We start from the raw sequence: 140,524 nt of genomic DNA on the forward strand, positions 1-140,524 counted from the left end.
ACAAATCACCAATTTTGTTTTCATACCTTCTTTAATCAAGTAATCCTCCACATATTTCCACTCACTTTTGATTTTTTGTTTTGGGACATTTCTAATTGCTGCTGTTATCTTTGCTAAATTCATATATTCTACTAATTTAATCTGCCAATCCTCAATTGTTGGGATCTTCTCCCCTTTCCAATTTTGAGCAATCAACATCCTCGCCGCTGCACATGCATATAAAAATACATTTCTCCTATCTTCCGGGATATTCTCAGGGATCAAGCTTAGAAGGAAGGCTTCTGGCTTTTTCTCAAACGTCACCTTCAACATTTTTTTCATTTTGTCATACACCTCGCTCCAGAATTTAGCAACCTTAATACATTTCCACCAACAGTGGAAATAACTACCTACCTTCTCCTGACATTTCCAACATTTATCCGAATTGTTTTTATAGATTTTTGCTAGTTTTTCTGGTGTCAGATGCCACCTGTATACTAGCTTCATCATATTTTCTCTAATTCCCATGCAAGCAGTGAATTTCATGTTTACCTTCCACAACCTATCCCACTGGATTCTATAAATTGTTCTTCCAAAATCCTGTGCCCATTTTATCCAAACACTTTTAACCTCTTCCTCTTTTAAATCCCATTCTAATAAAAATTTATAGATTTTTCCTAATATCTTATTAGAATTCTCAATCAATAACTCTTGTAATTTAGACTTCTCTTCTCTAATTCCTAGTTCCTTGTGCTTCCGAAATAGACTTTGAATTTGATAATATTGCAACCAGCTATCACAATGGCATTTAATTAGATGGTATGGTTTTAATACAAATTGATCATTCTCTTTCATTAGCAAATCTCTGTATGTTAGCCATCTTCCTTCCTTACTCCTGCTGTTAATTGATGTCATTTCTATTGGCGATGCCCACCACGGAAATTTGGTCTCCAATAAATTTTTATACTCCACCCAAATATTAAATAATGATTTTTTAAATATATGATCTCTAAAATTCTTACTATTTCCTTTCTTTTCCTCTAATAGATATGAATGCCATCCTCCTACATTCCTAAAACCTTCTACTTCTAGTAATTCTTGATCTTCTAATAGGATCCAGTCTTTCAGCCAGCATAGACAGGCGGCAGCATGATATAATTTAAGGTTTGGAACTCCCCAACCGCCCCTTTCCTTTACATCCATTAACACTTTATATTGGATTCTCGGCTTTTTCCCCATCCAAATGAAATTACTAAAATCCCTTCTCCACAACTCAAATGTTTCTTTTTTCACCATAATTGGCAACATTTGAAATAGAAACAGGATTCTCGGTAATACAGCCATTTTTAATGCCGCTATTCTCCCTGATAAAGTCAGATTTAACCTCTTCCATCTTTCCAATTCTTCCTTAATTTCCTTCCATAATTTAGAATAATTGTTTTCAAACAAATTTATATTACTTGGGGTAACCCAAATCCCCAAATATTTAATCTTATTAACTATCTCCCATTCCAAATCTAACTTAAGTTTTTCCAATTCATTTTTCCTTATATTTTTAATAAGTATTTTGGTTTTCTTCCCATTTACTTTAAATCCCGCCAATTCACCATACTCTTGTAATTTAGTTTTCAAATTATCTATTGATACCCTTGGTTCCTCTAACATTAAGATAATATCATCTGCAAAGGCCTTATATTTATAAATATTTTTTCCTACTCTTATTCCTTTAATATTTCCATCCTCCTTAATCTCTCTCAATAGGAACTCTATCGATAAGATGAATAATAAAGGGGATAGCGGGCATCCTTGTCGGGTTCCTTTTGATATTTCAAATCCCTCTGTTATTTCTCCATTTATAATTAATTTGGCTGTTTGTTTACTATAGATTGCATTCACTCCCTTCAGAAATTTCCCCACTGCTCCTATTTTTTCCAGAGCTTTTTTCATAAACCCCCAAAGTAGATTGTCAAATGCCTTCTCGGCGTCTAAAAAGATGAATACCGCCTTTTCACTCGGGTGCCAATCCAAATATTCAAACAAATCTAAGAGGATTCTTATATTCCTGGACATTTTCCTTTTTGGCAAGAATCCCTGTTGGTCTTGTCCTATAATCCTACTCAAGACCCCTTTTAATCTATTAGCTAATATTTCAGCGAAGATTTTATAATCTACATTCAGCAGGGAGATTGGTCTGAAATTTTCCACTTGATCATTCTCTGCTTTCCCTTTTGGGATTAAAATTATAAATGCCTCCTGCCATGTTTTGGGGTATATTCCTTCCTCCATAATTTTATTCACCAGTTGTTGGTACACTCCTACTAGTTCCTCCTTGAATAATTTATAATGCTGGCTTGACAGGCCATCTGTACCTGGGGACTTCCCTAGTTTCAATTTGGCTATGGCTGTATATATTTCTTGTTTAGACACTGGTTTATTTAATAATTCTCTTTCCTCATCATTGATCTGGCTTATCTTATGATTCTTGAAATAATTCTCTAAGTTAACCTCATTTAATTTCCTACCTTTATATAATTTCTTATAGAATTTAACAAAACATTTTTGTATATCTTCCAGGTTTGTCCAACTTCCCCCCCCCCTCTTTAATACTCATAATTGTCATTTCACTTTGTCTTTTCCTTAATTGCCATGCCAAATATTTCCCTACCTTGCTTCCAGATTCAAAGGTCCTTTGTTTTGCCCATTTAATTTTGTTTTCCATTTCCTGACTCACCAGAATATTTAATTCCTTTTGCAAAATTTTTAATTGCATTGCTAATTTTGTGTCCTTTAGATTTTTTGCTAAATCTCTCTCCTTCTCCTCTATTTCTTTTTTAATCTTTTCAACCTTTCTTTCCCTTTCCTTCCTTACTCTACTTCTTTGCTGAATATATATACCTCTGATGAAAGCTTTACTTGAATCCCAAACTGTTGTTAAGTCTACTTCCTCTGAAGCGTTATTGTCAAAAAACTCTTTCAATAATTCTTTAACCTTTACTATAAATAATTCATCATTGAAGATTCTTTCATCTAGGCGCCATCTTCTACTCTGCCCCGAATACTCTTTTACTCTGACCATAATTGGATTGTGGTCTGTTAAAGATCGTACCAGAATTTCACATTTTGTTGTCTTTGGCAACAATTTTGTTGACAGCCATATATGATCAATTCTTGCAGCAGATTTCTTAGCCCATGAGTAGTGTGTATATTTTCTCTCCTCCAGATTCCTTACCCTCCAAACATCCTTTAATTCATAATTTTTGACTATCTGGAAGAAAGTTTCTGGTAACTTCCCTCTACCTTTTTTCCCTTCGCTTGACCGATCTAGTTCTGGTTTCGTTACCCCGTTGAAATCCCCTAATAAAATAATTTCTTCCTCATTCACATGTTCACCAATTAATTCCCCCAACTTCTTAAAATTTTTTACCTTACATCCATTTGGGGCGTAAACATTTATCACCACTATATCGCCTCTTGGTAGAGATATTCGTACTCCTACTACCCTCCCTTCTTCATCTTGAAATATTTTATCTGCTTTAATATTAGGTTTAACATATGTAACTACTCCCCTCTTCTTTCTCTTATCTGCTGATATGAATTCATTGCCCAATCTTTTATTGATTAATACTCTTTCATGTTTCTGTGGAACATGCGTCTCCTGGAGGCAGATTATATCCCAGGCATCTTTTTTCAATATATGTTCAATCTTATTTCTTTTAATTTTATTATTTAACCCATTAATGTTCCACGAAATGGTCTTAAGATCCATTACTTTATTTTATTACTTTATCTTTAATCTCTCAAAATCACCCTCGGGTTTGTCCCGATCAAAATCAAGCCAGTAATAAACAAAAAGGGAGAACGAACACAACGTAAAAGAGAAGCTAGAAAAAGGGTACAAGAATCTCTAGTATGTCAACTTCTTATGCATTTGTCCACCTTTTACTCTACCAGTTGTCCCCGGTCTCCCTTGGTTTCTTCCTCTTCCCCAAACAGTTCTTTCTTAAATTTTTTGCTGAATTTTTCCGCCTCTTCTGTAGATCTTATGGTCTTCTTCTTCCCTTTAAAAATAAATGAAAGTCCTTCTGGGAACTCCCAAGTAAACCAAATCCCTTTCTTTCTCAGTGCATCCACTAACATCATATAATTCCGTCTCTTCAGCAACAACCTTTTCGGGACCTCTTTAAAAATGGCAATAGTTCTTCCTTCTATCATCAAATTTTCCTGCTTTTTCCTCTGCAAGATCTTGTCTCTGAGCAATCTTGAATTTAGAAAGATCATACAGTCTCCTAGTCCTTTGAAATTCTTTGTTCTCTCAGTCCTTATTCTGTATATCTTATCAATATCCAGCAGCAATTCATCCTCATTGACCTTTAGCCAGCTGGCCAACTCCTTCGATATCTTTGTCTCCAAATGCTCATTTGCCGCTTCTGGAACGCCTCTCAAGCGCAGCGTCAGCGATTTCTGTTTCATCTCCAGCAAAGCTAGTTGGTCCGCCAGCTCTTCTTGCATTCTCCTAATGTCCTGTCTCTCCTCCTCTTCCTTTTCTTGTATTCTTTTTGCCTCCTTGTTATCCATTGATAATCTTTTAATATGGTCTTCTTGTTTAAGCACTTTAGAACTCAAATCTTTTATTGATTTATCCAACTCTTTGTTCTTGCCATACAGCTCCTTTATCTGTCCCGTCATTTCCAAAATTACTTTCGAATTACTTTCAATCTTGGCCTCCACCGAGTCCAGCTTCTCATTTAAAGATTTATTCATTTCAGTTATTAATTCTTTGATATCAGCTAAGGCCTCATTGTCATTACATATTGATTGTCTTCTTGCTGCTGTTGCTTGTGTTTGTGCTCTTTTAGCCATCTTATTTTATTTAACACAGTCCAAATCTGATTAATCAGACCGTTGCTGGGATTTCAGCCTTCCACTGCACCTTTCTCTTATTTGTGGGAGCTCCCTTCTGTGTATATTCACTGGAGCATCAGCCTTGATTTATAAATGCTTTGGAGAAAAGTCACAATCTGGGGATACTTGCTACAGACAGGGTATTAAAGCCTCTATTTCCAAAGTATGCGTTAGATCTTCCTATGAGGTGAATCCCCCTTCGTCCAGTAGGTGTCACAGCAAAACAGTTCAGGAGGCTCTTCTGGGTGTCGTTATGCTTATCCTAACTTCCGTGAAGAAGCAGGAAGAGAGTACCTCTGTATGACACAGCTTAACCAGAATCCTCCATCTTAATTCCCCCTCTTTCTTAATTCCTCTGAGCTTCCTACTGTTATTATCTTTTCTTCCCCTTTTCTCCTAAAACGTTCTCTCCTTTAACTTTCCTTTCCCTTATTTCCTTCACTTTGAGTGAAAATGTCTTTGCTTTTGCTTTGGAGACGTTGGTTTCTCTTATCTCTCCTCCTCCACTCTCCTCTCCTCTCCTCCGTCCCCTCCGACCTCTTCCAACTATCAATCTCTATGTGATCTTTCGTCTCAGTCTCTCTGTTTCACAGGGACTCTCTATTAAGCAGTTCCTTCCCACGATAACAAATAACTCTTCGACTTAACTTCCCGCCTGGAGTCTGCAGTTTCCAGCTCTATACAAAGTTTCACCTTCCAAGTTTGCAAATTAAAACAGATTCTTTCTACTCACTCACAGGTCGGTAACAGGTTTCTCAGTCTCTTTTTGTCGAAGGGTCTCAGGTGCTTGCCAGTGCAGGCTCTTGGGCGTCTTGCCGGTGTGTAAATTGTTTAGTTTTGCGTCTGGCTCCTCTCTGTTGCCTCCACCATAAAAGGTGCCAGCTCAGAGTTCTGCCTTTTCCCCGCTGCTTTTCTCCTTTTCAGCAAAAGCCTCGTACTTTCGCCTTTCCAGGGGGGTGTTAGACGCCTCTCCCCCCCCCCGTAATTTACAACCGTCTGCAAGCTGCCTCACTGACTGTGAAGCTTTGCTTTTAGCGACCTGCTCTCTAGCGCACCCAGACCGGAGTCCTGCCTCGTTGCTTCATTGTGCGAGGGCAATGATGTTCTCACTCGGGGCACTATTTTGCCTTTCTTCTGCGTGACACTTGGATCTTGGCAGCTGCCTTCATATGCTTGAACTATGTTCTTGAACTACGACTCCCATCAGCAAGCAAGCAAAGAATAATAAAGCCCCCACTTTTGTGAAAGATGCTGCTGATTTGGCTACATAAGTTGTGGCACAGAGAGAACTGAACAAGAATTAAAATGTAAAATGTTGTGTTACTCCTGGAGCTCAGCACAGAACACCTGATTTGCATGCAGAAGATCCCAGGTTCAGTTCCTAAGAGGATGAGGCCACAAGTGATAGAAGAAGCCATTCTCTGCTGAAGTCAAAGTCAAGGCAATCCTGGGGAAGCTGGGCAAACGACCTCACCCAACACAAGACAGCCGCCAATGTATTTATATGCACAGTATATTTAAAGAGGGTCTCTGGAAGGACACACACTGCAAACTGGGTATAGAAAAAAAGAGCAAACCCAGATTTGGGAATTATTGATGTTGCAGAGTTGCTGTAGCTTAGCAAGTGTGAATCTGGTTCGAACCATGGATGGTAAGTGGGAGGGTATATCGTGGCCCATGCAAGGGTAGGTAAATTGCATGCTTCTGGAGATAGAAATCATGGGCATGTTTCCATGGGCAGTCTGTGACCATGGAGACTGACCAGAGAATGTGCATATTGCCCAGAGAATGTTCAAAATGCACTCAAGATGTGCACATTCCCCAAGGTTTGGTGCAGATTATGCACAAGTCCCTCCCCACGGACACATTATGTACACTGTCATGAGGTCTGCTGAATGTGCATAATGACCGGTTGTTATGCACATCATCCATTCAACTCACATTAATGTGTGTGTGTGTGTGTGTGTGTACACACATATGGGGAGGGAGGAACAAACACACATCAAAAACAACAGAGTTTCAGTATCTTGGTCTTTATTTTTGCAGTTGCAAAGTGGAATGCAATTCTTTTTTGCGCTTTATAAATATGATTTGGCATCTACATTCCCTCCCCCACAGCGTTGGTCCACGGCTGAAAGTTCTAATATAATGACTAACAAGCTCACAGAGGGAGATCTTAAGACGAGAAGTGCTCTCAACAAGAGAAAGGAATGATCACGCAAACTGGCTGTATGAGCACATAACATGGGCAGTTACCAACAGAATTATTTCTTGGGGCAGGGGAGTAGCAGGTCCCCGATTTGAACTTTACACTCCCCTCCCTTCTGTGTAGAACCTGTGTGTTCCAAAGGGAGCCGAAAATAGCTTCTTCCTTTCCTAACCAATCTGAGCTGCAAGCCATTTTCAACTGGTATGCGGTAACACAGAGAGCGGCATCTCCTTGCTATACGATACATCCAATACAGAGGGGGAAAGAGTGTGCGAGGAGGGAGATTTAAATGCAGGCTGACACTACTCATTGCCTGGTTGCAGAAAGCGGGTAACAAGACTTGCACCGTCTTGTTCTGTGCTCCTGGCGTAACCTTTAGAAAAGACACTGGCACAAACAGGTTGCCCACACCCCCATTTCTTCAAAAGGTTACAGCAATGAGGCCAAGAACGACTCACGTCGTTCCATGGTCACAACCAGGTTATCGTGCAAATGTTTCCCTATATGCAAGTGAGAAAGAGTTAAGTTACCCGTCGACGAGCAACAGAACAAGTGGAATGTTACAGCCACCTGGAGCTCTAGCTAAAGTCGCCAGATGGCTTCACTGCCATCAAAAGCCTTGGAAAAATGTTTCATCTCCCACCCCGTATGCGCGCGCATACACACACTGTAAACCGTTAACACAAAGCGTGCCGTTGGGAAAGGGGCACCGTGGAAAGCTGTCCCGCAGGTGTGGGGGGAACCTTTGTTGCTGAACTACAGCTCCCATCAGCCCCTGCAAGCATGGTCAATAGCCAGGGATGATGGGAGCGCCAAAGTTTCCTCACACCTGGTTTACCAAAAACACAAGCAAGCTATGGAACGGAAAGGTCAGTGGGACGACGCAATGGAGGCCACCCTAACAAGCAGAGCAGAAATGAATATTAAGCCGTGTGGTGCCAATTTCCCCCTCTGCAATTCAGTGGGCCTAGAAGCTGTCAGTGTCTTGTGCTTTTTGATCAGGATATTATTCCAGCTGCAAAGGGGAAAGGGGACAGCAAAGCAGCAAAAGGCAAGGCCGAGAAAGGAACTCCCACCCCCGGCCTTATAAAGCTATTAAAACCTGTGCGGATAGGAGGAAACCAGGAATGTGAGAAGAGGCAGGAGTAACTAAGAGCCTTGAGCAGAATATATATATATTGGTGTGGCACAGGAATCAGGGAGAGACGTTGGAACAGAAACAAGAACCGGACCCTCTGACCTGACATTTCTGGCATCCAAGCAGACTTTAACTTTCTAACGGTCACACAGTGGGGCAGCCGTTGTTTTGTGGGGAGAGGAGGTTAGTGGGGTTAAGGGCTTTGTTTTGAGCACTGTGCAGAATGGGAGCCTGCTTCCTCTCCCCACCCCCCTCAAATAAGACTTTAAGACTGTGAGCCCGCTTGGCCAATCCTCCTTTCCCCAGTCCAGGCAATGGATCTCCTAGGCCTGCTCCCAGCCTGACTCACAGGTCAATATCCAGAGCAGACTTGCACAATCTGTGTCCAACCAAGCCTGACCCAACCCACAGACTGGAGATTGCATCTTGACACACACACTTTTTTTTTCAAAGTGCCAAACAGGCAACCTGCCCCCCACCCAATAAGAGGCTGTCACACATGGCTGTTTGGCTTGATGGGTCACAGGTTGCTGATCTAGGCACATTCCCAGATCGCTGCTGAGAGCAAGTGCAGCCAACAGGGTGCAGATATCACAGAACTACAACCAGCATCAGCCCAATGCAGCAAGAAAAATGGACAGGGATTATGGGAGTTGTAGTCCATCAACATCTGGCAGGCACCATTGGTGGCTATCCCCCGCTTCTACGGAACACAGAGAGTTGCAGCCTACTATTCCCACTCAAGAGTAGACCTACTGAAATAGATAGCCATGTCTTGCGGGTCTATCCTGAGCAGGTCTAGCATTGGATGTAACCCTCTGAACAGAGGATTCAGCATTGCCGCGGGTGTTCGGTTGCACACACAGCTAATCGTTCCCAGGGACGCCTGCCTGGAGTCTGGCATAGGGACACACTCGGTCCCCCAGTCCTCACAACGCATCACGGCTGCGCGAGAGCAAAAGCTGCGGGTGAAAGCAGGATCGGAACGGGGGGCAAAAGGACAGAGACCGCAGTCTCAGCGCCTGCAGGATGCTAAATAAATCAGTTCTTCCCTGAAAGAAGCCTACCGATACTGTTTTCTAAGGCAATGGCGGGACTAATTGAGGGGTCCCTTCGCTGCCACAGGCACTAGGGTGCTTGTTCGGCGTCGCAAAGGCACAAGTTGCTTGCTTCGGATTGGGCCCTGGCACAGGCCACAAAATCCGCACCTTCCACTTTGGGGCAAAGGATCCCCAAAGGAGGAGCCCTGCCAGCAAGATGGCTGCAATGAGCTGAAGCACTGAAGGTTTCACTGCCGGTAGTGGTGGAGCGGGTTCTTTTGGGGAGGGAGATAACCACTGCCTCCCATCCCCAAGAAGAATATGCAGAAAGAGATAAGAAGGGGGTAGTGGAAGGAACAAGATCAGCACCTGACGTTTGGGGGAGTGTCGTCGTCCCCCCAAAGCTCCCAGGCAAGGCACGAACTGGTACAGAACGTTAAAGCTGATTTTTCTTTTAAAGTGCACAAAAATTAAAAGGGAGGGGAGCAAGGGAAGCAGTTCTTTTTTAAAAAAAGAAAAAAGAAAGAAATATTAAATGTGAAAGGAGCGAATAATATCCGGAACCAGAGGCTGTGTTGCTCTCTAGAAGCCCAGCAAGCGATTCCTGGGTTTGCAGGCTGCAGCGAGACGGTCGCTTGGGCCACGAGTTTGTAGCTTTCCCTTTCCTGCTAAGATCTCACTTGCTTTTCTTATCCTTGTGTCTCGGCCTGGAGGACGGCGGCCTGGAGGACGACTGCGAGCCGCTCGCTTCCGCAACCTGAGTGGAGCTGTTTGTGCGGTTGGTGGCCTGGGGAGAGGGGGAGAGGAGGAGAGTGGTTAAGTCATGCGATCACGGGATTGGATCACGGGGTCCAACCCCCTTCAATGCAGGAATAACATTCAAAACATTGAATCGTCAAAAGATGTAACAGGTGGCATTCAGTCACACAAACGCCTTCTGAGGAATTGAGATTCCTGCACCTCCCTCCCCCATTTTTTTTCCTTTTCATATTTATTTGAGGCCAGAAAAAAAAACCAGAACTAAGAGCAAGTTCCCACTTTTGAACAGGTCTCCTCTTCCCCACCTCCCATCAGACATCAAAGAAATTAACAACTATTCGACTTTTAGAAGACACCTGAAGGCAGCCCTGTATTAATATTTGATGCTTTATTGTGTTTTTAATATTTTGCTGGGAGCCACCCAGAGTGGCTGCGGCAACCCAGTCCGATGGGCGGCATATAAATAATATTATGATGTTAGGAACGTAAGAACAGTCCTGCTGCATCAGCGACTGGCCAATCCAGTCCACCATCCTGTTCACACCGTGGCCATCTAGATACCTCTGGGAAGTTCACAAGCAGGAGACAGGCCTAACATTACCCCCCCCCCCCGCCTGCGTTTCCCAGCAACTGGGATCCAGAGCAGTGGCTTAACGTGGGTTGCTGGTGCCCAGGGAGCAAAAGGTGGCTGCACAAGCCCAAGTCCTCATCGCCGACCGAGCTACAGCGGTCTGAGCCTGCGATAGGTGAGGCAAAGCGAGGAGAGGGAGAAAGAGGCTTGAAGCCACCTCGTGAAGAGGGCAGACCTCAGGGCTGTGACATCCTGTTCGCAAAGGAGGAGGCAGTGGCCAGAGCCTCTTGCCTCAGTAGGTAGCGGCGGCAGCACCCTCCCCCTTCCTCCCTCTCAGCCAGCCTGGGGGCAGGGCACAAAAGGGGCTCCCTTTACCAGCTGCGAGGTGCTGCTGCCCCAGCCCTGAAGGCCCGGCCCAGACACGGCTTGGTGAGTGAGGGAGCCTGTTGTGGGGGGCGCCTGGTTGTCACCCTTTCCAAAATCTGTGCCCGGGGCAACGACCCCCCTGGCCCTCCCCATGCTACGTCTCTGATCCAGAGGCATATTGCCTCTGCCATCGCACCGTTTCATTACAGTGGGTATTTCTGGTGGTCCCTGCATGCCATGTGATACAGAATACTACATACAGAAGCGCAGGCCCATGTGGGGCTATCTCCTCGGGCTCCCACAGTTAATCCACCCTGGTGCCTTGTAGGGTGCCACTCACCCTTTCCAGCAGGTACTCGGCCGTGGTGTCGATGACGACGCCCAGCTCGCGGTACTGGCCTGAATAGCGGATGTAGCCCCAGGCCAGGAGGCAGAGGAGGAGGATCCCTACGAGAAAGGTGCAGAACTGGGCAACAAAGCCGAGGCCGACGTAGTTTGAGAAATTGGAGCCCATGTAGAGGGAGATGATGAGGCTGAAGATGGCGGCAGGCGTCCGGAACGTGTTGAAGATGTTCTTGCTCTGGTTGTGCTTGCAGAGGTCCTCGTAGAGGCTGTTCATCTCCTTCACCAGCTCCTCCTCGTAGCGCTGGCTGAACTCCTTGCCCCCCATCTTTTTGATGGTCTGGAAGTGCTTCAAGGCCATGGCGCTCTGCACGCGATGCTTCTCCTCCAGGAGGTCGGGCGCGACATACGGCTTGTCCCCGCCACACAGCTGGGGGGCAGGACAGGGGATACAGGTGTTAACACTGCCAACCTTCCAAAGCAGGCTAAGAACAACGCTGGCTAGTGCTCACACTGGGTGGAAGGCAAGGAGCCTGACAGTAGGTGGCGCCAGAGCCAATGTTGGCCAGCACCAACTCACTCTAGCATCTCGGCATCCTGTTTGCTGCTGAATTCTGCAAGGGCATCGCTGAACTAAGGAGCAGAAAACTTAATAGGAACTGTCACATCCTGGACTGGTTGCAAGTAGGAAGGAAGGCAGGGTGGGTGTTGGCTGAGGGTGGACTAAAATAGGTGGGGCCAACCTCCACTGGCTATAAGCATCCTCTTTAGCTCAGTCCTAGGAATCTGCCCCAGCAGAGGTCAGACTATAGCTTGGAATGGGTGAGATAAGGGTTCAATGGGTGGAGAGTGTGTCATTGCGCTCTACCGTTTAGGGTAGGGGTCCCCAAACTAATGCCCGGGGCCGGATGCGGCCCAATCACCTTCTAAATGTGGCCCGCAGACGGTCAGGAATCAGCGTGTTTTTACATGAGTAGAATGTGTCCTTTTATTTAAAATGCATCTCTGTGTTATTTGTGGGGCATAGGAATTTGTTCATTTTTTTTTTCAAAATAAAGTCCAGCCCCCCACAAGGTCTGAGGGACAGCGGACCGGCCCCCTGCTGATAAAGTTTGCTGGCCCCTGGTTTAGGGCGAGCTCAACTTGGGGAGGAATATCAGACGTGAATGCCACTACCTTATAAACACATGCTGGTGCACTTGATGGGCTGTCTTGGTTGTATTTCTGTTCTTTGGGCCTGTTGGTCTCAACTGTTTCAGTTGTTTCAGTTGAGAGCAATGTTTAAAGAGGAGCTTCTCTAATTGTTCTGTGTCATCACTTTAAAATGTGAATTTCTTGCTGTTTTGTTGCCCCAACCCCAACTCGGTTCTCACCTTCTCCATATTGGTGTAATACATGTCCTTGGCCGAAGCAACAGCAGCCAGGTTGTTGGCTTCGGCAGTAGCCTGAAAGCAAAGATTGTAAGATGAGCACAGGGATGTAATCTGTTCCACCATCTGTGCCCCCCCCCGCCCCCGCAACAAGGCAGATTTCCCACTTCTGCAATCTTATGCCCTCCCCCCAAACTGGGGTACATGCACAGCAAACATGCCTTTGCAATCATAAGGACCAGAAACTCCGTTGCTTAAATATAAAAAGAGGGGTAAAGAAAAGTTGAGTTGTTGCAGGTAAGTGAGTTCTACGTCCCAGGCTGCAAACTACCCACTTGACCAAGTGCCCTGGCACCAGCGTCTGACGAATTTCAAACACTGCCATCGGCAAGTGCTGTGGGACTGTCAATCTAGCACCCATCACAAACCGGGAGGCATGCGGTGCGGAGGGAAGCAGTGGAGAGCATGGCACCTGAACTCCACGCAAAACCTTTGAGCAAGTTTCTCCCCTTGGCATGCTTTGTATAGCTGCCTTCTACCCAGCTTGCCCCTCTGGATCTATCTAGCCCTGAAATAACATGGGAAACTGCCTTCTGCTGAGTGAGACTCAATGGGTCCATTTAGATTGCTAATGTCTAGCAGTGTCTATCCGGGGTTTCAAACAGGAGGCATTATTCCCAGCTCTACCCAGAGATGCCGGGAATTAAACCTGGGACCTTCTACATGCTGAGCATGTGCTCTACTAGTGAGCCAGGGCCTTCCTCTTAAAAAGGAAGCAATGTGCCCTTCTTCCCGCAGATGCAAGGGTCCACCTAGCTCAGCACCGTCTGCACTGAATGCCAGCAGCTCTCCAGGGTTTCAGGCAGAGAGTCTCTCCCAGCCCTACCTGGAGATGCCACTGGGTGGGACCTTCTGCCAAGTGATGGCAACTCCCCAAATAGGAACATACTGTATCTTGCTACCCCAGGCAAAGCTCACCAGCAACATGGACTTGGGATGAGGCAGGTCTTCGCCCTGGTAGATCTTGATATAAGCCTGGAGGGAGGTAAGGTGAGCGGTCAACAGTGTTCAGCTACCGCCATTTGCCAGTAACAAGAATACCAACACCAATTAGTTAACAAACGAACTGAGATCCAAAAGAACAGTCACGGGAGGACGTTGGAATACCTGGTGCCAGTGAAACGGCTATCAAACAGAGAAGGAGTGGTGTTTAATCTGTCTGAGTCACTGAGGGTATTTCCAAATGGAGCAGTTAATAGTGAATTATAGTTTTGTTGCTGGGACTATATTTCCCTCGAACCATCCTCCTTCAAATGGCCGGATCCTCTGTTTGGATGGTTAGGAATGGGTAGATAGTCTTCTGACCAAAGGCACTGAGAAAAAGAAACCTATCGGTCTTAGCGGATACATTTGCGATACACCCTCTGAAAAGTTATTATAACTGGGACTGGCAAACTTATTTTGTTCTTCCATTAGAATGTCTAGTAACAATTCAATACAGTAATTTAAGAATAAAACAAGAGTGTCTTAGGTGGTAACAGTTACTAGCTGCCAGAAACAAGCGACACCTACAATAAAATGTCGCATTGTGGAGTGATCCTGCTCAGCGATCTAGCCAGTCGTGAGTGACCTCTCCCAGGATACTCCATTCCATTTCCCCTCTGGCTTTCTATTTCTTTCCATCAACAGGCAGTCAACATTCTATGTCCAAGGAGCATGCTCAGTCCTCACATCCAACTGTGGAGGCAGAGCATAGCCATTGCGGCTAGTAGCCACCGCTAGTCCTTTCTCTTCATCAATCAATAACAATTTATTCGACCGTCAGTCAGAACACAATCATCCATACAAATTTTAAAAACCTGAGACAACTCAGAGGGGTTTACACTAAAACATACAGTAAAAGTAAATTATACATAAAAACCCATATCGATACCATCGATTTTGACCTTACGCTGTTTAAGGGCCAAAAAAAGAAATTTGGCCACCTCAAAAGTTGTGGTGCCAGTAAAATTATTTACTTCATGAATTTGTCTCATCCTCTTTTAAAGCCATCCAAGTTGGTGGCCATCACTGCCTCCTGTGGCAGGGAGTTCCACAGTTTAACTACGCACTGTGTGAAGAAGTCCTTTCATTTACCTGTCCTGAACTATCCAACATTCAGCTTCATTGGATGCTCACCGAGTTTAAATGTGCCGTGCATCATTTTACAAACTTCTGACACGTTACACCTGCCTTTGCTCTAAACTAAAAAGTCCCAAACGCTGGAACCTTTCCTCATAGGAGAGTTGTTCCATTCTGGCTGCCCTTTTCTGAACCTTTTCCAACTCCTTTTTGAGGTGAGGCAACCAGAACCGTATACAGAATTCCAAATGCGGCTGCACCAGAGTTGGCTGGAGCTGATGGGAGCTGGATTCCCGCAACATCCCGAGGCACAAGGGTTCCCCATCCCCTGCCTTAAGGGGGGAGGGGGGAGAAAAAGAAACGAAGCATACCTTGAAGTACTCCAGCAAGCCCCGACAGGTCACTTTGGAACCGTTGATCTCCTTCTCCAAGAGCTGGCTGGGATCCAGCACAAATGGAATGAGCTTCTGCAGCTGTTCTTTAAACTCATCTGCAATGTCTGCGGGAAAAGATATAGACAGGTGGTAGGAGAGAATAGAAGGAAACTGCTCTCATGGGCGGATGGCCGGATAAAAAAACACACCGAATACAGCACTAGGTACACAAAAGGCAGCTGAGCACATCAACTTTCTTTTTTAAAAAAAAAGATTGACAATTCTAGTCCTCATGATGGCAAAGCTATTCTTTTCCTCTCGACCCCCCAATAATTTTCATTGGTTTTCATGTAAATACCAGAACAACATATAACTACAGTAACTTGTCCACAGTGGCACATTCTTATTAAGTTTCATATACAGCACACAGTACACAATCAATACATTTATTTATGCATTATCAGTTCAAGGATCCTCTCCATAGAGATTCTGATAGCAAAGCTGTTCTTGAAAATTTGTGTTCAAAGCCAGGGAAGCAGCTGAATTGGAAAGCAATACGGTTCCTTGATCTTCCAAATCACAATTATTTCAGATAAATATGCTGGGTTTTTTAAAACAAAAACAAAACAAAATCAAAGTACATGAGGCAAAAGGATCAACAAGATAAAAACCTAAAATGACAACCAAATGCAAGAAAAATTGAGCTATTTAAAAATGAAAGCAGAATAGATAATCAAATCAGAATCCTCCAAAAACCCATATCAAGCACATTTCTCTCAGGAGGTTGTCTAAATGCAGACCAGAAGATTTTTTCTCCCAGGTACCCCTGTGGCTTATCTCAGATAGTGGAAGGACCTAAACCTTGAAAGCAGGACCTCCGAGACGTTCATATGGGCAAAAACAATTCTGGAGATATTCCGGCCCTAAACGCTTTAGAGCTTTTAAAGGTCAAAGCAAGTGTCTTGATCTGAGCCCCAAAGCAAATTAGTGGAAGTCAAAACAATTATGCAAAGTAAGGAAGTGTGCAAAATCAGTTATGCAAATTTGAGAGAGCAAGTCAATTAGCATACAGGCCACAGAATTTCAATAACCTTGTTGGAAAGTATATACACACACACACACATAAAATATTCCCCTCCACAAAAGCACATACAAGCACTCCCTTGGGTACCTCTGAAACATTGCATCACACCAAACCATGGTTAAGGAAACTTAGTCATTGGTTTGTGGGGTAACATAAGGGCTAGTCGCACCAAAACCGTGGTTTGGTGGTACGTGAACAGATCCTTCAGATCCCTCAGGCTCGTGCACAACAATGCCCACCCACCAGATCACAGTTTTGCCTTTTCACCTGCTGGTTCCACGCCCTGCAAACCAGGAACAAAGCAGAGTTTCTAACCCTGGCTTGCTGAGTTTGCCATTGGACAACACAGGGCCCATACCTTTCAGACGCCCATCAAAATTCGGACTGGTGGCCACTTTGAGGCCTGGATGGGGCAGGAGGAAACAGTTGACCTTGGTGAAGCAGGAGTGGATGTGTTTCCGTACATGCTGGATCTCCTCATGCTGGTGAGATTTCACCTGGTGGTGGGAAGGACCATAAGTCATCTCACACTTTTATTTTTTTTTAAGGATTAGAGAATTTCAAGTTAAGAACGATGTTAATTTCCAAATTGGAGGAAATATATAAATGGACAAAGTTAAGGAGAAGGATGTTTGCATGCTGCAAACCCAACAAAGGTTCTAGTCCTGTAGTTATTTTCCTAATAATTCCATGCCATGACAACCTCCTCTCCACCAGGTCTCCTCCAACGGGTTAAATTGCTTTTGGGTTTGTTTGTTTGTTTGCTTGTTTACCTGCAAACGCTTTTCCAAGAAACGCATGCCACCTTCCAGGCCGTAGTGGTACTCATATGGGAAGCTCCAGTCACGGACCAGGAACATCAGGGTCTGCATGGAGTGAGAGAGGCGGGAGGAATGAGAAAGGTCCTCAAAAACAGACCTTCTGAGAAAGTTTGTCTCAGTTCTAGCAGACAGGGAGGCAGGTGTGGCTGGGAGAACCCCTTGAGAACTGAACCCAGTAAACCAGGGGTGGGGAACGATGTCCATCTATAGTCCAGCATCCTGCTTCAAGCAATGAACAGCTAGATGCCCCAATGAGAAGCTCATGGAGGACATGAAACAGATCTCTCTCCATGGGAGCAAGCCCCCCCCCCACTCCAGACTGGCAGGGGTTTTATTTTAGGGAAGGATGTGCTGTATTCTGCAACATATCATGATGGTGCTTTCATGATAGGTGTTATACTGGGCCGTCCACGCATTGTTCCATTTTAATAGATGTTCGGCAAGGCTCCCCCAGTGTTACCGCTGTCTGGAGGGAGGCACTCTTTGCGCATAACCACCCTGGCACCATCAGAAGCACAAACCATCACGAATGTGCAATAGAAAGGATGCCTGGAGAGGCCATGTGACATTATCTTTACTGAGCATTCCTTCTGATTTGTTTAGGGGGGTTGGCAGTTTAACAACAAGGGGCATTCATCCTGGTTTGGCTGTCTACGTGCCTTGCAGTGCAATGAAGGTGGGTAAAAAAAACACACCACCACCCACCCTGGGACATTTGTGGTATGAAAAGTTACAGGGAAGTAATAGGGCAGGCACCAATGGGAAATGAAGCAATACGTCCACCTAGAAATTTTCACAAACACAAAGGATTGAAAGAAGGATCCGATACCATCCAACACTACCATGAACAAAACAGATCATTAATGCACCATGAAAAGGATGTTTGGAGGGGACAGGAAATATGTCAGGCAAGTGAGAGTAACTCAACTCTAAATATATACGAACAGAAAATCCAATTTCACCACTCAGTTCAGTTCTACAAAACTGATCCACCTCTCATTGCACTCCACTGTTCCTTGCAAGCAGCTCAGAGCATCGCCCTTTCCCCAACCCACCCCCTGAAAAAAAAGTCCTCAGAGCAACCTGTGAGGTAGGTTAGGCTGAAGGACATTGAGTGCTCCAAGGTCACCCAATAAGCTTTGTCATTGAGCAGGGATTTGAAAAAACCACCCCTCTGCCCATTTCTCCCCACCGACCCTTGAAATCTGCATCAAGCTTCCGTACAGCGGAGTAACAAATCTGCAGACTGCAAATCTGGGGTGTGCATGGACTGTGGGAAGTGAGGGCCCACCGGCCAAGACTGTATGTGTGTCTGTATGTGTGTCTCCCACCTCCTGGCCCAACCCCATCTGTTCAGATGCATACCTGGAATGGTTTGAGGAAGCTCTCATCCATGGCCAGGCGTCCATACTCTGTAAAGAGCTACAAAAGGAAATAAAAAATATGCTGAATTTTGCTTAAAGATCTAAAGCAGCGGTTCTCAAAAAAAAAATATTACCCAGGCCACACTCTCAGAAAAAGAAATTGCTTGCACCACAACCAATTTTCTACTGATGAGAAATGCATTGGAAAACAGAAAGAAACAATGCAATATCACTTGATGCTCTTGCTGTCATTTCGAAAATATATCCATATTCTGCAAATAAATACAAATTATTTTGATACAGTACTATCCTATCCTACACTGGGACTATACCACCATACTACACTACACTGAAATGTTTAAGTGTTTCTTTGATGGTCATTGAACCTTCCTGCCACGCTTGCCATTCTCTCCTGCCACACTCCCTTTGAGAACCCCTGATAAGGGAATGGCAGCAACAGGTGTGCCCCCGACTCCGGGTCTCTCACGGCTTGAGCTCAGAAAGTATAAAGAACACAGAAAGAGCTCTGCTGGATCAGACCAGCATCCTGTTCTCACAGTGGCCGACCAGATTATCATCACAGTAACCTGCAAGCAGGACTTGAGCTTGTTCTACTTGTAAACCACCTAGAAGCCTATCCTGGCATCAAGCAGCAAGTATAAATAAATAGGAATTATAGCAACCACCACCACAACAACAACTGTATCCCCTTTTGTGTTCTGCACAGCACCATGAGCGTTGCAAGGGAAAATGTTTTTCTTGTTTTTCTTATCACCTACCTGTAGCTGCTGCAGATCATCTTCCTGGATGTTCTGAGACAAGTTGTAGATCTAAAAAGGGGGAAAGGGACAGCTGCAATGGTGAAAAAAATCCAGAAGGGCAGCCGCCTTAGCCTGTTGCAACAAAGACTCTTACGGCTCATTAAAGATTGCCTTAACTGATTTAATCTGGCAGAGGATCCCAGCCTCAATCCCTGGCATCTCCAGATGGGGCTGGAAGAGACCCCCAGCTGAAACTCAGGACAGCCGCTTCCCAGTCAGTGGAGGCAACACTCAGACAATGGCCTCGCTCAGTATAAGGTGGACCAATGGTCTCACTCAGCATAAGGCAGTTCCCTCCATTCCTAGATGATTTCACTTAGACTAGCCCAGAGCTTCCCAAACTTGGGTCTCCAACCATTTTTGGACTACAACTCCTATCATCCCTGACTGCTAGTCCTGGTACCTAGGGATGATGGGTGTTGTAGTCTAAAACCCAAAGTTTGGGAAACCTTGGACTAGTGTTTCTTCAGGGCTCAGGGATGAATAGGGAAACAACAGGAGAAAATTCCACCGAATTTTTAGATCTTGTTCTGTTTTGCCAGCTTTCACTTTCTGGGACGGGATTTAAATATACATAACTAAATATAACCCTCTCATGTCTCCAACAGGCTCCCAAGCGCAGTCTCCTGATTGGATAGGAGAATGTATATATTTATTTACTTACACACTCACACGCATACACACACACAAACTTCCAAGGCCAGGAGAAGCCAAGCAACACAGACTGCCTTCCCAGAAACAACCCAGCTTTGGCTTTCGTGTCTTGATTGTAGCCGCCTTCCACCCCAAATGATGAAGAGGCGTGAGTCCCATCACACGCCCATGGCGAAAGCTTGCCACACCTTATTCAAACGTCAACCAAAAAACAGGTGACGCTCACCTGAACAGAACTCGTCATGGTGCTGAGAGCAAAGATGGTGGCGCAGTCCTTGACTGTTGACTGGCTGTCAAAAGCTCCCTGGGTGTCCATCAGCACGACCGCCACCTGGAAACACAGGTGAGAACATCAGGCTCAAGAGATGCTCCAGTGCTCCCTCCACCCCCCAGTTTTCCATTCTCCCCACCATCTGGCATTCTGTGGTCTCTGAACATACTCAGTCCTCGGTGGATTATTATTTTTTTAAGGATGGGGGTGGCTGGGGAAGCAGTATGGCCTGGGGAAGTCCAGAGGACCTGATAGCAAGGACTGGGGGGTGTCATGAAATAGGCACAGAGTCAGAGGCTGCAGGCGTACCAGATGGGGAGCTGGGTCTGGGCTCAGAGCTGGCTGAGGAAGTTAGGGAGAGCATGGGGTCTGAAGTGATGGGGCAAGAGCTTGCAGAGAAACTTCCCAGACCATTAGGACCTTTAAGGCACTGCTCAGGATGCACAGAAAAAGCATTTTTGTTCCTGAAATTCTGACTGTGGAGATAAAATATAACTGGCAGAATTCTACAGGATGGGGTGTTATTGTGTGAAAACAGTCTGGCTAATTTCTACAGCTGCTATAAGGAAAGAGCCTGGACCCTCTCAGACACCTTCTCTTGAGCCAGAAAAAAGCCAGACGTTTCCCACTGCACACCAGTGTCAGAAGCACACCAGGAGAGAGGAGATTGCATGAAGGAGGAGCACCCATCTTCAGACCACAGGGTTGGCCCTTTAAGGTTCTGGCGTTCTTCCAAGGGGGTGGAGCTTCAAGGAGGCAGTCTGCAGGAGGTCCTTTGCTGGAGAAAGTTGCTCGCTTGGAGCTGTCCATGGTGCAGAAACCTTTGACCAGCCATGCCTCTTTCACCATGGGTTCTGGCAACAGACCAGAACACAGCAGAGGACCACATGTGACCCTCAATCCTGAGGTTTCCTACTGTGGCCATGGAGGGGTGAAGAAATGTTTTCGATTTCCGTTTTAATCAAATTCCAACTCCTTCTCAACTGCCCCCGTACCTTCTTTCCACTTGGTTTCTCCACAATGAAAACTTCGCTCCAGATTTGGATGCCGGTGGTGTCCGGGTCAGATCCACCGCGCCAGGAAAAGCCTGTCAAGGGTTCATCCGTGTCTCCCAGCCAACTAGTGCTGCCCCCTTCTTTCTGCGGAACAACAGGGAAACAGCACAAATAAGGAAACTGTGTAGTGTCCAACAAGAAAGAGCCATCAGGTTCCCAGGCTCCCACGTGTCCCCTGTAAGAGAATAGTAGCTCCTGCTTTCAGTTTTGACAAAGGCTTCCAGTCATATTACAAACCTGCAGAACCGCGGTTGATTCTATCTCTAGCTAAATAAAACAAACCAGAATCAATACGTGGTCTGATATCATGATGCAAAAAAGCCCAAACAAAACCTGATTGCATGGTTCCACCGAAAGTCTGGGGACTGAAGATGAACACAGAATGTTGGCTCTTTGCAAATACAGGTGAAACTCGAAAAATTAGAATAACGTGCAAAGGTTCATTTCTTTCAGTAATTCAACTTAAAAGGTGAAACTAATATATGAGATAGACTCATGACATGCAAAGCGAGATATGTCAAGCCTTTATTTGTTATAATTGTGACGATTATGGCGTACAGCTGATGAGAACCCCAAATTAACAATTGCAACATTGGGGTTTTCATCAGCTGTACGCCATAATCATCACAATTATAACAAATAAAGCCTTGACATATCTCGCTTTGCATGTCATGAGTCTATCTCATATATTAAACTCCAGTAGCTAATGAAAACAATTGCTTACATAAATGGACTTTTCCAAGATATTCTAATTTTTCGAGTTTCACCTGTAGGAGCTTTGTGTCCGTTTTGTTTTACATGTGAAAATTCTCTCTTACGCACCCGGTGCATTGTTTTAAATAATGCTTATTTCTTTATTTATTAAAAAAAAATTATATACTGCTATTCATTTTTAAAAAAAATCAAGGCAGTGTACAACAATGGTACATAAAACCACACAATAAAAATCATATCAAAAGTCAAAATCAGAAATCAGCTAAGTATTGCGGAAAGATGCATTCTTAATTGCCTGCATAAGCCTGAGGGATTAGGAAAGTTTTCAGTAGGCATTTAAAAGTTGGCACAGAAGGCACCTGCTGCATCTCTACTGGCAGAGTATTCCACAGGATTGAGCCGGTGACACTAAACACTTGATTCCTTGTTACCGTATTTTTCGCTCCATAAGACGAACTTTTTACCTCCTGAAAGGGGGAAATATCTGTGCGTCTTATGGAGCGGATGGTGGTCCCTGGAGCCGAATTGCCCAGGGGCCAAAAGCAGGTTGTGCTTTTTGGTTTTTTTTTTACAAAGAGAAAAGGGGGTGTTGAAAGGACCCCGCTCAGCAGCTGATCAGCAAGAGATCGGGAGAGAGATAAGAGTCCTGGCTCCCTTTCGCCCCGCCCCCTTGCCCAGGCCTCCATTTGTTGAATGTGCTGCAGAGGGAGGTTGTTTGTTTCCCCAGCGACATGTGACTGGCTGATTAGATTATCTGTCTGGAAACTGTAGAAACGGCTCCCTTTCCTTAAGGTTTTTCAGAAATGTGAGTTGAACCCCATAAAAACGGGGCTTTTCCTCTTTGCTTTTCCCCCTTTGCAAAAAAGCTGCAAAACTTTTAGCTGATCCTCAAAAAAAAGGGCTTTTCCCTTTGCAAAAAAGCTGCAAAACTTTTAGCTGATCCTCAAAAAAAACCCAGGGCTTTTCCCTTTGCAAAAAAAGCTGCAAAACTTTTAGCTGATCCTCAAAAAAAACCAGGGTTTTTCCCTTTGCAAAAAAAGCTGCAAAACTTTTAGATGATCCTCAAAAAAACAGGGCTTTTAGGGGAGGAAAACCAGAAAAATAATTTTTTTTCTTGTTTCCTCGTCTAAAAACGAGGTGTGCCCTATGGTCCGCTCCGCCCTATGGAGCGAAAAATACGGTAAATGACCCTGGTCAATTTGGAGAACAGTCAACAACACTCCTGTAAATGATCTCAAGGACTGAGATGGGCTGTAAGGGTTCATTCAGGTGTTCCCTGAGGTACCCTGGCCCTAGGTCGTTCTGGGCTTTGTAAATTAATAAAGGACCTTTAACAATAGCAACAGACAGTGAACCAGCGAACAGGGGGGTGGCTCACCTGTGTGTACATATAACGCAGCAGAAAGTCCAAGAGGAAGGATTTGCCTTTGCGGAAGGCACCGGCCACGGACACCACCACCACATCAAGGTCCCGGATAGCATCAGCCAAGAGGACACGACTCAGCGCCTTCTCATCCAGCTCAAAGGAGTGTTGGTCTTTGTGCACCAGCACAATCTGCACTGGGCCAGGCTTCGCTCCCCCCATGGCATCCCCAGCTGCACAAAGGAGAGAAAGAGGGCTGGGTTTATAGTACCTCAACAGTCATGGCTTCCCCCAAAGAATCCTAGGAACTGTAGTTTATCCCTCATCGAGCTACAATTCCCAGCACCCACAGTTCCCAAGATTCCATGTGCTTTAAATGTATGGTATGGTATAAACACACAACTCTTTGGATATGCTAAGATTAGCATCAGTTACAGTTCAGTGTATCTGAAGAAGTGTGCATGCACACGAAAGCTCATACCAAGAACAAACTCAGTTGGTCTCTAAGGTGCTACTGGAAAGAATTTTCTATTTTGTTAAGATTAGCATGTCAGCAGTTTCTAGTGCTTTTTTACCTTGGCATGTAAATAAGGTAAAATGATTTGTGCCGTTGAACTGTCATGTCTCAGGACATTAACAGGTATTTCAGCCATAACAGCTTCCAAGGAAAGCTTTGATTGGATATAGCATTTAAACCACATGAAGTGCACACTGATTCCCCCACCCACAATAATCTAGTTATTTGAGCTCAAGTAATTTTGATCACAGGGAAAAAAGATAATGAGAATCACGCAGGGAGTAAAATTAACCAAGCATACCCTTTTCAGTTTTGTTAAGCTGAAGATCAGATCTAGCCTATTTGGCTGAGGCTGGATGGCCATCTGTACTGGATGCTTTAGTTGAGATTCCTGGGTTCCAGAGGGTTGGACTAGATGACCCTTGAGTCCCTTCCAGCTCTACAATTCTATGACTTCAATCAGTCAAGGGCAGAGGTGAAAAACCTGTGGCCCTCCAGATGTTGATGGGCTCCAATAAGCCTGGGCGATGTATCAACACATCGTCCAGGACCAGTTTGAGGGCCAGATCACAATGGTGTTTGGACTCAGAGGTATATCACAGGTGGGGCTTGTCAGCCGGCTGGCATCTTAACTTCCTTCTCTGGCCAAGCAGGCAGGCCGCCTCCTTTCTCCCTTCGCTGGGCACTGGCAGTAGAGGGAGTGGTGGTGGCAACTTCACCCTGGTGCCTCACAGGGCCGGGGCCTATGCTCCATCCTTTTCAAGATCATGATGTATCACTTTATTGCGATGTTTAGCTGGCGATACTTCACGAAAATCTGATATCGCCCAGCCCTAGACTCCAACTCCCATGAGTCCCAGCCAGCATGGCCAATGGTCAGGGATGATGGGAGCTGTAGTCCATCAACAAGTGGCAGGAGACACACAAGGTTCTCACTCCAGTCCTGGATCGATTTTCAAACACACACACACACAGCCAGAGAAAGAGAGAACACCTCACAGAGTTGTTGTGAAGATAAAATGGGGGGGGGGGAAGAGCCATCTAGGCCACCTTGAGCTCCTCACAGGAAAGGTGGGATTTAAATGTCAAAATAAATGAAATAATATATGCACAGATACAGAGAGAGATAAGCCCATGTGTATACGTATGCGTGTGTTTTTGCCTTGGTATTAAGTGGCACAGATGGAATACTCTTGCCAGGGCTACTGAAATTCTGGCATGCTAGAAACCCCACATACATACACACCGGATGCCCCACAGACCGGCCTGTGCATTATTAGCGCAGCAAACAGGAGCGCCACTCGTTGGCTTCTCACCATCCATGTGCACGGAGCCGAACCGATCCAGGAGAGGCACTTCCTGAGGCGAGGGTTCACACCTCCATGGCTCTCGCCGGCCAGGACCACTCACCACCCCGCGAGGCCAGGTCAGAGGAGCCCACCTGTGCGGGCAGACTCTGCGAGATATTATGGGCCGCCTGGGGGTGGCATCCAGCAAACTGGGGCAGCTCCTCGAGGGCTGCAGCTTCCGTTGCAAGCCTGGCTTCTTCTTCTTCTTCCGGGCTTTCATGAGCTTTCAAACCAACGAGGGCAGGAGGAGGCTAAAAAGAAGCAAGGCTTCTAGAGGACAAAAACCCATCCTCTCTGGCCCAAGGAGGACATAACAATCCGGTTTCCACGGCAACAGCAGCCAAAGGGCTCACTAGGCCGAGTTCCAAGGAGGGACCATTATTTCACACAGGTTTCTATCCTTTCTAACCCTCCTTTCCTCCTCCTCAGGAGAGGGCCAGAAAGAGGGGTCTGGGGGATCACATGGGCAACTGAACCTGAGGTTCCCCACAATGAAACACTTCTGCTACACAAAAAGAACCTCTTTTCTTTCTCCCCTGAACTCAGCAGTTTGCAAACTGTCGAGTTAGGACCACACCAGCCTCCTCTCTGATCTTCTTATCTGCCTGGTTGGAAAAAATAGGCCAATTAAATTAACATCACCTTTAAAACCTCTGTTTTCCTGCCCAAGTAATTCAATAGGCCACCTGCTCTTAGCACTGCAAGAGCACAGGCTAGGAGGAAATTAAACACAAGGGAACTTTTATTTTCTACCCTGCCACCATTTGGGGGGGGGGGCGGGGAATATTACGGCAGCAAACGGCACTGAGGTAAATAAAATGGCATTCATCATAAATCAAATAAAAAATACATCACCCGTCAGTATTTTGGCTTAGAGAATCGTGGAATTGTAGAGCTGGAAGGGGCCCCAAGGGGCTTCTATTCCACCCACCAGCTATGCAGGAATTACAGCTCAATAATACCTGACAGGAGGCCATCCAACCTCTCTTTAAAAACCTCCAATGAAGGAGAGTCCATTACCTTCCAAGAGACGTGGTTCCACTGTCAAACACTTCTTGTTGTCAGAACGTTCTTGCTAATGTTTAGTTAGAATCTCCTTTCTTGCAATTTGAATCTATTGGTTTGAGTCCTACACTCCGAAGCAGCAGAAAACATGCTTGCTCCATCATCCATGTGGCAGCTCTTCAGGTATCATATCACCTCTCGGTCTTCTCATGCAGCATGGAGTAGTACTGTAAGTTCCCTAGATCTGGATTCTACACCTTTGTGGATGCAGCCTAGAATTGCATTATTAGCTTACTTTGCTGCTGCATCACACTGTTGACTCATGCTAAGGTTGTGGTCTACCCTAGACGCTTTTCACGTATGTATTGCTGGCAGGCCAGGTGTCCCCCATCCTATATTTGTGCATCTGATTATCCCTGCCTAAATGCAGAGCTTTACATTTGTCCCTTTTGACATTCATTTGGTTAATTTTGGCCCAGTTCTCAAAACTGTCAAAGCCATACTGATGCCATCTTCTGAGGTTAATTTGTTATAATGCTTATGTTAGTTTTAATGTTTGTTTTTGTAAAACACTTTTGGCACCTTTTGAAAAATTGATGAATATATGTAATTAATAAATAATAATAATAATAATAATAACTCTTATTAAGCTTATTTCCAGATCTAAGCTGCCAATCCCAGATAATCAGCAGCAGCATAATGCACAAATTGTTTTTAGGCCTTCCCTGTAGGCTGCTGCTGCCTAGAGCAGCTGTGTTCAAGGACTGGCACTGTTGCAGCTGCTAGCAGGTAAGAAAGGTTGCTCAAGAACAGCAGAGATAAAGCTAATATTGTGTAGTAGTTACCAAAACATCAGACAAGAACTGGGAGAACCCAAGTTCAAATCCGCACCCTTAGACTTCATTCATTGCAACATTTCAGGTTATGGGTCCAAACATATTGGCTGTGTCTGCTTGACAATTTTCAGGGGAGCTAGGGAGCAGGGGGAAGAATCCAGTTAAAATGTCTCCTGCAAAGATTGCTGCTGCTAAAATACCTTCGTCAGAGATGCCCTAAGCTACTTCTGGCAAGCCGCAAGTTCGGAACAGGGTTTTCCACACTCCTCTGAAACGTAAAACTTCCGTGAAAGGAAAAAGGCAACACTGAACACACCCAGTTGGGGGGGGGGGGGTGGAATACAATTCACTTACATACCATGAGCTCTGCCAGCTAGCCGCTGCCTGCAGTGAGTCAGAAACCTCAACCGCTCCCTCGAAATCTCGGCCTGTTTTGCATTTAGCAGATGTTGCCACTTGCCTGGAAGGGAAGCCTCTCCACCATCTCCTCTGCTCCATGAAGCAGAGGCCTACGCAAAGTGCTACCTCTACACAACCCATCGCATCTTCTGTGGTCTCCAGCACCTCAATAAAGCAGAACCCCTGTTTCTGCAAACTCAGCTCATAAGCAAAGCATTAAGGCAACAACCATTTCACTCGCCTCCCCACTCCCCAACTCACAACTGGCATTTACAGATATGCTGCCTCTAAACAGGGAGGTTCCATTTAGCCATCACAGGTAATAGCCCTCAATAAACCTCTCCTCCTCTATGGAAGGACCACAGCTCAGTGGTACAGCATCTCCCTTGCATGCAGAAAGTGCCAGGTTCAGGGTGGATTTGATTTAAATCAAACTGATTTAAATCACAATTTAAATCACTAGTCAGTAAGGCTCAGGGTGAATTTTTTTTATTTAAATCTGATTTTTTTTTTTATTTAAATCCACCCTGAGCCTTACTGACTAGTGATTTAAATCAAATCCACCCTGGCCAGGTTGAAACACAGGTAGCTGTGGGAATGTCCTCTCCCTACCTGAAACCCTGGGGAGTTGTTGCCAGTCAGTGCAGACAATACTGAGTTACAGGGACAAATAGCTTGGCTCAGGATATGGCAGCTTCCCATGTTCTTGTGCAAACCCCTGTTTCGATATCATCGGAGCTCACAGAACCGCCAGCTAGCTACGCCTTGTGGCAGCAAACGCCTTAATTCAATTACTGTCATTGCTCGTTAAATGGTGTTGTGCGTTCCAGTGGCGTAAAAGCGCCCAAGGCAACTTGGAACTGGTGAAAGAGCTTCAGAAGCATTGAGGCTGGACCAAAACAAAGTCCTATGTGGCAAGCAGATGCTTCTCAGAACCCCACAAGTGAGAAAGCAACTCTCTCCAATCTTAGCAACCGGTATTCAATGGCATCGTGCCTCTGATCCTGGTAGCAGTGTGCATCCATTATTGGTCTTATGCTTAAAACAACAGGAGGTAGAGATGGTCACCAGCTTGGAGGGCTTTAAAAGGGGATTACACAAATTCATGGAGGAGATGAGGACCACATGGGTCATCTGCTCCCGCCCCTTTGAATGCAGGAATCTTTTTGCCCAACATGGGGCTTGAACCCATGATTAAGAGTCTCATGCTCTTCCAACTGAGCTATCCCAGCAGTATCGATTGCAACTACCCACAAAGGCTATGTTCTATGCCTCTGAATGCCTGTTGCTGGGAATCGCAGGCAGGCAGAGAGTGGCTGCGCTCATGTCCTGCTTGTGAGCATCCCACGGGCATTTGGTCAACTACTGTGGGTTTAATGGGCCATTGGCCTGATCCAGCAAGCTCTTCTTATGTCCTTATAACACATAAAATATAGTAAGCCAATACAACTGCATAATAAACACCGTACGTGAGTGAGCATAACCAAATGTTTAAAAAGTGCATAGGAAGCTATCTTACGCCGAGTCAGACCATTGGTCCACCTAGCTCAGGACTGTCTGCACTGACCAGCAGCAGCTCTCCTGGCTTTCAGGCAGGGGTCTCTCCCAGCCCTACCTAGATTTGCCACTGGAGATTGATCCTAAGGCGTTCTGCATGGAAAGTGTGTGTCCTACCACCAAGCTGCAGCCCTTCCACTGAGGCCCGTTGAAATAAAAGTTTTAAACTGGAGTTGAAACGCCATCAGGGAAGGAGCTCAGCAAATGTCCAGTTCCAGCTTTCGGGGCACTGCTGTGGGGAAAGCCCTCTCCCACTTACTTACCCACCAACCAAACTTCCGCCCATGGCAGTGAGAGGCAGAGAAGATCCTCCCCATACAGGCCTGCATCAATGGAAAGGCTTAAGCAAGATAATGCAACCCTTCCAGTATCTGAAGCAGTTTAAGACTCGTGCTTTGTGCGTGAAGAAGCTGCCATTGCAGCAACCTTCTTCAGGAGTCTGGTGAAAGGTAAAATTGCCACACCACCTAGATCAGTGATCTCGCCCAACATGGCAGCAGCGTGAAGCAGCAACAAATTGAGAAATATGCTGAAATACTGGTCGAGGAATTTGCCTGCCAAATACTGTCGAACCTGGAAGAGGGGCTTGTCCAAGCGCAACATCCCTGCATTGCATGCGTGTTTGAGGCCAATGCTAAACGGGTGATTTAATGAAGGAAGACAAGGAAACAGCATTGAAAATAAGATCCTCCTTTCCATACTCCATCTCAGTTGAGCTTCCACAGCAGAAATCCTGCTCACACTTTTCTTAGAAGTGAGCCCGACTGAAAACAGTGGTGCCTAACTTCAGAAACACGTGTGGTTAAAAGTTCAAAATAAAGAATTGTGCAAGGCTCACTACCTTCAGGTTATGCATAGGACAAGAGAGGAAGAATTGTGTCTAGACGCTGCATTCTTATGAAGGTACTTCTATACGTTTTACGCCATCCCTACAGGGGCAACCCAAACTACCCCATTCCAATGGGGTGTTTGCATTCTCCCCATATAAACCTCAATCCATGGGGCAGTTTGGCTCTCTATGTTTTGTTGTACTTCAACTCCCATCATCCTTGACCGTTGACCATGCTGCCTGGGGCTGACAGGAGTCCAACAACAACAGGAATCATAGAACTGTAGAGTTGAAAGGGACCGCAAGTATCATCTAGCCCAACCCCCTGCAGTGCAGGAATCATATGCCCGACATGGGGCTCGAACCCACGACCCTGAGAATAAGAGTCGCATGCTCTACCAAACAAGCTACCATGCCCCAGTCCCCCAACTCGGCCTCCAGCGGCATTCTGGCTCTACCACAAAATTTGCATTTAGTATTACAACTCCCATTATCCATGAGTATTTATCACACTTGCTGGGACGGATGGAAGTTGTAGTCCGATGCATCTTGAGAGCATCAGGTTGGGAAAGGAAAGTAAGTTTCCACTGTCCCTGGAAAGGGAGCGGGGCTCCATGCATTTCCCCCACAAATGGTTCCTGTCACTATATGGGGCTCTTTGCATTCTGCTCCAGAGGCACCTCATCCCTATAGGAGACCCAGGCTCCCTCGCCCCATCTTTGGGGGGGGGTGTTCATACAGTTTCTCCACAGAGGCCTTATCTTCCATGGAGAGGGGGATATATTCCTATCTCTCCCCACAGAGGATATTAACCCCCCCCCTCAAAAAAAAAAAGTTGGTTTGATCCAAATCCGATTAAGAAAAGAGGGCCCTTACCGCCCGCCGCCAGCTTGACACCGTTCGCAGCTACCGCCGCCGAAGGAATGACACGGAGCCACCTCCTTCCCGCCCTCCTTCCCGCCCCATCTCGGAGCAGGCAAGAGGCGGGGTCGCCGCCAGGAATGAAGCCGAGAAAGGAGGCGGCCAAGGAGCCTTGGGGAAGGGTGCATGCTGGGAATTGGAGTCCAAGCAGCCGCGGTCTCTCGCCCACGGAACTGGGTAAGGGGAATCCAAGGGAACTACAACTCCCAAGAGACCAAGGGGTGGAGAATCACGAAAGGACGCTCTCTCTCTCCCCCCCCCCCACAAGGGAGGATCTTGGGAGAAGCAGTTAGACGGAAGAGGTCGGGCTTCTTTCAGAGTCGCCAGGGAGGAGCTTTGGAAGCGCGTGCTAGGGAAGGCATCCTTTTTTTGAAGATCACAGCGGCTCTTTATAAAATACGTTTCAATCATTAATTAAAAACATTTTTTAAAAAGGCAGGCCGCTTCTGCGCAGATTTGCAGGAAATGATGCTAATTTATATGCAACTTTATAAATAATCACAAATACTTACTTTATAAATAACGATTTGCAAATACATCATCAGGACATAGGAAGAAGCTGCTAGATCAGGCCAATGGCCCATCTAGGACAGCATCCTGTTCTCATAGTGGCCAACCTGTGGGAAGCCTGCAAGCAGGATTCCAGCACAAGAGCACTGCACCAGAAACTTGTAGAGGCAGAACATAGCCATCCAAGCTAGTGGGTATCGATAACCTTACCCCCCGCCCCCCATGAATTTGTCTTAAACTTCTTGAAGCTGCCCCCTATCACGTAAATAAATAAAAACTTAACTAACTGACCAATTGCTTCACAGATAGCTCGGTTCTGCCCCCTCCGCCCCCCCCCAAAAAAATTCTGGCTACACCCATGCTCCACTCTATGCATGATGTAATAAACTTCTATCTTTTCTCTAAACTAAAAAGTCCCAAACGTTGCAACCTTTGTCCATCCCCTTGATTGTTTTGGTTCACCTTTTCTGACTATTCCAACTCTATACTTTTTGAGATGAGGTGACCAGAACTGTACAAAATATTCCACATGTGATGTACTATTTTTATTTTTATGATTAACATGTATATCTCCACTTTCCTCCAAATAGCTGAAGGCAGAATACGTACATGCTTCTCCCCTCTTCCCATTTTATCCCCACAACAACCCTGTGAGATAAGTTGGCTAAAAGACACTGCAGTGGTTGGGGGAACTGGGGATCCGTGTGTCTGGTGTCCAGGAGACAGATAAATTACAGTACAATAAATTCAGTTACAGGTTCAGTTACAGGTAGGTAGCTGTGTTGGTCTGCCATAGTCAAAACAAAATAAAAAAATTAAAAATTCCTTCCAGTAGCACCTTAGAGATCAACTAAGTTTGTTCTTGGTATGAGCTTTCGTGTGCATGCACACTTCTTCAATAACAAATAACAAATAAATAACAGCGATAATACAACAGGAGTTACAGGTCTGTCATGTGTCATTATCATAGTACATTCGGTTCTCAAACCGCTCCGTTGCCAAATGTTTCGGCTCCCGAACGTCGAAAACCCAGAAGTAAATGCTCCAGTTTTCAAACGTTCCTCGGAAGACGAACATCCGACGCAGCTTCTGCTGTGCAAAAACGTAGCTGTCAGCCAATCGGAAGCTGCATCTCGGAACTCGAAAGTTTCGGAACTCAAATGTCCTTCTGGAACAGATTACGTTTGAGTTCCGAGGTTTGATTGTATATGAATGGAAAGAAGTGGTAAGCATTGAAATCAGCTAAACAGTACATAAAACAACATAGCTGTTGTTTATCAACTTCCAAGGCTGTTTCTGCTCACCCCTCTTATAGTTCTTTATCTTTAAACCAGACTGCAGAGCTGTTTTGGCAGCAGTACACACCTGCAGGCCTCTGCCACCAACCCAGATCTCCCCCAAACCTCACTACTGCTGCCTCTGCTCCCCCTCCCATGAGCCAATGCCTGAGCCCTTCAAATCAGGGACTGTCTTCTGCACAATACGTAACATGCTTCTGGGAAGCCTGCAAACAGGACCTGAGTGCAACTGCATGCTCTCCGCTTGTGATTACCAGCAACTTGTGATTCCCTTGCGATTCCCACCAACTGGTTTTCAGAGGCCTACAGTGGAGGTAGAACATGACCATTATGACAGGAGTTGCCAGCCTTTGGGGGCCTGTGGGCACATTTGCAAATTGTAGCTCTTATGCGCAATACAGACATACTGCAGTGTATTCTGTTGGCTGCTCTGTTCATTAACTTCTCTTGTCCTTGGTGGTACCTCTCCCGATCTGCAGCATATGTTCAAACATGAAGATAAACCAATGCCGAAATCTTTCCCTGTTTTATTTTAGGCTGCTAAAAGCACAGGAGCAGGGTTTATTTAAAAAATTAAACATTGGCAATTGAGTTTCTATGTGTGTAGTACAGCCCATTCAATAATGAAAGTGGAAAAGCTCACAGAGATAAAGGAACAATTGTTATCTTACCTACCATTCCTGTTTATCAGCTTTAAGATTACAAAAGTGTTTGTATTATGGATTAGAAGTATATTTAGAACTCTTAAGTTAAAGGCACATTTATTTATATATTTAGTGCTCTTTTGATTCTGATGTGGAACCATAATCGGGAATGGAAAGGAAAATGTTCACACTGTTTTCTCAAACTAACAGCAAGTAGAAGCTTTTGTTTATTAATCTGGAACTGATACTTCACACAAACCCCCATCACCTTGATAACACCAAGGTTGCAGTTTCAATCCCTGTAAGGGGCAGTTGTTGCAGGGGGTTGGATTAGATGAACTTCGGGGTCCCCCTTCCAACCCTCACATTCTATTACAATACAGTATTTGAATACAGTACTGCCATTCATGCAGTTGTGACTTTCAGATTAGTAAAGGTAAAGGCACCCCTGACCATTAGGTCCAGTCATGAACGACTCTGGGGTTGCAGCGCTCATCTCGCTTTATTGGTCGAGGGAGCCGGTGTACAGCTTCCAGGTCATGTGGCCAGCATGACTAAGCCGCTTCTGGCGAACCAGAGCAGCACACGAAAATGCCGTTTACCTTCCCGCCGGAGCGGTACCTATTTATCTACTTGCACTTTGACACGCTTTCGAACTGCTAGGTTGGCAGGAGCTGGGACAGAGCAATGGGAGCTCACCCCGTCCTGGGGATTCGAACTGCTGACCTTCTTATCAGCAAGACCTAGGCTCTGTGGTTTAACCCACACCGCCTCCCGCATCCCGACTTTCAGATTAGACTACTGTAATCGGCCCAGTGTGGGGCTGCCCTACAATAATCTACTTGCAAGTAAGTCTCAGTGAACTGTGTTTCTGAGTAAACATGAAAACAGAAGCACTACCAATGAACTACGGCCCTTTCCCTTGAGGAACATAGAAACACAGGAAGCTATCTTACACTGAGTCAGGTCATTGGCTCACTATCATCTCTATACCAGAGCTTTCCAAACTTTTCATATTGGTGACACACTTTTTAGACATGCATTATTTTGCAACAGTTTTACTAGCAAACCGGAGGTTAAACTAACCCCTTTCCAGCCCCAGGAGAATGGGGAGTGTTCATGGGACACACCTATACGCTGCAACCAACAAGCTAACGTGTCACCACAGTTTGGAGAGCTCTGATCTACACCAGTGTTTCTCAAACATGGTTCCCCAGGTGTTGTCGGACTACAATTCCCATCATCCTTAGCTAGCAGGACTAGTGGTCAGGGATGATGGGAATTGTAGTCCAACAAGTTTGTAACCCAAGTTTGAGAAACGCTGGTCTACACTGACTGGCAGCGGCTCTCCAAGGTTTCCTGCAGGGAATGTTGCCGGCCCTACATGAAGATACCGGGGGGCCTTCTGCAAGCAAGGCAGGTGCTCTGCCACTGAGCTATGGCCCTTATAGGTAAGCCATCTTATACTGAGCCAGGTCACAAGGTGTGACTGAGCTACTGCCCTTTCCCAATTCAAAATTTAAGGAATACTAATGCATCCCAATTGCCATTTGGAAAGAGATTTTTCAGGAGGAGGAGGAGAAAGCATCCCTTCTGAGCTGTTTCCCCCCTTTTCCTAAAGGCTCGAAACACGACTCAAAAAAGCAGATTCTTAAAACCCAAAAGCGCCCGCCCGCGTTTCTTGGCCGTTTATTCAGGCCCCTATGGCTACTGCGCACGCGTAAGTGCCGGTCTTACCCGCGCGCGCGCTCACGCAAACGTAATAAACGGACACGGAAAGCTCGCGAGAATGGAGAGGGGGCGTGATGCGTTTGTTCAGTGAACAGCCTCAAAAACCGCCTATTCACGCTAAAAAAAAAAAATCCGCCGCCCCCTCCCCTCCGCTTCTAACACCAACGTAAGGAAGGAGCAGAAATACTCTGCGGGAGGACGCAGGAGGCACAATATACTGTATCATATACCCCTAGTCTTCCTTCCAGACTTCTCACTGCGCCCGCGCCGGAGAGCAACCTCCCAGACCCGCCCCTCCGGAGTACGGCTGCGCGGCGTTCCGGCCCGCCGCCCAGTTGCTGCGCCTGCGCAGTCTGCCCTGATCTCCTCGTTCTTGTCAGTCAGCGCCTGTCTGTTGAGAGGGGCGGTCGCTTATAACTGAGGTCCTTGTCGCTGGTTTATTCCCCCCGCCCCCCGTCGCTTTCGCCGCTGCCGCCATCGACGAAATGGCTGAGCCCGCCACCCAGTCCCCGTATATTTCTTCATCTGCTGGTGGTGGCTCCTCGGAGCCCGGAGGCCGAGACCTCAAGGGGGCAGGTTCCCCCCAGCCTTGCGCTGGTAAGGGGGGGGGAGGTGGGCAGGGGGGAAAGAACAGCTGGTGGGGGGAGGGGGCTTGGCTTAGGTAGGGAAGTGCCGGGTGGTTTGTGGGCACGAGGAAGGAGGAAGGGGTGGGCGGAGGCGGTGTAGCAAAAACTTAGAACCCTGAAAGGCACCAGGATTCCCTGAAACGCTTAAATCATTGCACTTCCGAATCCTGTTTTCTTGTTATTAAGACCAACCCAGGTAAATCGGCTCTTACAGGGAGTCCTTTGCCTGGAATGAAAAAAAGAAAAGAAAGCAAAATAGCCTTTATTGTTATAAAACATGCAGGCAGGGCTAAAGTACTGCCATTTTTTTTTAGTAAGTCTGAAATATGGTAGACGAGATTTAGCATTGCACAGAACCAGGGTATGTGCGTTTCTATTTATATAAACATATGCATATTTATATATATATATATATATATATATATATATATATATATATATATATATATATATATATAAAGTAACTGCTATTAGGAGAGCATTCAATAAGGATAATGTCCCTTTATTGACATCAAAATTTGCATTTAATTTTTTGCAGCTGCTGTTAGGACTAATGCATATTTCCATTGATAATATGTGAGTGTTTTGCATAGAAGGCTTCCAAAGGTTAACTCATTTTCATTCAGTGTGTGTGTGTGTGTGTGTGTATTACAAGGAGGGATACAAAGATGATCAGCCTATATGACAGGAGGTGGGGCTTTGGGGTGGAAGAGCAGTGTTAGAAAAACATATTTCACTAGAACCAAATAACATATTTGTCAAGGCAAGAGTTCACATTGTAGCATATAGATTTGTGGGTTACATTGATCCCTTCATCAGGCCCGATTAAAGTATAATTATAATGGTGGAAAATCGTTGGGTTTTGGGGGGGATCCTACTGCTGACTAACTATAACCGCATAGGAAACACTTTTCTTCCCTCTTTTTAAAAATATTTATCTCCCTTTAAAATTTAGCCTGAGAGAGTGAGAGTACTGTGTAACAGAGCAGCTTGCATATTGTATTGTGAACATATGGCGATCCTACTAAAGGTATTTGATGGTCCCTGCAGAAGAATCAGTGAGTAGAAGATGAAGCATGGAGCTGAAATACAACTCCAAAGTGGGCTACACTTAAGGAGAGAAAGGGTGTGTCTGAAAGGTTTAAGAGGAACTGTTCTGGAAGAAAATGCCATTTTGGATGATGTCCATTGGGAACGTGTAACGCAGAGAAGTGCACCAGATATAGAATGTGTTGTGGCTAATGTGTGGGGTGAATGAAGATTGCTACCGGTATGCAAACAGGACTGTGTGGGAAATATGGTAGGATGGGGTGGAAGGCAAGCAAGACTGTGGGTGTGGTGTTGGTGCTATGGACAATCCTTAGGAGACTGAAGTAGCCAGGGTGTTATGCTGGTTGGTAACGGGGTGTTGGGAGTTGTATAATAATTGTATGTCCTTTGTGGTATGTAGTTGCGTATAGGGGTGTGACTGAAGGAGAACTGAATGTAATAGTCTTTTGTACATAATGGTGGTATTCCTCCCACCATTCGGCAACCTGCTGCTTCCTAACCCACCATTTCATACGCCTTGCAGCCTTATCAGGCATGATGCAATGGCAAGGTTTGGATTTCAGACTCTGGGGAGGCCATTCCCTGACACTGGCAGTGATTCTGAATGGGATAAGGAAAGCTTGGGTTTTAAGGGCACTCTTCCATAGCAAACTGACTGGGAAACAGATACACTTACGGTTGGCTGAATGTTGCTTTTGTACCTTTTCAGTGCATTTCCAAATGTGGTCGCTTGCTAAGCACTTGAAAAACACCAGCTGGGCTAGAGGCTGAGAAGGGAGTGGTGTCTCAACTGGAAGGTGGGGAGAGGAAAGCTTCTGTCTGTTGTATGCTTGTCAGATTAGACTGCAAAATGTGTCTAATAGCTCTAAGAATTGAGCAACCTTTTTATCTGCTTTGGGGAGGGCTTGCTGGGTTTTTTCTGGATCCAGGCTAGTTGCTTCCTTAATCTGCCCCCTCCCATTTCCTCAAGCAGGTGATCAAACTGAAGGGGGGGGCGCATTGCCTTTTTCCATTACAGTTGCTCTGTCATCGTCTTGATTTAAGGTCTCTTGTTGTATTGCTGGCTCCCACTTGAAGCAGGAAAGCAGTCTTAATTATTTTAAAACCTTACCTGAGAAAAAAAATCCCTGTAACCTTGGGGGTTTTTTGTGGGTGGGGGACATTTGGAGGTGTACATTTAATTATTTGCCTTTGAGAAGGCAGCTTTGATGACAGATCTTCCCTTTCGTGATGCCTTTAGGCAACTGGAGAGGGGGGTAGGGAGGCACCCCAGATAACATTTTGCAATATGTGCCGCTCCTCTCCTAATAAGCTCCAGAGGGCTGGGATGTAAATGGTTCTTATCTTCTAAGGCAGCTTTCAGATAGAGGTGGGAATGCTCATTAAAAAAAAGAACAACACAACAAACTGCACTGCAGATGCTTCACTGAGGGTGGAAAACACAGGCCCAAGTGACAGTGCTTTAAAAGGGCTGAGTCTTGCAATGCACCCCATCTAACAATAGCTCTGCCTCATCAAGTGGCCCAGCTGGGGGTTAGCTGACTTTTGTTTTTTTTAAAAACCACCCCTTTGTGGGTTTTGTTTTGAAATTCCTGACCACGCTCCTTCCCTTGCATGGGCATATTAGTAGCGTCTGGTATGCGGCAGTTCTTGTAGTGCCAACGTTTCAGTCAAGATGCCGTCTTTCTCTGCACATTTTCTCCATATATTTTTACATCTCCAATCTGTCAGTCTTGTCTTGAGATGTCTGAATTGTGGCTGCTTGCTCAAGAAAGAGCAGTTTCTTTCATGCTTAGTCTTCCTTGTAGAGTCAAGGTCAAATGGCAGCTATATTGCATGCAGTAGTCCATTGTCTTGTGACCACCAGTAGGCAAACACGTATGGTGTATGACTTAATGCCAGATGGGGAAGGAATGTTGTTGATCCTTGTCAACCGTATAGCTGTTTCCTTGTCCGTGGTCTGATCTTTGTGCCCCTCGGGTGTAACGGTTCCTCGGAAGCCGCTCCTGCAAACCCAAACCAGCTGTCTCGAGAATCAGGCCCTTTCACCACCAGTCCTTCTCCAGATCAGCGAGCATCAGTCTCCATCATGGAAGCTGAGCCTTTTTTTAGTACAGATGAGGCTCCAGGCATAAGGCTGTAAGGTGCTCAGGACATGTATGGGCTTCAAGGTCACCTCACTTAATAAAGAGCAAGGTGTGGATTTCATCTGCTGCCCTACACATGCCCAGCTCCCCCACAGATGCCGAGTAGTGCTATCTGTATCATCTTACAAGATTCAGGCTTAACATGTCAAGGAAGAAGAATGTTAACTATAGGTACACGTGAATGTGTATCTCTTTGTGTAGTCTTTGTGCCTTATCAGCAGGACAGGGAGCAGATGCTGTTGTACCACAGTGGATGGGCAGCACTTTGAACACACACAAAGCCCTATAAATGGTAGGTGGTATTATTGCTGAGGACTCACAAGTTCCAATGTACTTGAACCAGAGGTCAGCTTCTTAAACCTCTCTGCAGAGCCATTTTACCCAGTTAATTGTAACTTTAAAATTGTAAACTTTAAAATTCAACAATCAAAACTATTCAATTTTGACTGTGTTAGCGGTGCCCCAGCATGTGTTCCACAGAAATGTTGTGCAAGACCTGACTGAGGAAAGGCCATAGCTCAGTGTCAGAGCACCTGCTTTGCATGCAGAAGGCACCAGATTCAACCCCTGGCATCTCCAGGGAGAGCTGGAAAAGAGCCGTCTCCGAAACCTGGGAGAGCTGCTGCCAGGTCAGTGTACGCAATACTGACCAATGATATAAGGCCTATGATCCTAATTTTGAACTGGGCATAGAAGCTGACAACTTGTGAATTGTTTAAGAGAGCCAGTTTCTAACCCTGTAAATATGGAGTTGATGGGTGTGTCATCAATGCTTTCACCAAGTTGTGTGTGCAAGGGTGCATGTACACACGTGGGGGGAGGACTCTTGGTGACCAGGAGCATGCCTCAGTACCCTAAGCAGTGCTTCTTCATGACTAGCAGAAGCAGGGGAAAGTATTATAAATAAGAATCTGTTTGCATCTGTTTACGGTGCACAAATTAGCCACCAGGTCTCCATTTTGGCCTGTGGCTCATGGTTCTTTCACTGTCATGTGGACGCAAGAACTGGGCACATCTTTTAGCTTGACAATACATCAGCCTTGTATTTAAGCAGAGCCAGAATTGCACCCAGGTGAGTGAATGGGCTAGTGCAGGAGGGATAAAGCACTTTGTCCCTCTTCTGGGCCCAGCATAGAAATGTGACACATTGTTTCTCCTTTGCCAGGCATCAGCAGGCTAGGATTATTTTTTTGTTAAAAAAAAAAAAATAGCAGGTTAGTAACTGTGGGATTTATTTTACAACATTGCAAACCATAATGGAGTAGTTTTGATGCAGTGGGGGGAAAGGAAACACGATTTCCTGTACCTCTTCCTAAAGCCATTTTTTGCCGCTCAATATTGAAGAGGATGGCTAATTTATAATCACTAGCAAGAGAATTGCAGATCCAAAATGGTTGTATTATGGTCTTGAATCTTTTTTTTTTTTAGAAAAAGGCATATTAAGGAATTTAATAGACTTAACCGGCTAAAAGAACTGGGCTCTTCAGACATTCATCTGCTGAGTCACTATGACAGGGTACAACACCCTCTCCCTCAGAATGGGATAGCATGGTCCTACCATGCAGGAGGTCTAAGGGCTCCTCTCATTAACTTGGGTTGCCGTATTTCAAAAAGTGAAAACCAGGACACCCCGAATGTTGAACTTTTTTGATTGACTTTCCTGAGATCCAGGACAAAGTGCTGCCTTTCGGAAATTCCCTCCTGACATTAATTCCGCCTTTGAAATCCAAACGTATAGCAGCCCTTCTTTAACATGCTTACCTTAGTTGTGACTAGAAGGTTAAAAAATGGCCAGATCATGGTGATGTCATTTCCTTAATTCTCACTATCTCAGAATTGTGAGGGCAGTGTGCTGAGTTAACAGAACCTCTTCTTGAAACCTTGGATTTGCTTTCCAAAATATTGAGGTGACCGCTTGGCATCCACAGTCATGGCTGTTTATGGTTCTGCTGTTGTACCTGTCTTGTGCCGCATTTACTCTTGCTGTTTGTTTGTTTGTTTGTTTAATTCATATCCCATCTTTCTTCCATGGGCTCAAGGTGAGTGCCTGGCCTAATGTTGCCCAGTGATTTCAAGGCTGAGTGGGGATTATAATCTTGGTCTCTCAGGTCCCAATCTGATACCTCTCTGCCCTGCAATAAAATTGTATTTAGAATGTTGGGTTAAAACCCTAATGTGGCTCATGGCACCCCTTCCCTGTTGGATCAGTACTTCTTCTTTTTTTTGCCTTCCTGCAATGATACATTTTGTTGTATTCCAGCTCCCATCATGTTGTTGTTGTTCAGTCGTTCAGTCATGTCCGACTCTTCGTGACCCCGTGGACCAGAGCATGCCAGGCACGCCTAGCCTTCACTGCCTCTCGCAGTTTGGTCATCATACCTTACTGGAAACCATGCTGGATATGACTGTTGGGGGTTGGAGTGCAACAGCAACTGGAGGGCATCGGGTTGGGGAATTGTGCACTAATGCATTAAAAGAGGTAGTCTTGCAGGTGCTGCATTGCAGAATCAATTGCTAAAAAAGCCTGGGATCCTTTTGCTGTTGTGGAGCCAGATCCCCAAAGGATGTTGCAAGAGAAAAAGAAATGCACGCATTTACTCTCTGAGTTGCATTTGGCTCTGGGCTGAGATGCAATCAGAGAGCTGCATCCATTCTCCTTCATAACTAATAATAATAATAAATTATGCAGCACACTTGCTTTGCATTTGGGATAGTTATGAATAAGATATTGACCTCTCTGTGTGTGTTCTGGTGAACAATTAGAATACTTGGATAGTTACCCATTTCAAGGCAATTTGGTCCTGGGACACTGTTGTACTTGAATCTTTTTCCCCCCAGCCTTGGATTGCAAACTTAGTGGACCTCATTAGGAGAGAGATTATGGTTTCAGAGGTCTGGGTGCAATGTAGCCAAGCCATGGATAGGCCCTTGTGAGCAAATGGAGAAGCCCTTGTCTCTGTCTTCTTCCCTTGCATGCTCCACTTGCCTTCTTTCCTTCTTGCTTTGGGTCAACCATAGTTTGCTTCCAGAACTGGAATTAGAAAGAAAGCACAGTTGGAACTCATGTTCCAGATTTTGGTTGCTCAAAGCAAGGGAGGGAGGGGATTTCAGCAGGTGAATGGAGGAGGGAGAATGAAAGCCCAAAGTCTGTATATGATGACAAAACCATGGCTTGGCTGTGATATTTAAACTGGCCCATTGTCTTGAGTCTTTCATTGGGACACTGACCTGCCTCAAACAGAATTATTTGGTGGCTTGGAGGCTGGGTCTGCCCATGGCAGTAGAATGAGAGACTAACATCTGCTGTTTCTCAGAGATAGCCAAGTGATGCCCTTCTGGTGTTGGTGCACTGCAACTCACATCATCCTTGACCATTGGCAATACTTGCTGGGGCTGAAGGGAGTTGGAGTCCAACAACCACTGCAGTTGGTTTCCTGCTCCATGTTAATCCCTAATGGAGACATGCCACTTTTGCTTTTTAAAATAATCAACAGAGGGGGAACGGGGGCGGGGGCAGGAATGATCCCTGCCTGCAACCAGGGTGGATTTGATTTAAATCAAACTGATTTAAATCACAATTTAAATCACAATTTAAATCACTAGTCAGTAAGGCTCAAGGCCGATTGAAATAAAAAAAATCCAATTTAAATAAAAAAAATCCAATTTAAATTAAAAAAAATCCAATTTAAATCAGATTTTTTTTATTTAAATCGGCCCTGAGCCTTACTGACTAGTGATTTAAATCAAATCCACCCTGCCTGCAACGCTTTTGTCCATCCATTTTACCGCCTTATTCTGCTCCATTTGTAGAGCAGTCCTGAGATGCATTTTGTTGAGAACTTTAATTTAAAAAGCACTTGTCTGGCTGAAATTATGGGACTAAATCATCATTTTTTGAAAGCTCCAGGTAGCTCATGAGTCATTTTATAAAATTTTAAATGTTTTAGGGTGAGGCGATGATTCATGGTGTGATTCTGGGCTAAGAGATGCCACTTCTTAGAAAAGCAGGCCAGTGAAACTGGAAGTGTTGGTCTCAGTCATATTTTAATTGGGGGTTGATATAGACCATATCTGGTTTGGAGTTGATGCAATACATGTGCCATGAAGCTCTTAAACTTGATGACTTTGCTGCATGGCAGTTAGGCAGCTGGTAACTTGGGATCAACCCACCATGTGAAAAACCTTGGCTTGATGTTGTGTTTGTATGGACTCTTAGGAAAATGGCCGCAGTGTGGGGGACTCCCCCCCCCAGGTTTTAAAGGGTTGAATACATATCATCTGCTTGTACAGTCATCCAAGTGCTTTGATGGTGCCATTGTAACTAAATTCAAGACTGGTTAGAAATACTGGACTCCAAGCAGCTCTGTTAGATTCCTAACACTCCTAGCTAGAAGTCTGGGTCCTGTCCCTCAAGCAATTAGGAAATGTCCCTTGTTTGGATGCGTTTCCTCTTACGCAAGGCAGCTTAATTGTGTTTTCCACTAAACAGAAGCAAAGTTGACGAACTGCTTTTCCCATCTCTCTCTCTCTCTCTTTCTCTGCATTGGGAATACACTGTGCTTCTGCACAAAGGCAGCTCTAGGCAGCCTTCCAGCTTTGTCTCAGCAACACGCACCCACAGCAGCCATCATAACATGCAGCTCTTTCCTGTGATCCACCCCTTATGTGCAGGGCGCTGCTGCTTCAGCTGGGATGGCCTTAATGCCTCTTTTTCTTACAGAACAGGTCTCCAGTGCTCATGAAACAGACATGGTGCGATCCCATCTCACAGCATCTTTTCCCACCACATTAACACAGCTTGGAAGGGGGGGGTGGACGTATAGATTTTGATAGGAGAAGCCACATTGGGGAGATGGGGTGCTCTTGTACTCTTTTCCAACACGCATGAGCTGCTGTTGTGTCAGCTGGGAGGTCGAAGAAGGCAGGTCTAAGACTAGTACCTGTCTTTCTCCCTCTTCCTCCCCGCCCAAAGCATGTCCAGCGTAATTTTTAGGAGAGTAAAAGAAAGGGGTTGTTTGTTTGTTTTTTTAAGTAAGAGACAGTGCTCAGATAAAAATCTGAGCTGCTTCTCTGTAGCTGCTTCAAGCTTTGTTTCTATTATTATTATTAAAGCTACAATCACATTTCTTAATGAAGTGATCACCAGTGATATACCTGGGAGTGGTACTTCTAAAGGTCATCATTACTCAATCTTCAGTTGATGTGAAATGAAGGGAGGGAGGTGGTATGGTATACGTTCCATGATATGAATCTGTACCAACCACAAACTTCCTACGGCCAGGCCCCAAGCCTGGAATGTTGCAGTGAAATGGGGTGGGGAGGTATCAGTGCAGCACAGCTGGAAACTAAATATAGGTAGCCTGTTACGTTTATAGCTGTGATTTGTATAAACAGTAAATTCCAGATGCTTCTCAGTTACCCCAAGAACTCGACACCCATTGGCCAGAATGCTGGTGGGTGGGAACAGGGCAACTTCTTACTGAGCATTTGGGTAGAATTCTGCCTGCAGGTTCCCCCCCCCCTTTTTTATTTGATTTCCACAAACGAACTAGAGACTGCTTTAAAATTTAAGTTGAATGTTCAGGGAGGATACGTAAAATTTTCCTAATTTCATCAAGCAAAGAAGATTCTGTGGGGTAGCGGAGAAGACTTCTACCACATTGATGGCCCCTGAAATAATAGGTGTGGATTTCTCTGACAGTATTATTTTGGTGGCAGCCTTGACGTAAGAATGGATCTTACCACCAACAAGTGATTGATTTGCCTTATTTACACATTTACCGGTATATGCAACCTATTTGCTGCCTCCATCGCATCCTCAAGTAGCTGTCCAGCAGAGCTATTCTGAGTTGTGCGGGCTTTGCTGACACCCTCAGAGGCCTGCCGTGACTGTTTGCTGCCCACTTGTGAAGATCATGAGAGGCCTTTCATGACTCGCCAGCAGATCCAGAGCCACCATTTATTTCAAGCCCAGTGGTTTAAGGATTCTTGTTTATAACCAGCTTTGTTGTTTAGATAGCGTCTACAGCTGGGCCTTGGGGTGTGTCTTCTCCTATGTGAATTTCCTCCAGTTCTGAGTGATGCTGTGGTAAAAGTACAGACTCCTATGGATGGCAGATCAGCTTCCACAAGAAGCAAGGCTTCCTCAGTTGTGGCTCTGGTGTGTTCATTTGTCATGGTTGTCCTGTCTTGTCATCCCCCCCAGTGGAAAATGAAGGCATTTCTCTTTTGCCTTTGGGGAGCTATGTCCTTTGAGATGTGTTCTGCTACAGTGCTTATTATCCATAATTTTGTTTTAATTTCAATTAAGTGGTGTTACATTACTACTACTACTACTATAAGGGATATATTTTTTCTACCTAAAAAAAAAAAAAACCAATTGTGGGAGGGAATTAATTGCATTGTGGTCCTAAGATTGTCCTGTGGCTGTCTTGTTTGTTAACTTGAACTCTGTAAGTAGCAAATGTTTCTTAAACCAGAATAGCTAGTTATGAGATTTCGGAGGAAATTAAATATGTGAAAACAAAACAGAAGTAAGCTGGGGTGGGGGGTGTAAATTGGTGAGGGGAGAGTTAGTGGCCAAGAATGTGAGTTGCGATGCCCCAGCCACAAATATCCTAGATGTTCCTTGACAAGCTTATTCTTTCAGCCTCCTCACCTGCTCCGTCTGCAGTGAGGATTTAATCCTGGTCTACTTGGTGGAGGTTGTAAAGACTACTGAGTCGACGTAAGAAGCAATTTGAACACTAATGAGACAAAATGCTGGACTTGATAGCTGTTCAAAGGCTAACTACTGCCCACTAGTAGTAATTTGCAATTTTAATGAAGATTCAACTTTTTTCAGTAGGTTAATGTCTTGACACTTGATGAGAGTCAAGAAACCTTAAAATGGTTTTCAGGCCATTTTGTGGTCTTTAAACACAGCCCTGGACATTCAGGAAAAAAAAACTGACCATGTGCTCTGGGGATGGCATTAAAGCTTGGAGTAGCTTGGGCTTTTTAAGATTACTGCATTGGTCTGTGCTTGGATTATTTAAATGTTTTGTTAGATGCTTTAGATCTTGGTAGTTCTTTTTGGGGGGCCCTTGTTGGGCCCGCTGGGTAGAAAGGCGTGGTACAAATATGAAAGAATGATAAGGAATGTGTCTGTAACTTGACCTGTTTTGCCTTGTGCTGTCCTCTGTCAAGGTCTGTCTTATCATAAGTAGCAAAATGCTTTGTTGTTCATTGTTTTGGTGGTGGTGTTGGTTCCCCCCCCCCCCAAACTATATTGTTTCCATGGTTTTTCAGCACAGTTGCTTTTTCTCAATGCAAATCCCAGCTTGGGATCCGCTCAGGCTGCCTCAGAAAGGCCTCCACAAAGAACCATCTAGAACTCTGCAATTATGCTCTGGCTGTGCGCGCAAGCCTCTTGCAAGGTCTGATAAATCAAAATAAAGATTCCTTTGAAAGCTTAATCCTGTGGGCAAATGACACTAAATAGCCCTATTGGCAGAACAGCTGGGAACGGAGGAATGATTGATAAGGGGGGCCAGGGGCTTTTCATTCATTTATTCTACCAGTGCATCTCTTCCCCCACCCCGAGCCTTGTTCTTTCCTGCACGACATCGGGCTGTAGCTAGGGAATGCATTTGCCAATGGCTTCACAATGCACCTCTTGTAAAAGAGGGAGACCCCTGGTGCAAATTGTAACTTGTCATCTATGGTCTGCATAGAGCTGCTGTTCATCGTTGCTAAATAAGCTCCGGTGTTGAAATTTTCCCCTTGTGGAGGGGTGTTTGGGCAGGGATAAGCATGAGAAGCAGCTGGCAAGAACCTCCTCCCTTTCTTTTTCCCCCCTAAGGAATTGTTGCCAATACCAGTTCCCAGGCTGGCATGTCAGGTTTTTAAGCTTGTTCTCTCTCTTTTCTGTACAGTTACTCTGGAAAATATGAGTCATCTACCAAGGTCTGTGATAGAGTGGATAAACTGGTTCTGTCATGTACACTTTCCAGGCCATCATTCTAGCCTTAAGCAGACTGCAGAATGTGAGATTCCTTAGGTATGCGTCGGACACGGTCCTTTCTGGCAATTCCACACTGAACCTCAGGTCACATGTACCATAGTCAGTGAGAGACAATCACTTCTCAAAGATGTGTATTAGAAACCGCACTTTCAGATACCGGTACTTTGGGATGTGTCCGATTAAGCCCTACTCAGAGTAAACCAGTTGAAATCAATGAACTTGTTATTGGTTATCATTGATTTCAACGGCTTCTTTGGATACAACCCTTGTAACACATATCCTCATTGGCCCGTAGATTATATTTATTAAAATATACGTAGCCTGCCTTTCAATAAAAAATCTTACAAAGGCTAATGTAATTAGTAAAAAAAAAACAACCCAAAAAACCACATGTCCTGTAAAAACTTGTCGCAGCAGCTAATTATAATGTGTGCTAAAACTACAAATTGAAACTGTTTTGGTAGGAGAAAGCCTTTGAGGGGGGAGCAGCCATGCCCAGGCACTTGGAAAGCATTGAAGAAGGTGCAAGGCCCCTGCCTCCTCTCTATAGCTCCAAGTTTGCAGTTAGAAGGGCGGGAAGTGCCACACAATGCAGAAACAGGTGTGTTCGTGTGTGTCTGTGTCCGTGTCCCAAGCCAGCTTGGAGCTGGAGTAGGGAAGACGGAGGCTTGCTTTGACTGGCTGCATTTGTCAGCTGTCCCACGCATGCATGTGTGCCTCTCTCCCCCTGTTCCAGCTCTGAGCTCAAGGACAAAGGGAAGCTCATATTGCCAAATCAATTCCCTTGCTCCCTCTGAACTTTGGGGTGGGGGAGCAGGTGGGAATCATCTGCCCCACTGGCAGTGAGGTTGAGGGGAAGCCTGGGGCTCATCACACTTTCCAAGGCCTATCTGAATGCATGACTTGGTAAGTAAAATTGTGGAGCTCAACCATGGTTTGGATGCTAAGCTGTGGTTAGTACAAACCAGCCTTCCCCAACCTGGTGCCCCACAGATGTTCTGAACTCACCAGCTCCCATCAGTCCAGCCAACATGGCCAATGACTAGGGTTAATAAGAGATGGGAGTTCAAAACATCTGGAGGGCACTAGGTTGGGGAAGGCAGATGTGAATCATGGCTTGGCATAAAGAACTCTAATATGTAAACATTTCTGTTTTTTCCAGCAAGAAGGGGATGTTGGGCTTGGGCAACGGAGCTGTTTTGTGGTTAGATGCTGGCTGAGAATGGAGGTGTGAGGAGCACAGAAAGCAATATGACAGCAAAGGGTGTGACCTGATTGGAGAGAGAAGCATCAGCAACAAGTGAGAGATGTGTTTTGAGGCTCTTGATAGTGTGCAGATTCTGATAGCATAGCTGATGGTATGTTTTGATATGTGTTGTGTGTTTCAGAAAGAGTTTCAGTAAGTGTTCAAATTGGTTTCAGTGGCCTAGCAAAATTCCTCTACCTATTTTTATAAGGAAGTTGAATTCATTTCTTACTAACTTTGCATTGAAAGCCAGTGCAGGAAAGCTGGCAAGGCGCAGCTAATTTTGTCATTCCCGCTGCATCCAGGTACCCAGCTTCGGGAGCTGCAGGAAATGATCCAGTAACCAGATTTGGACAGGGGCCACATTGGCTGCCCTTAGCTTTGCACACCTTAGGCTATGGCCTCTGTGTAAAATGGGGTTGACCAGTTTTCTCTCTCTGAAGTCTCATTTAAGCAGTTGCCAAAAGCCTTCCAATTACCCTGAAGCTTAGTTAGTTGCTTGTTACATACCTGTTCTTTTCCTGGCATTTCAAGCAAGAAAAAGAAAAATCAGAAGGAAAAAAAGTGTGTTGCAGGTATTGTGTGACAAGGCTATCCTTTTCCCTTCTTAAGCAGATGGATAATATCCTTCAGTTTGGCTTTGCTGTCGTAGAAACTTCATAAAACTTTGCAGCCAGGTGAGTGAGTAGCTGCTGATCTTTTCTCAGCCCCTCTCCTGTGGCCCAGGTACAGCTGAGACATCTGGAACTACAAAGCTGCTCTAATGTTTGTTTTTTCCTCCTTTCCAAGGTCATCGAGTCTCATCCTATGTATTTTCCTTTCAGATTCCTTTGTTTCTTCCTCTCAGCCTGTCTCTCTCTTTTCGACCTCACAAGGCAAGTCTGTCATTTTTCTTGTACCCCTGCTGAAAGAAAAATGTTGCAAAAGAGGCTGTAACTGGGAGCAGGATAAGGTTCACCTCTTTCAATTATCCCACACATCCTCTAGCTGGCTCCAGAAAAAGCTTGTTGGGTTACCGGTATATTCAACAGTGGTTCGTTCATGGCCTAGTATAGTTAGTGTCTACCTTCCCGTTACCATTTCTAGCAAGCTGTAGCATTAAACTCTTGTCTGTGTTAAAGGTGCAGTCTTGAAACCACCATATTTGCTAAAAGTACATGGATTATTGTTCAGCGAAACAGTATGTATCTTTCAGGGAGAGTGGGGGCTTGGTTGCCCCATCTGTGAAGAGGGGCAAAATTTTAGATCAAAAACTTCTCCAGATCACAGAGTTTCAGGAGTTCAAGGTTAGAAAGGAACTACAATCTCAATATGGCTCCAGTAGGCCTCTCCAAGGTGGTGTGACATGTTTCACAAAATAAATCTCCTTTTCTCAAGTTACTGATAATTAGCAGAACAGCCATACCTTATGTAGTTGTCTGTCTGGATAGTATTGCATCCTAGGCTACTGGTTTTCAAACTCTATTCTAGGATACTCAGGAGTGGTCAGCAGTAGTAGTAAGCAACTTCCTGAAGTCCAGCTTGGCTGTGCTTAACAATCTTCCCATATGATGTGTGGTTGTAAGGGAGAGTTGAGCATGCACTTGGTTACATATGTCACATGGGGGGCAGTGTAGTCCAACGGACCTGCCCCGGTGCCCTGTAAGTGTGGTACGCTTGACATATCATGCCCCAGAATCTTTGCAGTGCATGATGGCTCCCATAGAAGATGCTCCAGTATGTCCTTTGCAGACAGGTTTGTGACCTGTAGTGGTACAAAGTTTGGAAAATTGCTTTCCTGGACTCTCTGCTAAAGTGAATGAATGGAAACTCTTTCCAGCTTGCATGCCTTTGGCAGCAGATAGTTTGGTGCTAGCAGTGTTGATGTGGGTTTCCTTCGCAGTCATACAAACTCAGTTAGAAGGAATGGCGGGACCTGCCTTTGTTGGGAAGGAGGTGTGTGATGTACCAGGAAGATGCTGGTAGGGAAGTTGCTGAAGTGTCGATAATTCTCTTGCCTCTTAAATACAGTTGATGAGGAGGGTAAGGATAGGCTTACATATTATGTATGTTACATAATAAGGGAGGGTCCATAACTCCATGGTGAAGCTCATGCTTTTCATACCAGAGATCTCACATTCGATCCTTGGCATCTCCAGTTGAAAGGATCTGGAAGAGCTGTTGCCAATTTGAGTAGACATTACCGGACTAGATGGACCATATGGTCAGATTTCATATGGCACCTTTAAATAACAGGACCAGGTAAGAAGGAATTTGAAGATGATTTGATCCAGAGGCGGGACGCCAGTGGCTCTCCAGATGTTGGTGGACTACATTTCCCATCAGCCCAAACCATCATGGCCAATGATTGGGATGATGGCAGTTGTAGTTCAGCAACGTCTGGAAAGCCACCAGTTCCCCATACCTTATTCCATGATAAAGCAAATAGTAGGCTTCAATTGCAATGAAACAAAATTTCTGTGTTTCCCACCCTTACTGTTTCTCAAAGAAGTCACATGAATAATGGTGCTGATGTCTGTCTTCAACAGGATTCTGAATCTCACATCTTACCTTCCATTAGGTGAATTTTCACCTCCATTGAACTCTTTATATGCCAAGTTATATCGCAGAAAATGCAGGGTGTTGGCCAGACTTATTGGACCCCTAACCATTGGCCCATAGTCAACCTTCCCCACCCTGGTGCCCTCCAGATATTTAGGACTCCCAAGTTGTAGCTAATTGGCTATGCTGGCAGGGGCTCCTAGGGTTGAATTCTTAGAGGGCTCCAGCTGGAGGAAAGTTGACCCACATAAACAGAGTTGTGCCCTAGAATAGCTTGCCTAGTAGTTTTCAGTCCAGCATTTTGCCTTGCATCCATTTTGCCATTGGCACCCATTTCATCACTGTTGGTGTTCCAGGGAACCCTATGGTTCCTCTCTTGGAGGACGAACACAACTGTCCTAAATTACAGCTACACCAGATACTGTGGATTATTGTCCACTACATCATGCAGCTGAAAGAGAGTGTTGGCTGTCAAGATATATCCTAACCACCCCAGTTGAGACCAGAGCAGGCCTCGGAATTGCCCTGGCCAATCAGCATCTTGTTTTCAAACAGTGTCACTACCACAAGGATAGCCAACCTGTGGCTCTCCAGATGTTGGACCACAGCTCCCATCATCCCTGACCATTGGTCATTGTGGCTGGGCTTGCCAGAAGTTGGGAGTCCTGACAAAATCCAGTGGGCACCATGTTGGCCTATTCTAGAACAGGAATAGGGAATCTATGGCCTTCCAGATGTTCTTGGACTCCCAACTCTAGTTAGTCGCAGCTGGCGTGGCCAGCAGTGGAGTCCAGCAACCTCTGGAGAGCCAGAGGGTTCCTCAACCCTGTGGGGCCCTTTTGTTTGTCCTTAGCACCTTGCATTCAGGGGGTAGACTGAAATGATTTAGGCATCTGAAATGCTTTCGGCCCCGGAATAGGAAGCTGCTGCAATGAAACACATTTGGGGCGAACAGCAGCAAACCAGTTACAGCCTTTTTTGTAAGCAACAACAAAAAAACATTTTTCTTCGCACTCTCCCCCCCCCCCCAATACTTAAAGTTCCCTCGAAACCTAGTTTGGCTGCGAAGTCCTGGCTGATTTCCTTATCTTGGTGCTGTGGCTATCACGTGCTATTTCTATGGCTGCTTCTGCACGCTGTGTTTCTCTTTATCTCTCTCTCTTTTGAAGAGCTTCACCTTTGTCTGTGTAAACTTGCTTTTTGAAGAAACCGAGCACTCGCCAGTTTGATTTGGCAGGCCAAAAATGGAGGTGTGGGGTGGCAATGGCAGTAAAGCATGCAGGCGACTAAAATTTATGGGCAAGATGCTTAGTCAGGAGGGGCTCTAGGGCATGTGCTGGTAAAGAAATCCTGACTCAAAAATCCTCCTTGATTCTGCAAAGGAAACAAATCATGTAAATTTGATTCAACTTAAAAAAAATCCTTGGTTAGCAGAATCAAGGTAGTATTTGGGTTTTGTTTTGTTTTTCCAAGGGCTGATGTGGAAGATAGGTAAGGTGGTTAGGGTTGCAGTGACATAACCAGATATTATGGCAAATTCTGATGTTAGAGCCAGACTATGCCTCAGGTTCACCCACTCTTTTTCCCTCTCCCTCTCCTCCCACATGCCCAGATTCCTCGCACTCTCGCTTTGTGATTCACAACAACTAATTTGCCATGACATCTGACTTGCACAAGCTATGGGCAATTTGCCTCCAAACTAGAATTGGGAACCTTGGCTTGAACTGATTTCTGGCCTTCAGGTAAGCTATGGTTTGGTGGTGACCGTAGCTTACCCATTTTGGACATAACAACAAACCATGGTTATTGTAAATTGAGCAGTCAGAGGGGGAATCAGAACTGCAGGTGGGAATTTGTGAGCCCAGGTCACAGCTCTGGCAACTAAATTGTGATGTAGCCATGACTATTGTAAAGAGATTGGACAGCTTGGAGCCCCTTTCAAATCTGTTCCTTTCAAATCTGTTCCTGCTTTGGAACCTTTAACCCACTGGTTTTTAGGCTCCACAAAGGCTGTCCACCCTGATCTGTCAACTGAGGAAACATTGTATATTCCAAAGGATTCTAAAGCACACTTAATATACTCATGGCACCTACTATGCCTAGAATGTGTCCAAACACTTCTTGAGTATTGCAGTGGGAAAAGCTTGTTCCTAATTAAGGACCCCTAATTAAGGATAGCCTAATGAGCGTATCCGACGTTTCTGTGCGCTGCTCTGGTTCACCAGAAGCGGCTTAGTCATGCTGACCACATGACCCAGAAGCTGTACACCGGTTCCCTTGGCCAGTAAAGCGAGATGAGCGCCACAACCCCAGAGTCATCCGCGACTGGACCTAACGGCCAGGGCTCCCTTTCCCTCTAATGAGGGTATCACAGCTATCTGGAACACGGTTGGAAAGCCACTGCTTTAATTTGATAGTGTGCCCACAATCACAAGATCTGCTTTTATTTAAAAGCTAGGAAAAAAGAGCTAGAAATGTGTGTTTGAAAACTGAAAAGGTAGAGAATTTCTGTTTCAATGCAAGGCAAAAACTACTGCACTGTACCCTTTTGTAAGGAGCCCTCCTGTTGTTAAGCCAAGGTCTGTTGCAACATGTCTATTTTGAGTAAAAATTAGTTGAATTCTAGCCACAGATGATGTCCAGGTGCTGGGTGACTTAATTAGTGCAGATTGAAATAGATTGAAATGATTTGCAGGTGGTTTTTGTTTTGCTTCCAAGTTAGGCAGGCTGCTGCCCTCTGGGCCTGACTTCAAAGCTGATGTTGAAAATTTGAGGTGCAAATACGTTGTGCTACCTGGTCTTGCCAATCTCTGTCTCTTTCATTGTGTGTCTTGCTGGGTCCAGCAGGACAACGGAGAGAGATCATATCCTATTGTAACAAATATGCCACACTTCCTGATGTCTTTCTTTTCAGAATGGCCTGAGGGAGAGCTCTGAGAGTAATTCCACTCTTTGTAAGGCTACTAATGGGGTAACCCCCACAAAGAATTAGAAAACTGCCTTATTGCAGCCTTCCCCAGCCTCATGTACTCCTCTTGCTGGACTCCCAAATCCCATCACCACCAGTGAATATAGTGGATGGTCGGGGATTTTGGATGGCCAAAAACTTCTGGAGGGCACCAAGTTGGGGACAGTTGCCTTGGTTGAAGCAGAGCCCTTGGCGCATCTACCCTGGTACACTCTACTGTGACATCTGTCCAAGCAAGGTTCCTACTTCTCTCCATTTAGAATGCCAGAGATTGATCTTGGACCATATACATACAGTGAGCATTCTGCTACTGAGCTGTAGGTGCTCCTGCAAGTTAAAGAATGTCAATGAAGTTGTCTTATACCAAGTCAGTCTTTTGGTCTACCTAATTCTGTGTTGTCTACTCGGATGGGCAGTGGCTCTCCAAGATCCTCAGGAAGTGGTCTTCCTGGCCTTGCTACCAAAATCCTTGGAACTAGAAATGCTTGGGATTTAGCCTAGGCTCTTCTGTGTGCAGAATGCAAATTTCTTTCAAATTACCACTGAGATGGGCATTTAAATGACACCAAGCAGCAGACACTATTCAAAAGTAGATGGTAATAAGAGTTTTGAGCTCCATGAAGTTTGTGAGTAAATTCCCGGCTTCTGCTCAGTGTAGTTACCTTAAAACCAAAATTTCACCTGACTAATCTGTGTGCTTCTCTTCAGCATTAAGACCTTATTCAGGCTCTCCTTGGCTGTAACTGGTGTGCCTGCCAGACTTGTAGTTGGAGGTGAAGAGGAGCACCTATAGGCACGCAGTTGTTTTTAAGGCTGAGCTGTCTCAGGCAAGTGACATTAAAGTTTTACGTCACATCTGCTGTATTGGAACCTTGTTCTGTTCCTCCATGGCATGATCTTCAGACAGTTCCTCAACAAGACCAGAACTGACCAATAGGCTTTCCTTGAAGGACAGCTTGCCCATTACTCCCCAGCAGGGGAGTATTGGTTGTATGCTCATGACCTTCAACCTTTTCAAATCTGAGACCCAAGTTAAGCCTTCAGCTATAACATGGGCCCCAGCTTTAATTTATGGTATGTATCTCCCTCGCCCCTTGGCGTACTTACACATCAGACATACTGGTTTGCCATTCTGCCTCCCTAGAAAATCCTGGGAATTGCAACTTGGTGGGGTGGGCAGTCTGTAACACTCCTTAGCACCCTACAGTTCCCATCATTGGGGGTGGCAGGTAAGAAGTTTTGATAGATTAACCAGCTGTATAGAACAGGGGTGGCCAACTTCCAAGAGACTGCGATCTACTCACAGAGTTAAAAACTGGCAGTGATCTACCCCGTTTTTAGGGGTTCAGGTCGAGGTGGTTGAGCTTTTTTTAGGAAGGAAAGCCCTGTTTTGGGGGCTTCAGGGCAAAGATGTAGAATTTTTTTTTAGGGGAGCCAAAGTTGCTGAGCTTGTTTGGGGGAACGAGTGATCTACCACAGACATCCAGTGATCTACCAGTAGATCACGATCTACCTGTTGGACATGCCTGGTATAGAACTATTAGTGTAGGCAAGGTTTCCCAAACTTGGGTCATCAGCTGTTGTGGGACTCCAACACTCATCATCCCATGGGTTCTGGTAGCTAGGAATGATAGGAGTTCCCAAGCTTGGGAAACCCTGGTATAGGCATACCCTTATTCTTTCTCTTTCTTACTGTTTTAAATTGTTCCACTGCCACTGGCACACATGCACCATGGGGTCTGTCCACCAACCCCAGTAGATCAGGGGAGGGCAGCCTATTTTCTGCTAGGCCACATTCCCTTGGAAGTAGATTGGGGACGATATACCTTTGGTATGCAGGGCAGACCCGGAAAGTAGGCGGGGTCAGAGCTAAAGATGAATGGAGCCATTCCTTTTCTTTCTCTGTCCTGCCACCCCATTTCCCCCTGCCTTCTTGCCACCTACAGCCACACATGGCTCTTCTAGTCTTAGAAACTAGGATAGAAAAGCTATTCACCACATGGCTTCTGGAACCTTCGTTATGGGCGCAAAAACAAAATCTAGTTATCATTTTGTCTCCTTTGCAAGGGTGACTGGCGCTACATAGCAGCGAGCCTACCGTATATCGCGGCGTATAAGACGACTTTTTAAGCCCGAAAAATCTTCTCTGAAGTCGGGGGTCGTCTTGTACGCCTGCAACATCATGACCCGGACTTCCGCCCCGCCACTGGCTGCATGGAGCCTCTCCCCGGCGCTCCAGCCGCAACCGCTGCCTCAGCCGCCATGGAGCCCGGGCTGGGCGTGGGCGGCAAGCGCGGAGGCTTCCTGTGCGGCGACGGGGAGGTTCTCCCCGCTGCCCCAGGCGTCGCTGCCGACGCCTCAGCAGCCGTGGAGGCCATCCTGCGCTTCAGCGGCAAGCGCGGAGGCCTCCTTTGGGGCGACGGGGAGCTTCTCCCCGCTGCCCCAGGCATCGCTGCCGACGCCTCAGCAGCCGTGGAGGCCGTCCTGCGCTTCAGCAGGAAGCGCGGAGGCCTCCTTTGCGGCGACGGGGAGCTTCTCCCCGCTACCCCAGGCGTCGCTGCCGACGCCTCAGCAGCCGTGGAGGCCGTCCTGCGCTTCAGCAGGAAGCGCGGAGGCCTCCTTTGCGGCGACGGGGAGCTTCTCCCCGCTGCCCCAGGCGTCGCTGCCGACGCCTCAGCAGCCGTGGAGGCCGTCCTGCGCTTCAGCAGGAAGCGCGGAGGCCTCCTTTGCGGCGACGGGGAGCTTCTCCCCGCTGCCCCAGGCGTCGCTGCCGACGCCTCAGCAGCCGTGGGGGCCGCTGTGCGCTTGGGCGGCAAGCGCGGAAATCTCCTGTGTGGCGCGGAGGACGCTCTCCCCACCGCTGCCGCCGCCTCAGCAGCCATGGATCCCGGGCTGGGTGAGTATACCCCAAACTCTGTTTTTTCACATTAAAAGTTGGGGGGTCGTCTTATACGCCGAGTCGCCTTATACGCCGCGATATACGGTACTTTGGAGTCAGTTGGGGAGGAATTTCTCCTCCCATGTCCTCAGCGGCAGCGGCAGCAATTTTATTCTTCAGTCTCCGTCACCATGCATGGCGACAAGACTTCTCAAATTGCTCGCATTCTGACAATCCCCAGTCACAAAATGCGCCTGGCACCTGGCTAATTTTGAACACTGGACTCAATCGACTTCAGGTTGCTTGCCCCTGCGCTAGATAGTGAGTTGATAGGCTTGTGCATCATCACAGGGACGCCTCAGCATACCTGTGACCCAGGGTAGTCTTGCATGGAAGCGAGTTGTTTTGAAATCAGTGAGACTGGGTAAAGATGTGAGAATAGCCGTTCCATGTTTCAGTAACGTGTTTCTTTGATGCAATCAAGGCAGTGGCTAAAATGTTTCAGTAGAGAGTCCTGTGCTCAAATGCTCCTCCTTCAAGAAAACAAGCTGTCATCAGGACTTCCTTTCTAGAGCATGTCATCTCTGGCTAAATTCAGAATACAATACAGTTGCACTCCAAAAAGGCACCCTGGCAGTTTCAACTGTCACCTGACCTTTCATGGTTTGAGACTGGATGGATGAAGTCAGAACCGTGATACATTTCGTGAAGCAAGAAGGGGACATGTTCATGTCTGTTAACGAGGATTTCTTCCCTGGCTTTTGAGGTGGCTCCATGAGGATAATGAGCAGGAGAAATGAACACCCTTTCCTTCTAGATTCTGTACACAAAGGGGAGATTTCTGTTGTGGACTTCCAAACATTAGTCCAGAATGCAGTTCTTCAGAAGCTCACTTGTGGATGATGCCTTCTGGCTGTAATATTGCACTTGTCCAAGAAACAGACTGTCACGGTTCCAGCTTTATTTTCCCATGGCATTCTAAGTGTCGGGTGACTTAGAAGAAAAATCCTCTGAGTGACTGAAACTCCGTTCTATTGCAATATGTGGGCTGGTGCCCTTAGGCTCTTGGCACACCCCTCCAGTGCCTTTCTCAACCATTGCCCCAAGCATAGGGAGTGGTTCCCAGTATTGTTCTGTTGTGTCAACCCAGTCCAGAAGCATTGGTAGAATTGCCCATCATAGGACTCTCTCACACCTAGAAAGGACAGGATAGCTCAGTCAAGGCAGAGAGCACACAACATCCATAGGAAGGATATAGTCAGATCTTAGGTACACCTAGCCTCGTGGTGTAGCCTCTCCTGAGTCATGGAGTGGTCTTTCCCAGTACAGGCTGAGCTGTCCCTCAGGACGTGATGCCTGGGGTTGATCCTGAGACCTTCTGCATGCAAAGCATGTGGTCTCCTGCTGAGCTACAGTCTCTCTCTCTCTCCAGTTTGTTCTGTCTATTACTTGGTGTGACGGTAGTTGGAAGGGCATTTTTGCTCTGCCCTGTGCAAGCAGCACAGGCTGTTGCAAGCTAGTAAAACATGCCATTCTTGTAGAGCTTCAGAGTTCCTAGACACTTTGCTCAAGAAGCCCCTCCAAACATTGACAGCTTATCAGAACTGGGGTGTGTCTCCCTGCAGCCGTGCCACCCCGTAAGCGACCAGTATCATTCTGTTTACATGCACTAATTTGGGTTACTTCTATTCATCCACCCGGCATGCTCACCATTGCACACTTAGATATTTTATTTTATTTTATTTTATTTTGGCTGACCTGAGCTCTTCATCTGCTATGAACTTAACTGTTGGTGGCTTTTATGTTCCTGTGGATCAAAATTCCCCTGTGAAGTAGCTCCCTTGTGAAGTCCTATGGGTGACGGTCTCTTGCATGTTTGCCAAGGTAGATGTTTCGGAGTCTTGTCTCCCTAGTTCTAAGAGCATGTTGCCTGCTTGACTGTGAAATCTGTGACTGCTGCTCTTCCCCTTTTATCCCGTTTGTAAAATGGGGGCCCCAGGATGGGTCTGTGTCTCTTCTTCCATGTGTCCCAACAACTTGGGCTTCCAAGGTTGCAATTTCCTTCCTCCCCTGTGTTCTCTTGATCAGCTGGAGCTCAAGCTGCTTTTTTAGCATATTCAGGAAACCAGAGGGAAAGAAATGGCAAATCCGCACCCTCAGATGTAGGAAAAGAATTCGTAGATGGCCAAAGTCAGGACCACATCTATGGGACCAGTGAAGGTTTGGGAGCAGGGCCAGTCTCTGTAGGATCCACTGGCCTAGAAGAGTCGTCTCTCTCTGCTGGATCCAAAGTTCACACCTGTGACCCGGTGGTACAAGCTTCTTCCTTGACTCATAATGACTTTAAGGGAGGTGTTGCCCTAGATGGAAAAGTTGATCTGAGTAAATGTGACCAACACAAAAGAACGGCTTCAAGTGGAGAGTCCAAATTGGCCTTGCTAACCAACCCAAAAGACGAACCCGAGCACTCTCCACCCAGAGTTGCCTACTCTCATTCCCCAACATCCCCAATGGTTGCTGGCGAGGCCGTTGTGGAAAAAGATTCCCCCGAGTCTCCATTTGAGGTCATTGCTGACAGACTGGAATTTGATAAGGAATTCAAAGATGTCCTTGCGAGCAACTCCAATGATATCGGTAGCAACTGGGTAATGCACAGTGAAAGGGAGCTCCTCACGGACATCCCAGAAGACAGCGTGTGTGAGTTTCAAGTGAAGCCGCGAGGCGGGAGCCGAATTCCACCGGGACCTGGCCTTTCACGCCAGTCTTCAGGCACGACGGCAGCACTGGAAGAAGTGTCCAAATGTGTCCGTGACTTGCACAGCTTCACGAGCGAGATGCTCAACTGGGATTTGATTCCTAAGGATCTGGAGGACAAGCCTGATGACTTTGGCAGCTCGGGCTTCTTGCCATCGCCTGCCCGAGATTCAGATGGTGTTGCTGCCGGGTCGGTGGGCGGCAAGGTGGAAGCGAGCAAAGCTTCCAGCCCTCACCAGCCCCTCAAAATCAGCATCCACCAAAAAGACAGCCCATCTCCAGTGGAGAAGGATGAGAAGCAGGCTGTGGTCGGTCGTGAGGTATCTGTTGTGAAAGTCATTCCCACCACCGCAGCAGAGCCAAAGGCAGATGTCCGCTGGCCAAATTCCAGCCTACCTGAAATGGCTGATGCTGACAGCTCTGGGGAGTCGGACGACACCGTCATAGAAGATGCTACTGTGATTCCAGCCTCCCAAAATGAGACTGCTGCAGAGAGCAGCAAGCCGCTCCCCAAGGCACTTGACTCTGTCAAGACAGCGGTTGTACATGTAGAGGACAAAGGGAGCAAGCCACGGAAACCCAGCCCAGAAGGCGCAATTCCACCCAAGGCCCTAGAATGCAATTGGGGATCCATTGATGACTTTGAAGCTATCCAGACCAAGACAAATGTTCATGGGGGGAGCCCAGTTGCTGCTCCTCTGCCGCCTAAACAGCCCTCTCCTGGCATACCTCCTAAAGCGGGGCAGGAATTGTGCACTTACAGACAGGACCTACTTGGGGAAAGGCCCAGGATGGACCGCCTCCCCTTGGACAATGTAAAAGAGGCTGTGTGCCCAGACTCCCTCAATGGGGAGACCTTTATGGGCTTCATGAAGGAGTGCTTGAAATCCAAAGGGAGCGAATCTCCAGATGACGCTGTTGAGACCTTCTCGGAAGCTGAGCTAAATGCAGCAAGATCCGAGGTGGCGGCTCCCCATTCACAGCAGCCGCCAAAGGTGACTCAAGACTTTGAGCAAGAGCACCTCACCATCAAGGCCCTCAAAGAAGTTGGCAGGAAGGCTGAGACGGAGAGGCAGCCGCTTCCACCAAGCAAAGTCTCCCTTCCCGGAGGGAGGCGTCCTGGGCAGTATTGCGAGATACCCCCAGACCCCCGAGGTCCTGTTCAGAAGTCTGCCTTGGAGAAGAGACCCCTCTGCCTTGAGCAAGCTGTGGACGTGAAGCTGGCTTCTGCCCCTGCTGCCCTTGGCGGACACGACATTCCCAACAAATCTTCCCAGGCCGCTCTTCCCGAGCCTTCTATGCCACATGCTTTTGCAAAATTACTGGCTGAATTTTCAGGTAAACACACTCTTTGCTTGCTGCTTTTTTATGCCTTGCATGTGTGGCCCTCTAAAGACCAATATTATATTAGTTTACCTCTACAGGGGTGACAGTGGGCCCCTCCATAGGTACCCTAGTCTTACAGCAGCCACGCCCCTGCAATGCAGTGTCATCAACTTGCTCTGTGTTAACCAAGGATGAGATTCCAGGAATACCTGAGGGATCTGCAAACTTGAAAGATGCCCAGTCCCTCCTAGTGCTACTGGCCCTATTAGAACTCTATATTTCTTCAGGGGAGGGGAGGTGTGTAACCTTGTGCTTATATGACTTCCTTAACTCCCCAAAATTGTTGTAGAAAAAAATATTACCCCCACCACACCCAAAACAGTAACAACCACACCATAGTACCTTACCTAAAACCAGAACCACAAAATGCTGAGCAGTAATGGGAATGAAGCAATTGCTTTAAACCTGCATTAATCTGCATATGAGAGAGAACAAAGACTTTGGTGGAGGGGATGAAATAGTCCATAAATGATGTTGCCTGCCCCCGCATTGCCAAATATCAGACAGAGAAATTTGGTGGCTAAATTGAGCTACCTGGTACCTAAATCTGTATGTGCAGGAGTCTGCCATCTTACGCTCACTTACCTAGGAGTAATCCCTGTTGCCCTCAGTGGGACTTACTTCTGAGTAGATACTGTATAGGATTGCATGGTAAATTCCAGATTGTGTTCCACTGCAGCTGATGGATGTATAGCTCTGCGGTACGAATCACTCTAATGTTACAAGGTGTGTGTCTGAACTCTCACGTGTATCTAGAACTCGTGTGTATTCATTTGCACACTCCCGAGACGTTTAGATAACCTTTTGCTAGAGTAAGGAGGGAAGGTGGGCATTGGCCTTCCTCTCTGCCTCTTTGAAAAGATGCTGTAAGAGTATCTTTCTGCATTTGGAGTTGGGGGTGGGTGGGGAGATGTTGTTGCTAGGAAGACTTCCTCCCAGTGAGGGAAATCTCAGCCCATCACAACCCTGGGGAGTGTGTGTTGTATTCCCCCTGCTCTCCTTTGTTCACCAGCATGGCTTTTATGGGCTTGATACCAGACAAGCACAACAGAGGGATTCTTGGCTTCTGCTATGTTTGGGCTGCAGGCTTCAGTTTTTGCAGATGCTTTTCCTCTCTCCCTTTCTTTGTTTTTATTTTCAAGCTGAACTGCAAGCAGAGGGGTGGGGGTTAAACGAGACGCAAAACCCATCATTATTTTTATTTCCCCCTCCTCTGTGGGCCAAGGAGCAAGCAGCCTGAAAAGGGTTTTTTATAAACTTTCATCTTTGGCGAATTGCCAGTCGCCCATCTCCCATAAAGAGGGAGTGGCTCTCCCATGTCTGAACAGAGAGTGTGTTGTGCTGGGTTTTAAATGCCTCCTCTGTGCTGCTGCTCCTAGGAGGGGCCCTTGCCCCATGGTGGGCCACATGCTTTGCATGTGTAAAGTCCCAGGCTCAATCCCTGAGGAAGTTCAGGGGGTGGCAAGACGCTTTGGCTGCATAACGTCCTGGTTTGACAGTCTCCAATGGAAAGGATCTCTGGTTGCGGGGCTGGAATTCTTGGGAGCCGCTGCTGGTCAGAGCAAGCAGTACTGAGTTAGGCTAGCCAATCTGGTCTGACTTGATACAAGGCAGCTTCATGTTGTCATATTATGTGTGTCTTACTTGCTTGGGCATTAGGGCAGCACCAAGTGATACTACATTGTTAACTTTGCTTTTAACATGTTCTTGTAATTTTATTGTGTTTTTTCCCTTGCTTGTAAACCAGTTCAGGACCTCTGAGTTAGGAAGCTATATACAAATTTATTGAACCTCAAACCACACCACAGTTTCCAGGTGTACAGAGATTAATGTATTTTAAACGCTAGAGAACGCTGGGGACTCATAATATTTGCTTTATTTCCAAATATGAATAAGACAGGATGGGGGCCTTCTCAGAGTTGTCTCCTACCCCATAGGATTCCCTTCCAAAGGCACAGCTGGTTCTGTCAATTCAAGTTTTTAAGCGAGCTTTTAAAGACTTGTTGTTTTTCCCTAGCTTTTAATGGCAGAAATTTATGTATCTGCTTCTGGTGGTATTCCTTATGGCGTTTCTAAAATGCATTTTGCTCAGTCCTGATTAATTTTATATCATACTTCGTTACTTTTTATTTCGTTTTTGCATATATTTACACCACCCAGATAATCTTTCAGATCAAGAGTAATACAGACATGTTTAAATAGAAAATAGATAATACAAGTAGAGGCAAAGAGGCACGTCTACAAGGCAGCCGCCGTCTCTGCTTGCCTCTTCCGCTCAAAGAGTGTTTATTGCATTCCCCCAATCCTGATGGATAACTTCGTTTCAAAAAGCACAGAAGTTCTGTTATGAAGAGAGCATTTCTTGCCACCGCCCGGTTCCCACTAGCAAAATCTCAACCGGCCTTCCTGGACTATTATTATCTGCCTGGCAACAGGAATGGTGAGCTGGAGGCCACTTCTTTAGCCCACTTCACTTACCACGCAGGGGGCGGGATCTGGCTGCCTAATTCTGTTTTCTGGTAGTCATGACATGGAGGAAATACCAAAAAAAAAAAAAACCCTCTGAGAATGGGGGCACTGCAGCCCTTCTGCAATCATTCCTTGAGCTGTGCCTCCCCACCCCACATGGAAGATTCGACTAGGCATCCCCTGCTCCCATTCTTCACACTTTGCCTCAGAGTCATGAGAGCTAGCAACATCTCTCTTTTAAAAAAGAGTGCTAAGGTTCTGAGAGTGCGGCAGTACAAAACAGCCTGCTTGGCTCTTCATGGGCTCATGAAAAATGCACGCTAATTGCCCCAGACAGTGGCGAGCAGAGCTTAAGACTTCCCAGCAGCCTTTTGCAGCAGACTAGTAAACACGAGCAAGAGAGATGCGAAATGGGAGAGACGCCGACAAGCATTTTTCTTTTTCTGCTCTTCCATTCCTGCCTTATTCGATGCTGTGATTACTCATCCATCATCTCCCCAGCACCCCCCCCCATGCACCTCCCCTTCTTGATGCATTTGCAGAAAGCATCGCCAAGATGTCTGCGTTGATGCTGTAGCAACCCACACTTCCAGCATCTCTCTTGTGCTGTGTGTATGTGCGGGCTGTTGTTGTTTTTACCCTTCATGCCCTTGCTGTGGGCAAGCGACCCCGTGATCTGTTCCTTTGTCCTCTTTCTGCCCTGCAACCTCCTCCCACTTCTGCCTGTTTTGACAGCTAATGCATTTTGGGGGGGGGGGTGGAGTGCGGGAGATGGGCAAGGAACTTGGCCATGCCGTTGCATCAGAAAGAGCTTTCGCTGGGATGCGGGCAGCCAGTCTCCCTCCTCCACTCCTGCCCCCTCGGAAGCAATGGGGTTCTGCCCCGAACCAGTTACCTGCTTTCTCTTTTGGTCTTCCTGAGGTTGCAGTGGGAAGGTCCAGGGCAGGAACTGGCTGTGCTGGCTTCTCTCCCAAAGTTACAAATCCACCCACACCCCCTGACGTGCAAATATATTGGGGGGGGGGTGCTTCTTGATTACTGATCCTGAGAGCAGCCGAGCACAATGTCTTGTCTGAGGCAAAGCCACCTTCCTTTATCCTCTCCTGGACTGGGACTGGGAGCCAGGCTTTCATCTTGAGCTCAGCGGTGTGGCCAGCAGCCAGCCTATCAGGAGGGGAACGCTGGCTTGCAGCCCTGGCCTCTCTTTCCCTTAGCCCCCATCAGCCTCCCTCCTCTCTCCAGAAGAATAAACAGCAGGGGGGTGGCCTAACGCCATTTGCTGCAGATCCAAAGACTAGGGGCTTGTCCTCACGGTGTGGGGCAACAGTGCCCCCTTCCTAGAGGTGGCTGAACCACACGGTGGGGGAACCATCTCCACCTCCTTTGATGCAGGCGGGCGAGTGAGCATCTTATTTTCAAACCTGGTACGTCCCACAAGATGTTGTTGTTGTTCAGTCGTTCAGTCGTGTCCGACTCTTCGTGACCCCATGGACCAGAGTACGCCAGGCACGCCTATCCTTCACTGCCTCTCGCAGTTTGGCCAAACTCATGTTAGTAGCTTCAAGAACACTGTCCAACCATCTCATCCTCTGTCGTCCCCTTCTCCTTGTGCCCTCCATCTTTCCCAACATCAGGGTCTTTTCTAGGGATTCTTCTCTTCTCATGAGGTGGCCAAAGTACTGGAGCCTCAACTTCAGGATCTGTCCTTCTAGTGAGTACTCAGGGCTGATTTCTTTGAGAATGGATAGGTTTGATCTTCTTGCAGTCCACGGGACTCTCAAGAGTCTCCTCCAGCACCATAATTCAAAAGCATCAATTCTACGGCGATCAGCCTTCTTGATGGTCCAGCTCTCACTTCCGTACATTACTACTGGGAAAACCATAGCTTTAACTATACGGACCTTTGTCGGCAAGGTGATGTCTTTGCTTTTTAAGATGCTGTCTAGGTTTGTCATTGCTTTTCTCCCAAGAAGCAGGCGTCTTCTGATTTCGTGACTGCTGTCACCATCTGCAGTGATCATGGAACCCAAGAAAGTGAAATCTCTCACTGCCTCCATTTCTTCCCCTTCTATTTGCCAGGAGGTGATGGGACCAGTGGCCATGATCTTAGTTTTTTTGATGTTGAGCTTCAGACCATATTTTGTGCTCTCTTCTTTCACCCTCATTAAAAGGTTCTTCAATTCTTCCTCACTTTCTGCCATCAAGGTAGTATCATCAGCATATCTGAGGTTGTTGATATTTTTTCCGGCAATCTTAATTCCGGTTGGGGATTCATCCAGTCCAGCCTTTCGCATGATGTATTCTGCATATAAGTTAAATAAGCAGGGAGACAATATACAGCCTTGTCGTACTCCTTTCCCAATTTTGAACCAATCAGTTGTTCCATATCCAGTTCTAACTGTAGCTTCTTGTCCCACATAGAGATTTCTCAGGAGGCAAATGAGGTGATCCGGCACTCCCATTTCTTTAAGAACTTGCCATAGTTTGCTGTGGTCGACACAGTCAAATGCTTTTGCATAATCAATGAAGCAGAAGTAGATGTTTTTCTGGAACTCTCTGGCTTTCTCCATAATCCAGCGCATGTTTGCAATTTGGTCTCTGGTTCCTCTGCCCCTTCGAAATCCAGCTTGCACTTCTGGGAGTTCTCGGTCCACATACTGCTTAAGCCTGCCTTGTAGAATTTTAAGCATAACCTTGCTAGCGTGTGAAATGAGTGCAATTGTGCGGTAGTTGGAGCATTCTTTGGCACTGCCCTTCTTTGGGATTGGGATGTAGACTGATCTTCTCCAATCCTCTGGCCACTGCTGAGTTTTCCAAACTTGCTGGCATATTGAGTGCAGCACCTTAACAGCATCCTCTTTTAAAATTTTAAATAGTTCAGCTGGAATATCATCACTTCCACTGGCCTTGTTGTTAGCAAGGCTTTCTAAGGCCCATTTGACTTCACTCTCCAGGATGTCTGGCTCAAGGTCAGCAACCACATTTCCTGGGGTGTATGAGACCTCCATATCTTTCTGGTATAATTCCTCTGTGTATTCTTGCCACCTCTTATTGATGTCTTCTGCTTCTGTTAGGTCCTTTCCACTTTTGTCCTTAATTGTGGTAATCTTTGTACGAAATGTTCCTTTCATATCTCCAATTTTCTTGAATAAATCTCTGGTTTTTCCCATTCTGTTATTTTCCTCTATTTCTTTGCATTGCTCGTTTAGAAAGGCCCTCTTGTCTCTCCTTGCTATTCTTTGGAAATCTGCATTCAATTTCCTGTATCTTTCACGATCTCCTTCGCATTTTGCTTGTCTTCTCTCCCCCGCTATTTGTAAGGCCTCATTGGTCAGCCACTTTGCTTTCTTGCATTTCTTTTTCATTGGGATGGTTTTCGTTGCTGTCTCCTGTATAATGTTACGAGCCTCCATCCACAGTTCTTCAGGTACTCTATCCACCAAATCTAAATCCTTGAACCTGTTCTTCACTTCAACTGTGTATTCATAAGGAATTTGATTTAGATTGAATCTTACTGGCCCAGTGGTTTTTCCTACTTTCTTCAGTTTAAGCTGGAATTTTGCTATAAGAAGCTGATGATCTGAGCCACAGTCAGCTCCAGGTCTTGTTTTTGCTGAGTGTATAGAGCTTCTCCATCTTTGGCTGCAGAGAATATAATCAATCTGATTTCGATGTTGCCCATCTGGTGATGTCCATGTGTCCCACAAGATGGTTGTGCCTAATTCCTGAACTGGATTCCTTCATCCTACCAGCAGCAATCGAACCTGAGCGTCTGTTTCCAAAAGATGCTTTGGTTTCGCTGTAACATCCAACAGATTCGAAAGGCAGGGCGTTAAAATACTGTAGAGCCTAGGTGGGGAGGCTGTGTTGGACTACAGCTCCCATCATCCTTGACTGGCTGGGGGCTGGTGGGAGTTGGAGTTCAGCGACATCTAGGAGGGCCACAGGCTGTCATTCTTTGGAAACTAAGCTCTGGACAGCACTTGCCTTTGGGAAACACCCTGTAGGAACAAGGAGGGGGTTAATCCCAGGTAAGTTGTGGCTGGGAGCCAGTCTGTGACTTTGCCTTACCAGACTAATTACAAGGTACTTTTGTGTTAATGCACCAAGCCCTAAATGACATGTGCCCAAAGTACCTTAAGGATGGCTTGATTCCTAATGCTCCACCTCAGTTGCTGAGTTCCTCTGATGGGGGCACTTCTGGTGATTTCCCCACACCCCTGAGGGTTGGTTGGCCTTCACTAGGGGCTGAGTCTTATTGTGTCAGGCCAGGCTGCCCTATGGAACTCCCTGCCAGTAGACGTTCAGCAGGGACCACCCTTCCTTCAGACATCTTTTGAAAACTTCTCTTTTACATTTTTGGATTTTAGCCTTATATGTTGTACTCTGCCTTGCTGTAATTTTTATGAAAGTACAGATTATAAATTTGTAAATAAAATAAATATATTGTTTTGGCTGTGCTTTGGACAAGACTGAGCTCGGTCAGTAGAACATAAGACTCTTAATCTTGGGGGTGTAGTTTTGAGCCCCATGTTGGGTGGAAAATTCCTGCATTGCAGGGGGCTGGACTAGATGACCCTCGTGGTCCCTTACAACTCTACAAAGCTGTGATTCCATGATCTTGAGCAGGGGAAGGGCTGAATGTTTAGCCCCTTCTGGTGTATTCAGAAAAAAAGATTTGTATTTAAAAAGAGCTTTAGTAGAAACAGAAAATACTCAGGAATTTTGAAGCCATGCAGAAAAGTGGCGTATGTTTGGAAAAGGGTAGAAATTTGTTGGAGGGGGTTTGAAATATATGTACACCTATTTTTATCAGTTATACATGACTGCTTCAATGCATTAAGCCTCACTTAGCATATAAAATAGTACTGCAGATCTGCCATGCAGGCCAACAAATGCTAACACAAATAATGTAGTGGGTGGTTTCTTACATTTAATAATGTCTCCCCCCCTACCCTCATGTCCAACTAGCTGAAACCAATTTACCATTTTAAAAACCATTGTCAGTGGCTCTTCTCCGTTCTTTAGAGATCTAGGGAAGAAAATCTCTTGGCAGTCCCCCACATTATGGAGGCCACCACTGAACCATATTTTTCGGTGATTGCCCTTAGGCTTAGTTCAACAAATCCACCAAGTTGGCCCCTTTTAAGCAAGCAATTGAGATGTTTTTTTTAAAGATTGCAGTCCTAGATGTGTCTACTTGGGAGTAAGCACCATCCCCACCGAGTTCAAGGGGACTTGCCTCCAGGTAAGACTGTGCACAGGTTGCAAACCTACATACCGGGGAGTACATCCCATTGAATTTGTTGGTGTGGTGCTTGCTTGCGAGTAGACATACAGGATTGCAAGAGCTTCACGTGCCTGCAGATTGCATTTATATTTATAAAACAAATTTATATCCCACTTTTGTCTTTTTGAAAAGATCCTCAAGGTGCCTACTAAATCTGGTTTTGTTTTGCTGCAGTAAATTAAAGTATATGAGAAGCTTTCAGAAACAGCCAGGTTTATAAATAACTGTTCATTTGGCCCACAGTATCCTTTCACAGAAGTTGCAAAGCAGCCCAAGGGTAGCAGGAATGGGGCCAAACAGGCCTTTTTCAGAACTGCATTCCACAGCAGTGGTGCCATGATCATCACCCAAGCCCTCTCGTGTTAGCCACCTGCCATCTCTTTGTTCAGGGGTTGCCAGCCTTTTTAGGCCCCATGGACATATTTGGATTTTTGAGCAAGTGCCACAGGTACCACCCCTCCGGACAATTCTTTCCCCATCTTTTAGATCAGCCCAGGGAGAGAAAACACATGTTTATGAGAGCATGTTCGCTTTTCCAAGGAATCTGGGTAGAAGTCGTACCCGGTAGAATAAATCTGAGCCTTGAAAAAGCATAGAGTTGAAAGAGGGAGTGAGAGAGTGTCACTCTTCCAACTTCCTCCTCCAGCTCTATGCTCTAAAGGAGAAAAAGATAACCATCCTTGCCATCCCATGACCAAGGGGCAGTGAGGGGAGCAGGGGCCCGAGAGGCTTCATGGATGGATGCCTTGGCTGCTGGGAGGAGGCAGTGACGGTCAGTGGTCATTGCCCTTAGAATTGCATAGCCTGGATGCTCTTCTTGTAGCAGTTTCCGACCCTCTCCAGTGACCTCTTGTGCTCATTTCTCTCTTTGGCAGTGCGCGATCTGGTCTTCTGGCGGGATGTGAAGAAGACGGGCCTTGTCTTCAGCACCACACTGATCTTGCTGCTCTCCCTGGCTGCTTTCAGCGTCATCAGCGTCATCTCGTACCTCATCCTGGCACTCCTCTCCGTCACCATCAGCTTCCGGGTCTACAAGTCTGTCATTCAGGCTGTGCAGAAGTCTGAAGAGGGGCATCCATTCAAGTGAGTGGGCTTGACTCGGAGCCAGAAGAGTTCGTTGCTGTTCTCACCAGATTTCCATTCTCCCTTATCCTTTCTGGAAAACGGGCTTTCTCTTTTGAAAGCCTGCATGAACTCGTGACCATGAGATCGGGTAGTAAATGCTAACATTGGATGCGAAGAAGCATAGGCAATTGCATGGAGGGGGAGAATTCTGTGGGTAGCTGTCAATTGTGAGAGCTAAATGGAGCCTCTAGGTTCAGAAGCAGTGACTACATATATGATTATACTAGAGGCATGTAGTGCAGGAGGGCTCTTGCTTCTAAGTAGCCTAGAAACAAGGTATGAGAGTTTCTGGGAAGTTCAGAGCATTTGTTCATCTAATGTCATCTACTCCAGCCAGCAGCAGCTATGCAAAGTCCTTAATCATTTTAACTGGAAATGCTGGGAATCGAACCTTGGACCTTAGGAAGCTCAGCACTGCCTCTGCTGACTGGCAAGGGCTCCCCGGGCTTTCAGATGGGGGTCTCCCCCAACCCTAACTGGGCACACCAGGGATTGAACCTGGGAGAGTCTGCATGCAAAGCAGGAAACTACCCGAAGGAACAGGGAAGGTGCCTTAAACCAAGTCTAACCGCTGCTCCATCCAACTCTGCGTTGCCCACACTGTGCAGCAGTCATTCTCCATGGTTCTAGGCAGGAGTCTTTCCCTGCCCAGTTAGCCCTGTCCTGTGATGCTAGGGATTGAACAGGATATTCTCAAGCGCTCTAACCTTTCCTGTGTATGCTCTTGTCACTGAGCTGCAGTCCCTCTGCATCTGGCTCTAGCCACTGTTGGAAGCAGTTTGCAGGACTTGACAGATCCTCTGATCCAACTGGGCCCCTTTAAAAAAAAATAGTTATTTTTTCCCCTTAGCTTAATCAAAGGCTTATAATTCAACAATGTATTAAAATGAAAAATGAATAGGAAACTATACAATTGCATTAAAATGAAATACACATTCGAGTTGTTGCATTCAGAATCCCTGGGGGGAATGATTATTATTGGTACTGAGGGGATAAATAGCATGTCCATTAAAAAAAAAGATATTGTTCATAAATAACAAGGTGTTGTCATAAGATATTCTCACTTGATGCTGAAAAGTCCAAATAGTAGTGTGTTTCACAGGAAGCATTTGAGCATTATCACCGTCTCTATAGAAATACATTTTTGCCACGTAGTTGAAAATGAATCCTTTGTTTGTCCTCTAGTATACTAATGCAGTGCCAGCAGCGATGAGCCGCTTTCAAATTGGCAGGAGTAGGTCCATCAGGGCCCTTCTTAAGGACTTGCTCTTGTTAATTTGAAATTGGCTCATCGTTGATGGTGCCGCATAAGTACGGAGTCCTCGCTGGAGAAGTCTAGTTGTTGGCGAACCATTTCCCTCCTTCATTCATCAAAGGGCAGTCATTCCTTTGCTGCTGCTGCTGGCAGGGCAGGCCTTCATTTGCCACTGGAGGGTCCCTACTTAGCCTACTGAGGAAACAAGTCAGCTTCAGCCCAACAGCCATAATGGAGTTTAATAATAAAAAATTGGCCTATTCTACAGAAGGAAGGAACCTGTCATAACATGACTGGCAGGCAGTGCAGAAGTGTTCATTGCTATCTGGTGCTTCAGTTTTATCCACAATGTGGTTTTATTGTATTACTAATATGATGTTAGCTGCTCTGAGCCCGGCTCCGGCTGGGGAGGGTGGGGTACAAATAATAATTTTTTATTTTTATTTTATTATTATTATTATTATTATTATTCTTTATTTATTTATTTATTTATTTCTGCCCTTTTCCCCCTCCCAGAGCCTACCTGGATGTCGATGTTGCACTCTCCTCTGAGGCTTTCCACAACTACGTCAGCGCTGCTATGGGACACATCAACCACGCCCTGAAACTCATCATGCGCCTCTTCCTGGTAGAAGACTTGGTGGATTCGCTGAAGGTCAGTGGAGTATAATAAGTATGCTACAGACAGTGCTCAAAATTAGCCAGGCACATTTTGCACATGGCTTTCAACCACTCGTGACCAAGTGAAGATGCCTGGGCGCCGGGGTGGTGCCTGACATCTCCACCATCTGGAGGTGCATGCCTGGGGATCCTTGGATCTGCAGTGTTTTCACACACTAATACTCCATTCCTGTGGAATTCTATCAGTTATATTTTATCTGCACAATTGGAATAAATTTCAGGAACCAAAATGCTTTTTCTGTGCAGCCAGAACAGGAGCAGTCACCATTAAGAAAAAGAGGTTGGAACAGGCCAATACATATGTGGACTGTCCCTGGATCACGTGATCTGTCCCTGTGGACTGTCCCTGGATCTCTTAGTTCTTAACCTTTGGCCACCTCATTAGAAGAGAAGACTAGAAAAGACCCTGATGTTGGGAAAGATGGAGGGCACAAGGAGAAGGGGACGGCAGAGGATGAGATGGTTGGACAGTGTTCTCGAAGCGACTAGCATGAGTTTGGCCAAACTGCGGGAGGCAGTGAAAGATAGGCGTGCCTGGCGTGCTCTGGTCCATGGGGTCATGAAGAGTCGGACACGACTGAACAACAAAAGTTCTTAACCTAGGCTCATAGCTGTCATCTGAACTAGAGAATCAATCACAGCTGTCTTGCTCAAAAATGGCAACTAGACATTCTGTTTTGGTAACTAACCTTGGTAACTAACCTTGGTTTAAGGAATTATTGGTGCCTAGCATATATTTGAGTTTCTAACACTGGCTACAGAGCAGGGGCCTCAAGCAGAGGACGGCTCCTACCACAGTCATTGGGTACGCCTGTTGCTTTGAGCTGAGGAGGAAGGGTGTGTGCTTGTTTTCCCTGAGACTTAAAGCAGCAGGGTCTCACCATGAGCCCAGAGATGGGTAGCAATGCCACGCTTAGTCAGGACACACTGGAATGCAGCAAGACTGTATTCCGCTTTTATAGTTAATCTGAAGTCAGTGTAGCATTTGGGAGAGTTCCTGTCCTTTTCCAGGCTCAGGAAATGGTCGAAACTCCCCCGGCGACAGCCCTCTTGCCAAACAAAAAGATGTGCTCTCCAGTGGCAAATGGCAAGTTCCTTTTTTGAATCTTGAAGGAAGAAGCTGGGTGAAAGAGTAGAGTGAAATGAGAGAGGGATGGGTAACAAGGGATTGGCATAAGTAAATGCTTCACTTTGAATGGGGATGAAGGCTAAGGGACAGAGAGGGGGAGTCATTGTGGGAATGGCCACTGAAATCCAGGTTGGCACAGCCATCTAAATCAGCTTCTGCAGCTGTCCTAATAAATGGGGCACTGCAGCGAGCAGGCTGGTCCAGGGAGTTCAAAGAGTTTTGGACAACTTCACAGGATCCTCTGCTGCAGCGTGGCCTTGCTGATGCATTGATACTATAAACAGCCTCGGATTTTTGCTAACTGTGTGCCATCCTGTTTTGCCTGCAGCTGGCAGTTGTCATGTGGCTGATGACGTACGTTGGTGCCATCTTCAACGGGATCACCCTCCTTATCCTTGGTAAGATGCAGTAACGATAGATGCCGTGGCATCGGCAGCCTGGCCCCTCGCCAATCTGCAGTTACATTTGACCAGGGAAATCTTAAAGCATTTGCCCTGTGGAGGCATGCTCAAGGTCCAGCTAATCCAGGATCTTGTTTCATACAGCAAGATGCTTCCAGGGAGCCCAGGGGAAGTATGTGAAGGCCAATATCCTCCCATTTGCCCACCAGCAACTGGTTTTCATTGGCAGATTCCCTCTGCTTGTGATTGATAAAGAGCCTAACAGCTCTAAAAAAGGATTGGACAAATTCATGGAGGAGAGGAGAGGTCTGTCAGCAGCTATCAACATATCTTGTGGCAGAGAGTTCCATAATTCCATCCAATTAATACAGATCTCAAAGGCTGCCTGTGTCCTGAGGAACAGGCATGTCTCATAGGAACAACATAAGAAGGTGCTGTGAACTGAGTCAGACCCTTGGCCCATCTAGCTCAGTATTGTCTACACTGGCTGGCAGTGGCTCTCCAGGGTCTCAGGCAGGGTCTTTCTTTCCCAGCCCTACCTGGAGATGCCAGAGATGGAACCTGGCACCTTCCGCAAACAAAGCAGATGCTCCTCCAACACTGAGCTGCAATTGTTCTCGGTCACTCTTGCGCTGTCCCATTTTTAAGGCCCAGGTCAGCCAGGGTCACAGGCACAGCGAAACTCAGAGAGTGAAACCTCCAGATTCCATCATGGCTGCCCTTGCACTATGCAGCCCATCCCATCAGCCTGCCCCAGTTCTGTGACCCACCTTGGTGACCTTTGACTTGCCTTTGTGTCATTTCAGCGGAGTTGCTGGTTTTCAGCGTCCCTGTCGTTTATGAGAAATACAAGGTGGGTAACCTGGAATGTGAGCTTGTGTTGTCTGGACCACAGCGGGCTGTTTGACGGGGGGCGGGGGCCAGGGGGTAGGCAGTGTGGAACAGCGGGCCCATCTTTGGATGAGGAATGATACCTATTTTGGTGCCATGTTTCTTTGGTCAGGGGCTTTCCACAGAGCAGGCATGAACAGAATTTATCCTGTATACTATTTATATAAAAAAGACCTGAGTGTTTTCCATAAGAGAACTTGGAGCTACAAAAACGTCCATTCAGCCAGCACAATTACAATTATGCACTATATCCAATATAATCTAGCAGAGCCTCTGCCAACCTGGTGCCCTCAGTATGTTTTGCACAACAGGCCATATTGGCAGGGGCTGATGGGAGCTGTAGTTCCAACATCTGGAGGACACCAGGTTGGCAAAGGCTGTTCTAGCAACATCTGGGCAGGTGCATCTTACCTATCCAAAGGAAAAGAGGGGGGGAAGTTATGCTGGGGTGTGTGTGTGTGTGTGTGTGTGTGTGTGTGTGTGATGCCCTTTGTGTAAGACCATGGTTGCGCATGGCAGCCCTCTTTAGAAATTCACAGTGGCCTTGTGCAAGTTGGTTCCCATACACCTCTCCTAATAACTTTTGCTTTTTTGTTTCTAGACTCAGATTGACCATTACGTTGGGATTGCCCGGGAGCAGATCAAGTCAGTTGTAACAAAGTAAGTCCCATCTAAGTTATTGGCAGGCTTCAATATTTTGACTCTTGCCGTGTGCAGCCCTCTGGGAAGTGTGGTGAGCAGCCAGCCTTCAGGTAGGGGGGCATCTTTGTTGTAACCTGCCCTGGGACCTTGAGGTGGGTAATTAAGGATAATTAATAATTGGGGCCAAAGCAGCAAATCACCCACCCTTTCCTGGCTTCTGCCTAGCAGTGACACTCTGAGCCCATCAGCTGGAGCCATCAGACTGTAGGGTGGCTTAGCTTGGTCCTTGACAGCGTCGGACAGTGTTGTTTGTTCTTTGGTTATGTTATTGTTTTTTAATTATTATTGCATTTGTCACTTTTAAAAACCAATCAAATTAATGGCAGGAGAGCATTAGTTTAGAGAGCAAAGCCAGTCAGAAATTGTAGACATCTGGTTACCGATCAGCCTTAAGTATGAAATTCCTTACGGGTGTGGTGTTACACTTTGCTGTCATCTTTGAGCCTCTTTTGGCTGCCTTGCAGTCGGAACAGTTCACCTTTCGAGGCATGAAAGGGCTTTTGCCAGTCCAGAGGGACAAGCCCCTGTACACACAAGCAGCTTGCATTATTTAGACAGCCATCATTGAGATCAGTTTAATGCTGCCTCCATGTAGTAGTCATGTTTAACCTAGCAAGGAATTCCATTTTGGGGCAGTGAGGCTGCTTCTGGTGCTCGTGATGCCACTCTAACAATGGCACGAAGACTGGATGGGAGCTAATCCAGAACACTGGATTCATCATCAAATAGATGCAACTGGCAAGGTCTATCTTCTGTCCACTTTTGAGAGGTGACTTAATGTGAATTTGAGTGTGTTTTGTTATTCATACCCCACCTTTATTCAGTAAAACTCAGGATGGCGTGCCTTGCATTTGTCCCCCATCCAGGCACTGACCCAATCCAGATCTGCTTTCTGTTAGCATCGTGTCATTTCATACCATATTGAGAAGTGTGACACGGGTCACTTTACCTAACACCGGGACTTAAAATTGCAGAAACATCATTGTCATTCCTGTGCCCCCAGCACCTAATCCCATCTCTTCTCTCTTTCTCCCCCCTCCCAACAGGATTCAAGCAAAGCTTCCTGGAGTTGTGAAGAAAAAGGCAGAATAACCTTGCAAAGGAGCCAGGACTCAGCTGTTAACTAAAATGAAACAAAAAATACCCCTTGTGTCATAGTTATAACCATTGTTACTTGTACCTATGAAGGAACATGCCGAATCAGCTTGATGTCTGCATTCCAAGCTTACTGATTATGTTTTTATATATATATATAAAAAGATTTTTAAAAATCCACCCCCTCCCCAAACCCTAAACACTGGGTTCAGAATGCACTGGACTAAACACGAACTGGTATCAGAAGTTTAAAAGAGGGGAGGGGGCACCCTTTGGCTCCATAGCAGCTCTGGATGGAACATTATAGTAAGCCATCAAAAATGGGTGTTCCTTTTGATGTTAAGAGATGTGCTCTCTGCTCAACGGGACGTTAGCATTTCTAAAACCAGCTTTGGTAGGCTGAAATAGCTGCGAGGTGAAGGTAGTGTGTGCCTCTCTTCTTCCTTGTTCTCTCTTTTCCTCCTCCTCCTCCCCGCCTGCCCTCCTTAATATGACAGGATTTGCTTCAGGTGCAATGTTCCCTAGTTCCACTAAGGCAGTGTCTCTTACCAGGCTCATCCATCTTTCTGCCATGGACTAACCGGCCTGAATGAAGAGGGCAAGCTTGAGGAAGCTTCAAAAATTACCCAGCCAGTACTTATCTCCCACTCCCAGCGCATGTACCCTCACTGATGGAAAGGGGAATTATTCACACACACACACCTCATCTCCCTTAATGACATCAGTTCTCTTTTAGTCTGGTTCATCTTCTGCCTTCCTTACCACCACCCCCAGCCACAGAAATCAGTTCCTTACCCCACCCTGATTAAGATTACTTCCCCCACCCCTTACTCTTAAATGAAAATGTCTGTAACTGCTGTACACTTTGCTGTAAAAAGCAAAACTCAAGCTGGCGAAAAACCGAGAGTTCTGCATGTGATGCCCCAGTCACTTTATTTCCAGTCTAGGACGGGGGGCAGGGGCTGAGTTGCAGAGCACTGACACACCTTGACCCTGATCTTTGTCCTCCTCCCCCTACCCCACCCCGTCCCACCCACCTTTGGGCTGGCGAGGAGCTGCAGTCTTCAAGGACAGCAGTTTCAGGGCAAGAGTTTGGGATCCCTCTCTCACAAGCTATGTCATGTGTGTTTACAGTTTTAGAAAGATGCTTGGGACTGGAGGATTGTCTTTGAAGAGTCTTACAGTTTTTAAAAAGGCATTTTGTTTGTTTGTTTGGGTTTTCAAAGGCTTCCTTATTGGGAAGCAAATCTCCCATGATTCCGTGATGGTTTATCACCCAAAGCTGCCACCTGCAGTCAACTCCCTCCTCTGGCAGTCTGCACCAAGTTAAGCCCATTCCCCCCGGCGGGCACTGCTAAATTGGTGGTGGTGCTGCTTTTGGATGAAACGGGGGACCATGCACAGCTGGAGGGGTGGGGGATAAATTTGAAATTCAGGTTGGCCAAAGGGAGCCCACCTCCTGCCGAAGGCTGCGCGGGGGGGGGGGGGAGTCGAGTTGGCAGCTAAAATGGAAGGGACCACCTTTTCTCCCCCAAGGTTGATGGATCTCAAGTGGAAGGCAGTTGGGGAAGGGCAACATATTTCTTAACAAATCCTAGGAAGCCTGTGCTGCCCTCGGCCCCAGGGAACTTCCCAGGATTGATCATCCCTCCGCCTAGTCCAGCTGTGTTTCATCAGCCGCTACCTTTCCTGTTGTGAACAGAACAGCTGGGAGGTGGTGCTGAAAATAGGCGTGAGCAGAGCATCAGGCTGCTGTTTTTTGCACGCGCAAAAATGGCTGCTACCGCCCAGCCCCGTATTGCCTGTTCCCACTCTTTCCTTGCTTTGCAGACCTTGGTGCAAAGCTCCTGGAGGGCATGCACCCACAGGGCCCTGCTGTACGCAAGTCTGGCAGAGAGACAATAGGACCATAAATCAATCCAACAAATAGTTGCATTGGCTTTTCTTTTTTTATAAGACCCAAGCAATTTGAGCTGAGTGTGTGTCTCTTTAAGGTGGAATAGGAGCAGCAGACCTTAGTGAGAGGTGCATGAGTGTCTGGTGTGCTTCTGCACTCCCCACCCCCCAGCCCAGCCTGAGTAGGCATCTTGCACTGTCTTGTCCTGACTCCTCTTCTCTCCACTCCCACCCCCTTCGAAGACCTTTTCTCTGCACTGGAAGCCTTTGGCTCAGCTCTTCCATCTGTTCTGTTAACTGCTGTGTTTGAATACCGTGAACCGACCTCTTTGTGCCCGGCAGGCTTTTTTTTTAAAAAAAGAAAGAAAGAGAAAGTTGTACGTAGTTGGAGAAAACGACAAAAACTACTAATGAAGCTCTTTTGCGTTTGTGTGCGTTTGTTGTGTACAGTGTGTGCAGCATTCTAAAGGTATGGTAGTGCCAGTTTGGGTACAGGAGGAAACCTGGCGTGAGGTTCGGAAGAGGACTGGATAAATGCAATTTGATGTGGTGTTAATAAAAAGAGCACAACATGTACAAACTCCAAGAAACCTTGTCATCTTAAGTTCTTGCTGGGACATTAATGGTCGTGACCGGGGTCTCGTTAATTTCAATGGCTCTACTCTGAGTAACATTCAGTCGGCTGCCACCCATTACATTTACAGGGTAAACATAACAACAGCCAAATCCTACTGAGAGTCGATCCGTTGAAATTGATGGCTACTTGCTTTAGATCAGGGATACACAAACTCAGCCCTCCAGATGTTTTAGGACTACAATTCCCATCATCCCTAGCTAACAGGACCAGTGCTCAGGGATGATGGGAGTTGTAGTCCCAAAGCCTATGCCTGCTTTAGATGGTTTGTTGGGGAACTCTTGGTCCTCTAGAGCAGTGTTTCCCAACCTTGTGCCTCCAGATGTTTTTGGACTACAACTCCCATCTTCCCTAGCTAGCAAGACCAGTGTTCAGGGATGATGGGAATTGTAGTCTGAAAACATCTGGAGGCACAAGGTTGGGAAACACTGCTCTAGAGATCAGCCCTAGGAAGCACGGCTAGTGGGCCTGGGGTGATGAGCAGGCAATGCTGAGCCACATGCACCAAGGAAGGGTCTGGCAAAAGGCAGCCCACCTGCCTTTCAGCAATGATTGAGAGCCCTGCATTTGCAGGGGGGTTGGACTATCTGCCCACCTGCCTTTCCAGTGCTTGAGATCCCTGCATTTGCAGACGGGTTGGACTAGAGGACCCTTAGGGTCCCTTCCAGTTCTACAGTTTGATAAGTGAAACGGCACAGGATGGCCTGTGAAGGCTTGAACCGCATGAAGTGGCCTCATAATATAAGGACTTGGATCCACAGCTGCATCTCAGCCAGTGTAGTGGAACCTTGGAAGCTGAACGCCGAAAACCTGGAAGTAATTGCTTCCATTTTCAAATGGCTTCCACTGCATGTTTTTCAATTTTCTCAATGGAAATTGCCGACAGCCCTTTGCGTCTCAGTTGTCAAACGTTTTGGAAGTCAAACGGTCTTCTGGAACGGATTATGTTCGACGACCGATGTTCCACTGTACTGCATAGTCCTGCCTTCCCCACCCTGGTAGGGACTCCCATCTCCCAACCCAGTGTTTTAATTTCAATGTATTACCAGAAGGTGAACAATCTGTACCTGAACCAAGGTTGAGGGGGTGGGATCCTGGGGCCTGCCATCCCTGAACATTGGCTGTGCTGGCAGAGGTTGATGGGAGTAGGAGATGGCAACAAGCAGAAGTACACAGGTCCCCACCCCCACCCCCAAAAAAGCTTTACATTGGTTCCCATTATTTTTCCCACGGACCACTTGAAAATGTCTGATGGTCTTGAAAGATGTTTTTTTTCTACCTGTTGCAGCCATTGTAATGTGCTGTGCGATTTGTAATTGTGTTTTACAGGCATGATGCAGGCCACCCGAACAAATCTTGCAGGCCGCTGATGGTCCAAAGACCAGAGTTTAGCAACCCCCATTCTTAATCAAGGAGAATATTAAAATCTAAAAGGCAACCCAGCTTTTAATTAAAAACAAACAAACAAACAGCCCAGAGCCTTAGGTTGCATTTTAAAATAGCATCATTTTTAGGATTTATTGACATAACCTGTTTTACAAAACTTAGTGCTTATATATATATATATATTTATATAATATTTTTTTTAAAAAAACCTCCATATTAATGCAAAACACCTTTTCACATGAGACACGGATGAGGTTCCAACACAGTCACAAGGTCATAACGGGCATTATTGAAATTTTACCTCGGCGTTCACGTTTCACAAGGATAGCTACGAAAAGGACCAAGCTATTGATTCAGAAAGATGGGATTAAAGGAGAACAGCTGTGCAAAAAATGTGACTGCTACTTTCACCTTGGGTGGGGGGGGGAGGAACTCTGCAGAGGGAACATTCCTTTATATGGAATTAAAGTAGAGCATGAGACTCTTCATCTCGGGGACATGGGTTTGAGCCCCACGTTGGGCAAAAGATTCCTGCCTTGCAGGGGGTTGGACTAGATGATCCTCGTGGTCCCTTCCAATTCTCTGGTTCTAATTTCCAGCAAGGATCAGCAAATTGGATTGTAAGTGCGGCTTTTCTTGTCCCTGCTTTTTTTTAATACATGGCTGTAGGCTCAGCTACTTATTAAATTCAGTTTCTAGCCCTCATTTATTTCTAACACATCTGGTCACCGCTAACTCTGGACACATGGCCTGTGCAGGGCAGAGGCTGAGCAATTCAACCAGCATAACACAGCTGAAATCGGGCTGTTCCTTTGGCCTAGAGCTGCCCATCTCAACCACAGACCCTCTTCTGTCTGGAGCACAGAGCTTTCCCAGCCCCTTTGTGGTGGAGAGTGAACCTGCAATATTCCAAATGGAAAGCAGGTGTTCCATCACTGAGCAACCGCATTACCCTAAAAAGATAGTGAAGAAACAGGAAGCTCCAAATCAAACCATTGGTCTATCTTGCTCAGAATTGCCGACATTGACTGGAAGCAATGGTTAAGTTTTTCGGGCAAGGTGTCTCAGACCTACCTGGAAATGCCAGAGATTAAATCTGGGATTTTCTGCATGCCAAGCAGATTCTCTGTCCCCGCTGCCGGAAGGCAAAGTGCAAAAGGTTTACCAACCCCATTTCCTTAGTCTCCTAATTTCATCTAACCTAGGGTTTCCCAAACTTGGGTCTCCAGATGTTTTTGGACTGCAACTCCCATCATCCCTAGCTAGCAGGAACAGTGGTCAGGGGTGATGGGAATTGTAGTCCGAAAACAGCTGGAGAAACCATGATCTAACCCTGTTCTGGCAGTTCTGCTACAAATAGTGCTGTTTTTTGTTTTTTAAAACCATCCATTTTGGGAAAACCCAAGGGTTGTCCTTACACAGAACAGAGCACACCCACCGAAGTTAACAAACGTAAGTTAGTCACGTCTGTAAACTTCAATGGGTCTCTTCTGAGTAGGGCAAGCATTGCAAACACCCCACATCTTGCATAATTCTAAGCTTTTTAGACAGATAAATTTGGGTGGAGCATACATCGTCCTCTTGAGACCCACAGATGTAGCTGTTTGTTTTGAAGTGGGATTGCATCTGGAAAGTGGGAAATACACCTTGATCACAGGAAGCTGCCTTATACAGAGTTAGACCTTTGGGTCCATCTAGCTCAGTGTTGTCTACACAGATTGGCAGCAGCTCTCCAGGGTTCTGGGTTCTCTCCCAGCCCTACCTGCAGGTGCTGGAGGTTGAACTTGGGTCCTTCCTTGGCTACTGAAACTTGCTCAGCAGCTGTTCATTGGGAGCGAAAAGTTAAGTGTCCTATGTCAAGTCACATCTTTTTACGAGGAAGAGCAACAGCAAATAAAGTAGTCCACGTCCTCCTAATTCACTTACACTAGAGTAAGAGGTTTTGGGGTAGAGAATTGGAAAGACATGGGTCAGAATTAAAACCCAATGACAGAGCACTATAAATGCAAATCGAGATATAGGGACGCTGTCAGCAGCTCCTCAAGGTGACACTTTTCTGGACTGTTCCATTGTAGGTAGAATTGGGGGGGGGGGAGACCTCCCTGCATGTAGAAAGTTAGCACATGACACATTCAACCTAGCATTTTCCTAAGTAGCAGGGTTCCCACCCCCGCCCCAGTGCCTGGCATAGTACAGTCCAGGAAGTGCTGAGTCGCTCAATTCATCTGAGAGTCCAAAATGGCCATCTTAAGTGCAATCGCAGGGGAAATGCTCACAACAAGCCCAACTCCTCGTTTCAAATATTTTAACATGCTATATTAAGCACGGCCTATGCTGCATCAAGCAGGAGGGCCTCTTACAATGAGTTCTGTAATATTCCAGGTATGGGATGGGGGCAAGGGCCGTAATTTGTTCACCCTTCAGCTACATGATGCACAGCCACAAATCGGGGCCTAGGCACTTGTGGAGGACACATGGGAATTCTTCGTGGCACAGCTTGCGAGGGAGGAACTGGATCTTACCACCCACCTACCTGCGGGCAGGTCACAGTGGGCAGCTACCCATCAACCGCTTGGTGTCGCAATGGCGTCAGGTGACCGTGTGGGTAAAGGAACAGGCCACAAAGTGCCAATGATTACCTGCTTGGGGTGGGTGGCTTGCAAAAAACAACAGGGCCCAGCAGGGTTCTAGCAACTGCAAACTGTCCTCCGGCCGAACGTCTCATGTCATCTATTTTGCATGTAGGGCAGCTGAGGCCTGGCCCAAGCAGCCTCCCAGACCAGAACAGGAGGCCTAGCTATCAAATCACCTGACCCTTGATGCCTTGGAGCAGGTTGGGGAAACCTCAGGGAGCATTTACCTGTGTTGCTCCTCCCATTTTTTGCTCTGGCTCTGCCCACCACTGCCAAACACACCTAGAAGGGAATGCGGCCCTCAGGCTGAAAAATAGGTGCCCCACCTTAGTAGCAGCAACTTTGCTTCCCACAGAAACCTCCGGGCCTCGAGGATCGATTAAGTGCACTTGCCCCATGCGACAGTGCTCTTACGGACCTTCCTCACTTCAGAAAATACCGAAGCTTCCCCCCGCCACCCTACCTACCTTTCCGAAACCTTACCAAAATAGTTGGGAGCACACAAAAATCCAGGTGCAGAGAAAAGGGGCTTTGGGGATGGGGTGTGTGTGAAAACACCTTTAAAAAACGCTTTGTCACTAGAACAGAACATGCAAATCAAAACGGATGCTGTGCAGAGAGAAACGAAGACAAAGCAAAACAAGACTTCCCCGGCGTCTGCATTATTTGCTTCCAGTCGCAGAATTCTGCACTGTCCGATTCCAGTCGCAGAATTCCGAAACCTGAGAATTCCAAAAGGGAATTCCGTCATCCTTAGGAGGAAAACAAACAAGTTGAGTTCGTCGGTCAACGGAGTCCACCCTGCCACCACAAGGGCAGTCCACGTCCACGGGCTACACCGTACATACTGGCAAATTGTAACCAAACCCCATTTTCCCTGCACCTTGGACACTTGGCTTGATGTCGGCAGGCTCAGAGTCCGGGCTGGGGGAGGTCTTTGTGCCCAGGTGCCTGGGATTCTGAGCCGGCCCGTTTTCGGCGTAGGCATCGAGGATGGTCTGTTTCTCCAGCGCCGTGAACTCCAGGGAGAACCGGTGGACCTGAAGGATGTGCCGCTTGATGGTGCTGACTTTAAGGGTCGCCAACGTGCCCCCGCACACCATACACACCAGCCCGTGCCGCTGCTCGTCGTAATCCATTAGGTACTCTACCCGCCAGCGCGGCTGGTAGTTCCGGCGCTGACCCCGCCGGGACGGGGCACCTGCCAGCGAAGACGCAGCCTCCGAGGATTGCTGAGAGGGAGCTAGTCTTCCTGCTGCGGGGGCCTCTTCCTCTTCTTCTTCTTCCTCTCCTGCAGGCATTGTCCCGCCCTCTTGAGATTCCTCAGGGGACAAAGGGGGGTTGCAAGCCTGCTGAGATTCCACTGGAGGAACAGAAGAACAACAGAGGGGAGATCACAGTCCAGCCAGGAGTAATCAAATATCTCTGCAACTTAGGACTGTCGTATTTATATATTTATATGTAATTATTATCACTATTACTATTATTAAACCATACGCCGAACTGTGAAATAAAGCATCTGGGAAACCATCAAGCTGGGAGTCCAAGTGCTGTCTTTTCCCTCCTCCCTCCTCAATCCCTTTTCCTTATGTGCCATGTCTTTTAGCTTTCCTGTTAACAGCCCTGCTACTATACTGCCCTCCATGAAGGAGCCCCACCCACCTTTTTATGATATTCTAACCCAGGCATAAGCAAACTCGGCCCTCCAGATGTTTTGGGACTACAATTCCCATCATCCTTGACCACTGGTCCTGTTAGCTAGGGATCATGGGAGTTGTAGTCCCAAAACATCTGGAGGTGGAGGGCTGACTTTGCCTATGCCTTATCCAACCCATTTTTTTATCGTTATCGCAGAGGAAGCATATTCACGCAGAAAAACAAGGCAGAAATTGGGGAGTAGCATCCAGAGGATGGACTGTACAGCTGCAGCCTGCAGGCGCACAAGCACATTTTGAATGCTTTCCCCTGGCACGTCAGGGAGCAGCTGGGATAGCTCAGTCTCTCAGATAAAATACAATAGTAATCTGTTCCTTTAAATGTTAGCCTGCCTGTAAGTATTTAACCTGGAGAAAGTTTGAGTCCGCATCAGCTATATTGGAATGATGGAAGTCTGAGTCACTTTGAATAGCTTAGCTATGTTTAATATCCTAGTTCTGATTTGATGGCGAGTACATGAATCTTTATTAAGCCTTTTTATTGTATAATTGAACTCATATCTCTAGTAAAGTTGATGGTTTGTACTGTTGTTATCAAAGATAAAGTCCAGACCTTGACGAAACTGCTGGTGAAACGCGAAGATTTGAAGCTGGCCACCCGTCGGGAGGACATACCCACACGTCTGAATGACTTTGTATAACCTTCTCCAACATTGGGAAGATAGACCCATACGTCTTGTAGACTTTTGCATAACCATCTTTAACATTATATTGCACTTTGAATCAGCACTTTGATGTTTTAAAGCATATATAGGCTTTGCCTCTGAGGAAATATCTATGTATACTTTTTGTATGATGATATTGTCAGTTTAGTTCCATAATTAATACATTTCTATCCAGAGATATACACGGTTTTGTATTTTATCTGAGGTACAGATACCATGACTGTCTGTTGTTGTTTCTACCGGGATAGCTCAGTCAGCAGAGCATAAAGCTCTTAATCTCAGGGTCGTGGGTTTGAGCCCCACAATGGGGGGGGGAGGATATTCCTGCGTTGCAGGGGGTTCACTAGATGACCCTTGTGACCTCCTTCCAATTCTCCAGCCTGAAATCCCCACGTAGTCGCAATGAGGAGCAAAATGCACCCAGGGGATTTCAAACACCGCCTACCCCCTTACCCCTGTCTGCCTCGCCGTCCGTTTCGGGCAAGGAGTCTTCCGCGTCCACCAGGCGGGCCACCTTCTGGTTCCACTCCTCCACGATGAGGGCCTTGACGTGGTGGCTCAGCTGGGTGGAGTCCGGGTGCTTCTGCTGAATGTGCCTCTTGATGGTGCTCATCTTGAGCGTGGCCAAGGAGCTCCCGCACACCATGCACACCAGGCCGTGGCGCAACCCGTTGTAGTCCATCAAGTACTCCACCCGCCAGTGCTCCTGGAAGTAGCGGCGGTGGTCCCTCCCCCGGGCCGGGGCGGGAAGGCCGCTCTCTTCCGAGTCCCAAGCGCCGGCCTCCTCGGAGCCGTCCTCGCCAGTAGGCTGGTCTGGAGACGTGGGAGGGTCCACCTCCTTCTTCGTCAGGTCCTGCGGGGAGGGCTCGGACTCTGCCTCTGGGGTGGATCCAGGAAGGAGTGGGAAAGGGGGGGGGGACAAGAGGACAGATTTAATTACGCAAAAGTCCTGCTTACCGAACACGCAGTGTTCCCTCCAAATTGATTGCTAGCCGAGAGTTTGCATAAGGGGGTCAGTGATTTCCATTGAGTCCTGGGAGGGGGGATTTCTAATTTTGATTTTTTCCCCCCTCTAATTTTGAATTTTGACTTCCCACTGAAAAAATGCTCTCTGATTTGTCTGATCGCTCCCCCTCACTCACTTCATTGCTCCGCCAACCAGCAAAAGGCAAGCAAGGAAGTAGAAGATGCTCTCTGCTCAAGTATCTGAATCTGCGATGTGTCTAGCGACGTTTGGGTAGTCATTCCTCATGTTTGGACAGGTGAATGTTCGCCGTTTCTCGTTCGCAAAGCAGAACCTGCGCGTAGTACTGCCAAGGTTCTTGTCTTGCCCTCTGTATGTGCCTCACTTCGCATCCTCTGCTCTGGGCCAATTCATCTGCAGTAACGACCACCCCTTTGTAGTTCCTGGGAATAGTGACATGCTCAGGGTGCTAAGATTTGTTAGGAGACCCTTATTCCTCTCACAGTGCTACAATTCGCAGAATTCCCCGGGAAGAGACGGAAAGTGTAGCTCTGTGACAAGGAGGTTCGCTCAATAATTCTCAGCACCTTTAGCAAACTATAACTCCCAGGATTTTTTTGGGGGGGGGGAGAAGCCATGGCTGTTTAAAGTGGCATAATACTGCTTTAAATGTACAGATAGCAAAGACAATACTGAGCTAAATGCACCAAATGTTCAAGGCAGCACAAGTCAAGTTTGTTATACTCTTCAGGGTTCCAACTCGTAAGACATCCCCGTTTTGAGGACACTCCATTCCGCACTCCTATCTTTGATTTTCTGGGTTTTGCCCTTCACCAGGATTCGGTGCCCACTGAGTCCTCACTCACTTACATGTTTTGTACTTGCACAACTCTTGGTTCCGCTCTCCCTCCCGCAAGAGACTGCTAGATGCCTCACCTTCTGGTTACACAAGGATTTGGAGGAACGAGCTTCCTGTTCGCACCTGCTGTTTGGCCCTCCCCCCTGACCATTGGCTGCGGCTGCTGGGAGCTGGAGTACTGCACCATACGGACAACGCCAGGTTCCCTTATCCTTGATCACTAGCGTGTATTCTGGCTTTCCTTCAAGAAGAAGCTACAGACAGGAGCTCCTCGATTTTAAGTATAGTGCCTGATTCAGGGAAGCAACACAGCAGGCCCAAAACCTATGTGGGGGTTACGCTCCGGGGATCCGTGAGCAGATACAAAATCATGCAAAGTCGGGAAGACACCTGGAACCTCCCCTCTGTACAACCAATCCTACCTTCCTGGACTACAGGAAGGGGGAGGTTGTTTGAGGCTTCAGGAATGCTCTGGGTGGGTCCACACCCATCCTGAGGGTTCAAGCGGCCTTTCCAGAGCCTGGGAAGCAAGACTGACAGCTTAAAAACTATTTCCGTGGCAGGAAAAACCGGTGCTGAAAGAATTTTTTCCCCAAGCCCTCTGCCTTGCTTACTGGGCTCTACGAAGGTCATGCGAAATCTCGTGTGGCCTTCACGAGGTCTCAGGCAGCCTCTTCCACCAGTTTCTTCACCCTCCGCGTTCTCCATTTACAGTGGAAGTCGAATGGAATCCGTTCCGGAAGTCCGTTCGACTTCCAAAACGTTTGGAAACCAAGGCACGGCTTCCAATTGCTTCCTGAAGCCAATCGGAAGCCGCGTTGGACATTTGGGTTCCAAGGAACGTTCGCAAACCGGAACACTCACTTCCAGGTTTGCGGCGTTCGGGAGCCAAAACGTTCAAGTCGCAAGGCGTTAGTCAGCCAAGGTACGGCTGTATTTCTTTACTTTCCCGCCACCTGTCATTTGCAGGCCTGCTGAAATATTGTTCCGATTCCGGTGCTCTGTTTCCGGCCCTCCCCTCCCGCCCTCTGCTCGCTTCCTGCCTCACCCACTGGTGCCTCCCCTGTGCCCTCGGCAGGCGGGACCACGGCCCGGGCGTTCCAAGTCTCCAGGATGCTGGCCTTCTCGGCGGGGCTGAAGCCAAGCGAGCTGGGGTGGGCGTCCATGACGTGCCTCTTGATGTCATCCAAGTTGAGGCTGGGCAGCGAAGAGCCGCACATCATGCAGAAGAGGCGGTTGCCCTGAGGGTCGTAGTCCATCAGGAACTCAGACTGGAACCAGCTCTGCAGGGACTCTTTCAGGTAGCGCTCCAAGTTCTGCTCTTCCCCTCCCGGGGAGGCTTTCAAGGACAGGCCGGACGGCCGCCGCCCCCCACGGGAGGAGAGGGGTCCTGGGCCACGGCGCCTCCTGCGGCTGCTACTCAGCGGAAATTCTCCACCTGTACAGAAGCAAGGCAGGTGGAGAGCAAGTGAACCTTCTTTTCGGAATCATAATTTTGTCAGAGGTGATGAACATTACTAAATAAACTGCTGTCTGCTGTCCAAAATTAATGTTACTGTATATATTTTATGATGATACCAATGTATATAAAGTGTCAGAAGAATTGGTCTTATATATATATATATATATATATATATATATATATATATATATATGATTGTGGCAGCTCAAATAGTAATTGAAACTCCGCGAAAACAGCCCAAAATATTACGCTGAACACTTGGTACCATCCACTCTGGAATATAGCTATAATGGGGGGGGAAATCGCACATAATTTGAGATTTTGACAAGCCTAGAACCTCCAGACGTATCATTTGGCATTCCTTTATGACATATACAAGGGAACCGTCATTTTCAAGACAACCCCCCCGTCGCCACCTTGGCAAATCTGGAACAATGATAATCAGATCACGACAATATTTACTTTCGTTTCGTTTGGGGTTTTTAAAGCCAAGTACAACTGCGCTTATTCTACGTGCCTGTTTTATCGTTTAATTTTCATCTGTTCTCTTTTATATACACTATAAAATTAAATTTAAAATCTTCGCAAAAAGATAAAAAATGAAACCTCCTAATCTGCTTGGCGTGGCCACTTAACGTATTCTTTTTATAAAAAGGAAGGATGAAAGGAAGACCCAATTGTAAAAAAAAGTTGCATGGGTCCCCAGGGAGGGAAAACAGAGATCATCTTGTCTTTCGTCCACAAGGTTTAATTCCCAATGGCTTCCTCAGGCAGGGCTGGCCAAGATTCCCTGTCTGAAAGCCTAGCAAGCCAGTCAGTGCAGAATGGGAAACAAAACACAGAAGTGAACCCCATCCATCAGCTGATTCCACCCAGCTGATTAGCAAGTGGGCGTGGCTTGGGGGAAATGACCTCACTGGCCAAATCAGAAGCAACCCACCCCCGGGAGGCCAGGACTGGCCCACAGGCTGGAGGCTCCCCACCCGTGTTGTAAACAATACTGAGCTAGAAAGAGGCCTGTTGGACTTCAACTCCCATCATCCCCGACAACTCGGTAAGATGGCTGGGAATGATGGGAGTCAAACAGCATTTGGCGGACACGTTTATACCCTGGGTCTCCACAGTGCAAATCCAACCCCTCTCACCGTGTTAAGAAATTTAGCTGACAGATTTATCTATCATAGTATCATCCGTACATGAAGTTGCAGGCAGGAATTGAAATACAGGTATAAGCAGTGGATTACTGAAAGAACTAAGGATAGCAAAGTTTAGATAATAAAAACACATGTACAGCTAAGAAAAAGAAGTGGAAAACAAACATCAGGAAAGGGGGGGGTCAAGAAGAAATCTATGTCGAATTTTTTTGGGGGGGGATGTTATGATGATAAATGTTTTGGAATATTTTTGGAGATTTAATAAAAGTTTTGTGCCTCATATTTGAAGTTCTACAAACACTAGAAACATAACTCACTCTCTTTTTTAATGAAACCTATATAAGAATTTAGTTGTCAGGGTTTGTTTGTTTTTTGAAGGTTTTGTCATCTGTTCAAGTAACAATTTTTATGGCCAAAAAATAAATATTGTCACTGAAGAAAAATTACCACTATGGAAGAAAAATATACCATTTCTGACAGTATTTTAAAAAGGGGGTGTTAGAGAACAGCGAGATCAAAAATTTATTGAGGATTGGGAAAAAAATGTAAATTATTTGAGGGGGAAATACACAACTAAATACGTTGGTAGGATTGCAAGAGGCTTTGTAGTAAAGAATAAATATTGTTGTATGATGAAATAAGCAATGATTATGTTAGTTATGAATATCAAAGCAATGATATATGGAAGAAATATAAAAACAAAGAGGGAATAATTTTGGAAACCATATGGAAGGCTTGAGGGAAGTCCTGGCCTAAGGAGGCCAAAATATAAAATGTGTAACAAGTAATAAATTATAAATATATGATATGAAGTACTGCAAGATAGGTGAGAATAAATGTGTATATGTAAGATGGTTGAAGGTATGAATGTAATGTAATGTAATGTAATGTATGTATGCTATTATGTAATGTATGTATGCAATTATGTTGGTTAATGTTTGATGATGGTTGTTTTGCTATGATTTTAAAGAATAAAGAGATATTTCAAAAAAATAAATAAATAAATATATTGTATGTTTGTAAAAATTAATAAAAAGGATTATGAAAGAAAGGGGGTGGGATTAGATCAACACACAGAGGATAAAGCTATCTGTGGCTACGATTAAGATGATCCACAAACCCACAAACTTAGGCCCCCCTACCGTGGCCCCCCTCCTGAACCTCGGGCGCATTGGGGTGCTCTCTGGCTCCGTCACTCTCTGCCTCGAGGCCCAGGTGGGCGTCCCAGCTGTTCATGATGACCTCCTTCTCGTGGGCGCTCCAGGCCAGGGAGTACGGGTGCTTCTGGCGAATGTGCCTTTTGATGGTGCTGAGCTTGAGGGTGGCCAGAGAGCTGCCGCAGACCATGCAAATCATGCCATGCCGGGCAGCGTTGAAGTCCATCAGGTACTCTGCCCTCCAGTGCTCATGGTAGTAGCGCCGGTGGTCGCGCCCGGGGATGCGGCTCTTGCCGGGCCTCGACGCCCGCTCCTCGCAGTGATCCGAGTACTTGCGCCCTCCGGAGAGGAGGGAAGAGGGGTCCTTGACGGCTGTCCCTCGCACGAGGCCGTTCCCAGAGGGCCGCAGGGAGTGTCCGGAGCGCAGCTCGCCGCTGCTTTGCGAATCGGCCGCCTCTTCTGGGAACAGCGACTCTTCTGGGGAGACACAAACACTCGCCTTCAATAATAGAAGTAATAATAATGAGTGGAAGACGCCTGCTTCTTGGGAGAAAAGCAATGGCGAACCTAGACAGCATCTTAGAAAGCAGAGACATCACCTTGCCGACAAAGGTCCGTCTAGTTAAAGCTATGGATTTCCCAGTAGTGATGTATGGAAGTGAGAGCTGGACCATAAAGAAGGCTGATCGCCGGAGAATTGATGCTTTTGAATTATGGTGCTGGAGGAGACTCTTGAGAGTCCCATGGACTGCAAGAAGATCAAACCTATCCATTCTGAAGGAAATCAGCCCTGAGTGCTCACTGGAAGGACAGATCCTGAAGCTGAGGCTCCAGTACTTTGGCCACCTCATGAGAAGAGAAGGCTCCCTGGAAAAGACCCTGATGTTGGGAAAGATGGAGGGCACAAGGAGAAGGGGACGACAGAGGATGAGATGGTTGGACAGTGTTCTCAAAGCTATCAACATGAGTATGACCAAGCTGTGGGAGGCAGTGGAACACAGGAGTACCTGGCATGCTCTGGTCCATGGGGTCACAAAGAGTCGGACACGACTAAACGACTAAACAACAACAACAATAATGAGTGGAGCCTACAACGAAATCTCTTCCTATCTGGCGTTTTAAAAAAAGAATTAAAGAGCTGCTGAGAATAAGGGTGGTGGTGGTTAGGATTAGCACAATGGATTAACAACACGGATAGGTCCCCGGCTGCAAGGAGAATACAGTGCAAATGTTTTGACAGGGGGCAAAACAACAGAGGTGGCGGGGGCAGGGAGAGGTGGTGCAAGACTTGCTGGCTGGGAAGCGAAGATGTTGTGTCACTTTGTGAAAGCAAGGTTGAAGTAGTGGAAGCCATAGGGTTCGGAGGGGGCACCAGGGTCATCTAGTCCAACCCCCTGCAATGCAGGAGTAACAGACTTTACAGGGGTACAGAGGAAAAGTGAGGGGTGCTGTATACAACATTGGAAGGGGGGTGGTTTCAAATGGACAGCAGGACCTCTCAGAGAGACAGGCCCACAAAACCACACCTGGGGGCTGGGGGCTGAGAGGGGTTTGTCCAAGCTGGGTGTGGGGGGGAGGGGTTTCCCCAAAGGAGGAGCCAAACTCCCCCGAAGTCTTCCTGATCTTCAAGGGTGAGGTCCAAAGAGACACACACACACCCCTTCATGGGCGTACCGAAGGGGGGGCAGGAGGGGGCAGATGCCCCCCCCCAGAAGCCAGCTGCCCCCCCCCAGCAGCCTTGAGTCCCTGGCAGGACATGGAAACGCAAACACGCTTCATGCCCCACCAACTATATATGGCTGGCGGCAGTTGCGGAGGAAGGGGGGAGCGGCAAAGCATCTGAAAGAGCTGGGTGGGGGGGCGCGCCAATCAGCACCCCCGGCAGCCGGGCGGATGGCGCAGCTGCGCCAATTGGCAGCCCCGGTGGCGCTCCTTCCCTCCCAGCAAAGTGCCCCCCCCGTCCCCCTCCCTCCAGGCTGACTCTCTGGCAAGCCAGCAGCTCGTGAGCAACAGCACCGGCAAAGCTCCTCCGTCTCCCCCACTCGCTGCAAAGCGGCTCCCCTGGCTTTTCTGTGCGTTTATCCTGTGCTTTTCTTGGGAGGAAAACCCGCAGGGTTGACTTCCGAGTAAACCTGCTTGGAAGCCTCTGCTTTTGTCTTCCACAAAATCAACACCATTAAAGCTCCGTAGCAGCTACTTCCCACCTCCAGAAGATCCCGGTTTCAGCTGTGTATCCCCCCCCACCTCACCCGTCTTTCAGATAATTCTTCCTGTTACAACCCTCTGCTCAGCTCCCGTGTTTTCCGCCTATTTTATTTTGTGTGGACCCTGATGTCCTCCTGCCCCTCATCCGTACGGAAGAGATTGGGAGGGGGTTGTTTACACTGTGAGGGTCAAGTATCGCGCACAACTGCCCCGGGATTGCTGAGCGAGGCAAACTCTCCTGTACATTTGAAAAGTCGTCATGATCTCCACCTCCACCTCCACCTCCCTCTCCCCACCCCACCTCTTCCTAGAATCATAGAGTTGGAAGAGACCACAAGGGCCATCCAGTCCAACCCCCTGCCAAGCAGGAAACACCATCAAAGCATTCCTGACAGATGGCTGTCAAGCCTCCGCTTCAAGACCTCCAAAGGAGACTCCACCACACTCCTTGGCAGCAAATTCCACTGTCCAACAGCTCTTACTGTCAGGAAGCTCTTCCTAATGTTTAGGTGGAATCTTCTTTCTTGTAGTTTGAATCCATTGCTCTGTGTCTGCTTTTCTGGAGCAGCAGAAAACAACCTTTCTCCCTCCTCTATATGACATCCTTTTATATATTTTTACATGGCTATCATATCACCCCTTAACCTTCTCTTCTCCAGGCTAAACATACCCAGCTCCCTAAGCCGTTCCTCATAAGGCATCATTTCCAGGCCTTTGACCATTTTGGTTGCCCTCCTCTGGACACGTTCCAGTTTGTCAGTATCCTTCTTGAACTGTGGTGCCCAGAACTGGACACAGTATTCCAGGTGAGGTCTGACCAGAGTGGAATACAGTGGTACTATTACTTCCCTTGATCTAGATGCTATACTCCTATTGATGCAGCCCAGAATTGCATTGGCTTTTTTAGCTGCTGCATCACACTGTTGACTCATGTCAGGTTTATGGTCTACCAAGACCCCTAGATCCTTTTCACATGTACTGCTCTCAAGCCAGGTGTCACCCATCCTGTATTTGTGCCTTTCATTTTTATTTTTTTTGCCCAAGTGTAGTACTTTACATTTTTCCCTGTTAAAATTCATCTTGTTTGCTTTGGCCCAGTTCTCTAGTCTGTTAAGGTCATTTTGAAGTGTGATCCTGTCCTCTGGGGTATTAGCCACCCCTCCCAATTTGGTGTCATCTGCAAACTTGATCAGGATGCTCTCAAGCCCATCATCCAAGTCATTGATAAAGATGTTGAATAAGACTGGGCCCAAGACAGAACCCTGTGGCACCACACTAGTCACTTCTCTCCAGGATGAAGAGGAGCTGTTAATGAGTACCCTTTGGGTTCGGTCAGTCAGCCAGTTACAAATCCACTGAATGGTAGCATTGTCTAGCCCGCATTTTACCAGCTTCTTTACAAGAATATCATGGGGCACCTTGTCAAAGGCCTTGCTGAAATCAAGATAGGCTACATCCACATCTGTCAAAAAATGAGATCAGATTGGTCTGACATGATTTATTTTTCAGAAACCCATGCTGACTTTTAGTGATCACAGCGTTCCTTTCTAGGTGCTCACAGACCGTTTGCTTAATGATCTGCTCTAGAATCTTTCCTGGTATTGATGTCAGGCTGACTGGGCGGTAATTGTTTGGGTCTTCTCTCTCTCCCTTTTTGAAAATAGGGACAAAATTTGCCCTCCTCCAGTCTGCTGGGACTTTGCCTGTTCTCCAGGAATTCACGAAGATTATTGCCAGTGGTTCTGAAATCACCTCTGCCAGTTCTTTTAATACTCTTGGATGTAGTTCATCTGGCCCTGGAGACTTGAATACATCTAAACTAGCCAGGTATTCTTGTAAACTGGTTAGCTGAATTGGTTTTTCTTGTCTGGGTGTTTTGTACCACAAAGGTTGTCACACTTTACAAAGCAGGCAGTCTTCTGTCTTGCTGAGTTAGTTTTTAAATCAATTATTTCAGAAGGTCTAGTCCCTAAAAAAACCTCAACAACTAAAAACGAACCGAACCCCTAAAAAAACAGGGCATTCCTCATCCCCCAAAAAGGTCAACAACTTTGAGCTGAACCCCCAAAAACGGGGGTAGATCACAGCCAGATTTTAATTCTGAAAGTAGATCACAGTTGGCCACCCCTGGTATAAGACATGTAACTAGAATAAAAATTTAAAAACAACAACAAGCAAATAATTGTAATAACTACCATAATAAAGCACTGCTATAATTATATATAATTTCCCTAAAATTTTGGTTTCATTTGCCTTTCCGTGCCGAAATGTCACAACCTGAACGACCATGGCTTGCCCCCCCCTAGTTTTCATCCTGGGTACGCCCCTGCACCCCTTCAGGGAGAGACGGCTCCCCCCTTTTCCACGTCATTTCATTCTTGGCAGCTCCGGTTCCTTTTGTGCTCAATCCCTCGTCGCTATTTTTTTGAATGGGAGAGGCAGGAATCCGTCCAGGACTGAAGTGTCCAGGAAGATGGAGGGAGGCGGGGAGGGGGGGGATCTTAAAGGGGCCATCGCTCTTCCTCCACCCGCACCCCCCCCCACACACACCGACTTCCTTCTCCCTACCCAGCTGGGCAAACTTGCAACACCCCCCACAACAAACACACCCCTACCAACACCGACCAGGTATTATTATTTTTTCCGGGGGGGTGCCACTTTCCAACTCACACACACACACGACCAGCAGGTGGCGTGGAAAAGAGGTGCGGGGGCGCATATTCCCCCCCACCAAAGAGGGGGCCTTTTGTACTCACCTGGATCCTGGGGCTCGAGCTTGATGCAAAGGCTGGGGGGCTGCTCCATGCTTGCCTCCCTCCCTGCCTGCCTAGGGATTCATCTCCACCCCCCCACCTCGATGCACACAAATAACCTTCCCGGCTTCGCTGCTCTTCGCTAAGCTGTGGATTCTCTCGGATCCGTTGCAATATTATCCCCCTTTCTCTCCCCCCCCCCGATTTCTTAAAATAAATATATATATACTGTATATGGCTAAATGGCAATTTTTTTTCTCCCCCCGCCGCTTTTAATCGACTTGCATCAAGGATCCGTTTCCACGGCCGAAAAAGAAGAAGGAGCAGAGCCAGACAGGCTCCGGTTAGCAGGGTGGGGATGCCTTTCCCCCCGGGGCCCCTGGGGCTCCTTTAAGGGCTCCTGGGTAAATTTAAAGGGGACGTGCTCTATTTTTGCAGCTGGGGGGGGGAGGGAAGAGAGAAAAAGAGGGGAGGGGAGGGGAGGGGGTGATTCACTGGACACCCCCTCCAAAAAAAAAAAAGTGTCTCAAAGCATCCCTAACCCGGTTCTGACTCGTTGTATTGTTTTGTCCCCTAAGCTATATATATATATCTATATATCCGTATTTGAGGTGTGTTTTTTTCAAGCCTACATAACCAGGTCCCTAACGCGGCCCCCTGCTGCTGGCGCAAAGAGATGAGAGATTTTGGAAAGTGGAGGGAGGGGGAAATTGGGGGAATGAGATCAGGGGGCTTCCCCGTGGCCCCTGCCCTTCAAGCAAGCCTTCCGTTCAATCCGATTGTTTTTATAGCTGTTGCAGGTTCTCTGAGTCTATACATCATGCATTTGAAGCACATTATTCCGCCCACCAAAGAATCCTGGGAACTGTAGTTTACCCCTGCCCCCCCCACGGAGCTAAAGTTCCCAACACCCTTAACAAACTACAGCTCGTGTGTGTGAATAGGCGAAGACTCTGGAATAAAGCACGTTTCCCCCCAACAAATCCTGGGAACTGTAGCTTTTTAGAAGTGCTGAGAATTTTTTGGCCCTATAAGGGGGAAACTACATTTCTCAGATTTGTTTGTCAGGAAGTACTGTATGTGCTTTAAATATACCCTCAGTATCCCTAATGTACATTCTAGAGGAATGCACAAGCAGGTAAATGGGTCAATACGTTATGGAGATGGATATTTGGAGAGTTACCATTCTCCGCCCTTCTGACAGTGGAATTTGCTGCCAAGGAGTGTGGTGGAGTCTCCTTCTTTGGAGGTCTTTAAGCGGAGGCTTGACAGCCATCTGTCAGGAATGCTTTGATGGTGTTTCCTGCTTGGCAGGGGGTTGGACTGGATGGCCCTTGTGGTCTCTTCCAACTCTGTGATTCTATGACACATCTCTCTGTGGCAGGTGTGAAATATGCAGAAATCCAACAGGTGAAGCACACAGAGATGCAGTGCTATGAAAGGCTTCCCTTGTTGCATTTCTGCCTACCTGGCAGGGTTTGAAGACATGGGAGCTTAGCTAGGAACAACAAATGTGGAGAGATCAACCCTCTTTGGGGCCCATATTTTCAGTATGTTGTAGGGCAGGGATGAGGAACCTGTGGCCCTACAGATTCCGTAGAACTACAATTCCTCTCATCCCTGCTGGTAATGCTGGCTGGGGCTGATGGGAGCTGGAGTCCAGCAAAATCCAGAGGGCCACAGACTCTCTATCCTAGCTGTAAGGGATAGATGGAGGACTAATTAACACAATCAAACAGGTTTTGGGGTTGCCAACTGACCAGAAGGGAGGGGGCGGGAACAGGCACAGCCTGCTCTTGCGCTGTTAGGAGCAGTTTTATCTGCAGAGGACCACTGATTTGCTGCGCAGAGATCAGCAGCGTTATTGGCTAACGAGTGCCGGCTGAGCACAGGCGCAGGGGACAGTAAATAAGTTGGCAACTTTAATGGGGGTGACAGGGAGCTGAAGAAGCTTGAGGCAGAAGATGCAATAAGCTTATTCAACAGAGCTTCTGTCATTTGTGATTTATTCAACAGAGCTTCTGTCATTTGATTGTAAGCAGACACTCTAAAGTGGCTTGCGAAAACATATCAATAAAAGACAAAGTTAAAAACGGGTATTTTTAAAAAATTCAAAATTTAATTAAAATCAACAAGCTAAAAGCAGATTAAAACTCTAACTCAACACATCAGTTCATCCCTGTTTAGGTAGATTGAGTTAGGAGCTGAGCATGGTTGAAGAGAGGCACGGTTTGCCCTTGCTGAAAGACTTGCAGGAAAACCACATTTACAAGCTGCCCATTGGGTTGTTGTGTGAACTGTCGAGTTTGGGTCCGGGTTGTCGGTTTTCACCTGGCAAGACTCCTGGGCCTACAAGCGTGGCTAAGCTGTGACCCTTCAGGTGTAGACTCCAATTCCCATCACCCCTGACTATTGGCTTGGCCCGCAGTGGCTGATGGGAGTTGGAGTCTAGCAACATTTGGAAGGCAGCCTCCCCTAGCCTAGGGTATGAATTCAACAGGTATGGCCGGGATTGGTAGCAACAGGTAAGCTTTATTTGTTGCACTTCTGGCCACTGTGTCACTGTTAACGGAGACAAATGTGACATTAAGTTGTTATCATTATTACTATTTTCCAATAGAGTGCCATCGGTGTGCTCAACAGTTGACAAAGTTCAAGAATAGCATTTCCTCCAGTATATCCCCTTAGGCTTAAATTACGTTGGCATCTGGGTTCTAAGGGCCAAGCTTTACACAGCGGACTGCAAAGCTGTAGGAGGGGCCAAATTTGAACCAGGCTCACCACAAATGGCAAAAACATACAAGCGCTGCCAGATCCGGCGAAAGGCCTATCTAGTCCAGCATTTTCACAGTGGCCAGCCACATCACTAGCCTGCAAACAGGGCATGAGCACAGCAGGCCTCTCCCCACTTCCCATTCCCTGCAACTGGTATTCAGAGCCATACTGCCTCCGACAGTGGAGGGAGAACATAGCCATTGTGGCCAGCAGCCATTGATAGACTTGCCCACTATAAATTTATCTAGGAAGTGGTGACTATCACTACATATTGCAGTAGCAAATTCCACAATTTAACTTGGTGCTGGGTGGAGAAGTCATTACTTTCCCCAGTCATGAATTTTCCAACATTTGGCTTAATTGGATGTCCATGAGTTCTAGGACTCAGCTATACGGCGGCAAATATAACGTTTTAAGTGTGTTTTAAGTGCATTATACAAATGTGACTCTAGGTGGCGATGGTGAGCTAGTGCCAAATTCAATACTGTATATATTTTGAAAATGTTTTTTTAAAAAACCATTTTCACGTTGTTTTTATATGTGTGTAGATTCCACCCTAGTGTCATGAGAAAGGGAGAAAAACTTCTCTCTGTCACTTTCTCCACACAATGCATGATTTTATACACTGTGATCATGTCTCCCCTAAAAAGTCTCAATGTTGTAACATTTCCTCACAGGGGAGTTGTGGGGTAGGCTGGAGGAAATTGCATTCAAACATAACTACACATGAGTGCTAGTTGGCACCCAAAGGGGTTAAGATCACAGAGTTCTCTTCTCAGACTCAGACTCCATGAGGGAAAATGTGAAGCGGCTTCTTTTCTTTTCATTCTCTTTGCACCATGTAAACGACCAGGGTAGACATGCCTGAACTTTCTCCAAGCTCAGGACATGCATGTTTGAAACTACAGTGGTACCTCGATTTGCAAACTTAATCCGTTCTGGAAGTCCGTTCTTAAACCGAAACTGTTCTTAAACTGAGGTGCGCTTTCCCTAATGAGGTCATCCGCCGCCGGTAACCTTCCGCCATTCAGCTTCCATTCTTAGACCGAGGTAAAGTTTGCAAACCAGGACACTACTTCCAGTTTTGTGGAGTTTGTAAACCAAATAGTTCATAAACAGGGCTGCTCTTAAACGAGGTAACACTGTACACTGTATTTTGTTATTTGTGTTCTCCTTGCTGCTGCATGGAACTCATTAATCAGACCTTTAGATTTAGTAAGTAAAGCATTTTAAACTTACTTAATAGTTTGTGGTCTGTTCATTGCAAGAAGGGTAGAGAGAGTGGCAAAGAGCTTTAAAGCAAGCTACCTGTATATGGGATGTGCAAAGGGTCTAACAACCCATATTCCCCCACTTTACAGTTTTTAACTTTGATGGGGGCTCTCTCCTGCTGGAGAGTGTGAAAAGCCCGGTGTTTTGAATCTAGGTGCCCAGCTGATTCTTTTGTTAATTACACACACACATCTATTTTCTTCCCACAGTGGGGTGGGGAGGTCTATCAGGCAACAGGCAATTCTTTCAGCCTCAGCCTGCACAATCTGCTATGTAAGGGTTATAATACCGTCCTACCTTACAAGGTTATTGTAAGGCTTAGCGAGACAATATGGGTGTTCTGATTGTTTCAGAGCTCTGTAGCCCTCTGAAGTTTGGCTGTTTCCCCTCATTATAATTTGGTTTGTAATATGAGTAGGAGAAGAGAACGGGAGATGGAGAAAGGGGCTTGAAGTTTACCGATTCCTCAACTGTTGTCGCCATAAGGACAAAGAGCCTTGAAATACCTTAAAGATGACACAAGGCTCGTTGTTTTCCAGATGATCGGGTCATTGAAGAACTTTCCCTGCAAAGAAAGCTAAACTAAAACATTTGGGGGGTTTACAGGGTGGTGGTCGAAAACCAAGATATACATTTGTAACACTATACAGAAGAAAATGGATATTTCTTTTTCTATTTCTTTCAATGATTAGAAAGGGGGGGTATCCTCTCACGAAACTGACTGGGAAAAGTCAAGAAAAGCACTTCTTCAACAAACACATGGAACTCACCGCTACAATGTGTTGTGAGGGCCGGCCACTAGCTCCGATGGCTTCCTACCCATGGAGGAAGGGAGCTAGAGGAATAGCTGAGCCTCCAAAGCCAGAGGCAGTCTACCTTCAAATGTCAGTCTATCTCAGGGATGCTGGCAGGGAGGCATCAGGGAAAGACTTGTGGGGTTTTGTTACAGACATCTCTGGTTGGCACTTATTTGGAAACAGGAAGAGTTGGACTTTTCGCTTTCCTTAGGCTCTTTGACCCCTTTCTAAACTGGAGGTTGAACCAGGGATTTCCTGCATGCCGAGAACATGCTTCCCTATGGGCACAGCTACTTCCGCCCCCTACACGGAGCCCTCCGTCCCCGCTGCAGGCTCTAAATCGTCTTTGTCACTCCCTTATATTTCCTGCAACTCCACCCCTTCCCCTCCAGGGGGCGACCTTTCTCGGACTCGCTAGCCGCCCGCTTCTATGCTTCCGCTCTGTCCCCTGCGCCGAGTGGTCTACCTGTGGATGGGCGGGGAAGAGAAGAGAACGCCGCGCTGGCCATTGGATTCGCTGGGTAGCGAAGGCAACGCAGATCTAAGAAAAGAGAGACCTATACGCCGTCGTCGCGCTCCCGAGCGAGAACTTCCGGCCTGAAAGCGGACCGTTTCTTTCGTTGCCGGACGCCACTTCCGATGCGGAACGTAGAGATAAGAAAACAGCCGCCGGGACGAGGTATCTATGGCGGCGTTCCCTTTCCCGCCGGAAGTTATGGCTATTTCTGACAACAGAGCGGAGGAGGGAAAGGTCCTTCGGACAATGAAACCATAGAGTGGGAGCGGGGAGGACAGGCCGCTCTGCCTCGCTGGGAGCTGGAGAGCTCTATGCTGCGTGGCGGGGGCTCCAGCGGGAGAGCTCGGGAGGCCTCGAGCAGCTGAGCGGCCAGGTGGGGAGAGAGGCCCGCTGGGTAGGTAGGGGCGGGGGCCAAGACGCCGGGGGGGGAGGTGCTACCGGCCCCCAAATATGAGGGGGGGGGCTGCTGTCCCACCACACCTTGGTTGGGAGAGGGCTGGTGCCCCCCACAGCTGGGGAGCTGTTCAAACCCCCCCATAGACGTTGCTGGTGGGGGCTTTTCTTCCCCAATAAACATAGCTAGGATGGAGCTGGCGTCCTCCATAACTGGGGTGGTGTTCCCCCAAAAACCCAACGGGGGTGGGAAGGGTTGGTGGCCCCTCAGCTGTGGTGGTATTTCTCCCCTAGTTGTGGGGCCACCCCAGTTATGGTGGTATTTCCCCTCCCACACACCTAGGGTGGCCCCACAACTGGGGTGCTGCTCCCCCCCATAAACACAGCTGGGTTGGGGGGAAGGGCTGGCGTCTCCCCACACCAGCAGCACAATGGGTGGGGGAAGGGCTGGTGGGGCCCTCCACAGCTGGGTTGGCACATCTGGAAGAGGGGAGAGGCTGGTGCCCCCCTACCCCCCTCCTCCATAAATGCACCTGTGGTGGGTTGATGTGCTCAATGCATGCTTGCACACACAGAGGTGGTCACCACCAGGTGGGATGGGAGAAGGACTGGTGTCTCCACACACACACACCCCCGAAAAAAACACCTGGGGTGGTGTTTGTGTGCGGGGAGAACTTATTTTTCTTCTTGCAGTTTAATGGTATTACAAGGTCACTATTGTCAGATGGATGGGGGGGGGTGGGGATTGGGGCTGGTTTTTTGAGGTGGGGCTGAAAGAGGGAAAGTAAGGATGGAGGATCAAGTCACAAGGGCAAGTGCCTGGTAGGCATATTCAATGGGGTTGCCTGGCTCAGGAAGGGTGAGCATGTGGGGAGGTCAGAAAAATATTAATGGGGGGTCGGGAAGAGAAGAGGGAGCCTATGGCATAGCTAGTAGTGGGAAGGTGGTTTAGTGTGTTAGGGTTGTATCCAGCAAAGTCCTACTCAGAGCAGACCCACTGAAATGAAGATCCAGATCCATTCCTTTCCATGTGCCTACTCTGAACATTGGAGACAACCCATGGGCTCTTAAGGGAGGAGATGTGAAAATGGAGCCCCTTGTGCTGAGTGGATGGGGGTGAGGATACCTGGGATTGGGGAGGTCTGACTTTCAGGAAGGAATCAAAATGGTACAGCTGGGAGATCTGGGTGGTGTTGGAGGGACATGGAATTTTGCCTCCTTTTGGGAGATAATGGGGAAGATTGTAATTCAGAAGAAGGTACGATGGATTAATCCAAGGAGGAGAGGAAGAACAAAGTATGGTGTGCATCTGCAAAAGATGGGGGCATCATGCAGATGAGACACACAAAGACCCTGAAAAGAACATTGCCCTGTGGGGATGGTGTGGGGCAGGAGGTAGAAGGAGAACAGAGGAGAAAACTTCTGTTAGTAGAAGCAAGGTAGAGAAGGGTGGGAGGTCTCTAGAAGGAGAAGTCAGGCTGGCTGGCTGGCTGGCTAGCTAAGATCCAGGAAAGAATTAAAATGGTGTCTGGTGAGGAGGAAGGAGGTACAGAGTTGTTTTATTGTATTTTTAATATTTTGTTGTAAGCCTCCCAGAGCGGGGTACAAAATAATAATAATAATAATAATAATAATAATAATAATAATAATAATAGACTTTGGAGTAGAATGTTCAGAACAGGGAGATGCAACAATGCAAATTGTTTGGTGGGAGAAATGAGATTCTGGAGAAATAAAGACTTGAAGGAAAGTGATATTTCTTAATTATTATCACTCTCTTCATAGGCCACCTTTCCCCCCACACCACCCAAAATGATGCTCAAAGTGGCCTATAACAATGAGATCAGAATAGACAATTTCAATAATTTCATAATAAAAGTAATAGTTGTGGGTTAGGATGGAGGAGACTTGAGGTCCTGGTGGGAGTAATTGTGGACATGGCAAAAATGTGAACAGGGCCTTGTGGCTTTGGGGAGGGAAGTTAGAATTCCACGGGATGTTGAGACTGTTTCTTTTTCGGTCATACATGGAGTACACCTTTATAATTTAAAGAGGTGGGGATTTGGGTGTCAGGGCAAAGACTCAGCAGTCAAAGCAAGCAAGACAATACTGTACATATTCAAACCAGGAAAAAGAGATTGGCCTTCAATGTGCAAGAGCAGAGGAGGGGATGACAAAATTATTAAACAAACATCCTCCAGGTTATGTTGTTATGCTGAATGCACTTTGAGCACAGTAAGGATGCCCACAGGATCCTGGGAATTATAGCTTACTGCTCCCAGAACTACAATTCCCACCATGCAACAATTCCCATGATTCTTTGGGGGAAGCCATGTGCTTTAAATGCACGGAGTATGTGTTCACAGCCTCCCTCTTCTTCGGAGATGATGGCACTTTTCTACATGTGAAGTTTTTCTTAAAGAAAACACATGTTTCCCCTCTCTTCTAGGGAACAAAGACTCTTGTGGCTAATGGATTCACTGTTCCCCCCCTTTTCTTTCCAGAAGTGTGAGCGACTTTGCTATCTCCAGGCAGCACTGAGTGGATTCTAGATCCCAAGCCCTTCCTCCGGTTACGATCAGGATTGACGCCCTGCCACAGGTAGGAAGTGTTTGGAATTAATGTCACATCCCAGTGCATTATGCAGTTCCTTTCACCCACAGTGTTGCAGTCTCAAAGTACTTGCTTTAAAAGTAACAAAGTTTCTAGTCCTCAAGGTGGTGGGAGGTAAATTTGAACACAGGATGCCTGTTTGTTTGTTTGTTTGTTTGTTTTTTAAAAAACCCTGAACAAGGGAACAAAAGATTTGGGGTAGCAACAACTCAGGGAGCAGGTTTCTTAGGATGTTTTGCACATGTACTCAGCAAAGAGGAAGGGGGTATTCTATATTCCAGCAGGTTGGCAAACTTTATCCTTTCATTCATCCAAATAACAGTTTAAAATGTACAGTGAACAGCATAGTGTGCAGTTTGGCTCTGTATGTCTCCCCTGTATGGCCCTCGGATCCCCGCCCGCATCCTGGCTCCCGTGGCCTGAAGACAAAGAATACTTTTGTGAGTGGAGATAAACAAATATAATTGAGGGGAGGAGTGACTATAGCAATGGCCTTTAGGTCCCCAAATAGCTATGCTTCCCACAGCTTGCTCAGAAACTGTATCCCAGAATTGCTTCGTGTCGTGGTCTGAGTCTGCTTATTTTCTCTTCCCCCTTTTCCTTCTTGGCTTCATCAGCAGGAAGTCAGTAAAGCTCTGTTTCTATGATGAATTTTGTCTGTCCTTATTTTCGAACGGTTTTTAACAATTTGTTTACGCTGCTTAGAAATTCTGGTTCTGTTTGCTTGCTTGCTTGCTTGTTTATACCCTGCCTTTTTTCCCCTGATAGGAAGCAAGGTAAAAAATAAGAGCTGCTAAAAACAGAAAAAGCAATCACTGAAAAACAATTAAACATTGATAAAAATAAAACTGTATGCATACATAGGATGTACTGAAACCATACCAATAATTACAATAAAAACAGCACAGCATCAGCCGTTTCCTTAAAAGCAGTTCCCAAACGCCTGTTGGAACAAGAAAGTCTTCACCTGCCGGAGGAAGGACAACAAGGAGAGAGCCAGTCTAGTTTATCTAGGGAAGGAGTCCCAATGTCTGGGAGCAGCCACTGAGAATATTTAAATATTAAGTGTTATTTAAATGTGTTAAATAATGGCAGAGCCTTCCTATACAGTGGTACCTTGGTTCTCAAACTTAATCCGTTCCGGAAGTCCATTTGACACCCGAAACCGTTTGGAAACCAAGGCGCAGCTTCCGATTGGCTGCAGGAGCTTCCTGCACTCAAGCGGAAGCTGCGTCGGATGTTCTGCTTCTGAAAAGCTCAGCAAATGGGAACACTTACTTCTGGGTTTGCAACGTTCGGGAGCTGGGCAATTTGTTGAGGAGCCAAGCCGTTCAAGAACCAAGGTAGCACTGTATTCTTAAAATGTGTGTGTGTGGTTTTTCCTGGTCAGGAGAAAAAGATGTGTGGGAACTGAGGTTGTCAACTTGGAAGTGTTTCTTTCCCTTCTCCATCCACCCCCTCCGCAGCCTGAACGGTGCTTTTTATTTTTCTACAGGTGGGCGTTTTGTTGTGCCAGCCCCACCGCCTTCGAAACGCTCATGGCACTGAAGGCAGAAGCTCCCCTCTTGGACTACCTCAGTGTCTCTTTGAAGTGCAAAAAGGAGAAGGAGAAAGTGGCCGCAGGGCATCTGCTCCCCAGCTGCCCCCCAGTCAGGCCGGATGGACCCCACACAGATCCCGTGGACAGAGGTGGGGAGTGTGCCCCTCCAGGGCGCAGGACAGGGAAAGTCCCTCCCCTCGCATCATCCTAGAACTTGGGGAAGCCCAACGAAGGCCGATGCTTGAGGACAAACAAAAGGAAATACTTCTTCCCACAGCACATAGCTAAACTGGGGGATTCCCTCCAGCAAGATGCGGTGGTGGCCACCAACTTGGATGACTTTAAAAGAGAATTAGGCAAATTCATGGAGGACAAGGCGATCATGGCCATGTTCTCCCTCCACTGTCTGTTGCTGGCCACTACGCGAATTAGGTGCTGGAGGGGCTGTAGGCCTGAACCTGCAGGGCTTTTCTTGGGTTCTTAGGGTGGAAAAGGACCCCCCACCCCCGCCTTGAGTTAGCCCATGAAACAATAATAAGAGCTCTTTGTTGCTATTGGAAAAAGCTTGAGCCAATGAGGCTGACCTAGAAGAGAGGAGTGGAGGTCCTGTGGCTGCTCTCTAGGCAAAAACCACTGCCATTCCTGATGGTAGGCCACACTGGCTGTGGCTGATGGGAGTTGCCTTCCCAGTGCCATCCATAGGGCAGCCAAGGGCTCCCTCTGCCTGCCCTGACTCCAACTCCCATCAGTCTCAGCCAGCATGATCATGGGGGGATGATGGGACTTGTAGTCCGGCAACGTCTGGAGCAGCATCTCTGTCCTAATGGTTAGATAAAGGAAGGGGGCAGAGCGCACGCAAGGAATTGGGGATATATCTCCAAGGCTGGCGTCAGACCCCTCCTCCATCCCAACGTGCCCCCTTTCTCACCCCCAGGAGAGCGGCTGGTTGTAATCCCGGTGGCCGAGGTCGGCCCAGAAGAGGCGGGCAGCTCCTGGAGTCAGGAGTACCTGATTGCCGAGAGCTCAGGGGGCAGCCAGCCAGTGTGTATGGTGTGCGGCGGCAGCCTGAATGCCTCGGGGCCTGTGGCCGCCCGCAAACACATTCTGGAGCATCACGCCCACTCTTTGGACTTCAGCTTGGAAGAGAAGCGCAACATCCTGGAAGCCTGGAGCGAAGGGGTGGTGCTTCCTGAGCCAGAGCCACAACCTTCCCCTGCAGGTAACGCACACGGACGCAGATCAGTGTTGTATTAAATGGTGCCATCTCCAGTTGGGTCTGGAAAAGGTTTTGGGTTTTGAAGAGGGCTTGAGCAAAGTTGTCCTCCCGTGTCTGCCTCTTCCATTTCCCCTGTGCCTCCTGGAGAAGGGGCTAGGGGTGTCAGTGCAGTTTGCCATCCTTTGGGGTTCCTTTTCCAGTCAGCAGAGTCACCCAGAAAGTCTTCCAGAATCCATTTCTTCACAATTCAGCTCTTCTCTTGGCGAACGCCCATGTGAGAATAAACACATCTCCCATTTTGGTGCTTCTTAATGCATTTATTGTTGAATTAACACTACATTTTGTATAACCACTAGTCTAGTAAAGTAAAGTAAAACTATGTTGAGATAATCATTCTGTCTTGCTCTGCTCTTCAGCCATCTTGTCAGAGCAACAGCCTCCAACATACACACTCACTCTCTCTTTCTCTTTCTCTTTCTCTCTCTCTCTCTCTCTGATCCAGACCTTGCCTTATAAAGAAACCTGTTGATAAGGGGGAAACTTGTTGCCAAGGGCAGACTTGTTGCTAGGGCAAAACTTCAAGGATCATTTCAAGTCATTGTTTAGACTGCATTAACAGGATGTTGGCAAACGTTTCAGTGAAAGTATTTTTCTCTGCTCTTTACCCGAAAAAGCCAGGGCAGTTTGCAGACAACGAGTGATAAAGCGGAGCCTGCCCACAGGCTTACAGACTTTTTAAAAAAAGACATAGCACAAAAGGAAAAGGGATTGGGAGGGAGGAGGGGAAAAGCAAACCCGTGGACTTGTTCCTGCTTACATAGTGTTTCATAAACGTTCTTTCTGGCACGGAGAGGGGAAGCCAGCTCCCTGCAGCTGCTCCTTTTCTGGCCAGTGGACGGGGCCAGGCTGGTCTCCTCCTTGCTGTGATGTTCTTCTTAGAAGGCAGGGGGTGCTGCCTTCCTTAAACCCCTGGATGGTGGCAGAGGTCCAGGCATGCTGCCCTCCATCTCTGCAGTCCCAGGGCAAAAGTTGGGTGTAGGGATCAAGAGGAGGCCTGATGGTGTTGAGGATTGACAGTGAAATGGCACTTGAAATGTGGGTTTTAGAGGCATGTCATGGCTACAGGCGTTGGAAGATACAGTGGTACCTCGGGTTACATACGCTTCAGGTTACAGACTCCGCTAACCCAGAAATAACGCTTCAGGTTAAGAACTTTGCTTCAGGATAAGAACAGAAACTGTGCTCTGGCGGCGCAGCGACAGCGGGAGGCCCCATTAGCTAAAGTGGTGCTTCAGGTTAAGAACAGTTTCAGGTTAAGAACGGACCTCCGGAACGAATTAAGTGCGTAACCAGAGGTACCACTGTATTGGCGTTTAGGTTGGACAACGCAACCAGGAAGTTGTGTATTTATGCATGAAGAATGTATAGAAATGCAATCACTCCGCCTAGGTCTGTGCCTGTTAGTCACTGGGAGAAGCAAACAGCTGGAGAAAGCACTAAGGCCAACCTGGCACCCTCTGGGTGTTTGGAACTACAACTCTCATCAGCCCCAGCCAACCTGGCCTTGTTGGCTGGTGGGAGTTGTAGTTGAGAACACCCAGAGGGCTCTGGGTATGCAAAGGCTGCCCTAGACGATTGCCTATTGACTTAGCCTCTCTCTCTGTCTCTCTGTCTCTCTCAGCTCTACCCTGGATACCAAGATTCCTCCAGGCATTGCCTTGGAGTACCAATTCACATCCATAAGGGCTAGAAACTTGTCTCTTTCCTTTCTCCCTCCCCCTAAATGGAAGATGAGATCCTTGGGAGGCCAAGTCCTCTGCCCGCTGCTGCCCATTTCCACTCTTTGCCGTGGAACAAACACGCCGTGCTGTGTGCCGCTTTTGATTCCCCTTTCTGAAACTATCCCCTGCCAGGCGACCCCGGCAAGAGGAAGCAGCTGGCTGAGATAGAGGTGCTCCTCGATTCGGAGGAGCAGCAGCCGGCGAGTCGGAAGCGTGGGCACCTGAGAGCGCGCTGCGGTGAGTGCTGGGGCCGGAGGTGGTGGTGGTGGTCGTCGCTTAGACGGGTCATCCTCATCGTTCTCAGACCCAGGACCCACTCGTAAGAAAAATAGGGAGCTGCCGTCTGGCCTAACACTGCCGACACGGACCGGCAGGGGCTCTCCTCTCTGGGATTTCAGGCAGGGGCGCTCTGCAGCCCTACCTGGAGATGCCTCCAGGGAGCTGAAGCTAGGACCTTCTGCAGGGAACATATGAACTGTGGCCCCTCCCTTTAAAAACGAAATGAGATTCTAGTCCTCATGGTTCTGAATTTAAACTGGAAAATAGGAAGCTTCCTTACGCCAAGGGATCTAGCCTAGTGCTGTCTACACTGACTAGCAGCAGCTCTCCAGGGTTTCAATTTTGGGAGGACGGGGGATTTTTTTCAGCCCTACTTGGAGATGCCGGGGATTGAACCTGGGACCTTCTGTGTGCAAAGCGCCGAGCTATGCAAAGCACCAGCAGGACGACACCCCATTCCAGTGTTTGTTTGTTTGTTTGTTTGTTTTTATCACACATGTCTGGCTTTAGCCTTCTCTTTCCAAGGTGCCCAGGTGCCAAAGAGGGCTGTTGGGTAGAAGGAGGAGTCTTTGTGGCTGTAGGCTCGTATTGTTGGGATAAGAGCCTCATGCGGAAATCCCTTCTCTTGCAAAGTGTGCGGGATGATAGCAGCCTGGTGGCCACAGGCACTGCCTTCCAGTTTAGCATTGGAGTGGGATATGACTTAACTTCGGCCACCAGTCGAAGACCACGTAGCTAACCCGTGGAACTGTTTTTCCTTTATGTACGCTTAGACCCTGAACGGCGATCACAAGGCCAGCAGAGGCGGCACAGCTTGAGCGCCATCAAAGACACGACCAAGCAGCCCAGCAAGACCACAGGTTAGCAGCAGAGCTGTAAGGCTGCTTTTTAGAGTGGGGGCAGGTTTTCCCCTCCCCAACGCAATGGAAGCGTCTTCCGTTCAGTCACCGCCGCCGTTCCTTCCCTTTGTGTGCCTAGCTGCCTCGTTGTGTGTCCACCCACAGGCTAGCGCTCTGTAGAGGCGCCACACATTCTCAGGATCTTATCAGCCTTCCTCCTTGGCTCCTTCTAAAGTCAAGTTTCTAACCTTTAAAGAGGGGCTTGAAAGCATGCTGTCAAGGTTTTGGTAATGCTGAAAGCCTGAATTTGGTGGGTTGAACGAAACCGTCCTTTGTCCTTGCAAAAGTCGCTGTGTGCCCCTTCCCCAACACAGTCAGAATAATTTGCAAAATAGATGGGGTGAAAATGTGGGTGGGGGGTGCAGAGTAGTTTGACGTGCGTGACTTACACAGATTGCAGAATTTGGCTCTGCTTGGTACAGAGTACATTTTTTTTTGTGCTGTCAGCCATGTTTTTCTGCCTCACATGTGCCTCCCTGTCCAAGTCGCTAGTCCTCATGGTTCTGGTTGAAAACATGGAAATGTATGAACGCACACACTTCACGATGGAGAGGGGGTTTTAGAAGTTGTTTTGGGAGGGGACAGTATAGGATTGTGTGGGTTACATCCTACTTAAGTTTCCTCCTCAGAGTAGACCCATTTAAAATAATGAACCTAGTGGAGCCATGCCTGTCACTTTAAATGGGTCTAACTTTGAGTTTATAGCAGTCACTTTCAGTGGTGGCAGACTCGGGACTCTTCCCAGGCCACCTGCCTCCATGGCCTTGCTTCTGCACCCTCCTTGAGTGTTTTTGTCTGGCCGGAATATGTCCTTGAATTCTGATTATGCCTCTAGCCTGCCTGCATGGAGGAGAGAAAGTGGGGCAGGGGTGTGGGGAGTGTGAGCGCGTGTATAAGCCATCTTACTTGACAAAGGTCCAATATGCTTTGCCCTCTTTCGCCTCTGGCCCCTTCTACAACTGGTGCCACTTCCACACGGCCCCCAAAAGGCTGCCCAGAAGGGAATGCGGCCATCAGGCTGGAATAAGTTGCCCAATCCTTGGCTTAATTCCTCGCCGCCTCTTTTCTTCCCAGGGAAGGAATGGCTCTCTGAATGTGGGGTCCCAGGCTCGGCACCTGCTGAAATCCGTATCTTCACGGATGGCACTTTCCCAGCCGGCTTTGCCTTGAAACTGTACTGCCGGACTCAACCGGGTGAGTAGTGCTTTGGTGGTCGTACTTGTAAATCTCCCTCCGTGGGGGGAAGGAGAAGGAAAGGGGGAGCAGGTAAAACAGTGCGAGCACAAACGTGCGCATTGCTGCCAATGCTGCCTGAGCCTAAACCAGAGGCACGTTCCCAGTCAAATACAACATGCACACAGCCAGGCCGTCACATGGCTTCCCTGAGGAGGAGGAGGGGGAGGAGGTAGAGGCGGAGCTGTGGTCAGGCTCGAGGGTCGGTGTCCTGGAGGCTCGTACTTGCACTGACCTCTCTCCACCCTCTGCCTCCCAACCCGTCGCCTTCTCTTTTCCCACCCTGGCAACTGCCGGTGGCGGAAGGAGCAGGGCAGGGTCAGGAAGTCAGCCCACAGCTCTGCTGCACGCTGGCTGGGGGGGGAAAGCCCCCTCCTTGACTGTTGCAAGTTGGGCACCCAGCAGTGTCCGGAGGGCCGCAGGCTGCCCACCCCACCCTTAAAACGGACCACTGGCCACCATGTTCTAACCTGTTAAAGCAGGTCTGGAGGACTCCAACTCCCATCAGCCCCTGCAGTGTGGTGTAGTGGTTAAGAGTGGTAGACTTGTAATCTGGTGAACCGGGTTCGCGTCTCCGCTCCTCCACATGCAGCTGCTGGGTGACCTTGGGCTAGTCACACTTCTCTGAAGTCTCTCAGCCCCACTCACCTCACATAGTGTTTGTTGTGGGGGAGGAAGGGAAAGGAGAATGTTAGCCGCTTTGAGACTCCTTCGGGTAGTGAAAAGCGGGATATCAAATCCAAACTCTTCTTCTTCTTCTTCTGCAAGCACGGCCAACTGCTATGGGTGATTGACTCCAGCAACATCCGAGTCCCCATCCCCACCTGCAGGACTAGAGCCAAGGGGTGGAAATGGCAGGGAACCCGGCTTCCTTGGGAGCTGCTGGTGGTCTTGCCATTGGCTTAAGGAGAGGTGGGACGGCCCTCTGTCTGGGATGCTGCAGATGACTGCTCCTTCCCACTCCCAGAATTCTGTTATTCTGGGATTTGCTTGAGAGGGGTCAGGGCATTTTGATGGCACTGGTTCCTACAGATGGCCACAACGTATTGTGGGTGTTGTTGTTGCAGAACCACCCCAGGACTCTGAAGCAAAGCCAGGCCCAAGAAAGAGAGCAGTGGGTAAGTCTTGCCGCTTGTTCCCAGTAAGAAGCAGGCGCAAGGGGCCAAACTGGGTCGGATTTAGGCCCACCCACCACCCACTCTTCAGCTGACTGCCAGGGATGCTAAATCCCGCTCTGGCTGCAAGTGCCTGTTTCCACAGTCAAGGCAGAATTGAACCCATTTTCCTGAGTGATGGCAGCTGATGGGCAGGTAGGTAGGGCCGGCCAAACTGGACCCCCAGCCTGGCCAGGATTGGCCTGCAGGCCAGAAACTCACCAGCCCTGTTTTAGCACAGACAAGCAATGTTTCCTGTCCTTACGGTTTCCCCCCTGCTAATTGGGAGGCTGAATGTTATCTCCAATCTTATCGGCTGTTTATCAAAATTCACCAATACGAGCAATGTCACATCACTGGCTTATTCCCTCCAAGCTAAGCCAAGGCTGAATCCCAACTGAAAACTGGATTGGAACTCCTTCCCTCTCCCAAGGCAGGATTTGCACACCAACATCTCTTCCCTTTATATACCCCCATTCTCAGCCCTGCCCACCCCCTGAGCTTTCGGCTATGCTTGGGGACTTCCCAGGGGCATCTCTGAGGTGTAGGTACTGCCCGCCAACTTGGATGGCTATAAAAGAGGATTACACAAATTCATGATGCTTAAGGCTATTAATGGCTACAAGCCACAGCTGCTCTGCTTTACCTCCACTGGTGGAAGCAGTAAATGAAGGCAGTACATGTCTCCAGGGACCAGCTGCTGGGGATTCACAGAATCAGAGTTGGAAGGGACCATGAGGGTCATCTAGTCCAGCCCCCTGCAATGCAGGAATCTTTTTGCCCAACATGAGGCTGGAACCCACAACCCTGAGATTAAGTCTCGTGCTCTGATGACTGAGCTATCTGGGTGGATGAAGAGAGCACTTTTGCCCTCAAGTCCTGCTTAGCAGCCTGGATAGCTCGGTTGGTTAGAGCGTGGTGCTGATGATTCCAGGGTCGCAAGTTCGATACCCGTATGGAACAGCTGCATATTCCTGCATTTCAGGAGGTTGGACTAGATGATCCCCAGGGTCCCCTCCAACTCTGATTCTATGATCAGCTTCCCATAATGGGCATCTGGTTGGCCACCATGAGAATGGGAGGCTGGGCTAGATGGGCAGCCTTTGGCTTGATCCAGCTGAGCTCTTTCTTTGCTGTCTAAATCGGGGTTAGGCAAACTAAGGCCTGGGGGCCAGATCCAGCCCAATCACCTTCTCAATCCGGCTTGCGGACGGTCTGGGAATCAGTGTGTTTTTACATGAGTAGAATGCTTTTATTTAAAATGCATCTCTGGGTTATTTGTGGGGCATAGGAATTTGTTCTCTCCCCCCCCTCCAAAATATAGTCCGGCCCCCCACAAGATCTGAGGGACATTGGACTGGCCCCCTGCTGAAAAAGTTTGCTGACCCCTGGTCTAAATGGTCACTTTTAGTTATGAGAGCAGCTCAGTTGATAGAGCAAGAGGCTCTTGAATATCAGGGTTGTGGGTTCGAGCCCCACATTGGGCAGAACATTCCTGCATTGCGGAGAGTTGGGCCAGTTGAACCACGTTGTCCCTTCCAATTCCTATCCCAATTCTGGGATAGGTGGACTGAGCGAATGGCCTGTTGTTGTGCATTTCAATTCGCCTCTTCCTCCCCAGATCGCAACTGCTCCGTGTCTCTACTTCGGCTCCACTCCACGGATCCTCCTTCCCGCCAGCTCTGCCCACCACGGAACCCTGCCCCTCAGGCCCTGGCCAACTCCCCCGGCAGCAACGCCAAAGATTGCAACGCTAAGCCCCGCCAGCAGCGGGCGACAGCGGGCAGCAAGGACGCCCCTCTCCTGGCCAAGAGCTTCAACCCCACCTGGCGCGCCCGCTTCCTCGTGGACTTTGACGCCGCAGCCAACCACCTGGTCTGCATGGTGTGCGAGTATCCTCTGCGCCGCATCTGCCTGGCCACCGTCAAGCAGCACATCCTCCAGTGCCACGCTGAGACCCTCCACCTCCCACGGGAGGTCCGCCGCACCATCCGCGAAGTCTGGGAGAGCAGGGGCCAGTCCCCTTCTGCGGCCCCCAGGAAGTGAAGGGGAGCTCGGCCGTCACCCACCCCACCCCTCCAATATGCCAATGTGGCGATGTAATGCGTTGGACTGGCCACTCACGGCAGCTGGGGGGTGGGCGGGTGGAAGAAAGTTTAGGCACCCAGTTACTAAGTGGGGTTCATTCTTTCCCCTCTTGGGCTCCCTGCCCAGAGGGCGCCTTGTTCTTGTCACGTTTCGTTACTCAAGCATGTCCGGGGCCAGCCACGGCCTCTTCTGTCTTTGTGCCTGCCCTCTGTTCCTCACCAGTCCGCCTGATCACTACCATGGGGGATGATGGGAGGAGGGTGAATTTTGTGTGTGTCTGTGTGGCAGGAGAGGGAAATGGCCATCGTTGCCTCGCCTCCAAAGGTTTGGGGGAGACCCTTCACGTGGCAACTACCCCCCACACACACCCCATGTGTTCCCAAAAGTTTGCCTCTCTGTCTTCCCAGAGAGAGCAGGGGTGGTGGAGCATATCAGGAGGTGGGGCTCTGCCTGACCAGGGACTCCCGCCGAACAGGCAAGGGGTGCCTCTGGCTCCTTCCTCGGCAATAATGTGTTTCCCCCTCTCTGCCCCTCCAGCTAACAGGGCACAATACTTGGGACCCAGGGCAGGGCAGGATGAGGCTTCACACCCTGCTCTGTGACTCTTAATAGGCACACACCTGAGCGGGGAGGGAGGGCAGCGCCATTGCCCAGCACCTTCCCATGGATGAGTTACACTAAAGGGAATCTGAGTTGTTGTTATACAAAGGAACAATAAATTATTTTTATGATACGCTCCTGCTCACTCTCCCTCCCTCATTCTGTCTTAATTTTGTTTTCTATGTTTGGCTGGCATGAAGAACCTAAGAGCAGCCACGCTGGGTCTGGCCAAAAGTGTCCCATCTTCCCTAGCATGCTCACAGAAGCCAACCAGATTCTTTGTCCCACCTGGTGGGTGCTTACCTGAGCCCTTTTACTGGAGCCAATCCAGGGGCCTCTTCCATGCTAAACACAGAATCCTAGAACTGTAGAGCTGGAAGAGATCCAATGGACCATCTAGTCCATCACCTTGCAATGTGTTTCTACCACTGAGTCAGGGCTCCTCTTATCCCTAGGCCATGTTTGTCATGGGGTCTGCCCCTTAGGGGTTTTTGTTTGCCTGCAAAACCGGGTCGTGCCCCCTGCTTGCCTGGAAGGAAGTGGAAGGGTAGCTGTAGAAACCTCAGGCTTTTGTGTGACCAAGATGTATCTTGCTATATATATGTCAGTGTTGCTCCACCTACGGTATTTTTCTCCTGTCCACTCCCACCACTGGCACACGGTTCTTAGACAGTCCCTCACAAGGGCATGTGACCCTTGGGCTGAAAAATCTCCCCATCTGTCCCAAGCACACAGTCTTCTCTCTCCCCCCCCCTTTCCCCCACATTTTACCTTCCCAACAACCCTGCGAGGTTAAGATAAGCTGAGTAATATCAGCCGGCTCTAGGTTCCACAATGAGCATTGTCTCCAGGCAGAGCCATTGTGGCCACCAGCTATAGATAGCCTTGGCTAATCCTCTCTCAAAGCTATCTAAATTGGCTCCTGTAGGAGACAGTTCCTCAGTCTTTTAACACCAGCAGATTGGTCAGAGGCAGATTTCCGTTCAGTTCATTTCCTAGCAATTCCCAACATGGAGCTTTCATAGCATCTGCAAGTGCTGGGCTGTCCGCCACAACCCCAATATCCCTTTTCCTGGTCAATCGCTTGCCGGTTCAGAATGCGATCAGCATGTATGTGAAATTAGGATTCTTTGGGCACAATGCATATCACTTTTGCAGGTGCTTGCATATTGACGCAGTTCTTGCTAGCTGCCATTAGGAGGCAGCCTTCACTGCAGGAGAGGCGGCTGGATCTCAGACGGACTCAAAACAATGTTCTAAGTTTCAGGAGCCTCAGCCTGCTGTGGGTAGATGTGACTAGCGCAGAGTCTACCACCCTGCCCTTCGTTCCAGTGAAGTAGGAATGACAGTGACCAGCTCAGTTAACCCTGAGATAAATCCTGCAAAATGTACCCAGCGCTGGGGATCAATCTGCCAAATTCCTGCTGGACCCACTTTGTGCACGGCGGACGTTCAGTGGCAGCTTGCAAACAGCTACTCGCCTGGGGCGAGTTGGTTCTGCAACAGCCAACCACACGGGGAAGACTGATGGGGGGGGGAATGAGGCACTTCTTCCCTTTTTAGATTATGAATGGGTGACACAAGAGAAGTATGTGTTACTCCGCCACTGTTGACTTCCAAGGGCTCAAAACTCGGTGGGTTTTCTTTCTGCTTTGACAAGGGACACCAGGGCTCAGTTCAACCTTTGGGTAGACGTTGGCTTGATCTCCCCACCTCTCCCACCCCCAAGAGAGACAGAGTCTTGTTACAAAAAAAAAGAGAAAGACCACATTTAATAAATTATGACGCTAGGGCCTCGCACTTGGGCCCAATAAATAACAAAGACGAGATCCAAAAAGACACAGCAGGGAAGGGAGGGGAGAACCTTATAGTCTTGACCACATCAGTTTCCTGTCCAGCGGGTGGATGGGGTGGGGCATTTTATTTTCACTACAAAACTCTTCAAATGGGAAAAAGGGGGGAGGAACTATTGCATTCACCAGCCACTCTGGATCTGCACCGCAGGTGGGGAGAAGGGAGCAGAGGGTGCTTTGCTGTTCCTTAGGAACATCAAGCCTTATGCTGCACTGGACCCACTGGTCCATCCAGCTCAGTACTGTCTACACCAGCTGGCAGCAGCCCTCCAGGGTTTCAGGAAAGGGACAGTCCCAGCCCTGCCTGGAGATGCCAGTGATTGAACCTGGGACCTCCTGCATTCAAGGCTCTAACCACTGAGCTGCACTGCTCCCTTCCGCGGCTGGGCAAACGTCACTTAGCCAGACAGGACAGAAGCCTTCCTGCATCTCTGCATTCCAGAAGAGGAGAGAGCGAAGATGTGCCTGCAGCTCAGCCACAAACATCAATCATTCTGACACGGATCCCACTTTCATGTTTAGGTGCTTTCACCACCACCAAACCAACCTCAATAGCTGAAGTGAAATTTGGGGGCTGGAGGATTTTAAAGCATCTTTTTCTTTTTGTGGGGCCGGGGGCACTGATTTTTTTAAAAAACATTTCAATGGCAGTTTGTAGCGCTGGTCTGGTCAGATGTGGCACCTTCTTAATCGGGGGTGGGGGTGGGGGCACATCTATGGCGTCTTGTGATAGTTCCTTGAACCAGTAATTTCTGATCGTCAAGCTGGGGGTTGAACAGGCTACCTTATTGCATCTCCTGGCCTCTTGGGTATTGGGTGTTTTTCCAGCCACCCAGAAAATTATGAGTTCCAAGTGGGTGCCGTGCCTTCCCAGTTAGGATTCTGGGAGTATTTGAGGATGGGTGGGATGAGACTCCGGATGTTGCTGGACTCCAACTCCCATCAGCCCCAATGGTCAGGAATGATGGGAGCTGGAGTCTAGCAACTTCCAGAGAATGCTACGTTGGCGAGAACCTGGGGATGAGAGCAACATCTCCCACGATGTCTTTTTGCATCTGCAGAAATGGTGGCATGATTATGATTACAAGGGAAATTACCCCATCCCTGAACATTGTGCCACAGCTTTACGGACTGGGATGTTGGGCTTTTGTATTTTGTATAACTGGCGAGTTCACTGGTGGAGAGAAGGGGCCCTTGGCCTCCATAACGTTTATCCCCCCCCCCACTTGCTCGTGATGGGTTCAAATTCCGTTTGCGAAAAGACTGGGAATGCCTGAAAGACCACGGACATGAGGGGGCGCATGTCACACCCTGTCTCCTCTTTGTGCGGTGTGGGAAGAGGAGCCGAGGTTGGGGGGGGCGGGGAAACGTTAAAGCACCTAACATTAACAACCAATATTTTTATGTATATATTGCATCGTAAGATAAATTAGCTGGAGGGGGGAACGACACCCACTCCATACCAGCCCCAAGAAGCCTAAAATAAAATTTTGGGGAGATAGAGAGTCCTAGGGGAATCGTTCCCCATTCCTTCAAACCCCCCCCCCCACAAGTTTCAGCATCCCTTCCCCATTGTCAAAAAACCCGAACCCCTTAATTAATGGAAGACAAGTTCCAGTTACATCATATTACCCTGAGAAGGGGAGGGGAAAGGGAGGAGAAGTGCTTAACAATATGTTTTGAGGGGAAGAGGCAGGAGGAAAAGGAGGGTCCAATCCCCACCCCCATCCCATAATATCATCAGTTCCACAGTATTAACCCTTGTTAAGAGCCACATAACAGGTTGGTGGTCAAAAGAGAGTAAGCAGCAATTACAGTTCAAATAAATAACTAGATGCGAGGGCAGAATAGAGGGCTCTTATCTCCCCCCCCCCACAAACACTCATACACCCCAAGCAAAGGAGGGGGGGCGGAGATTAGTTGTGAATTGCCCTCCCCCTCCTCCTTTCCACCCACAGTCTTATCCAGAATAGATTCTGTGATCCTGAGCATTAAAATCTGGTGGGAATGGGGTGGGGGGGAGAGGAGTTTCACACCCACAATGTTCCCCATGGACACCCCCTCTTCCATTACCACACACGCACGCACACACACAAAAGTGTGTAAATTGCTTAGGATACCCCAGCCCCAAATTAGTCCGTCGTGGTGGAAAGCAAGGCAATATCAGCATCTGGATTAAAAAACAACGGGGGAAGACAAAGGGAACTCCCCCCCCCAAAAAAAATTATACACACACACACACACACACTCCCCACCCCAATAAATTAAAACCCAGCATGATCACACACACAAACACAAACACACACACCACCCATTCCCCACCCCACGAAGGTAAGAAAGTTTTTTTTTATAAGTCATTGTAGAAATAAGTGTTCCCCGAAATTCCGATGGCGGCAACGGCGGCAGCAGCAGCAGCGGTACCTACAGAACGGAGCGCCGGCAGTCTTTGGCGTTGTCTGCCATCTTGTACGCTGAGCGTTTTCAGGTTGGTGGACTTAGAAAGGTATCCAAACAAAGTTCCCTCAAGTGTGTGTGGGGGGGGGTGTAATAAAGTGGCTGAGAAGCCGCCGCCCCCGAATTCCTGCTCACTGCTTCCGCCCTCAAATGCCGTCCATCAGTCCCCTTATTGCACTCCCGCCCCCCCCCCCGCCCCAATTCCTCTTCTTCCCAGCCCTGAGATTGATGGAGCTCATCCTGCTTCCCCATCTTGTTCACACCTCGGTCTCCACTCCGGCCAGCTTGGGGGTGAGGATCCGGGGTGTGACGCCGGCATTGAGGTCCACTTCGAACTCCAGCAGTTGCCCCATGAAGTTGAGGTTGGGGGAGATGATGGGCCTCCGTCCTTTCACGTACTTGTAGGCGTCGCCCATGGTCATGAGCGTGTGCTTCATCAGGTAGGCGATGACGATGGTGGCCGAGCGGGAGACACCGGCCTGGCAGTGGATGAGGACTCCTTTGCCGCTCTGGTGTGCCTCCTCTGGAGTAAGGGGGGGGGGAGAGAGAGAGAGAAACAGCGTCAACGCTAACCTGAGAAAGGGGCTGCACTTCTTAAGAGGAAAAGGGGGGGAAATAAAGAGGAAATCCTAAATAAAATAAAAGAAATCGAAACGCAGATGACTCGGAAACCAGAAGATCCAAAATTTAAGACAATTCCTTAAATTCCTACAAACACAAATTGCCACGATCATAAGTCAAGAAGTGGAATGAAAAATTAAGCTATTAAGACAAAAAAAATTTTTTTGAATCTGCCAATAAGACTGGGAAATGGCAATTAAAGAAAAAAACAAAGCCAGAACATCATAAATTGACAACAACGAAACAATAGACAGACCTAAAGAAATAAGGAAGATATTCTATATATTTTATAAAGAGTTATATAAAGCACCCAAAGAAGACAAGGACATGATAAAAAGTTACCTAAATGAACATAAGTTAAAGGATATTCCACAAGAAAGAAATAATACAATTAGAAAGGCCAATTACGGAAGAAGAAATTTATAGAAGTTTCCTGGACTTGGAGAGTAAATTCCATTTCATACACAGCTCCCTGCCTGTTCGCCTATGGCGAGTTAAGAATAGGCCCCAGGCGAATAGGCAGCAAAGTTTTTTTTAGAAAGGGAAACAGATTGGGAGGAAAATAGAAATGAGGAACATAGGAAGCTGCCCCTGACATAGGAAGTCAGACCCCTTGATCCATCTAGCTCTTGTCTATCCTGGCTGGCTTTGAATCACCAGGGTTTCAAATAAGAAACCATTCCAGATGGAGATGCCAGGGATTGAACCTGGGACCTGCTGCATGCAAGACAGACGCTCTGCCACTGAGCTACACCCTCCCCTTTATTTCGCCACAGGACTAGACCTCACCAATGAACTCAAAAGCTTCCTCAAAGTATTGGCGCAGGTCCTGGCGGTTGTTGTCGGTGGCAGGGAGTCGCTTGTAGCGAAGGCGCCCACTGTCAGCGTGGTACAGGGGCAGGTGGGTGGTGACGTTGAGAACGTGCCCCACGTTGAGGCTCAGCATCCGTTCAAGGTCCTGCGCGTCTCGTTCGTTGCCCAGGAACAGGAAGGGCAGAATGGGGCTCAGCTCGGCGTTCTCCAGGTCAGGCGTGAGTGGGGGGCCCAAGTCATCTGGGCCATCCGCAACATCTGGCCCAATCAGACTGCCTGTGGTCAAAACACAAAGCAAAGGGGTTGAGTCCCTGGAGGAGAAGCACTGTGCAGAAAAAATGCTTGAGTTTTATTTTTTCCTCCTCCCTCCCAGTCTGTTTTCCTTTTGTGTGTGCACCTCTCTCTCACACACACACACACACTTGTTCTCTCTTTCTTTAAGTTGAGCCTGAGGGCAGGGACTATTTTACCACTGACATTTGTAAGCTGATCTGGGAGCCTTTTCTGGCAGGATAAAAAAGCTTTGCGTAAGTGAGTAAAGAAATGAATTAAAATAATTCAATTTTAATTAGGGCTGCGAAGTTTTAATCGATCAGTAGGTTTGGCTGAGCAGTTAGAAACCGGGGGTGTGAGTGCGGGCAAAACATTTTGCCCTCATTTCCTTATTTATTTGGAGCGTTTTGCATCAAATGATCCTCAAGGAGTCTGGCACTAGATTGCAGCGACAGACAATTGCCTATCTCAGTATTGTCTGCACTGACAGGCAGCACCATTCCAGGATTTTTGGGCGGTGTGGTCTTCCTAACCCTACCTGGAGATGCTGTGGATGAAACCAGGGACTTTCCCCCTGCAAAGCAGATGCCAAGGCGGGAGTTTTGGATGTAGGCACAGTGCCCCACTCAGAAAAAAGTGTGTTGGGGACAGGGAGCTGGAAACACAGCAGGGCTGGTGCTCCCTAATTTTGAAGCAAGTGAATGGGGGGGAGGGCTCTGGATCAGGTGTGGGGGTCCTTTAGCCTTCCAGATGTGGTTGAACTACAACTCGCATCTTCCCTGGTTGTACCCTATGCTTGCTGGCACTGATGGGATGTGTAGTTCATCAACATCTGGAGAGTCAAAGGCTTGCTGCACCTGCTCTAGATGTTTTGCACTATAATTCCCATCAACCCTGACGACTAGCCACCACTGGTGGGGCACCAAAGAGCTACTCCAGCCACCCCCATCCCAGCCAGATGATGAAGTCCAAGGTATAAAATTACCTAAAGGCACAACACAGGAAAAGAGCTCTGCGTGACACCCAAAGCTGGTCACTTTGGTGGCAGAGTAATATTCTAAGTTGTCGAGTTTCTGAATCTCTTCTGTGCCCACCTCACAGAAACAACCCCCTGAAGAAGGTCGTGCGAGAGCCTCTGCTTATATGCAGGTACAACCCCCCCAGCGACATCTCTAGATAGGGATGGGGAAAGCTCCCTGCCTGAAACCCCAAGAGCTGCTGCCAGTCAGAGCAGGCAGCACTGAGCTAGATAGGTCAGCGGTCCAATTCCGTATAAGGGAACTTCATATGCTCCAAATTGGTGCTAACCAAATCACTTGGAGAGGCTTCCCCCCCCTTTCCCCTTTGCAGTTTTCTGTGGGGGGGGGAGGTGGGGGCGAAAAGGGAGGGGACTTGTTCTTCTTCCTGACCTAAAACATCTGCTATGTAAAATGACACCCCGCCCTCCATGGTGGGGGCTGGCAGGGGCTGGGGAGAAGGGGGGGGGGCAAGTGTGAAAGAAGGTCAAAGAAATGATGTCATGTTACCAGCTGGGTAGAGTTCATTCGGGTTCAATGGGGTTTTGAACAGGTGCTAAAAGTGAGGTGGGGGTGAACTGGGGTGTGTGTGTGTGAAGCCCCCCCCCCCTTCGCATCTTGCCATCTGCTCATGCAGCTGGGATGAGGTCACCCGAGAGATGGTGGAGTGGTGCAAATCTGAAAACTAACCCAATTGGCAAAGGGAAAACACGCTTGGAAAGAACTGCCCTGTGGTGTCTTCCTGCTGTATTCATTCTATCAACACAATGTTTTGTGGTTTAATCTCCCATATCTCCCCCAGTGAACTCTAGGGAGCATCTATGGTTCTCCTCCAAACTTCCTTTCACCCTGTCGCTTTCAAGGGGAGTCTACATCCTGCATTGGCTCCCAGTACGTTTCCGAGCACAATTCAAAGTGTTGGTGCTGACCTTTAAAGCCCTAAACGGTCTCGGCCCAGTACACCTGAAGGAAGTGTCTCCACCCCCATCATTCTGCCCGGACACTGAGGACTAGCGCCGAGGGCCTCCTGGAGGTTCCCTCCCTGCGAGGTTACAAGGAACCAGGCAGAGGGCCTTCTCGGCAGTGGCGCCCGCCCTGTGGAACGCCCTCCCACCAGATGTCAAGGAAATAAACGACTATCTGACTTTTAGAAGACATCTGAAGGCAGACCTGCTCAGGGAAGTATTTAATGTCTGGTGTTTTATTGCTTTTTAATATTATTATTATTATCATTAATTCTGTTGGGAGCCGCCCAGAGTAGCTGGGGAAACCCAGCCAGATGGGTGGCCTATAAATAAATTAAAAAATAATAATAATAATAATAATAATATAGCCAATATAGGCAGGTAGTTCAATGTGGAACAAAATGTAATAAGGAAAAATATAACCTCAGGAAGCCTCAGAAGGACCCCTGGAAAACTCAAGGCTGATGGATAAGGGGCTGCCTTGCAGAAATAATCAACCCCTTGTCTGGAGGCAGGGGTTCTTTAAAGCAGGGAAATGGGCTGAGCAGAGGGAGACACTGTGTTAGCCCAGAAACGCATCCCCCTCGGACCGGCAGAAGGCTCAGCGCAACTGGGGAGGTGGCGGCCCAAGGAGAAAGAACTTATGACACACGAACGCAATTTCTGTCGGCACCTAGAACCCCCAGCTCACCTCTCCGGCCGACCCCTTCCTGCCCGCCGTCTTTGTTGAGCAGATCCAGCACCAGGTGGAGATTCTGGGAGGGCTGCGTTTTGCGGGGCTTGGGGGGGCTGGCGGGGAGAGGCTCTGGACTGGCGCGGCCGCCAGGCTCCTTCGCCCAGAGGCGCTGCAGCGAGGAGTCCCTTGTGTCGCAGCCTCCCCGCGAGGAGATGAAATCCAGCATGGCCATCTTCCCCTGCTGGAGCCGCCTACGCCCCGCTGCGTCGGCCGCCCCGAAACGCATGGCGCCCTGAAGCTGGCTCTTGGTGTATTCCATCAGGTTGCGGCAGTCCAGGATGAGGGGGGAGATGTGCTGCTGCTGCTGCTGCTGCTGCTGCTGCTGCTGCTGCTGTTGCGCCCGGGACCGTGTCATTTTCTTGGCCAGCTCGTCGGGCCAAATGGTGCGGACGCTGTAGTCGTCGTCGTCCCCGCAGCTGGGGGCCGGGGACGAGCCCGCCCGGGGGTCATAGGCCACGATGGGGTCGCTGCTGCAGAAGCTGCAGGAGGAGCTGCCGGACTTGACCGAGGGGTTGCAAGCCAGGCAGGCCAGCGAGCGCAGGGCCGAGGAGGGGGCACACGGCAAGCACCCCAGCTTCTTGACGGACGGCGGGCTGCAGCTGGAGCAGCTGAGGGAGCGCAGGCTGGAGCGGCAGGAGAAGCAGCCCAGGGAGAGCAAGCCACCCTTGGGGCCGGCGTCCTCGCAGCGCATCAGGCGCCAACAGCCACGGCAACCGCATTTGAGGGGGTGCATGGCGGGGCTGGAGAGGCAGGAGGAGCTGGTGGATGTGTCCAGCACCGCCGGTTTGGAGTTCTCCTTGAAGCAGCGCTTCTTGAGCTTCGCCTGGGGCAAGAAGACTTTCAGCTGGGGCCCAGAGAGGCCTTTCGGCTTAGTCTCGGCCTGCTTGAGGTCCAGCTGCAGGGAGACGTTCCTCTCGGGTGACAGGCTCTGCACGCCTCCGACCGTCAGCTTGATGTCGATGGTGTGAGAGTGGTTGGGCTGCAGGACGCCCGGCGCCCCCCGGCGCACGGCCTCGTCGCAGGGTGCCTTCGAGGGAGCCGGGGCGGCCTGGCCAGGCGCTCTGGAGGCCGCCGGGGGCTGCTTCTCGCCACCGCCTGGGGTGCCCCCGTTGGCAAAGCTGTGGTTGAGGCGCAATGCCAAGGTTTTGGGTCGCTGCAGCACGCCGATCCGTTCTTCCAGAGGCGAGGGAGGCATTGGGAAAGGTGAACTGCAGGGGAAGAGAGGGGGGGGGAGAGGGAGAAATCAGAAGAGCCTGAAGCAAGATGGCGTCCATGTTTTCTTTCTTTTGTCAGGGGTGTCTAAGGTTTCCTTGAGCTCCGCCACCCCACACAATCCAGATATTACAGTGTGGGAATCGCACACTCAAACGCATTATTTCCCCCAAACAATCCTGGGCACTCTAGTTTACACCTCAGCCAGCTACAATTCCCAGCGCTTCTAACAAACTGCAGCCAGGGGCAGATCTACTATGAAACTAATGAAGCTTAAATTTCAGGGCCTGTAATCCCAGCCCCCCCCCCCCGAAATGACTTTAGTCTGCATTGCTTTTTTAAAAAATTGGGTCTGTTGTTGTTGTTCAGTCGTTCAGTCGTGTCCGACTCTTCGTGACCCCATGGACCAGAGCACGCCAGGCACGCCTATCCTTCACTGCCTCTCGCAGTTTGGCCAATTTGAATCGCACAACTCACAATCATTTTATGACGCATCATGAATGTAAATAACATTTCCCTAATTTTCGCACGCACGCACCCTGCAAATAACTTGAATTCACACAAGTGACTTTGACATGTGAAATAGTCTAGTAGAGCAATTTTAATCAAAATGTGAAATGTAGTGGCTATTTTTTTATTGTTGTTGGTTTTTTTAAAAAAAAAGTGGTGAACTGTTGTAACTGGTAACTGGTGAACCACGTTAACTAAGATTATCCGGACCTTGTTGTCAGTTGCGAACGGGACCCCATAGCAGTTCATTCTTTAGGGCCCCAAAAATGTAGGTCCTCCACTGAATGCAGGTCCCAGTGTGCATGTAGCCTTTGAGAGAGGCAGGGGAATCTGCGGCCCTCCAGATCTGACACTGGGTGAAAACTCCCGCCATTGGCCCTGCTGGCTGGTATCCCAGCAACATAGAGAGGGCTGCAAGTTCTCCATCCCTGCATTAAACAGGGAAGGCTGCCATGGGTAGCTAAGCGGATGTCTTCCAGAGAATGCCTTCTAGGAGTTGGCACGCCAGTCGTGGAATGCCCTCCCCAGGGGGACTCGCCAGGAACGCCAACCTGACTGGTCTTCCCCACAGCAGGCAAAGGCTTCCAAGCCTCTGAGATACAATCATAGAATTGTGGGGTTGGAAGGGACCATGAGGGTCATCTAGCCCAACCCCCCTGCAATGCAGGAATCTTTTGCCCAACGAGGGGCTTGAACCCATGGCCCTGAGATTAAGAGTCTCGCGCTCTGGTGACTGGAAGTTCTCTGTGTATTTCTCGCCCCGTCTTTCTCCAGATAAGGGGTGAGGCAACTGGCTTTGGGTTACTCAGCACGAAGAAGTAAAGCTCTCTGCACATGCTCAGGGGAACGCTTTTCTTTACATTCAAAACCTGACGAAGCCCATGGATGAGGAGCCTGTGGCCCTCCAGATGTTACAACAACTCCCAGTCGCCATAGCTGGTGGTCTGCAGAGCCACAGGCTCAAATTACATTAATGCATCACCAGAAGCACCCTAAGAAGCCAGAGTCTGGCCACCGGGCCTGGGAGTTTTTCCTCAGGCTCTGATTGGCTGTACTTCAGGTTTCCTGATTGGCTAATGATCTAGAGTGATGTTGATGAACTACAACTCCCATCAGTCCTAGCAAGCATGTGGTCCGACAACATCTGGAGGGCCAAGGGCTCCCCACACCTGTGGCAGAGGCTTTGTGCCAGAAATCTTCACAACTGCTTCCCTTACCTGTGGCATTTCGCTGCTTCGCTCACCCTCCCCAGACAGGTAGCCAATTCTATGGTATGGTCTGTTGCCTTTTCTGGTCATTTATTTTAGTGTTGTGATAGCTTGCTGCATGCATACATTTGGCACTTAAATCATAATTGACAAATTCTGCCTGGGGGGGGCGGGGAATGGGATTCTAGTGAATCTTTTCTGTCAGACTTACTGATTTATTTTCACCATATTCTTATCTAGTGCTGGCTTATCGTGGGGAAGGGAACAGACCTCTGTTTCCTGAATTGCTAGCAATCGTAATGAGTGCCCCTCTAGTTTAAAACAGACATTATTCACACTGAGAGGGAGTGTGGTGTAGTGGTTAGGGTGTCGGATTAGGACTTGAGAGAGACCAGGATTCAGATGCCCACTTGGCCATGAAGCCCACTGGGGGACCCCGGGCCAGTCACCGGATTTCAGCCTACCTCGCAAGGGTGTTGTGGGGATGGGAGAACCATGTACAGAGCCTTGAACTTATTGGGGGAATTGTGGGATATAAATGCAATAAACGAATAAATTCTTCATGACTGGCTATCGCAGCCTTAAGGACTAGAGTTTTAAGAAAAAAGAAACCCTCGAAAACGGATAATTCTTATATTGCTAAATTCTGCGTCTGTGTGTGTATGTGTGTTGTGCACTTGTCTGGAATTGTGGGCTTATGACTTAGCTCTACATGCTACTTGCTTGGCCAGCTCTGGCCATCATCCCTGGTATATCTTAATATTCCTTCCTTCCTTTCATCTTTTCTTTTTACCGTGGGGTACACCCACGCTGTATGTGCTGACGAAATCCTTGCTGCATCTGCCCTCACAAAGCAGTGAAGCTTGCCCACTATTTCATTCCAATTTTACACATGGGAAAACTGAGAGGTATTCATTAAGTGGTGGAAAGTGGGTTTCGATCAATTAATGACCTTCTTCTCCCTCTGTTTATGTTTAAATCCTTTCACTTGATATGTCCACCCTGCTTTTGATGCCATGAATTACATTATCATTTATGATAATAATAATAATGAACGGCAGGGGGTTGGGCTGGATGACCCTGGGACCCCTTCTAACAATTCTACAATTTGATGTTGATGATGATTTTACAATCGAGCAGCATCTAATTTCATTTGTGGTTTAAAACTGGGGGGCAGGGGGGAGAGGCTACTAAGAGCCAAGGAACGCTTAACTAAATTCCTTATTCCCCCTCTTCCTTTTAAAAACATCCTCTCTCTCTAGATATAAATTGGGTCAGGTTTAGCAAAAGCGCTTTCTGATGGGAGACAAACATGTTAGCTCCCCCACCCTCAGATCTTTCCAGCACTTCATGTGCTGCTGGAACAGGAGGAGGAGATCCTGGATCGGCCTCCTTTCTCTTTCTCCCCCCCTCCCCATTTCAGCTTCCTTGATGCATCTCCCCACCCCACCCCCACAATCCCCATTAAAGCCGTGTTATCAAGAAAAATACAGCTCCCTGCCACATTTCCCTGCAGGGACTTGGAAAAGGATTCAAAGGCGCTGGGTTCCGTGCCAAGGAGAGATTAGCCATCCTCTTCCAAAATCGCATCTTCCAACACACACACACACACAATATAAGAAAAGCACTCTGCTTTTTTGGGGTTGGGGGAATTGAGGGTGTGAGCCACATGTCCAGCAACACCCTCCTCTGCAAGCGTTTTTCACACTTCTGGGATGGAGGGAGGCAGTCTCTGTTCTGAAGGGCAGAAGCCGCTCAAGGGCTCTGTGTGTGTGGCTTGTGTGTGTGAGCGTTTGATCGAGACACCAAGGACCACAGCAGCCTTGTGATATTTGCCAGGCTTGCTAAGAAACCCTTTCGCTGCATGCCGCCTGGGGAACAAGGCGCCTGGGACTGCAGAGGAAGAAACTAAAACGGAAACAAACAAAAATTACGAACTCTCTCGCTCTCGTGTCTGGGCTTGTGTGTGGATGCTGCACAGCAGCCTTCCCCAACCTTTAGCCCTCCAGATGTTGTCGGATCACGACTCCCATCATTCCCGGCCTCTGGCATTGCAGGCAGGGCTGTTGGGAGTTGTAGTCCAATGGCATCTGGAGGGTACCAGCTTAGGGAAGGCTGTCTCTACCCTGATATCTGTGCCGCTCTCCCTCAACCCCCAAACTGTGGGATAACCAACCTCATATAACCAACATGCTTAAGTTTAATTAATGCATGAAAGGGTTAAGACCATAGAATAAGCTCTCATGCCAGGCTTAGCTTATCCTTGGCTAGCAGGACCAATGGTCAGGGATGATGGGAGTTGTAGTCCAACAACAGCCGGTGACCCAAGTTTGAGAAACACTGTGCGGTTGACACTGTAAAGTCACGTAGCTTATATGCTAATGGATGATTTTGCCAGGTCACCCACCTTCTTGAAGCCACACCCCCTCTCCCCAGGCCACACCCCTCAATGGCCCTCCCTCCACACCAGGCATAGGCAAACTCGGCCCTCCAGATGTTTTGGGACTACAGTTCCTATCATCCCTGACCACTGGTCCTGTTAGCTAGGGATGATGGGAGTTGTAGTCCCAAAACATCTGGAGGGCTGAGTTTGCCTATGCCTGCTCCACACCCTGCTGGAGTGTTTCTGCCTGGCTGGGATTGGTCCTTGAACTCTGATCATGCCTTTTGATTGCCTGGGTGGAGGATGTGTGACTGAGTGTAGAAATTTGCCTACTGTACAAAAGTTATATGTGTATTTTCTTGCCCCCCCCCACTTTTGCCTCTGGCCCCTCCCACTACTGGCATGCAGCCCTCAGGAGCCTTCCTGGCCTTAGGGCTGAATGAATTTTCCCGCCTCTGTTTTAGCTGTAGGTGCAGACGTTGAACCTGCACACTTCTATGTGGAAAGCAGCGAGCTCCGCCCCAGATCTATGGGTCCCTCCCTCTCCAAATCTCTATCCCCTCCTTCATCCACCACCTGAAAGGGATCCCCAAAGGTCATATAGTCCAACCCCCTGCAGTACAGGACTCACAGCTAAATTGTGTGTGCATGTGTTTGATTCGTGTAACACGTGCATGCAGAAAACAAAATTCCCCCCTCTGCAAACACCCCGTATTTCCTCTGCCTGCTCCTCCCCTCTCCCTCTTCCACATCCCGCAATCCCAAAGTCCCCTATTTCCTAGTGACCCATATATAGCCATCTGCAGCCAAAGCCCCGCGGTTCTGCTCCTATCTTCTGCCACCCCTTTAAAATAATTTTTTTTTAAAACTAGGAATTATAATCTTGGCTTGCTTGCCTGCGTCCCCGCCCACACACTCAGCCAGCACAAAAGTCTCCTTCTCCCGGAGGTTCTTTTGCAGAACAGCCGCACAGCCCAGCGACACTAATCTGGGGCGACAGCGCTGTTATTTCCATCAACCGTGCACCCGGCAAGTGAGGGGCAATTGCGCGCGACAGCAGAGTGCAGCACTTGGGGATGCAGAGGGGGAGAAAGCTCCGCCCTCGGTTGCAGAAAAAGGAATTGCATCACCACACTGCCTTGGATGATTTTGGAGGGAGGGGGGAGACGGGACTGTCCACCAACTGGATATTCTAAGCCCCTCTCCCTGACTTATTTATTCATTGCATTTCAACCCCACCTTTCTTCAGAGGAACGGTTCTCCCCCTCCCCAGTTTTATTCTCACAACAACCCTGCGAGGCGGGTTAGGGTGAGAGACAGTGACTGCATACACAGAGTACATTTAAAGCACCTGCCTTCCATGCAAAGGATCCTGGGAACTGTAGTTTCTTAATGATGCTGGGAATAGTAGCTCTGAGAGGGGTAAACTACAGTTCCCAGGATTCTTTTAGGGGAAAACAGGTCCTTTAAATGCACGGTGGGCGCATAGCCAGGGAATGACCCGCAGCCACTCAGTGAGCATCATGTTGGAGTGCGGATCAGACACTCTTAACCCTTACAGCACCCTGGCTCTTTTGCTCAGCTGCTGTTACAAAAAGCTAAACGTTCCGTCTCTATCTAGCTGTTGCAGAGATAATAAGCAGAAGAGGGCAGGCAGGATTCTAGTCCATAGGAAGCAACACAATGAAATGACTTTTTCGGCCGGAGTAGGACAATCTGCATTTATGCTCTGGCTGGTTTGCAAGGATTATCGCAACGCCTCCTTCCTGCAAAATTTCCTGGCTAAGGGTTAGCCCTGCCCTGTTCCAATACTTTGTTCTTGCTTCTCCTTACACCCCGATTATATCCGGCAGATATCTCTAAGACAATCTCCACCGATCTGGCACCCTCCAGGTGTTGTTGTTGGAATCCAACACCCGTCAGCCCCAGCCAGCGTAGCCAGTAGTCGGGGATGATGGGGAACACAGCTCAAAACATCTGGAAGGGGCACCAGGTTGGCGAAGCCTGCCTTATAACCAGCCAGACTGTTTATCCATGTAGCTCAAGTGTGGGGAACCTTTGGCCTTCCAGATGTTGCTGAACCACAACTCCCATCAGCCCCTGCCAGCATTGCTGATGGCAAGGGATGATGGGAGTTGTAGTTTAGCGACATACACAAGCCTCCACACCTGATCTGACAGGCAGGACTACAAGCAGAAGCCTTTCCCATCAGCTGCTGCCTCATCTTTTTAAAACTCGCTGCTTTTTTCTCTCACTGCTTCCCCATTCCAGCCTGGAGCTGCCTGCCATTCTAGACCCCCAACATCTCCCATGAGATCTTGCAGCGGGGAGGGCCTTAGGAACGAGCTCTCCCTGACTCAGCCTCCCCCTACCAAAGCAGCGAGGAATTCTGCTCCACAAATAGCTCGCCCACCCCAATAACGTATTGCTCCCATTAAGAAATTGCCTGAATTCTGATTTCCCCCACCGACAGCATTTGTACTGTGGTCTCCTCGAGGGCAGGGACCTCTGCCTCTCTCTTCCCTGGGAAACTGTGTAAAGTGTGTTTGACATTGATGGGGCTACAGTAATTAATCATTATAAGAATAAGTAATGTGCAAGCATCCCCCAAAGAATGCTCCTCGCGAGCGAAAACTCCCTCGTGCGAAGTACTGTGTTCTGCACGTGCCTCCGTGCTCCGTGGCACATATACAGTACACTTGCACACTCACTCACTTACTCACTCTCTCTCTCTCTCACCCACATATACACAGAGGAAGCTGCTTCACAAAGAGTCAGAACATTGGCCCATCCAGCTCAGTATCATCTACACTGACTGGCAGCAGCTGCCCAGGGTTTCAGCCGAACCTGGAAGTGCCAGGAATTAAGCTAGGGACCTTTGACATGAAAGGCAGATGCTCTAACACTGGGACCTTCACACATGCACACACACGGAGTCATGGTCAGTTTATGAACATGCCACATTTCCTGCAAACACCGTGTGCTCAAAGCAGTTTGTGCGCACACATACACCAGACAATTTAGCTGCACGCAGGCCCTCCATTGCACAATCTAGCCATTCAAGCATGCGCCCTCTCTGGTCTGGGCTGTGCACACCGGCTCCCCCTGGCATTGCTTTCTATACAACCAACACCCATGCTCACTACACACCAGCGGGGATTTCCATCCCTCTGCTCAGCCCTGAAGCTCAACTTGCTTTGTGTTCAGGGAATTCCAAAGCCCTCTGACACATCGCTTCCTTCCCTCCCGCCTGAAACGGATTTGTACACGCAGGCGGGCGCCCGCCACTTTGTGGACGCACAAAACGGCTGTGTGCACAGATGTGTGTGCACACACATCTGCACGTGCAGCAGTGCGCGCATCTCCCTTTCCAGCTTGGGTCGGTGTACACTCTCCAAATGCACTTGAAAGAAAGGAAGAAAGACGAGGTTCCCCCCCCCTCTGCAAACACTCACCCTGGCGTGGATGGTGGTCCCCCTGCAGCGCTGTTCACTTCCTTTTGGGCTGCTGTTCAGCTCTCTCCTCCACCAAATGAAGTTGTGTGCTGCCTCTAAAAATACCCTTCTGAGCTCATAGCCTGGCAGTGCCCAATGAGGGCATCTGTCTCCTCGGGTTTCACCCCACACCATGAGCTCACCACTTGGCCCTAGATATGCTGTGTCGGGGGCAGGGTGTGTGTGCAGGGGTGGGGGGGAGAAGGGGAGAGGCCTCGAAGGGATTCCACATGTCCCTGGGCCTCCGGGTGCTCCCTGCCGCTTCCCAAAACATGCTGATGGGCGGAACGCAGAGTTCCAATCTGCATTTGCAATGTCTCATCTGGTAACAACAGGAAAGGATGCAAGGCTGGCCGGGATTAATTCGTATGAATCACCTTTGATTCCAATTTTGGCACATTGGGGAACTTCCCCCTAGTTCTTACAGTCCTCCCATCTGCAGCAAGGGCACAATAATCCTGGTCTACCTTACAAGGCTGTGCTGCAATCGATGTGACGGCGGTTGCTGTTGTTTTCAACAGCCTCTGTATGTACAGCTACGGGCAAACTTTCCCACAGAACATGGAAATCCGCCTTATATCCTGTATCAGACTATTTGCCCATTTATCCCAGTGCAGCCCACTCTGACTGGCAGCATCTCTCCAGGATCTAAGGCAGAGAAAGATATTTTCCCTTGCCTTCTTTTGATGTGGAGCAGTCAGGGATTGAACTCTCTGCCGTGCAAAGCAACTCTCGTCAGCACCACCACAGTCCATGATGAAGACTCATGGGAGTTGTAGTCCAGCAAATATGCAGAGGGCACTGAGATTGCTTCCACGGCTCACTCCCCCCCCCCAAAAAAAGTAACAAGTAGCTCTCCCCAACTGCACACAACTCTTTTTTCCTTGCATCATAATTTCTGGAACACATTAATAGATATTTGTCTTCACACCTCCTGCCTCTGGCTTCATTTCATCAGCCTTGTATCCAAAAATCCAAATGCAGCTAAGACTGGGATCCAGCCTCGGTATTCCTAGGTTTACTTCCTGAAGGGAGCAAAGTCCTTCACGTGCACCCCATTAAGAATGGCAGCCCCACTCACCCAAGGTGAGGGTTATCCGCACACCTTTCAGTATTGGTTGACAGCATGCAATCACAGCACTCAAATCTTCCCGAGAGTTGGAGACTGTCAGCAAAACACTTAAACTGGCATTCTGTCCAACAGAGCACAATGCTCAAGTTTCTTCTGTTAGTGGCTCATTCACTCATGCAGAGGCGTCCTCAGACACTTGTCCTCCTCCAGCATGTGTGAACTGGCCTTCGGCGTCAACTCACTAGAAGTAACAGCGAAACCTAATCTGCGGGCGACGAGAAAACCTTCTTCGCAGCCGCAACTGCAGATTTGGCAGCCCGTGACCTAGATTTTGGCTATGCATATCCAAGAAAGTTGAGATTCTTTACAACAGTTTGGATGCAAGGGCTGTGGGGCTGGGCACTGCCTTAACACCGGCGGTAGCCAACTTGGTGCCCTCCAGGTGTTGCCGGACTAAAATTCCCATGATCCCAGCCAGACCACTGGCTATGCTGGTGGGGCTGGTGGGAGTTTATGTGGCCCAGTTAGAGTTCTCCTGCTCTATATCTAAATGGGCCTGCAGTGGCTCCTCTGGAGTTTCGAAGAAGATGCCATTTGGGATTGAGACCTTCTGCATGCAAGGCTCTAACCCTCCCCCTTGTCCTACGAAGTGCCCCGTGGTTCCAGTGCCCTAAATCTACCCCTCCTAGGAGGTAATTTTGAACACAAAGTACATATTCATGTTGCCAAGAAGGGAGTTAATATGGAATTGTTATGCAGGTAGTATTTTTCTAGTTTTCCGCTTGTTATTAGATAATGACAATGAGCAAATTTCTATGTCGTTTTTGAGTATTTGCATGCATTCCATTCTAACCTTTGCAAAAACCTTGTGAGGCAGGTCAGTATTATTATCACCCCCATATTGCAGGCAGGAGGACTGAGTCTGAGAGAGAAGGGCTTGTTGTCTCATGGCAAAGGCGGCCTGAGGACTTAGCCATGACCCTTTGCCTGCTCAGATTTCTTTTTCAAACAGGACATACATTTTAGTTGAAGGGGGGGGAGGGCTGGTATAGCTCAGTTGGTACAGCATGAGATTCTTAATCTCAGGGCCGTGGGTTTGAGCCCCACGTCGGGCAGAAGATTCCTGCATTGCAAGGGGTTGGACTACATACATGAACCTTGTGGTCCCTTCCAATTCTACGATTCTATGGAAAACGGGCATCTCCTGTGCGATACTGTTTGTTCACCTGGTGTTGGTGTGTTGCTCTAAGAAGCAGCACCTGCACAGGTGGCACACAGTGGATCCTAAGCACTATGTGATATGCACCTCAGTTCTGCGTATGCAATTTATACTATATGAATTGGGTGTTTAATAAACCTTTGCACACATCCCGCGTGTCTCTGGGCTCATCGGCCTTCCCATTGGTGCATCTCTTTCTACGTACTTGGGAACACGGGAAACTGACTTGTACAAAATCATTGCTCCATCTAGCTCAATACTGTCTACAGCAGGCACTCCAAGGTTTCAGGCAGGGAGTCTCTCCCAGCCACGCTTGGAAATGCCATCAAGGAATGAACTGGGGACTTTCTGCATGCAAAGCAAATGCTCCGCCACTGAGCTGCGGCCCTTCCTTAAAAGCCAAGCAGGATTCTAGTCCTCATGTTTCTGAGGAAAAGACCTCATTAAATAGGAGCACAGAAAGTCCGTCTAGCTCAACGTTGTTTTGTACCGGCAGGCAGCAGGTCTCCAGGGTTTGAGACAGGTTTCAGACCTGGAAATGCCGCCGGTAATTGAACCTGGGATTTTCTGCAGGCAAAGCAGGTGCTCCAACCGCCTTGTGTTTCGACAAAGGAAAGCACTGTGTCTGCGTGTATGCCTCTGCATGTGAGCCCGGGCACACGTGTCGGCGTGTGCCTCATTTCCACCCGCAGTTTTCACCCTTCTCTATATAAAGCTCGCCGGTGTCCCCATAACCACCATGGCATCACTGGCTTAAAATATCCCCGAATGTCATCCTAGCAGTCAGGGGACGTTAAGGGTACCTGTAAGGGGAGAACTGTGCACACACACACACACACACACCAGATCCTCTTTTAACCTCTTGTGTTGATGCTTGCAAGGAAAAAAAACATTGGTCTTCTCTCCTTGGCATCCACCTCCCCCCCCCCCCCGCCCTGCACAGCAAACACACTTTCCAGCTCCGGGTGCCACCTCCACCCTCTTGGAATCAGCCTGCCAGCCTCTCCCCACCTCCTACGCACCCCCCCCCCAAAAGGATGATCTGTCACAACAAACCGAGGCGACAGCCACCACAAACAAACGCCCACTCGTTTTTATTGCTACCTTGAGGGGGGCGGCGGAGGAAACAAGAACTCATCACCCTCTCTTTCTCATCTCTTTCCCCGCTTTTTGATCTCTCCCCCACCCTCAATCAAGAAATAGACAACACATTCTCTCTCTCTCTCTCTCTCTCTCTCTCTCTCCCCCCCCCCCTTTCATGTTGTCGAAATCTGGGGCGCCCGATCCCTTCAGCAAACGCTGCCCCTCTTTTGTTGCAAAGGTGCGTGCACACCCCCTGCAAACAGCACATTCAAGGACGGGAAAGGAAGGTTTGTTTCTCCCTCTGTTCTCAACCCCCCCCCCAACACAGCAATCCCCCCTCCCTCCATTAACTAAACGCAAATCGAGATTTCCAGGTGTTTAACCTTTCGCAAGGCACCCAGCAAGTCCTCTGTTGCAAAAAATAAAATAAAAACAAAATAAAAACAAAACCTTCTGTTTCAGAAGCAGATCCACTCACCTGCATTACAGTCTAAGCCTGAAACCCATGAGGATGTTTTTGGAGGTCGTGAAAAGAGGGGGAGGGCGGAGATGCCTTTTTGGTGAGGCTGGGACAGGGGAGAGAAGGCGACGCTTGAAACCCAGCAGGAATCTGGATTTTTTGGTCCTTGACTTCCGACACCTTTGCACCGCCCGGGTTATCCTAGGTCTGTCTTGCTGCTGGTCACCCGCATCCAGCCCTCTTTCCCCCTCAGCCCGCTTTGTCTTGCTTTTCTTCCTGTTGTTATGTTTTCCCCCCTTCTTGGCTCTGGTGCTGGGGACGCTTTTGATGGGAGCAGGAGAGGGAAGCGGGATGGGAGGGGGGGGGAGAAAGAGAGCTGAGGAAGGGTTGTAGGGTGACATCATCGGCAGCCAATGAGACGCCGGCCCGGCTCTCCCGGCGAAGGTGACGCAGGAAGGCAGCACGTGATTCAGGGAAGCGCTTATTCATTGTGAAACGGGCTTGATCAGCATCAGCGACTCCGGCCCGAAGAAAGGGGGTTGGGGGGGGGAGGGGTTTAAAAAGGGGAGGGGGGAGGGACAGGCTGGTTGGTGGGGGGGAGGGAAGCTTGGCTGTGGGCCTTCCTATGCATTTTAACGTCACCTGGCATTATTATTAATTATTATTGTTATCACCATCAGTATTGATTTATTTGCAATGGTCACAGGAAAAATGAGGGAAATGAAATAATGCTAATAAGAATGACTAAAAACCACAGAAATCCCTTGCCAGCTGGCAATAAGACTACTTCGCCCATCTTGTTTTAAACTTAAACATTAATATAAACAGTGCAAATGTCATATGTCCGAACGTATTATTATCATTTAATAGCAATCAGAATTAAATGTGCCTGTTTTGCAAGTGGGGGAGGGGTGGGATGTAAGCAATTAATTTTCCTCACTTGCCCATCGTTGTTGTTAATATGGAGAGAGAGAAATAGATCATTACATTGTTTACTGCTGCTAAAACAACCAAGCACCTTCCCACCAGATTTTAAGCAAGCTGACTAGCTTTGCCTTCTGTTTCCATACCAGGAAAACCAGCCTTGTGACGAGGGACAGTTCACCCAAGGTGAGAGAAGTCAGGGAGAGAGGAAGCCAAGCAGATCTTATAAGGCCTGTTTGGAGTTCAATTGCGATTCAATAAATGAGAGCTTGTGATTGCAGCGACTCAGTTGAAAACCACCCAACAGCTTGAGGAAATGCCATCTTTTTGGAGAATGAGGCAGAAACATTGAAGAGAGAGAGAGAGTCATGCCACCCCTCAGCAGCTTTGGTTGAACCTCCAGGTGCAGAGCTAGTGTATCTTTATTATTTCCCATGGAGGGAGGGCTTTTTGTGCCCTCCTGGTGAGCTTCCAGAAGGCATCTGATTGGCCACAGTGGGAAATGGGATCCTGGATTAGGTGGACCCTCATTGTCCATCCTGCAGAGCTCTCCTTACATTCATATACAGGTGGGTAGCGTGTTGGTCTGCCATAATCAAAACAAAATCGAAAAATTCTTTCTAGTAGCACCGAAGCATCTCTCCCCCCACCCTTTTTCAGACAGCCTCCCATGAAAAAAATAGCAAAGCAATATGCATTTTACCTGCTTTTTCAGCAGGGTAGCTGCATGATGGGCCCAGCACATTCTGAAGTAAGTGAAGTAATATACAGTATATTGTGCAGTGTCTACAACCTGAACTGTGCCCCGTCAGGGGGAGTTTTGCATGTCGAATGCATGTGGTCCATGCGGGAAAATGTCCTTGTATGTAGAATGCTAGCAAGTCAGGGAGAAAGGGTACAACAGTGGTAGGCAACCTAAGGCCCATGGGCCGGATGCGGCCCAATCGCCTACTAAATCCGGCCAGCAGAGGGTCCAGGAATCGGTGTGTTTTTACACGAGTAGAATGTGTCCTTTTGTTTAAAATGCTTTCTCTGGGTTATTTGTGGGGCATAGGAATTCATTCATTCCCCCCCCCCCAAAAAATATAGTCCGGCCCACCACATGTCTGAGGGACAGTGGACCGGCCCCAGCTGAAAAAGGTTGCTGACCCCTGGGTACAACCTAGCCTCTTTGGAATGCTGTTTTCTAGAGGCAATAGGCATTTTTCACAGGGCAGTGTTGCATGGTTCATCCTGCTCCCCTGCAGTCTGAAATGGTACCAATCCAGACAGAGCTATTACACATATTCAGATTCTTTTATATTACATTAATTGCCCACGTTTCCTCCAAGGAGCTCCAGCTGGTGACATGCTTCTCCTGCTCGCCACTTTATCCTCAACAACAACCCTGTGAGGTAGTTAGGCTAAGAGATGGTAACTGGTGGTGCAAGGTCCCCCATATGATCTTCAGAGCTGGGGGGGGGTGGGATCTGAACCCCGACCTCCCAGGATGGTCCAAGACAACTAGCCTGAATTTGTTTTAATTCTCTTTTAAAGCCCTCTTAAGCTGGATAGCTCCGGTTACATTTGTGGGAGCAAATTCCATAGTTCAGCTATGCCATCATGTGAAGAAATGCCCTCACGTGCAAAATGGTGAGACCGAACTGGCTTCTTCCCCAAAGAAATCAAAATATACGCTTTTCAGAGTTGAAAACCGTGAGTGGGGTGGAAAGGTTGGAAGAACCACAGTGCTTTTTGCTCCTTTCCTGAACACTTCCTTTGTCAGTCGTTCGGGGTGCCTCTTGCCTGGTGATGCAACAGTCGTCACTTGAGGGCTGAGTCAAGGAACAGGCTCTTCTGCAGCTGCCCGCAATCAGGGATGAGTATGTGTGTTGGTCATTGGGATTGTGTGTGTCATCTAAGGCGTGTGTCATTCAGTTGTCAAGCTGCCCTTTGTTCTGGTGCCTGTGTACTCACTCCAGAGAGTGTCTAGCTGATCCCTAACTGATACCTTGTTAAGCATTTGAGCTCATGGATGTAATGGTCTTATCCTGCCCTCCCCACCCCCCTGCCTTTCATGGGTAAAATGCACTAACTTAATTTAGGGACAGGTAGGTAACCGTGTTGTTCTGCCATAGTCAAAACAAAATAAATAAAATAAAAATCCTTCAGTAGCACCTTAGAGACCAACTAAATTTGTTCTTGGTATGAGCTTTTGTGTGCATGCACACTTCTTCACACGAAAGCTCATACCCAAAAACAAACTTAGTTGGTCTCTAAGGTGCTACTGGAGGAATTTTTATTTTATTTGTTTCATTTAGGGAAGTCATACCCGCACTATGCATTTAAGGCAAGCTGGTCCCCCCCCCCCCCCGAATCCTAAGACCTGTAGTTTTTTAAGGGTGTTGTCACAGGACTGGTTGGGCACAGAGGAATGGTGGAAGGGACCAGCTGGGGAAACCCCCAAAGGAAGAAGGCTCAGAGCCCGGGGGTTGGTGGTGGGACAATGATGAGTAGTCAGAGAGGGAGAAGACTGGGAAAAGGGGGTGTTGGAAGCTGAAGGAGTAACAGGGTTTAGTGAGCAGGGGGAGTCTGTGGCAGAGAGCAGTTCAGAATCAGAGGCGGAAGCTGAAGCATGGAACGGGGAGGCCAAGAGGCAAGGGATGCATCTGGGTGGTGCAGAAGCCAGGGAGTCGCGCTTCCCCCCTGGTCTTCCAGAACCAAAAGAGGCATGAAAAGGACAGAGTAGAGATTGGCCACACACAGTCTCTGATTGCTTAGGGGGAAAACCCTGGAGAGGAGGAGGCTTAGGCATCTGTGGGAGGCAGGAACCTTCATTATCTGCAACTGCTTCATGGGGGCAAGACCTGCCAGAGATGAGCTGCTGTGCTCATTAGGCTTGACACTCCTGTGCAGGTCCTGTTTTTGCTAATAAAGAGTTAACTCTGACTTGCTCAGTGTGATTTACTGCTGGCTCTCTCCCTGCCAGGTGGAGGTGTTTTGTCCATTGTTAGGCGTGTGTATTCTCTGCATCGTTGATTTTTATTGCACAAGGTGTGTCTCCAGTGGGGCTCCTGAGCAGAAAAAGGTCTTGGGCAATGATGCCATGATAGGACTTTGGGGCAGATGTCCAGGGCCCCACCACTCAGGACGGTAGGTCAGTGAGAGAGTATCTGCTTTTCGTGCAGAAGGCCCCTGGTTCAATTCTCAGTGTCTTTAAGTAGGGCTGCAAAAAAAGCAGGAAGCCCCCAATAGAAGCCTTTAAAAAAACAACTTTTAACTAATGTGAAGCGCAGTGGGGCATCTGAGGGTGCTGTGGTGCCCACAACATCCATGCTGAGGATCCCAGGGTAGGAAATAAAAATTTCTGTGCTGTCAGCTCCCTTTCTTCTAAATTCCCCCTGCTAGTTCAGGTCAGTGGTCCATCAACATAAGTATCATCTGGCCATCTAGATACCTCTGGGAAGCCCACCAGCATGTCATGAAACAACAGCCCCCACCTGCTATTGCTCCCCCAGTGACTGGCATTTGAAGGTAGACTGCCTCTAGATGTGGCTGCTCCACATAACCACTATGGCTAGTGGCCATTGACTTCCCTCTGCCCTTCCCTGTCTAAATCCACATATGAGGTCAGTTGTAGCTCTCATCACCTCATCCTGTTGGTAAATAAGTTAATTATGTGTTGTGTCAAGAAGTTGTCCTCTGGTCTGTCCTGAACTTACTGCCAGTCTGTTTGTGAACTTGAGGCCTAGTATATAGAAGAGGAAGGAAATCCCCTCTCCCTGACCTCTCCACACGCCATGCGCATGAGACAGCGCGGTGCTGTAATGGTTAGAGAGTTGGACTGGGGCCTGGGAGACCAGGGTTCAAAGTCATGAGGCTGAGCCTAATCTACCTCACAGGGTTCTTGGTGCATAAAATGCGGGGGCGGGGACATATGCTGCTCTGAGCTCCTTGAAGGAAAAGGGGGCTAAAAATGTAATCAATTAATGTAATATAATAATAATAATAATAATAATAATACTAATAATAATATAAATATAATAATAATATAAT

General features: G+C 47.8%; 5 protein-coding genes and 1 non-coding gene across 12 annotated transcripts; 2 read left to right on the top strand and 4 right to left on the bottom strand.

Annotated features, from left to right (window-relative positions):
- Positions 1-6,898: 6,898 nt before the first annotated feature.
- Positions 6,899-30,792, bottom strand: ATL3 (atlastin GTPase 3). Of its 2 annotated transcripts, none has more exons than XM_033174477.1 (13): positions 30,687-30,792; positions 23,334-23,551; positions 21,182-21,325; positions 20,142-20,246; positions 19,220-19,270; positions 18,442-18,498; positions 17,029-17,121; positions 16,614-16,752; positions 15,169-15,296; positions 13,655-13,711; positions 12,680-12,751; positions 11,305-11,736; positions 6,899-10,055 (listed from the first exon to the last, which is right to left on the bottom strand). In XM_033174477.1, exons 2-13 carry the CDS (start codon positions 23,538-23,540, stop codon positions 9,945-9,947), a joined length of 1,596 nt encoding a protein of 531 aa, XP_033030368.1. In that variant the 5' UTR covers positions 23,541-23,551; positions 30,687-30,792; the 3' UTR covers positions 6,899-9,944. The 2 variants fall into 2 exon arrangements, with proteins under 2 accessions (XP_033030368.1, XP_033030367.1); XM_033174476.1 differs by lacking the exon at positions 30,687-30,792 and adding an exon at positions 25,152-25,389.
- Positions 30,793-35,200: 4,408 nt separating this feature from the next.
- On the top strand, positions 35,201-77,798 carry RTN3 (reticulon 3). Of its 3 annotated transcripts, XM_033136374.1 has the most exons (9): positions 35,201-35,511; positions 48,813-48,863; positions 58,464-60,467; positions 69,150-69,357; positions 71,171-71,309; positions 72,793-72,862; positions 73,672-73,718; positions 74,358-74,416; positions 75,505-77,798. In XM_033136374.1, the coding sequence occupies exons 1-9, from the start codon at positions 35,400-35,402 to the stop codon at positions 75,548-75,550; spliced, it is 2,736 nt and encodes a 911-aa protein (XP_032992265.1). In that variant the 5' UTR covers positions 35,201-35,399; the 3' UTR covers positions 75,551-77,798. The 3 variants fall into 3 exon arrangements, with proteins under 3 accessions (XP_032992265.1, XP_032992266.1, XP_032992267.1); XM_033136375.1 differs by lacking the exon at positions 58,464-60,467 and having other exon boundaries at positions 35,347-35,511; positions 75,505-75,675; XM_033136376.1 differs by lacking the exons at positions 48,813-48,863; positions 58,464-60,467 and having other exon boundaries at positions 35,348-35,511; positions 75,505-75,667.
- A 4,732-nt stretch (positions 77,799-82,530) lies between these two features.
- On the bottom strand, positions 82,531-95,186 carry C17H11orf95 (chromosome 17 C11orf95 homolog). Its single transcript, XM_033174879.1, has 5 exons — positions 95,040-95,186; positions 90,064-90,555; positions 87,354-87,743; positions 84,936-85,361; positions 82,531-83,465 (listed from the first exon to the last, which is right to left on the bottom strand). Exons 1-5 carry the CDS (start codon positions 95,086-95,088, stop codon positions 82,936-82,938), a joined length of 1,887 nt encoding a protein of 628 aa, XP_033030770.1. The 5' UTR covers positions 95,089-95,186; the 3' UTR covers positions 82,531-82,935.
- Positions 95,187-100,539: 5,353 nt separating this feature from the next.
- SPINDOC (spindlin interactor and repressor of chromatin binding) lies at positions 100,540-114,326 on the top strand. 3 transcript variants are annotated; one of them, XM_033174930.1, is made up of 9 exons: positions 100,540-100,791; positions 103,295-103,391; positions 104,899-105,092; positions 105,878-106,162; positions 108,073-108,177; positions 108,993-109,079; positions 110,193-110,312; positions 111,419-111,469; positions 113,127-114,326. In XM_033174930.1, exons 3-9 carry the CDS (start codon positions 104,942-104,944, stop codon positions 113,549-113,551), a joined length of 1,224 nt encoding a protein of 407 aa, XP_033030821.1. In that variant the 5' UTR covers positions 100,540-100,791; positions 103,295-103,391; positions 104,899-104,941; the 3' UTR covers positions 113,552-114,326. The 3 variants fall into 3 exon arrangements, with proteins under 3 accessions (XP_033030821.1, XP_033030822.1, XP_033030823.1); XM_033174931.1 differs by having other exon boundaries at positions 100,540-100,770; XM_033174932.1 differs by lacking the exon at positions 108,073-108,177 and having other exon boundaries at positions 100,542-100,791.
- A 4,375-nt stretch (positions 114,327-118,701) lies between these two features.
- Positions 118,702-135,913, bottom strand: LOC117038884 (dual specificity protein phosphatase 10-like). 2 transcript variants are annotated; one of them, XM_033135849.1, is made up of 4 exons: positions 135,584-135,913; positions 122,880-124,132; positions 119,911-120,210; positions 118,702-119,023 (listed from the first exon to the last, which is right to left on the bottom strand). In XM_033135849.1, exons 2-4 carry the CDS (start codon positions 124,117-124,119, stop codon positions 118,758-118,760), a joined length of 1,806 nt encoding a protein of 601 aa, XP_032991740.1. In that variant the 5' UTR covers positions 124,120-124,132; positions 135,584-135,913; the 3' UTR covers positions 118,702-118,757. The 2 variants fall into 2 exon arrangements, with proteins under 2 accessions (XP_032991740.1, XP_032991741.1); XM_033135850.1 differs by lacking the exon at positions 135,584-135,913 and adding an exon at positions 131,693-131,870.
- Positions 119,808-119,879, bottom strand: TRNAA-UGC. Its single transcript has one exon. It is a non-coding gene; the product is annotated as a tRNA-Ala (tRNA).
- Positions 135,914-140,524: the final 4,611 nt, after the last annotated feature.

This window comes from Lacerta agilis, chromosome 17 (genome assembly GCF_009819535.1).
Source record: "Lacerta agilis isolate rLacAgi1 chromosome 17, rLacAgi1.pri, whole genome shotgun sequence".
Classification (NCBI taxonomy): domain Eukaryota; kingdom Metazoa; phylum Chordata; class Lepidosauria; order Squamata; family Lacertidae; genus Lacerta; species Lacerta agilis.

What these genes read in the sequence shown, in the direction of transcription:
- LOC117038884 (XM_033135849.1), bottom strand. Translation starts at nt 124,119, where the DNA reads ATGCCTCCCTCGCCTCTGGAAGAACGGATCGGCGTGCTGCAGCGACCC. An exon ending in GGAAGGGGTCGGCCGGAGAG is followed by an intron (nt 120,211 to 122,879) that starts GTGAGCTGGGGG and finishes TTTTGACCACAG; the next exon opens with GCAGTCTGATTGGGCCAGAT. An exon ending in GGAAGCTTTTGAGTTCATTG is followed by an intron (nt 119,024 to 119,910) that starts GTGAGGTCTAGT and finishes CCCTTACTCCAG; the next exon opens with AGGAGGCACACCAGAGCGGC.
- ATL3 (XM_033174476.1), bottom strand. An exon ending in GCTTGCTGGAGTACTTCAAG is followed by an intron (nt 13,712 to 15,168) that starts GTATGCTTCGTT and finishes ACCTCCCTCCAG; the next exon opens with GCTTATATCAAGATCTACCA. An exon ending in CCGAGTACCTGCTGGAAAGG is followed by an intron (nt 10,056 to 11,304) that starts GTGAGTGGCACC and finishes CCCTCTCCCCAG; the next exon opens with GCCACCAACCGCACAAACAG.
- C17H11orf95 (XM_033174879.1), bottom strand. Translation starts at nt 95,088, where the DNA reads ATGGAGCAGCCCCCCAGCCTTTGCATCAAGCTCGAGCCCCAGGATCCA. An exon ending in GCTCGAGCCCCAGGATCCAG is followed by an intron (nt 90,556 to 95,039) that starts GTGAGTACAAAA and finishes GTGTCTCCCCAG; the next exon opens with AAGAGTCGCTGTTCCCAGAA. An exon ending in GGACGGCGAGGCAGACAGGG is followed by an intron (nt 83,466 to 84,935) that starts GTAAGGGGGTAG and finishes CTGTTCCTCCAG; the next exon opens with TGGAATCTCAGCAGGCTTGC.
- SPINDOC (XM_033174930.1), top strand. Translation starts at nt 104,942, where the DNA reads ATGGCACTGAAGGCAGAAGCTCCCCTCTTGGACTACCTCAGTGTCTCT. An exon ending in CACAGATCCCGTGGACAGAG is followed by an intron (nt 105,093 to 105,877) that starts GTGGGGAGTGTG and finishes TCTCACCCCCAG; the next exon opens with GAGAGCGGCTGGTTGTAATC. An exon ending in GCAGCCCAGCAAGACCACAG is followed by an intron (nt 109,080 to 110,192) that starts GTTAGCAGCAGA and finishes TTTTCTTCCCAG; the next exon opens with GGAAGGAATGGCTCTCTGAA.
- RTN3 (XM_033136374.1), top strand. Translation starts at nt 35,400, where the DNA reads ATGGCTGAGCCCGCCACCCAGTCCCCGTATATTTCTTCATCTGCTGGT. An exon ending in TCTCTTTTCGACCTCACAAG is followed by an intron (nt 48,864 to 58,463) that starts GCAAGTCTGTCA and finishes TCTCTTGATCAG; the next exon opens with CTGGAGCTCAAGCTGCTTTT. An exon ending in TCGTTTATGAGAAATACAAG is followed by an intron (nt 73,719 to 74,357) that starts GTGGGTAACCTG and finishes TTTTGTTTCTAG; the next exon opens with ACTCAGATTGACCATTACGT.